The sequence below is a fragment of the Schistocerca americana genome, chromosome 3, assembly GCF_021461395.2.
Source record: "Schistocerca americana isolate TAMUIC-IGC-003095 chromosome 3, iqSchAmer2.1, whole genome shotgun sequence".
Taxonomy (NCBI): Eukaryota; Metazoa; Arthropoda; class Insecta; order Orthoptera; family Acrididae; genus Schistocerca; species Schistocerca americana.
Window position 1 is genome coordinate 2,725,347 of NC_060121.1, and position 144,179 is coordinate 2,869,525.

A 144,179-nucleotide genomic window follows, 5' to 3' on the forward strand; every position below is an offset into this window, starting at 1 on the left:
AACGTTTAGGGCCTCCTAATGACGATGGAACACTCAAATTGCGTCGAGATTCAATACATCGGCCTCCAGCCGACTTGTCTCCAAGGGTATATTGCTGCCTCATGCAGCACATGGTCCTTCTCGTGTGAGTCTAGATTTTCGAATCCGACGCAAAAATGATAGTTCATTGTAACGTTCAGGGCCTTGTAGTGACGATGGAACACTCAAATTGCGTCGAGATTCAATACATCGGCCTGCAGCCGACTTGTCTCCAAGGGTCTGTTGCTGCCTCGGGCACCACATGGTCCTTCTCTTGTGAGTCTAGATTTTCGAATCCGACGCAAAACTGATAGTGAATTGTAACGTTTAGGGCCTCCTAATGACGATGGAACACTCAAATTGCGTCGAGATTCAATACATCGGCCTCCAGCCGACTTGTCTCCAAGGGGATATCGCTGCCTCGGGCACCACATGGTCCGTCTCCGGTGAGTCTAGATTTTCGAATCCGACGCAAAAATGATAGTTAATTGTAACGTTCAGGGCCTCCTAATGCCGATGGAACACTCAAATTGCGTCGAGATTCAATACATCGGCCACCAGCCGACTTGTCTCCAAGGGTCTATTGCTGCCTCGGGCACCTTTTGGTCGTTCTCCTGTGAGTCTAGATTTTCGAATCCGACGCAAAAATGATTGTTAATTGTAACGTTCAGGGCCTCCTAATGACGATGGAACTCTCAAATTGCGTCGAGATTCAATACATCGGCCTCCAGCCGACTTGTCTCCAAGGGGATATCGCTGCCTCGGGCACCACATGGTCCGTCTCCGGTGAGTCTAGATTTTCGAATCCGACGCAAAAATGATAGTTAATTGTAACGTTCAGGGTCTCCTAATGCCGATGGAACACTCATATTGTGTCGAGATTCAATACATCGGCCGCCAGCCGACTTGTCTCCAAGGGTCTATTGCTGCCTCGGGCACCTTATGGTCGTTCTCGTGTGAGTCTAGATTTTCGAACCCGACGCAAAAATGATAGTTAATTGTAACGTTCAGGACCTTGTAATGAAGATGGAACACTCAAATTGCGTCAAGATTCAATACATCGGCCTGCAGCCGACTTGTCTCCAAGGGTCTATTGCTGCCTCGGGCACCACATGGTCCTTCTCCTGTGAGTCTAGATTTTCGAATCCGACGCAAAAATGACAGTTAATTGTAACGTTCAGGGCCTCCTAATGACGATGGAACACTCAAATTGCGTCGAGATTCAATACATCGGCCTCCAGCCGACTTGTCTCCAAGGGTCTATTGCTTCCTCCGGCTGCTTATGGTCGTTCTCCTGTGAGTCTATATTTTCGAATCCGAAACAAAAATGATAGTGAATTGTAACGTTTAGGGCCTCCTAATGACGATGGAACACTCAAATTGCGTCGAGATTCAATACATCGGCCTCCAGCCGACTTGTCTCCAAGGGTCTGTTGCTGCCTCGGCACCTTATGGTCGTTCTCCTGTGAGTTTAGATTATCGAATCCGACGCAAAAATGATAGTGAAATGTAACGTTCAGCGCCTCCTAATGACGATAGAAGACTCAAATTGCGTCGAGATTCAATACATCGACCTCCAGTCGACTTGTATCCAAGAGGATATTGCAGTCTCGGGCACCTCATGGTCGTTCTCTTGTAAGTCTAGATTTTCGAATCCGACGCAAAAATGATAGTTAATTGTAACGTTCAGGGCCTCCTAATGCCGGTGGAACACTCAAATTGCGTCGAGATTCAATACATCGGCCTCCAGCCGACTTGTCTCCAAGGGTCTATTGCTGCCTCGGGCACCTAATGGTCGTTCTCCTGTGAGTCTAGATTTTCGAATCCGTCGCAAAAATGTTTGTTAATTGTAACGTTCAGGACCTTGTAATGACGATAGAAGACTCAAATTGCGTCGAGATTCAATACATCGACCTCCAGTCGACTTGTATCCAAGAGGATATTGCAGTCTCGGGCACCTCATGCTCGTTCCCTTGTAAGTCTAGATTTTCGAATCCGACGCAAAAATGATAGTTAATTGTAACGTTCAGGGCCTCCTAATGACGATGGAACTCTCAAATTGCGTCGAGATTCAATACATCGGCCTCCAGCCGACTTGTCTCCAAGGGGATATCGCTGCCTCGGGCACCACATGGTCCGTCTCCGGTGAGTCTAGATTTTCGAATCCGACGCAAAAATGATAGTTAATTGTAACGTTCAGGGTCTCCTAATGCCGATGGAACACTCATATTGTTTCGAGATTCAATACATCGGCCTCCAGCCGACTTGTCTGCAAGGGTCTATTGCTGCCTCGGGCACCTTATGGTCGTTCTCCTGTGAGTCTAGATTTTCGAATCCGACGCAAAAATGATAGTTAATTGTAACGTTCAGGACCTTGTAATGACGATGGAACACTCAAATTGCGTCAAGATTCAATACATCGGCCTGCAGCCGACTTGTCTCCAAGGGTCTATTGCTGCCTCGGGCACCTTATGGTCGTTCTCCTGTGAGTCTAGATTTTCGAATCCGACGCAAAAATGAAAGTTAATTGTAACGTTCAGGGCCTCCTAATGACGATGGAACACTCAAATTGCGTCGAGATTCAATACATCGGCCTCCAGCCGACTTGTCTCCAAGGGTCTATTGCTTCCTCCGGCTCCTTATGGTCGTTCTCCTGTGAGTCTATATTTTCGAATCCGAAACAAAAATGATAGTGAATTGTAACGTTTAGGGCCTCCTAATGACGATGGAACACTCAAATTGCGTCGAGATTCAATACATCGGCCTCCAGCCGACTTGTCTCCAAGGGTCTGTTGCTGCCTCGGCACCTTTTGGTCGTTCTCCTGTGAGTTTAGATTATCGAATCCGACGCAAAAATGATAGTGAAATGTAACGTTCAGCGCCTCCTAATGACGATAGAAGACTCAAATTGCGTCGAGATTCAATACATCGAACTCCAGTCGACTTGTATCCAAGAGGATATTGCAGTCTCGGGCACCTCATGGTCGTTCTCTTGTGAGTCTAGATTTTCGAATCCGACGCAAAAATGATAGTTAATTATAACGTTCAGGGCCTCCTAATGCCGATGGAACACTCAAATTGCGTCGAGATTCAATACATCGGCCTCCAGCCGACTTGTCTCCAAGGGTCTATTGCTGCCTCGGGCACCTTATGGTCGTTCTCCTGTGAGTCTAGATTTTCGAATCCGACGCAAAAATGACAGTTAATTGTAACGTTCAGGGCCTTGTAATGACGATGGAACACTCAAATTGCGTCGACATTCAATACATCGGCCTGCAGCCGACTTGTCTCCAAGGGTCTATTGCTGCCTCGTGCACCAAATGGTCCTTCTCCTGTGGGTCTAGATTTTCGAACCCGACGCTAAACTCTAAGTGAATTGTAACGTTTAGGGCTTCCTAATGACGATGGAACACTCAAATTGCGTCGAGATTCAATACATCGGCCTCCAGTTGACTTGACTCCAAGGGTCGGTTGCTGCCTCAGGCACCTCATGGTCTTTCTCCTGTGAGTCTAAATTTTCGAATCCGACGCAAAAATGATAGTTAATTGTAACGTTCAAGGCCTTGTAATGACGATGGAACACTCCGATTGCGTCGAGATTCAATAGATCGGCCTGCAGCCGACTTGTCTCCAAGGGGCTATTGCTGCCTCGGGCACCACATGGTCCTTCTCCTGCGAGTCTAAATTTTCGAATCCGACGCAAAAATGAAAGTGAATTGTAACGTTTAGGGCCTCCTAATGACGATGGAACACTCAAATTGCGTCGAGATTCAATACATCGGCCTCCAGCCGACTTGTCTCCAAGGGTCTATTGCTGCCTCGGGCAGCACATGGTCCTTCTCGTGTGAGTCTAGATTTTCGAATCCGACGCAAAAATGATAGTTCATTGTAACGTTCAGGGCCTTGTAGTGACGATGGAACACTCAAATTGCGTCGAGATTCAATACATCGGCCTGCAGCCGACTTGTCTCCAAGGGTCTGTTGCTGCCTCGGGCACCACATGGTCCTTCTCTTGTGAGTCTAGATTTTCGAATCCGACGCAAAACTGATAGTGAATTGTAACGTTTAGGGCCTCCTAATGACGATGGAACACTCAAATTGCGTCGAGATTCAATACATCGGCCTCCAGCCGACTTGTCTCCAAGGGGATATCGCTGCCTCGGGCACCACATGGTCCGTCTCCGGTGAGTCTAGATTTTCGAATCCGACGCAAAAATGATAGTTAATTGTAACGTTCAGGGCCTCCTAATGCCGATGGAACACTCAAATTGCGTCGAGATTCAATACATCGGCCACCAGCCGACTTGTCTCCAAGGGTCTATTGCTGCCTCGGGCACCTTTTGGTCGTTCTCCTGTGAGTCTAGATTTTCGAATCCGACGCAAAAATGATTGTTAATTGTAACGTTCAGGGCCTCCTAATGACGATGGAACTCTCAAATTGCGTCGAGATTCAATACATCGGCCTCCAGCCGACTTGTCTCCAAGGGGATATCGCTGCCTCGGGCACCACATGGTCCGTCTCCGGTGAGTCTAGATTTTCGAATCCGACGCAAAAATGATAGTTAATTGTAACGTTCAGGGTCTCCTAATGCCGATGGAACACTCATATTGTGTCGAGATTCAATACATCGGCCTCCAGCCGACTTGTCTCCAAGGGTCTATTGCTGCCTCGAGCACCTTATGGTCGTTCTCCTGTGAGTCTAGATTTTCGAATCCGACGCAAAAATGATAGTTAATTGTAACGTTCAGGACCTTGTAATGACGATGGAACACTCAAATTGCGTCAAGATTCAATACATCGGCCTGCAGCCGACTTGTCTCCAAGGGTCTATTGCTGCCTCGGGCACCACATGGTCCTTCTCCTGTGAGTCTAGATTTTCGAATCCGACGCAAAAATGACAGTTAATTGTAACGTTCAGGGCCTCCTAATGACGATGGAACACTCAAATTGCGTCGAGATTCAATACATCGGCCTCCAGCCGACTTGTCTCCAAGGGTCTATTGCTTCCTCCGGCTCCTTATGGTCGTTCTCCTGTGAGTCTATATTTTCGAATCCGAAACAAAAATGATAGTGAATTGTAACGTTTAGGGCCTCCTAATGACGATGGAACACTCAAATTGCGTCGAGATTCAATACATCGGCCTCCAGCCGACTTGTCTCCAAGGGTCTGTTGCTGCCTCGGCACCTTATGGTCGTTCTCCTGTGAGTTTAGATTATCGAATCCGACGCAAAAATGATAGTGAAATGTAACGTTCAGCGCCTCCTAATGACGATAGAAGACTCAAATTGCGTCGAGATTCAATACATCGACCTCCAGTCGACTTGTATCCAAGAGGATATTGCAGTCTCGGGCACCTCATGGTCGTTCTCTTGTAAGTCTAGATTTTCGAATCCGACGCAAAAATGATAGTTAATTGTAACGTTCAGGGCCTCCTAATGCCGATGGAACACTCAAATTGCGTCGAGATTCAATACATCGGCCTCCAACCGACTTGTCTCCAAGGGTCTATTGCTGCCTCGGGCACCTAATGGTCGTTCTCCTGTGAGTCTAGATTTTCGTATCCGACGCAAAAATGTTTGTTAATTGTAACGTTCAGGGCCTTGTAATGACGATAGAAGACTCAAATTGCGTCGAGATTCAATACATCGACCTCCAGTCGACTTGTATCCAAGAGGATATTGCAGTCTCGGGCACCTCATGGTCGTTCCCTTGTAAGTCTAGATTTTCGAATCCGACGCAAAAATGATAGTTAATTGTAACGTTCAGGGCCTCCTAATGCGGATGGAACACTCAAATTGCGTCGAGATTCAATACATCGGCCTCCAGCCGACTTGTCTCCTCGGGTCTATTGCTGCCTCGGGCACCTTATGGTCGTTCTCCTGTGAGTCTAGATTTTCGAATCCGACGCAAAAATGACAGTTAATTGTAACGTTCAGGGCCTTGTAATGACGATGGAACACTCAAATTGCGTCGACATTCAATACATCGGCCTGCAGCCGACTTTCTCCAAGGGTCTATTGCTGCCTCGTGCACCACATGGTCCTTCTCCTGTGGGTCTAGATTTTCGAACCCGACGCAAAACTGAAAGTGAATTGCAACGTTTAGGGCTTCCTAATGACGATGGAACACTCAAATTGCGTCGAGATTCAATACATCGGCCTCCAGCCGACTTGTCTCCAAGGGTCTATTGCTGTCTCGGGCACCACATGGTCCTTCTCGTGTGAGTCTAGATTTTCGAATCCGACGCAAAAATGATAGTTAATTGTAACGTTCAGGGCCTTGTAGTGACGATGGAAAACTCAAATTGCGTCGAGATTCAATACATCGGCCTCCAGCCGACTTGTCTCCAAGGGGATATCGCTGCCTCGGGCACCACATGGTCCGTCTCCGGTGAGTCTAGATTTTCGAATGCCACGCAAAAATGATAGTTAATTGTAACGTTCAGGGCCTCCTAATGCCGATGGAACACTCAAATTGCGTCGAGATTCAATACATCGGCCACCAGCCGACTTTTCTCCAAGGGTCTATTGCTGCCTCGGGCACCTTTTGGTCGTTCTCCTGTGAGTCTAGATTTTCGAATCCGACGCAAAAATGATTGTTAATTGTAACGTTCAGGACCTCCTAATGACGATGGAACTCTCAAATTGCGTCGAGATTCAATACATCGGCCTGCAGCCGACTTGTCTCCAAGGGTCCATTGCTGCCTCGTGCACCAAATGGTCCTTCTCCTGTGGGTCTAGATTTTCGAACCCGACGCAAAACTCAAAGTGAATTGTAACGTTTAGGGCTTCCTAATGACGATGGAACACTCAAATTGCGTCGAGATTCAATACATCGGCCTCCAGTTGACTTGACTCCAAGGGTCTGTTGCTGCCTCAGGCACCTCATGGTCTTTCTCCTGTGAGTCTAAATTTTCGAATCCGACGCAAAAATGATAGTTAATTGTAACGTTCAAGGCCTTGTAATGACGATGGAACACTCAAATTGCGTCGAGATTCAATACATCGGCCTGCAGCAGACTTGTCTCCAAGGGGCTATTGCTGCCTCGGGCACCACATGGTCCTTCTCCTGCGAGTCTAGATTTTCGAATCCGACGCAAAAATGATAGTGAATTGTAACGTTTAGAGCCTCCTAATGACGATGGAACACTCAAATTGCGTCGAGATTCAATACATCGGCCTCCAGCCGACTTGTCTCCAAGGGTCTATTGCTGCCTCGGGCAGCACATGGTCCTTCTCGTGTGAGTCTAGATTTTCGAATCCGACGCAAAAATGATAGTTCATTGTAACGTTCAGGGCCTTGTAGTGACGATGGAACACTCAAATTGCGTCGAGATTCAATACATCGGCCTGCAGCCGACTTGTCTCCAAGGGTCTGTTGCTGCCTCGGCACCTTATGGTCGTTCTCCTGTGAGTTTAGATTATCGAATCCGACGCAAAAATGATAGTGAAATGTAACGTTCAGCGCCTCCTAATGACGATAGAAGACTCAAATTGCGTCGAGATTCAATACATCGACCTCCAGTCGACTTGTATCCAAGAGGATATTGCAGTCTCGGGCACCTCATGGTCGTTCTCTTGTAAGTCTAGATTTTCGAATCCGACGCAAAAATGATAGTTAATTGTAACGTTCAGGGCCTCCTAATGCCGATGGAACACTCAAATTGCGTCGAGATTCAATACATCGGCCTCCAGCCGACTTGTCTCCAAGGGTCTATTGCTGCCTCGGGCACCTTATGGTCGTTCTCCTGTGAGTCTAGATTTTCGAATCCGACGCAAAAATGTTTGTTAATTGTAACGTTCAGGGCCTTGTAATGACGATAGAAGACTCAAATTGCGTCGAGATTCAATACATCGACCTCCAGTCGACTTGTATCCAAGAGGATATTGCAGTCTCGGGCACCTCATGGTCGTTCCCTTGTAAGTCTAGATTTTCGAATCCGACGCAAAAATGATAGTTAATTGTAACGTTCAGGGCCTCCTAATGCGGATGGAACACTCAAATTGCGTCGAGATTCAATACATCGGCCTCCAGCCGACTTGTCTCCTCGGGTCTATTGCTGCCTCGGGCACCTTATGGTCGTTCTCCTGTGAGTCTAGATTTTCGAATCCGACGCAAAAATGACAGTTAATTCTAACGTTCAGGGCCTTGTAATGACGATGGAACACTCAAATTGCGTCGACATTCAATACATCGGCCTGCAGCCGACTTGTGCCTCGTGCACCACATGGTCCTTCTCCTGTGGGTCTAGATTTTCGAACCCGACGCAAAACTGAAAGTGAATTGCAACGTTTAGGGCTTCCTAATGACGATGGAACACTCAAATTGCGTCGAGATTCAATACATCGGCCTCCAGCCGACTTGACTCCAAGGGTCTGTTGCTGCCTCAGGCACCTCATGGTCTTTCTCCTGTGAGTCTAAATTTTCGAATCCGACGCAAAAAAGATAGTTAATTGTAACGTTCAGGGCCTTGTAGTGACGATGGAACACTCAAATTGCGTCGAGATTCAATACATCGGCCTGCAGCCGACTTGTCTCCAAGGGTCTGTTGCTGCCTCGGGCACCACATGGTCCTTCTCCTGTGAGTCTAGATTTTCGAATCCGACGCAAAACTGATAGTGAATTGTAACGTTTAGGGCCTCCTAATGACGATGGAACACTCAAATTGCGTCGAGATTCAATACATCGGCCTCCAGCCGACTTGTCTCCAAGGGGATATCGCTGCCTCGGGCACCACATGGTCCGTCTCCGGTGAGTCTAAATTTTCGAATCCCACGCAAAAATGATAGTTAATTGTAACGTTCAGGGCCTCCTAATGCCGATGGAACACTCAAATTGCGTCGAGATTCAATACATCGGCCACCAGCCGACTTGTCTCCAAGGGTCTATTGCTGCCTCGGGCACCTTTTGGTCGTTCTCCTGTGAGTCTAGATTTTCGAATCCGACGCAAAAATGATTGTTAATTGTAACGTTCAGGACCTCCTAATGACGATGGAACTCTCAAATTGCGTCGAGATTCAATACATCGGCCTCCAGCCGACTTGTCTCCAAGGGGATATCGCTGCCTCGGGCACCACATGGTCCGTCTCCGGTGAGTCTAGATTTTCGAATCCGACGCAAAAATGATAGTTAATTGTAACGTTCAGGGCCTCCTAATGCCGATGGAATACTCAAATTCCGTCGAGATTCAATACATCGGCCACCAGCCGACTTGTCTCCAAGGGTCTATTGCTGCCTCGGGCACCTTATGGTCGTTCTCCTGTGACTCTAGATTTTCGAATCCGACGCAAAAATGATTGTTAATTGTAACGTTCAGGGCCTCCTAATGACGATGGAACTCTCAAATTGCGTCGAGATTCAATACATCGGCCTCCAGCCGACTTGTCCCCAAGGGCATATCGCTGCCTCGGGCACTACATGGTCCGTCTCCGGTGAGTCTAGATTTTCGAATCCGACGCAAAAATGATAGTTAATTGAACGTTCAGGCCCTCCTAATGCCGATGGAACACTCAAATTGCGTCGAGATTCAATACATCGGCCTCCAGCCGACTTGTCTCCAAGGGTCTATTGCTTCCTCCGGCTCCTTATGGTCGATCTCCTCTGAGTCTATATTTTCGAATCCGACGCAAAAATGATAGTGAATTGTAACGTTTAGGGCCTCCTAATGACGATAGAAGACTCAAATTGCGTCGAGATTCAATACATCGACCTCCAGTCGACTTGTATCCAAGAGGATATTGCAGTGTCGGGCACCTCATGGTCGTTCCCTTGTAAGTCTAGATTTTCGAATCCGACGCAAAAATGATAGTTAATTGTAACGTTCAGGGCCTCCTATTGCCAATGGAACACTCAAATTACGTCGAGATTCAATACATCGGCCTCCAGCCGACTTGTCTCCAAGGGTCTATTGCTGCCTCGGGCACCTTATGGTCGTTCTCCGGTGAGTCTAGATTTTCGAATCCGACGCAAAAATGATAGTTAATTGTAACGTTCAGGACCTTGTAATGACGATGCAACACTCAAATTGCGTCGAGATTCAATACATCGGGCTGCAGCCGACTTGTCTCCAAGGGTCTATTGCTGCCTCGGGCACCACATGGTCCTCCTCCTGTGGGTCTAGATTTTCGAACCCGGCGCAAAGCTGAAAGTGAATTGTAACGTTTAGGGCCTCCTAATGACGATGGAACACTCAAATTGCGTCGAGATTCAATACATCGGCCTCCAGCCGACTTGACTCCAAGGGTCTGTTGCTGCCTCAGGCACCTCATGGTCTTTCTCCTGTGAGTCTAAATTTTCGAATCCGACGCAAAAATGATAGTTAATTGTAACGTTCAAAGCCTTGTAATGACGATGGAACACTCAGATTGCGTCGAGATTCAATACATCGGCCTGCAGCCGACTTGTCTCCAAGGGTCTATTGCTACCTCGGGCACCACATGGTCCTTCTCCTGCGAGTCTTGATTTTCGAATCCGACGCAAAAATGATAGTGAATTGTAACGTTTAGGGGCTCCTAATGACTATGGAACACTCAAATTGCGTCGAGATTCAATACACCGGCCTCCAGCCGACTTGTCTCCAAGGGTCTATTGCTGCCTCGGGCACCACATGGTCCTTCTCCTGTGAGTCTAGATTTTCGAATCCGACGCAAAAATGATAGTTAATTGTAACGTTCAGGGCCTTGTAGTGACGATGGAACACTCAAACTGCGTCGAGATTCAATACATCGGCCTGCAGCCGACTTGTCTCCAAGGGTCTGTTGCTGCCTCGGGCACCACATGGTCCTTCTCCTGTGAGTCTAGATTTTCGAATCCGACGCAAAACTGATAGTGAATTGTAACGTTTAGGGCCTCCTAATGACGATGGAACACTCAAATTGCGTCGAGATTCAATACATCGGCCTCCAGCCGACTTGTCTCCAAGGGGATATCGCTGCCTCGGGCACCACATGGTCCGTCTCCGGTGAGTCTAGATTTTCGAATCCGACGCAAAAATGATAGTTAATTGTAACGTTCAGGGCCTCCTAATGCCGATGGAACACTCAAATTGCGTCGAGATTCAATACATCGGCCACCAGCCGACTTGTCTCCAAGGGTCTATTGCTGCCTCGGGCACCTTTTGGTCGTTCTCCTGTGAGTCTAGATTTTCGAATCCGACGCAAAAATGATTGTTAATTGTAACGTTCAGGACCTCCTAATGACGATGGAACTCTCAAATTGCGTCGAGATTCAATACATCGGCCTCCAGCCGACTTGTCTCCAAGGGGATATCGCTGCCTCGGGCACCACATGGTCCGTCTCCGGTGAGTCTATATTTTCGAATCCGACGCAAAAATGATAGTTAATTGTAACGTTCAGGGCCTCCTAATGCCGATGGAATACTCAAATTCCGTCGAGATTCAATACATCGGCCACCAGCAGACTTGTCTCCAAGGGTCTATTGCTGCCTCGGGCACCTTATGGTCGTTCTCCTGTGAGTCTAGATTTTCGAATCCGACGCAAAAATGATTGTTAATTGTAACGTTCAGGGCCTCCTAATGACGATGGAACTCTCAAATTGCGTCGAGATTCAATACATCGGCCTCCAGCCGACTTGTCTCCAAGGGCATATCGCTGCCTCGGGCACTATATGGTCCGTCTCCGGTGAGTATAGATTTTCGAATCCGACGCAAAAATGATAGTTAATTGTAACGTTCAGGCCCTCCTAATGCCGATGGAACACTCAAATTGCGTCGAGATTCAATACATCGGCCTCCAGCCGACTTGTCTCCAAGGGTCTATTGCTTCCTCCGGCTCCTTATGGTCGATCTCCTCTGAGTCTATATTTTCGAATCCGACGCAAAAATGATAGTGAATTGTAACGTTTAGGGCCTCCTAATGACGATGGAACACTCAAATTGCGTCGAGATTCAATACATCGGCCTCCAGCCGACTTGTCTCCAAGGGTCTGTTGCTGCCTCGGCACCTTATGGTCGTTCTCCTGTGAGCTTAGATTATCGAATCCGACGCAAAAATGATAGTGAATTGTAACGTTCAGCGCCTCCTAATGACGATAGAAGACTCAAATTGCGTCGAGATTCAATACATCGACCTCCAGTCGACTTGTATCCAAGAGGATATTGCAGTGTCGGGCACCTCATGGTCGTTCCCTTGTAAGTCTAGATTTTCGAATCCGACGCAAAAATGATAGTTAATTGTAACGTTCAGGGCCTCCTATTGCCTATGGAACACTCAAATTACGTCGAGATTCAATACATCGGCCTCCAGCCGACTTGTCACCAAGGGTCTATTGCTGCCTCGGGCACCTTATGGTCGTTCTCCGGTGAGTCTAGATTTTCGAATCCGACGCAAAAATGATAGTTAATTGTAACGTTCAGGACCTTGTAATGACGATGGAACACTCAAATTGCGTCGAGATTCAATACATCGGCCTGCAGCCGACTAGTCTCCAAGGGTCTATTGCTGCCTCGGGCACCACATGGTCCTACTCCTGTGGGTCTAGATTTTCGAACCCGGCGCAAAGCTGAAAGTGAATTGTAACGTTTAGGGCCTCCTAATGACGATGGAACACTCAAATTGCGTCGAGATTCAATACATCGGCCCTCCAGCCGACTTGACTCCAAGGGTCTGTTGCTGCCTCAGGCACCTCATGGTCTTTCTCCTGTGAGTCTAAAATTTCGAATCCGACGCAAAAATGATAGTTAATTGTAACGTTCAAGGCCTTGTAATGACGATGGAACACTCAGATTGCGTCGAGATTCAATACATCGGCCTGCAGCCGACTTGTCTCCAAGGGTCTATTGCTGCCTCGGGCACCACATGGTCCTTCTCCTGCGAGTCTTGATTTTCGAATCCGACGCAAAAATGATAGTGAATTGTAACGTTTAGGGCTCCTAATGACTATGGAACACTCAAATTGCGTCGAGATTCAATACATCGGCCTCCAGCCGACTTGTCTCCAAGGGTCTATTGCTGCCTCGGGCACCACATGGTCCTTCTCCTGTGAGTCTAGATTTTCGAATCCGACGCAAAAATGATAGTTAATTGTAACGTTCAGGGCCTTGTAGTGACGATGGAACACTCAAACTGCGTCGAGATTCAATACATCGGCCTGCAGCCGACTTGTCTCCAAGGGTCTGTTGCTGCCTCGGGCACCACATGGTCCTTCTCCTGTGAGTCTAGATTTTCGAATCCGACGCAAAACTGATAGTGAATTGTAACGTTTAGGGCCTCCTAATGACGATGGAACACTCAAATTGCGTCGAGATTCAATACATCGGCCTCCAGCCGACTTGTCTCCAAGGGGATATCGCTGCTCGGGCACCACATGGTCCGTCTCCGGTGAGTCTAGATTTTCGAATCCGACGCAAAAATGATAGTTAATTGTAACGTTCAGGGCCTCCTAATGCCGATGGAACACTCAAATAGCGTCGAGATTCAATACATCGGCCTCCAGCCGACTTGTCTCCAAGGGGATATCGCTGCCTCGGGCACCACATGGTCCGTCTCCGGTGAGTCTAGATTTTCGAATCCGACGCAAAAATGATTGTTAATTGTAACGTTCAGGGCCTCCTAATGACGATGGAACTCTCAAATTACGTCGACATTCAATACATCGGCCTGCAGCCGACTTGTCTCCAAGGGTCTATTGCTGCCTCGGGCACCACATGGTCCTTCTCCTGTGAGTCTAAATTTTCGAATCCGACGCAAAAAAGAGAGTTAATTGTAACGTTCAAGGCCTTGTAATGACGATGAAACACTCCGATTGCGTCGAGATTCAATAGATCGGCCTGCAGCCGACTTGTCTCCAAGGGGCTATTGCTGCCTCGGGCACCACATGGTCCTTCTCCTGCGAGTCTAGATTTTCGAATCCGACGCAAAAATGATAGTGAATTGTAACGTCTAGGGCCTCCTAATGACGATGGAACACTCAAATTGCGTCGAGATTTAATACATCGGCCTCCAGCCGACTTGTCTCCAAGGGTCTATTGCTGTCTCGGGCACCACATGGTCCTTCTCGTGTGAGTCTAGATTTTCGAATCCGACGCAAAAATGATAGTTAATTGTAACGTTCAGGGCCTTGTAGTGACGATGGAACACTCAAATTGCGTCGAGATTCAATACATCGGATGCAGCCGACTTGTTTCCAAGGGTCTGTTGCTGCCTCGGGCACCACATGGTCCTTCTCCTGTGAGTCTAGATTTTCGAATCCGACGCAAAACTGATAGTGAATTGTAACGTTTAGGGCTTCCTAATGACGATGGAACACTCAAATTGCGTCGAGATTCAATACATCGGCCTCCAGCCGACTTGTCTCCAAGGGGATATCGCTGCCTCGGGCACCACATGGTCCGTCTCCGGTGAGTCTAGATTTTCGAACCCGGCGCAAAGCTGAAAGTGAATTGTAACGTTTAGGGCCTCCTAATGACGATGGAACACTCAAATTGCGTCGAGATTCAATACATCGGCCTCCAGCCGACTTGACTCCAAGGGTCTGTTGCTGCCTCAGGCACCTCATGGTCTTTCTCCTGTGAGTCTAAATTTTCGAATCCGACGCAAAAATGATAGTTAATTGTAACGTTCAGGGCCTTGTAGTGACGATGGAACACTCAAACTGCGTCGAGATTCAATACATCGGCCTGCAGCCGACTTGTCTCCAAGGGTCTGTTGCTGCCTCGGGCACCACATGGTCCTTCTCCTGTGAGTCTAGATTTTCGAATCCGACGCAAAACTGATAGTGAATTGTAACGTTTAGGGCCTCCTAATGACGATGGAACACTCAAATTGCGTCGAGATTCAATACATCGGCCTCCAGCCGACTTGTCTCCAAGGGGATATCGCTGCCTCGGGCACCACATGGTCCGTCTCCGGTGAGTGTAGATTTTCGAATCCGACGCAAAAATGATAGTTAATTGTAACGTTCAGGGCCTCCTAATGCCGATGGAACACTCAAATTGCGTCGAGATTCAATACATCGGCCTCCAGCCGACTTGTCTCCAAGGGGATATCGCTGCCTCGGGCACCACATGGTCCGTCTCCGGTGAGTCTAGATTTTCGAATCCGACGCAAAAATGATTGTTAATTGTAACGTTCAGGGCCTCCTAATGACGATGGAACTCTCAAATTGCGTCGACATTCAATACATCGGCCTGCAGCCGACTTGTCTCCAAGGGTCTATTGCTGCCTCGGGCACCACATGGTCCTTCTCCTGCGAGTCTAGATTTTCGAATCCGACGCAAAAATGATAGTGAATTGTAACGTTTAGGGCCTCTAATGACGATGGAACACTCAAATTGCGTCGAGATTCAATACATCGGCCTCCAGCCGACTTGTCTCAAGGGTCTATTGCTGCCTCGGGCACCACATGGTCCTTCTCCTGTGAGTCTAGATTTTCGAATCCGACGCAAAAATGATAGTTAATTGTAAAGTTCAGGCCCTCCTAATGCCGATGGAACACTCAAATTGCGTCGAGATTCAATACATCGGCCTCCAGCCGACTTGTCTCCAAGGGTCTATTGCTTCCTCCGGCTCCTTATGGTCGATCTCCTGTGAGTCTATATTTTCGAATCCGACGCAAAAATGATAATGAATTGTAACGTTTAGGGCCTCCTAATGACGATGGAACACTCAAATTGCGTCGAGATTCAATACATCGGCCTCCAGCCGACTTGTCTCCAAGGGTCTGTTGCTGCCTCGACACCTTATGGTCGTTCTCCTGTGAGTTTACGTTATCGAATCCGACGCAAAAATGATGGTGAATTGTAACGTTTAGCGCCTCCTAATGACGATAGAAGACTCAAATTGCGTCGAGATTCAATACATCGACCTCCAGTCGACTTGTATCCAAGAGGATATTGCAGTCTCGGGCACCTCATGGTCGTTCTCTTGTAAGTCTAGATTTTCGAATCCGACGCAAAAATGATTGTTAATTGTAACGTTCAGGGCCTCCTAATGCCGATGGAACACTCAAATTGCGTCGAGATTCAATACATCGGCCTCCAGCCGACTTGTCTCCAAGGGTCTATTGCTGCCTCGGGCACCTTATGGTCGTTCTCCTGTGAGTCTAGATTTTCGAATCCGTCGCAAAAATGTTTGTTAATTGTAACGTTCAGGACCTTGTAATGACGATAGAAGACTCAAATTGCGTCGAGATTCAATACATCGACCTCCAGTCGACTTGTATCCAAGAGGATATTGCAGTCTCGGGCACCTCATGGTCGTTCCCTTGTAAGTCTAGATTTTCGAATCCGACGCAAAAATGATAGTTAATTGTAATGTTCAGGGCCTCCTAATGACGATGGAACTCTCAAATTGCGTCGAGATTCAATACATCGGCCTCCAGCCGACTTGTCTCCAAGGGGATATCGCTGCCTCGGGCACCACATGGTCCGTCTCCGGTGAGTCTAGATTTTCGAATCCGACGCAAAAATGATAGTTAATTGTAACGTTCAGGGTCTCCTAATGCCGATGGAACACTCATATTGTGTCGAGATTCAATACATCGGCCTCCAGCCGACTTGTCTCCAAGGGTCTATTGCTGCCTCGGGCACCTTATGGTCGTTCTCCTGTGAGTCTAGATTTTCGAATCCGACGCAAAAATGATAGTTAATTGTAACGTTCATGACCTTGTAATGATGATGGAACACTCAAATTGCGTCAAGATTCAATACATCGGCCTGCAGCCGACTTGTCTCCAAGGGTCTATTGCTGCCTCGGGCACCACATGGTCCTTCTCCTGTGAGTCTAGATTTTCGAATCCGACGCAAAAATGAAAGTTAATTGTAACGTTCAGGGTCTCCTAATGACGATGGAACACTCAAATTGCGTCGAGATTCAATACATCGGCCTCCAGCCGACTTGTCTCCAAGGGTCTATTGCTTCCTCCGGCTCCTTATGGTCGTTCTCCTGAGTGTCTATATTTTCGAATCCGAAACAAAAATGATAGTGAATTGTAACGTTTAGGGCCTCCTAATGACGATGGAACACTCAAATTGCGTCGAGATTCAATACATCGGCCTCCAGCCGACTTGTCTCCAAGGGTCTGTTGCTGCCTCGGCACCTTTTGGTCGTTCTCCTGTGAGTTTAGATTATCGAATCCGACGCAAAAATGATAGTGAAATGTAACGTTCAGCGCCTCCTAATGACGATAGAAGACTCAAATTGCGTCGAGATTCAATACATCGACCACCAGTCGACTTGTATCCAAGAGGATATTGCAGTCTCGGGCACCTCATGGTCGTTCTCTTGTAAGTCTAGATTTTCGAATCCGACGCAAAAATGATAGTTAATTGTAACGTTCAGGGCCTCCTAATGCCGATGGAACACTCAAATTGCGTCGAGATTCAATACATCGGCCTCCAGCCGACTTGTCTCCAAGGGTCTATTGCTGCCTCGGGCACCTTATGATCGTTCTCCTGTGAGTCTAGATTTTCGAATCCGACGCAAAAATGACAGTTAATTGTAACGTTCAAGGCCTTGTAATGACGATGAAACACTCCGATTGCGTCGAGATTCAATAGATCGGCCTGCAGCCGACTTGTCTCCAAGGGGCTATTGCTGCCTCGGGCACCACATGGTCCTTCTCCTGCGAGTCTAGACTTTCGAATCCGACGCAAAAATGATAGTGAATTGTAACGTCTAGGGCCTCCTAATGACGATGGAACACTCAAATTGCGTCGAGATTCAATACATCGGCCTCCAGCCGACTTGTCTCCAAGGGTCTATTGCTGTCTCGGGCACCACATGGTCCTTCTCGTGTGAGTCTAGATTTTCGAATCCGACGCAAAAATGATAGTTAATTGTAACGTTCAGGGCCTTGTAGTGACGATGGAACACTCAAATTGCGTCGAGATTCAATACATCGGATGCAGCCGACTTGTTTCCAAGGGTCTGTTGCTGCCTCGGGCACCACATGGTCCTTCTCCTGTGAGTCTAGATTTTCGAATCCGACGCAAAACTGATAGTGAATTGTAACGTTTAGGGCTTCCTAATGACGATGGAACACTCAAATTGCGTCGAGATTCAATACATCGGCCTCCAGCCGACTTGTCTCCAAGGGGATATCGCTGCCTCGGGCACCACATGGTCCGTCTCCGGTGAGTCTAGATTTTCGAACCCGGCGCAAAGCTGAAAGTGAATTGTAACGTTTAGGGCCTCCTAATGACGATGGAACACTCAAATTGCGTCGAGATTCAATACATCGGCCTCCAGCCGACTTGACTCCAAGGGTCTGTTGCTGCCTCAGGCACCTCATGGTCTTTCTCCTGTGAGTCTAAATTTTCGAATCCGACGCAAAAATGATAGTTAATTGTAACGTTCAAGGCCTTGTAATGACGATGGAACACTCAGATTGCGTCGAGATTCAATACATCGGCCTGCAGCCGACTTGTCTCCAAGGGTCTATTGCTGCCTCGGGCACCACATGGTCCTTCTCCTGCGAGTCTTGATTTTCGAATCCGACGCAAAAATGATAGTGAATTGTAACGTTTAGGGGCTCCTAATGACTATGGAACACTCAAATTGCGTCGAGATTCAATACATCATCCTCCAGCCGACTTGTCTCCAAGGGTCTATTGCTGCCTCGGGCACCACATGGTCCTTCTCCTGTGAGTCTAGATTTTCGAATCCGACGCAAAAATGATAGTTAATTGTAACGTTCAGGGCCTTGTAGTGACGATGGAACACTCAAACTGCGTCGAGATTCAATACATCGGCCTGCAGCCGACTTGTCTCCAAGGGTCTGTTGCTGCCTCGGGCACCACATGGTCCTTCTCCTGTGAGTCTAGATTTTCGAATCCGACGCAAAACTGATAGTGAATTGTAACGTTTAGGGCCTCCTAATGACGATGGAACACTCAAATTGCGTCGAGATTCAATACATCGGCCTCCAGCCGACTTGTCTCCAAGGGGATATCGCTGCCTCGGGCACCACATGGTCCGTCTCCGGTGAGTGTAGATTTTCGAATCCGACGCAAAAATGATAGTTAATTGTAACGTTCAGGGCCTCCTAATGCCGATGGAACACTCAAATTGCGTCGAGATTCAATACATCGGCCTCCAGCCGACTTGTCTCCAAGGGGATATCGCTGCCTCGGGCACCACATGGTCCGTCTCCGGTGAGTCTAGATTTTCGAATCCGACGCAAAAATGATTGTTAATTGTAACGTTCGGGGCCTCCTAATGACGATGGAACTCTCAAATTGCGTCGACATTCAATACATCGGCCTGCAGCCGACTTGTCTCCAAGGGTCTGTTGCTGCCTCGGGCACCACATGGTCCTTCTCCTGTGAGTCTAGATTTTCGAATCCGACGCAAAACTGATAGTGAATTGTAACGTTTAGGGCCTCCTAATGACGATGGAACACTCAAATTGCGTCGAGATTCAATACATCGACCTCCAGTCGACTTGTATCCAAGAGGATATTGCAGTCTCGGGCACCTCATGGTCGTTCTCTTGTAAGTCTAGATTTTCGAATCCGACGCAAAAATGATTGTTAATTGTAACGTTCAGGGCCTCCTAATGCCGATGGAACACTCAAATTGCGTCGAGATTCAATACATCGGCCTCCAGCCGACTTGTCTCCAAGGGTCTATTGCTGCCTCGGGCACCTTATGGTCGTTCTCCTGTGAGTCTAGATTTTCGAATCCGTCGCAAAAATGTTTGTTAATTGTAATGTTCAGGACCTTGTAATGACGATAGAAGACTCAAATTGCGTCGACATTCAATACATCGACCTCCAGTCGACTTGTATCCAAGAGGATATTGCAGTCTCGGGCACCTCATGGTCGTTCCCTTGTAAGTCTAGATTTTCGAATCCGACGCAAAAATGATAGTTAATTGTAACGTTCAGGGCCTCCTAATGACGATGGAACTCTCAAATTGCGTCGAGATTCAATACATCGGCCTCCAGCCGACTTGTCTCCAAGGGGATATCGCTGCCTCGGGCACCACATGGTCCGTCTCCGGTGAGTCTAGATTTTCGAATCCGACGCAAAAATGATAGTTAATTGTAACGTTCAGGGTCTCCTAATGCCGATGGAACACTCATATTGTGTCGAGATTCAATACATCGGCCTCCAGCCGACTTGTCTCCAAGGGTCTATTGCTGCCTCGGGCACCTTATGGTCGTTCTCCTGTGAGTCTAGATTTTCGAATCCGACGCAAAAATGATAGTTAATTGTAACGTTCATGACCTTGTAATGATGATGGAACACTCAAATTGCGTCAAGATTCAATACATCGGCCTGCAGCCGACTTGTCTCCAAGGGTCTATTGCTGCCTCGGGCACCACATGGTCCTTCTCCTGTGAGTCTAGATTTTCGAATCCGACGCAAAAATGAAAGTTAATTGTAACGTTCAGGGCCTCCTAATGACGATGGAACACTCAAATTGCGTCGAGATTCAGTACATCGGCCTCCAGCCGACTTGTCTCCAAGGGTCTATTGCTTCCTCCGGCTCCTTATGGTCGTTCTCCTGTGAGTCTATATTTTCGAATCCGAAACAAAAATGATAGTGAATTGTAACGTTTAGGGCCTCCTAATGACGATGGAACACTCAAATTGCGTCGAGATTCAATACATCGGCCTCCAGCCGACTTGTCTCCAAGGGTCTGTTGCTGCCTCGGCACCTTTTGGTCGTTCTCCTGTGAGTTTAGATTATCGAATCCGACGCAAAAATGATAGTGAAATGTAACGTTCAGCGCCTCCTAATGACGATAGAAGACTCAAATTGCGTCGAGATTCAATACATCGCCCACCAGTCGACTTGTATCCAAGAGGATATTGCAGTCTCGGGCACCTCATGGTCGTTCTCTTGTAAGTCTAGATTTTCGAATCCGACGCAAAAATGATAGTTAATTGTAACGTTCAGGGCCTCCTAATGCCGATGGAACACTCAAATTGCGTCGAGATTCAATACATCGGCCTCCAGCCGACTTGTCTCCAAGGGTCTATTGCTGCCTCGGGCACCTTATGATCGTTCTCCTGTGAGTCTAGATTTTCGAATCCGACGCAAAAATGACAGTTAATTGTAACGTTCAGGGCCTTGTAATGACGATGGAACACTCAAATTGCGTCGAGATTCAATAGATCGGCCTCCAGCCGACTTGTCTCCAAGGGTCTATTGCTGCCTCGGGCAGCACATGGTCCTTCTCGTGTGAGTCTAGATTTTCGAATCCGACGCAAAAATGATAGTTAATTGTAACGTTCAGGGCCTTGTAGTGACGATGGAACACTCAAATTGCGTCGAGATTCAATACATCGGCCTCCAGCCGACTTGTCTCCAAGGGGATATCGCTGCCTCGGGCACCACATGGTCCGTCTCCGGTGAGTCTAGATTTTCGAATCCGACGCAAAAATGATAGTTAATTGTAACGTTCAGGGCCTCCTAATGCCGATGGAACACTCAAATTGCGTCGAGATTCAATACATCGGCCACCAGCCGACTTGTCTCCAAGGGTCTATTGCAGCCTCGGGCACCTTTTGGTCGTTCTCCTGTGAGTCTAGATTTTCGAATCCGACGCAAAAATGATTGTTAATTGTAACGTTCAGGGCCTCCTAATGACGATGGAACTCTCAAATTGCGTCGAGATTCAATACATCGGCCTCCAGCCGACTTGTCTCCAAGGGGATATCGCTGCCTCGGGCACCACATGGTCCGTCTCCGGTGAGTCTAGATTTTCGAATCCGACGCAAAAATGATAGTTAATTGTAACGTTCAGGGTCTCCTAATGCCGATGGAACACTCATATTGTGTCGAGATTCAATACATCGGCCTCCAGCCGACTTGTCTCCAAGGGTCTATTGCTGCCTCGGGCACCTTATGGTCGTTCTCCTGTGAGTCTAGATTTTCGAATCCGACGCAAAAATGATAGTTAATTGTAACGTTCAGGACCTTGTAATGACGATGGAACACTCAAATTGCGTCAAGATTCAATACACCGGCCTGCAGCCGACTTGTCTCCAAGGGTCTATTGCTGGCTCGGGCACCACATGGTCCTTCACCTGTGAGTCTAGATTTTCGAATCCGACGCAAAAATGAAAGTTAATTGTAACGTTCAGGGCCTCCTAATGCCGATGGAACACTCAAATTGCGTCGAGATTCAATACATCGGCCTCCAGCCGACTTGTCTCCAAGGGTCTATTGCTGCCTCGGGCACCTTATGGTCGTTCTCCTGTGAGTCTAGATTTTCGAATCCGACGCAAAAATGTTTGTTAATTGTAACGTTCAGGGCCTTGTAATGACGATAGAAGACTCAAATTGCGTCGAGATTCAATACATCGACCTCCAGTCGACTTGATCCAAGAGGATATTGCAGTCTCGGGCACCTCATGGTCGTTCCCTTGTAAGTCTAGATTTTCGAATCCGACGCAAAAATGATAGTTAATTGTAACGTTCAGGGCCTCCTAATGCCGATGGAACACTCAAATTGCGTCGAGATTCAATACATCGGCCTCCAGCCGACTTGTCTCCAAGGGTCTATTGCTGCCTCGGGCACCTTATGGTCGTTCTCCTGTGAGTCTAGATTTTCGAATCCGACGCAAAAATGACAGTTAATTGTAACGTTCAGGGCCTTGTAATGACGATGGAACACTCAAATTGCGTCGACATTGAATACATCGGCCTGCAGCCGACTTGTCTCCAAGGGTCTATTGCTGCCTCGTGCACCACATGGTCCTTCTCCTGTGGGTCTAGATTTTCGAACCCGACGCAAAACTGAAAGTGAATTGCAACGTTTAGGGCTTCCTAATGACGATGGAACACTCAAATTGCGTCGAGATTCAATACATCGGCCTCCAGCCGACTTGACTCCAAGGGTCTGTTGCTGCCTCAGGCACCTCATGGTCTTTCTCCTGTGAGTCTAAATTTTCGCATCCGACGCAAAAAAGATAGTTAATTGTAACGTTCAAGGCCTTGTAATGACGATGAAACACTCCGATTGCGTCGAGATTCAATAGATCGGCCTGCAGCCGACTTGTCTCCAAGGGGCTATTGCTGCCTCGGGCACCACATGGTCCTTCTCCTGCGAGTCTAGATTTTCGAATCCGACGCAAAAGTGATAGTGAATTGTAACGTTTAGGGCCTCCTAATGACGATGGAACACTCAAATTGCGTCGAGATTCAATACATCGTCCTCCAGCCGACTTGTCTCCAAGGGTCTATTGCTGTCTCGGGCACCACATGGTCCTTCTCGTGTGAGTCTAGATTTTCGAATCCGACGCAAAAATGATAGTTAATTGTAACGTTCAGGGCCTTGTAGTGACGATGGAACACTCAAATTGCGTCGAGATTCAATACATCGGCCTGCAGCCGACTTGTCTCCAAGGGTCTGTTGCTGCCTCGGGCACCACATGGTCCTTCTCCTGTGAGTCTAGATTTTCGAATCCGTCGCAAAACTGATAGTGAATTGTAACGTTTAGGGCCTCCTAATGACGATGGAACACTCAAATTGCGTCGAGATTCAATACATCGGCCTCCAGCCGACTTGTCTCCAAGGGGATATCGCTGCCTCGGGCACCACATGGTCCGTCTCCGGTGAGTCTAGATTTTCGAATCCCACGCAAAAATGATAGTTAATTGTAACGTTCAGGGCCTCCTAATGCCGATGGAACACTCAAATTGCGTCGAGATTCAATACATCGGCCACCAGCCGACTTGTCTCCAAGGGTCTATTGCTGCCTCGGGCACCTTTTGGTCGTTCTCCTGTGAGTCTAGATTTTCGAATCCGACGCAAAAATGATTGTTAATTGTAACGTTCAGGACCTCCTAATGACGATGGAACTCTCAAATTGCGTCGAGATTCAATACATCGGCCTCCAGCCGACTTGTCTCCAAGGGGATATCGCTGCCTCGGGCACCACATGGTCCGTCTCCGGTGAGTCTAGATTTTCGAATCCGACGCAAAAATGATAGTTAATTGTAACGTTCAGGCCCTCCTAATGCCGATGGAACACTCAAATTGCGTCGAGATTCAATACATCGGCCTCCAGCCGACTTGTCTCCAAGGGTCTGTTGCTGCCTCGGCACCTTATGGTCGTTCTCCTGTGAGTTTAGATTATCGAATCCGACGCAAAAATGATAGTGAATTGTAACGTCATGGTCGTTCTCTTGTAAGTCTAGATTTTCGAATCCGACGCAAAAATGATAGTTAATTGTAACGTTCAGGGCCTCCTAATGCCGATGGAACACTAAAATTGCGTCGAGATTCAATACATCGGCCTCCAGCCGACTTGTCTCCAAGGGTCTATTGCTGCCTCGGGCACTTTATGGTCGTTCTCCTGTGAGTCTAGATTTTCGAATCCGACGCAAAAATGTTTGTTAATTGTAACGTTCAGTGCCTTGTAATGACGATAGAAGACTCAAATTGCGTCGAGATTCAATACATCGACCTCCAGTCGACTTGTATCCAAGAGGATATTGCAGTCTCGGGCACCTCATGGTCGTTCCCTTGTAAGTCTAGATTTTCGAATCCGACGCAAAAATGATAGTTAATTGTAACGTTCAGGGCCTCCTAATGCCGATGGAACACTCAAATTGCGTCGAGATTCAATACATCGGCCTCCAGCCGACTTGTCTCCAAGGGTCTATTGCTGCCTCGGGCACCTTATGGTCGTTCTCCTGTGAGTCTAGATTTTCGAATCCGACGCAAAAATGATAGTTAATTGTAACGTTCAGGGCCTTGTAATGACGATGGAACACTCAAATTGCGTCGAGATTCAATACATCGGCCTGCAGCCGACTTGTCTCCAAGGGTCTATTGCTGCCTCGAGCACCACATCGTCCTTCTCCTGTGGGTCTAGATTTTCGAATCCGGCGCAAAACTGAAAGTGAATTGTAACGTTTAGGGCCTCCTAATGACGATGGAACACTCAAATTGCGTCGAGATTCAATACATCGGCCTCCAGCCGACTTGACTCCAAGTGTCCGTTGCTGCCTCAGGCACCTCGTGGTCTTTCTCCTGTGAGTCTAAATTTTCGAATCCGACGCTAAAATGATAGTTAATTGTAACGTTCAGGGCCTTGTAATGACGATGGAACACTCAGATTGCGTCGAGATTCAATACATCGGCCTGCAGCCGATTTGTCTCCAAGGGTCTATTGCTGCCTCGGGCACCACATGGTCCTTCTCCTGCGAGTCTAGATTTTCGAATCCGACGCAAAAATGATAGTTAATTGTAACGTTTAGGGCCTCCTAATGACGATGGAACACTCAAATTGCGTCGAGATTCAATACATCGGCCTCCAGCCGACTTGTCTCCAAGGGTCTATTGCTGCCTCGGGCACCTTATGGTCGTTCTCCTGTGAGTCTAGATTTTCGAATCCGACGCAAAAATGTTTGTTAATTGTAACGTTCAGGGCCTTGTAATGACGATAGAAGACTCAAATTGCGTCGAGATTCAATACATCTACCTCCAGTCGACTTGTATCCAAGAGGATATTGCAGTCTCGGGCACCTCAAGGTCGTTCCCTTGTAAGTCTAGATTTTCGAATCCGACGCAAAAATGATAGTTAATTGTAACGTTCAGGGCCTCCTAATGCCGATGGAACACTCAAATTGCGTCGAGATTCAATACATCGGCCTCCAGCCGACTTGTCTCCAAGGGTCTATTGCTGCCTCGGGCACCTTATGGTCGTTCTCCTGTGGGTCTAGATTTTCGAATCCGGCGCAAAACTGAAAGTGAATTGTAACGTTTAGGGCCTTTTAATGACGATGGAACACTCAAATTGCGTCGAGATTCAATACATCGGACTCCAGCCGACTTGTCTCCAAGGGGATATCGCTGCCTCGGGCACCACATGGTCCGTCTCCGGTGAGTCTAGATTTTCGAATCCGACGCAAAAATGATAGTTAATTGTAACGTTCAGGGCCTCCTAATGCCTGTGGAACACTCAAATTGCGTCGAGATTCAATACATCGGCCACCAGCCGACTTGTCTCCAAGGGTCTATTGCTGCCTCGGGCACCTTATGGTCGTTCTCCTGTGAGTCTAGATTTTCGAATCCGACGCAAAACTGATAGTGAATTGTAACGTTTAGGGCCTCCTAATGACGATGGAACACTCAAATTGCGTCGAGATTCAATACATCGGCCTCCAGCCGACTTGTCTCCAAGGGGATATCGCTGCCTCGGGCACCACATGGTCCGTCTCCGGTGAGTCTAGATTTTCGAATCCGACGCAAAAATGATAGTTAATTGTAACGTTCAGGGCCTCCTAATGCCTATGGAACACTCAAATTGCGTCGAGATTCAATACATCGGCCACCAGCCGACTTGTCTCCAAGGGTCTATTGCTGCCTCGGGCACCTTATGGTCGTTCTCCTGTGAGTCTTGATTTTCGAATCCGACGCAAAAATGATTGTTAATTGTAACGTTCAGGGCCTCCTAATGACGATGGAACTCTCAAATTGCGTCGAGATTCAATACATCGGCCTCCAGCCGACTTGTCTCCAAGGGGATATCGCTGCCTCGGGCACCACATGGTCCGTCTCCGGTGAGTCTAGATTTTCGAATCCGACGCAAAAATGATAGTTAATTGTAACGTTCAGGGCCTCCTAATGCCGATGGAACACTCAAATTGCGTCGAGATTCAATACATCGGCCACCAGCCGACTTGTCTCCAAGGGTCTATTGCTGCCTCGGGCACCTTATGGTCGTTCTCCTGTGAGTCTAGATTTTCGAATCCGACGCAAAAATGATAGTTAATTGTAACGTTCAGGGCCTTGTAATGACGATGGAACACTCAAATTGCGTCGACATTCAATACATCGGCCTCCAGCCGACTTGTCTCCAAGGGTCTGTTGCTGCCTCGACACCTTATGGTCGTTCTCCTGTGAGTTTAGATTATCGAATCCGACGCAAAAATGATAGTGAATTGTAACGTTTAGCGCCTCCTAATGACGATAGAAGACTCAAATTGCGTCGAGATTCAATACATCGACTTCCAGTCGACTTGTATCCAAGAGGATATTGCAGTCTCGGGCACCTCATGGTCGTTCTCTTGTAAGTCTAGATTTTCGAATCCGACGCAAAAATGATAGTTAATTGTAACGTTCAGGGCCTCCTAATGCCGATGGAACACTCAAATTGCGTCGAGATTCAATACATCGGCCTCCAGCCGACTTGTCTCCAAGGGTCTATTGCTGCCTCGGGCACCTTATGGTCGTTCTCCTGTGAGTCTAGATTTTCGAATCCGTCGCAAAAATGATTGTTAATTGTAACGTTCAGGGCCTTGTAATGACGATAGAAGACTCAAATTGCGTCGAGATTCAATACATCGACCTCCAGTCGACTTGTATCCAAGAAGATATTGCAGTCTCGGGCACCTCATGGTCGTTCCCTTGTAAGTCTAGATTTTCGAATCCGACGCAAAAATGATAGTTAATTGTAACGTTCAGGGCCTCCTAATGCCGATGGAACACTCAAATTGCGTCGAGATTCAATACATCGGCCTCCAGCCAACTTGTCTCCAAGGGTCTATTGCTGCCTCGGGCACCTTATGGTCGTTCTCCTGTGAGTCTAGATTTTCGAATCCGACGCAAAAATGATAGTTAATTGTAACGTTCAGGGCCTTGTAATGACGATGGAACACTCTAATTGCGTCGAGATTCAATACATCGGTCTGCAGCCGACTTGTCTCCAAGGGTCTATTGCTGCCTCGGGCACCACATGGTCCTTCTCCTGTGGGTCTAGATTTTCGAACCCGACGCAAAACTGAACGTGAATTGTAACGTTTAGGGCCTCCTAATGACGATGGAACACTCAAATTGCGTCGAGATTCAATACATCGGCCTCCAGCCGACTTGACTCCAAGGGTCTGTTGCTGCCTCAGGCACCTCATGGTCTTTCTCCTGTGAGTCTAAATTTTCGAATCCGACGCAAAAATGATAGTTAATTGTAACGTTCAGGGCCTTGTAGTGACGATGGAACACTCAAATTGCGTCGAGATTCAATACATCGGCCTGCAGCCGACTTGTCTCCAAGGGTCTGTTGCTGCCTCGGGCACCACATGGTCCTTCTCCTGTGAGTCTAGATTTTCGAATCCGACGCAAAAGTGATAGTGAATTGTAACGTTTAGGGCCTCCTAATGACGATGGAACACTCAAATTGCGTCGAGATTCAATACATCGGCCTCAAGCCGACTTGTCTCCAAGGGTCTATTGCTGCCTCGGGCACCTTATGGTCGTTCTCCTGTGAGTCTAGATTTTCGAATCCGACGCAAAAATGTTTGTTAATTGTAACGTTCAGGGCCTTGTAATGACGATAGAAGACTCAAATTGCGTCGAGATTCAATACATCGGCCTGCAGCCGACTTGTCTCCAAGGGTCTATTGCTGCCTCGGGCACCACATGGTCCTTCTCCTGCGAGTCTAGATTTTCGAATCCGACGCAAAAATGATAGTGAATTGTAACGTTTAGGGCCTCCTAATGACGATGGAACACTCAAATTGCCTCGAGATTCAATACATCCGCCTCCAGCCGACTTGTCTCCAAGGGTCTATTGCTGCCTCGGGCACCACATGGTCCTTCTCCTGTGAGTCTAGATTTTCGAATCCGACGCAAAAATGATAGTTAATTGTAACGTTCAGGGCCTTGTAGTGACGATGGAACACTCAAATTGCGTCGAGATTCAATACATCGGCCTGCAGCCGACTTGTCTCCAAGGGTCTGTTGCTGCCTCGGGCACCACATGGTCCTTCTCCTGTGAGTCTAGATTTTCGATTCCGACGCAAAAATGATAGTTAATTGTAACGTTCAGCGCCTCCTAATGACGATAGAAGACTCAAATTGCGTCGAGATTCAATACATCGGCCTCCAGCCGACTTGTCTCCAAGGGTCTGTTGCTGCCTCGACACCTTATGGTCGTTCTCCTGTGAGTTTAGATTATCGAATCCGACGCAAAAATGATAGTGAATTGTAACGTTTAGCGCCTCCTAATGACGATAGAAGACTCAAATTGCGTCGAGATTCAATACATCGACCTCCAGTCGACTTGTATCCAAGAGGATATTGCAGTCTCGGGCACCTCATGGTCGTTCTCTTGTAAGTCTAGATTTTCGAATCCGACGCAAAAATGATAGTTAATTGTAACGTTCAGGGCCTCCTAATGCCGATGGAACACTCAAATTGCGTCGAGATTCAATACATCGGCCTCCAGCCGACTTGTCTCCAAGGGTCTATTGCTGCCTCGGGCACCTTATGGTCGTTCTCCTGTGAGTCTAGATTTTCGAAACCGTCGCAAAAATGTTTGTTAATTGTAACGTTCAGGGCCTTGTAATGACGATAGAAGACTCAAATTGCGTCGAGATTCAATACATCGACCTCCAGTCGACTTGTATCCAAGAGGATATTGCAGTCTCGGGCACCTCATGGTCGTTCCTTTGTAAGTTTAGATTTTCGAATCCGACGCAAAAATGATAGTTAATTGTAACGTTCAGGGCCACCTAATGCCGATGGAACACTCAAATTGCGTCGAGATTCAATACATCGGCCTCCAGCCAACTTGTCTCCAAGGGTGTATTGCTGCCTCGGGCACCTTATGGTCGTTCTCCTGTGAGTCTAGATTTTCGAATCCGACGCAAAAATGATAGTTAATTGTAACGTTCAGGGCCTTGTAATGACGATGGAACACTCTAATTGCGTCGAGATTCAATACATCGGTCTGCAGCCGACTTGTCTCCAAGGGTCTATTGCTGCCTCGGGCACCACATGGTCCTTCTCCTGTGGGTCTAGATTTTCGAACCCGACGCAAAACTGAAAGTGAATTGTAACGTTTAGGGCCTCCTAATGACGATGGAACACTCAAATTGCGTCGAGATTCAATACATCGGCCTCCAGCCGACTTGACTCCAAGGGTCTGTTGCTGCCTCAGGCACCTCATGGTCTTTCTCCTGTGAGTCTAAATTTTCGAATCCGACGCAAAAATGATAGTTAATTGTAACGTTCAGGGCCTTGTAGTGACGATGGAACACTCAAATTGCGTCGAGATTCAATACATCGGCCTGCAGCCGACTTGTCTCCAAGGGTCTGTTGCTGCCTCGGGCACCACATGGTCCTTCTCCTGTGAGTCTAGATTTTCGAATCCGACGCAAAAGTGATAGTGAATTGTAACGTTTAGGGCCTCCTAATGACGATGGAACACTCAAATTGCGTCGAGATTCAATACATCGGCCTCCAGCCGACTTGTCTCCAAGGGTCTATTGCTGCCTCGGGCACCTTATGGTCGTTCTCCTGTGAGTCTAGATTTTCGAATCCGACGCAAAAATGTTTGTTAATTGTAACGTTCAGGGCCTTGTAATGACGATAGAAGACTCAAATTGCGTCGAGATTCAATACATCGGCCTGCAGCCGACTTGTCTCCAAGGGTCAATTGCTGCCTCGGGCACCACATGGTCCTTCTCCTGCGAGTCTAGATTTTCGAATCCGACGCAAAAATGATAGTGAATTGTAACGTTTAGGGCCTCCTAATGACGATGGAACACTCAAATTGCCTCGAGATTCAATACATCCGCCTCCAGCCGACTTGTCTCCAAGGGTCTATTGCTGCCTCGGGCACCACATGGTCCTTCTCCTGTGAGTCTAGATTTTCGAATCCGACGCAAAAATGATAGTTAATTGTAACGTTCAGGGCCTTGTAGTGACGATGGAACACTCAAATTGCGTCGAGATTCAATACATCGGCCTGCAGCCGACTTGTCTCCAAGGGTCTGTTGCTGCCTCGGGCACCACATGGTCCTTCTCCTGTGAGTCTAGATTTTCGATTCCGACGCAAAAATGATAGTTAATTGTAACGTTCAGCGCCTCCTAATGACGATAGAAGACTCAAATTGCGTCGAGATTCAATACATCGGCCTCCAGCCGACTTGTCTCCAAGGGTCTGTTGCTGCCTCGACACCTTATGGTCGTTCTCCTGTGAGTTTAGATTATCGAATCCGACGCAAAAATGATAGTGAATTGTAACGTTTAGCGCCTCCTAATGACGATAGAAGACTCAAATTGCGTCGAGATTCAATACATCGACCTCCAGTCGACTTGTATCCAAGAGGATATTGCAGTCTCGGGCACCTCATGGTCGTTCTCTTGTAAGTCTAGATTTTCGAATCCGACGCAAAAATGATAGTTAATTGTAACGTTCAGGGCCTCCTAATGCCGATGGAACACTCAAATTGCGTCGAGATTCAATACATCGGCCTCCAGCCGACTTGTCTCCAAGGGTCTATTGCTGCCTCGGGCACCTTATGGTCGTTCTCCTGTGAGTCTAGATTTTCGAAACCGTCGCAAAAATGTTTGTTAATTGTAACGTTCAGGGCCTTGTAATGACGATAGAAGACTCAAATTGCGTCGAGATTCAATACATCGACCTCCAGTCGACTTGTATCCAAGAGGATATTGCAGTCTCGGGCACCTCATGGTCGTTCCTTTGTAAGTTTAGATTTTCGAATCCGACGCAAAAATGATAGTTAATTGTAACGTTCAGGGCCACCTAATGCCGATGGAACACTCAAATTGCGTCGAGATTCAATACATCGGCCTCCAGCCAACTTGTCTCCAAGGGTCTATTGCTGCCTCGGGCACCTTATGGTCGTTCTCCTGTGAGTCTAGATTTTCGAATCCGACGCAAAAATGATAGTTAATTGTAACGTTCAGGGCCTTGTAATGACGATGGAACACTCTAATTGCGTCGAGATTCAATACATCGGTCTGCAGCCGACTTGTCTCCAAGGGTCTATTGCTGCCTCGGGCACCACATGGTCCTTCTCCTGTGGGTCTAGATTTTCGAACCCGACGCAAAACTGAAAGTGAATTGTAACGTTTAGGGCCTCCTAATGACGATGGAACACTCAAATTGCGTCGAGATTCAATACATCGGCCTCCAGCCGACTTGACTCCAAGGGTCTGTTGCTGCCTCAGGCACCTCATGGTCTTTCTCCTGTGAGTCTAAATTTTCGAATCCGACGCAAAAATGATAGTTAATTGTAACGTTCAGGGCCTTGTAGTGACGATGGAACACTCAAATTGCGTCGAGATTCAATACATCGGCCTGCAGCCGACTTGTCTCCAAGGGTCTGTTGCTGCCTCGGGCACCACATGGTCCTTCTCCTGTGAGTCTAGATTTTCGAATCCGACGCAAAAGTGATAGTGAATTGTAACGTTTAGGGCCTCCTAATGACGATGGAACACTCAAATTGCGTCGAGATTCAATACATCGGCCTCCAGCCGACTTGTCTCCAAGGGTCTATTGCTGCCTCGGGCACCTTATGGTCGTTCTCCTGTGAGTCTAGATTTTCGAATCCGACGCAAAAATGTTTGTTAATTGTAACGTTCAGGGCCTTGTAATGACGATAGAAGACTCAAATTGCGTCGAGATTCAATACATCGGCCTGCAGCCGACTTGTCTCCAAGGGTCTATTGCTGCCTCGGGCACCACATGGTCCTTCTCCTGCGAGTCTAGATTTTCGAATCCGACGCAAAAATGATAGTGAATTGTAACGTTTAGGGCCTCCTAATGACGATGGAACACTCAAATTGCCTCGAGATTCAATACATCCGCCTCCAGCCGACCTGTCTCCAAGGGTCTATTGCTGCCTCGGGCACCACATGGTCCTTCTCCTGTGAGTCTAGATTTTCGAATCCGACGCAAAAATGATAGTTAATTGTAACGTTCAGGGCCTTGTAGTGACGATGGAACACTCAAATTGCGTCGAGATTCAATACATCGGCCTGCAGCCGACTTGTCTCCAAGGGTCTGTTGCTGCCTCGGGCACCACATGGTCCTTCTCCTGTGAGTCTAGATTTTCGATTCCGACGCAAAAATGATAGTTAATTGTAACGTTCAGCGCCTCCTAATGACGAAAGAAGACTCAAATTGCGTCGAGATTCAATACATCGACCTCCAGACGACTTGTATCCAAGGGGATATTGCAGTCTCGGGCACCTCATGGTCGGTCTCTTGTAAGTCTAGATTTTCGAATCCGACGCAAAAATGATAGTTAATTGTAACGTTCAGGGCCTCCTAATGACGATGGAACTCTCAAATTGCGTCGAGATTCAATACATCGGCCTCCAGCCGACTTGTCTCCAAGGGGATATCGCTGCCTCGGGCACCACATGGTCCGTCTCCGGTGAGTCTAGATTTTGGAATCCGACGCAAAAATGATAGTTAATTGTAACGTTCAGGGCCTCCTAATGCCGATGGAACTCTCAAATTGCGTCGAGATGCAATACATCGGCCACCAGCCGACTTGTCTCGGAGGGTCTATTGCTGCCTCGGGCACCTTATGGTCGTTCTCCTGTGAGTCTAGATTATTGAATCCGACGCAAAAATGATTGTTAATTGTAACGTTCAGGGCCTCCTAATGACAATGGAACTCTCAAATTGCGTCGAGATTCAATACATCGGCCTCCAGCCGACTTGTCTCCAAGGGTCTATTGCTTCCTCCGGCTCCTTATGGTCGATCTCCTGTGAGTCTATATTTTCAAATCCGACGCAAAAATGATAGTGAATTGTAACGTTTAGGGCCTCCTAATGACGATGGAACACTCAAATTGCGTCGAGATTCAATACATCGGCCTCCAGCCGACTTGTCTCCAAGGGTCTGTTGCTGCCTCGACACCTTATGGTCGTTCTCCTGTGAGTTTAGATTACCGAATCCGACGCAAAAATGATAGTGAATTGTAACGTTTAGCGCCTCCTAATGACGATAGAAGACTCAAATTGCGTCGAGATTCAATACATCGACCTCCAGTCGACTTGTATCCAAGAGGATATTGCAGTCTCGGGCACCTAATGGTCGTTCTCCTGTGAGTCTAGATTTTCGAATCCGACGCAAAAATGATAGTTAATTGTAACGTTCAGGGCCTTGTAATGACGATGGAACACTCTAATTGCGTCGAGATTCAATACATCGGTCTGCAGCCGACTTGTCTCCAAGGGTCTATTGCTGCCTCGGGCACCACATGGTCCTTCTCCTGTGGGTCTAGATTTTCGAACCCGACGCAAAACTGAAAGTGAATTGTAACGTTTAGGGCCTCCTAATGACGATGGAACACTCAAATTGCGTCGAGATTCAATACATCGGCCTCCAGCCGACTTGACTCCAAGGGTCTGTTGCTGCCTCAGGCACCTCATGGTCTTTCTCCTGTGAGTCTAAATTTTCGAATCCGACGCAAAAATGATAGTTAATTGTAACGTTCAGGGCCTTGTAGTGACGATGGAACACTCAAATTGCGTCGAGATTCAATACATCGGCCTGCAGCCGACTTGTCTCCAAGGGTCTGTTGCTGCCTCGGGCACCACATGGTCCTTCTCCTGTGAGTCTAGATTTTCGAATCCGACGCAAAAGTGATAGTGAATTGTAACGTTTAGGGCCTCCTAATGACGATGGAACACTCAAATTGCGTCGAGATTCAATACATCGGCCTCCAGCCGACTTGTCTCCAAGGGTCTATTGCTGCCTCGGGCACCTTATGGTCGTTCTCCTGTGAGTCTAGATTTTCGAATCCGACGCAAAAATGTTTGTTAATTGTAACGTTCAGGGCCTTGTAATGACGATAGAAGACTCAAATTGCGTCGAGATTCAATACATCTACCTCCAGTCGACTTGTATCCAAGAGGATATTGCAGTCTCGGGCACCTCATGGTCGTTCCCTTGTAAGTCTAGATTTTCGAATCCGACGCAAAAATGATAGTTAATTGTAACGTTCAGGGCCTCCTAATGCCGATGGAACACTCAAATTGCGTCGAGATTCAATACATCGGCCTCCAGCCAACTTGTCTCCAAGGGTCTATTGCTGCCTCGGGCACCTAATGGTCGTTCTCCTGTGAGTCTAGATTTTCGAATCCGACGCAAAAATGATAGTTAATTGTAACGTTCAGGGCCTTGTAATGACGATGGAACACTCTAATTGCGTCGAGATTCAATACATCGGTCTGCAGCCGACTTGTACTCCAAGGGTCTATTGCTGCCTCGGGCACCACATGGTCCTTCTCCTGTGGGTCTAGATTTTCGAACCCGACGCAAAACTGAAAGTGAATTGTAACGTTTAGGGCCTCCTAATGACGATGGAACACTCAAATTGCGTCGAGATTCAATACATCGGCCTCCAGCCGACTTGACTCCAAGGGTCTGTTGCTGCCTCAGGCACCTCATGGTCTTTCTCCTGTGAGTCTAAATTTTCGAATCCGACGCAAAAATGATAGTTAATTGTAACGTTCAGGGCCTTGTAGTGACGATGGAACACTCAAATTGCGTCGAGATTCAATACATCGGCCTGCAGCCGACTTGTCTCCAAGGGTCTGTTGCTGCCTCGGGCACCACATGGTCCTTCTCCTGTGAGTCTAGATTTTCGAATCCGACGCAAAAGTGATAGTGAATTGTAACGTTTAGGGCCTCCTAATGACGATGGAACACTCAAATTGCGTCGAGATTCAATACATCGGCCTCCAGCCGACTTGTCTCCAAGGGTCTATTGCTGCCTCGGGCACCTTATGGTCGTTCTCCTGTGAGTCTAGATTTTCGAATCCGACGCAAAAATGTTTGTTAATTGTAACGTTCAGGGCCTTGTAATGACGATAGAAGACTCAAATTGCGTCGAGATTCAATACATCGGCCTGCAGCCGACTTGTCTCCAAGGGTCTATTGCTGCCTCGGGCACCACATGGTCCTTCTCCTGCGAGTCTAGATTTTCGAATCCGACGCAAAAATGATAGTGAATTGTAACGTTTAGGGCCTCCTAATGACGATGGAACACTCAAATTGCCTCGAGATTCAATACATCCGCCTCCAGCCGACCTGTCTCCAAGGGTCTATTGCTGCCTCGGGCACCACATGGTCCTTCTCCTGTGAGTCTAGATTTTCGAATCCGACGCAAAAATGATAGTTAATTGTAACGTTCAGGGCCTTGTAGTGACGATGGAACACTCAAATTGCGTCGAGATTCAATACATCGGCCTGCAGCCGACTTGTCTCCAAGGGTCTGTTGCTGCCTCGGGCACCACATGGTCCTTCTCCTGTGAGTCTAGATTTTCGATTCCGACGCAAAAATGATAGTTAATTGTAACGTTCAGCGCCTCCTAATGACGAAAGAAGACTCAAATTGCGTCGAGATTCAATACATCGACCTCCAGACGACTTGTATCCAAGGGGATATTGCAGTCTCGGGCACCTCATGGTCGGTCTCTTGTAAGTCTAGATTTTCGAATCCGACGCAAAAATGATAGTTAATTGTAACGTTCAGGGCCTCCTAATGACGATGGAACTCTCAAATTGCGTCGAGATTCAATACATCGGCCTCCAGCCGACTTGTCTCCAAGGGGATATCGCTGCCTCGGGCACCACATGGTCCGTCTCCGGTGAGTCTAGATTTTGGAATCCGACGCAAAAATGATAGTTAATTGTAACGTTCAGGGCCTCCTAATGCCGATGGAACTCTCAAATTGCGTCGAGATTCAATACATCGGCCACCAGCCGACTTGTCTCCGAGGGTCTATTGCTGCCTCGGGCACCTTATGGTCGTTCTCCTGTGAGTCTAGATTATTGAATCCGACGCAAAAATGATTGTTAATTGTAACGTTCAGGGCCTCCTAATGACAATGGAACTCTCAAATTGCGTCGAGATTCAATACATCGGCCTCCAGCCGACTTGTCTCCAAGGGTCTATTGCTTCCTCCGGCTCCTTATGGTCAATCTCCTGTGAGTCTATATTTTCAAATCCGACGCAAAAATGATAGTGAATTGTAACGTTTAGGGCCTCCTAATGACGATGGAACACTCAAATTGCGTCGAGATTCAATACATCGGCCTCCAGCCGACTTGTCTCCAAGTGTCTGTTGCTGCCTCGACACCTTATGGTCGTTCTCCTGTGAGTTTAGATTACCGAATCCGACGCAAAAATGATAGTGAATTGTAACGTTTAGCGCCTCCTAATGACGATAGAAGACTCAAATTGCGTCGAGATTCAATACATCGACCTCCAGTCGACTTGTATCCAAGAGGATATTGCAGTCTCGGGCACCTCATGGTCGTTCTCTTGTAAGTCTAGATTTTCGAATCCGACGCAAAAATGATAGTTAATTGTAACGTTCAGGGCCTCCTAATGCCGATGGAACACTCAAATTGCGTCGAGATTCAATACATCGGCCTCCAGCCGACTTGTCTCCAAGGGTCTATTGCTGCCTCGGGCACCTTATGGTCGTTCTCCTGTGAGTCTAGATTTTCGAAACCGTCGCAAAAATGTTTGTTAATTGTAACGTTCAGGGCCTTGTAATGACGATAGAAGACTCAAATTGCGTCGAGATTCAATACATCGACCTCCAGTCGACTTGTATCCAAGAGGATATTGCAGTCTCGGGCACCTCATGGTCGTTCCCTTGTAAGTTTAGATTTTCGAATCCGACGAAAAAATGATAGTTAATTGTAAAGTTCAGGGCCTCCTAATGCCGATGGAACACTCAAATTGCGTCGAGATTCAATACATCGGCCTCCAGCCAACTTGTCTCCAAGGGTCTATTGCTGCCTCGGGCACCTAATGGTCGTTCTCCTGTGAGTCTAGATTTTCGAATCCGACGCAAAAATGATAGTTAATTGTAACGTTCAGGGCCTTGTAATGACGATGGAACACTCTAATTGCGTCGAGATTCAATACATCGGTCTGCAGCCGACTTGTCTCCAAGGGTCTATTGCTGCCTCGGGCACCACATGGTCCTTCTCCTGTGGGTCTAGATTTTCGAACCCGACGCAAAACTGAAAGTGAATTGTAACGTTTAGGGCCTCCTAATGACGATGGAACACTCAAATTGCGTCGAGATTCAATACATCGGCCTCCAGCCGACTTGACTCCAAGGGTCTGTTGCTGCCTCAGGCACCTCATGGTCTTTCTCCTGTGAGTCTAAATTTTCGAATCCGACGCAAAAATGATAGTTAATTGTAACGTTCAGGGCCTTGTAGTGACGATGGAACACTCAAATTGCGTCGAGATTCAATACATCGGCCTGCAGCCGACTTGTCTCCAAGGGTCTGTTGCTGCCTCGGGCACCACATGGTCCTTCTCCTGTGAGTCTAGATTTTCGAATCCGACGCAAAAGTGATAGTGAATTGTAACGTTTAGGGCCTCCTAATGACGATGGAACACTCAAATTGCGTCGAGATTCAATACATCGGCCTCCAGCCGACTTGTCTCCAAGGGTCTATTGCTGCCTCGGGCACCTTATGGTCGTTCTCCTGTGAGTCTAGATTTTCGAATCCGACGCAAAAATGTTTGTTAATTGTAACGTTCAGGGCCTTGTAATGACGATAGAAGACTCAAATTGCGTCGAGATTCAATACATCTACCTCCAGTCGACTTGTATCCAAGAGGATATTGCAGTCTCGGGCACCTCATGGTCGTTCCCTTGTAAGTCTAGATTTTCGAATCCGACGCAAAAATGATAGTTAATTGTAACGTTCAGGGCCTCCTAATGCCGATGGAACACTCAAATTGCGTCGAGATTCAATACATCGGCCTCCAGCCGACTTGTCTCCAAGGGTCTATTGCTGCCTCGGGCACCTCATGGTCGTTCTCCTGTGAGTCTAGATTTTCGAATCCGACGCAAAAATGATAGTTAATTGTAACGTTCAGGGCCTTGTAATGTCGATGGAACACTCAAATTGCGTCGAGATTCAATACATCGGCCTGCAGCCGACTTGTCTCCAAGGGTCTATTGCTGCCTCGGGCACCACATGGTCCTTCTCCTGCGAGTCTAGATTTTCGAATCCGACGCAAAAATGATAGTGAATTGTAACGTTTAGGGCCTCCTAATGACGATGGAACACTCAAATTGCGTCGAGATTCAATACATCCGCCTCCAGCCGACTTGTCTCCAAGGGTCTATTGCTGCCTCGGGCACCACATGGTCCTTCTCCTGTGAGTCTAGATTTTCGAATCCGACGCAAAAATGATAGTTAATTGTAACGTTCAGGGCCTTGTAGTGACGATGGAACACTCAAATTGCGTCGAGATTCAATACATCGGCCTGCAGCCGACTTGTCTCCAAGGGTCTGTTGCTGCCTCGGGCACCACATGGTCCTTCTCCTGTGAGTCTAGATTTTCGATTCCGACGCAAGAATGATAGTTAATTGTAACGTTCAGCGCCTCCTAATGACGAAAGAAGACTCAAATTACGTCGAGATTCAATACATCGACCTCCAGACGACTTGTATCCAAGGGGATATTGCAGTCTCGGGCACCTCATGGTCGGTCCCTTGTAAGTCTAGATTTTCGAATCCGACGCAAAACTGATAGTTAATTGTAACGTTCAGGGCCTCCTAATGACGATGGAACTCTCAAATTGCGTCGAGATTCAATACATCGGCCTCCAGCCGACTTGTCTCCAAGGGGATATCGCTGCCTCGGGCACCACATGGTCCGTCTCCGGTGAGTCTAGATTTTGGAATCCGACGCAAAAATGATAGTTAATTGTAACGTTCAGGGCCTCCTAATGCCGATGGAACTCTCAAATTGCGTCGAGATTCAATACATCGGCCACCAGCCGACTTGTCTCCGAGGGTCTATTGCTGCCTCGGGCACCTTATGGTCGTTCTCCTGTGAGTCTAGATTATCGAATCCGACGCAAAAATGATTGTTAATTGTAACGTTCAGGGCCTCCTAATGACAATGGAACTCTCAAATTGCGTCGAGATTCAATACATCGGCCTCCAGCCGACTTGTCTCCAAGGGTCTATTGCTTCCTCCGGCTCCTTATGGTCGATCTCCTGTGAGTCTATATTTTCAAATCCGACGCAAAAATGATAGTGAATTGTAACGTTTAGGGCCTCCTAATGACGATGGAACACTCAAATTGCGTCGAGATTCAATACATCGGCCTCCAGACGACTTGTCTCCAAGGGTCTGTTGCTGCCTCGACACCTTATGGTCGTTCTCCTGTGAGTTTAGATTATCGAATCCGACGCAAAAATGATAGTGAATTGTAACGTTTAGCGCCTCCTAATGACGATAGAAGACTCAAATTGCGTCGAGATTCAATACATCGACCTCCAGTCGACTTGTATCCAAGAGGATATTGCAGTCTCGGGCACCTCATGGTCGTTCTCTTGTAAGTCTAGATTTTCGAATCCGACGCAAAAATGATAGTTAATTGTAACGTTCAGGGCCTCCTAATGCCGATGGAACACTCAAATTGCGTCGAGATTCAATACATCGGCCTCCAGCCGACTTGTCTCCAAGGGTCTATTGCTGCCTCGGGCACCTTATGGTCGTTCTCCTGTGAGTCTAGATTTTCGAATCCGTCGCAAAAATGTTTGTTAATTGTAACGTTCAGGGCCTTGTAATGACGATAGAAGACTCAAATTGCGTCGAGATTCAATACATCGACCTCCAGTCGACTTGTATCCAAGAGGATATTGCAGTCTCGGGCACCTCATGGTCGTTCCCTTGTAAGTCTAGATTTTCGAATCCGACGCAAAAATGATAGTTAATTGTAACGTTCAGGGCCTCCTAATGCCGATGGAACACTCAAATTGCGTCGAGATTCAATACATCGGCCTCCAGCCGACTTGTCTCCAAGGGTCTATTGCTGCCTCGGGCACCTTATGGTCGTTATCCTGTGAGTCTAGATTTTCGAATCCGACGCAAAAATGATAGTTAATTGTAACGTTCAGGGCCTTGTAATGACGATGGAACACTCTAATTGCGTCGAGATTCAATACATCGGTCTGCAGCCGACTTGTCTCCAAGGGTCTATTGCTGCCTCGGGCACCACATGGTCCTTCTCCTGTGGGTCTAGATTTTCGAACCCGACGCAAAACTGAAAGTGAATTGTAACGTTTAGGGCCTCCTAATGACGATGGAACACTCAAATTGCGTCGAGATTCAATACATCGGCCTCCAGCCGACTTGACTCCAAGGGTCTGTTGCTGCCTCAGGCACCTCATGGTCTTTCTCCTGTGAGTCTAAATTTTCGAATCCGACGCAAAAATGATAGTTAATTGTAACGTTCAGGGCCTTGTAGTGACGATGGAACACTCAAATTGCGTCGAGATTCAATACATCGGCCTGCAGCCGACTTGTCTCCAAGGGTCTGTTGCTGCCTCGGGCACCACATGGTCCTTCTCCTGTGAGTCTAGATTTTCGAATCCGACGCAAAAGTGATAGTGAATTGTAACGCTTAGGGCCTCCTAATGACGATGGAACACTCAAATTGCGTCGAGATTCAATACATCGGCCTCCAGCCGACTTGTCTCCAAGGGTCTATTGCTGCCTCGGGCACCTTATGGTCGTTCTCCTGTGAGTCTAGATTTTCGAATCCGACGCAAAAATGTTTGTTAATTGTAACGTTCAGGGCCTTGTAATGACGATAGAAGACTCAAATTGCGTCGAGATTCAATACATCTACCTCCAGTCGACTTGTATCCAAGAGGATATTGCAGTCTCGGGCACCTCATGGTCGTTCCCTTGTAAGTCTGGATTTTCGAATCCGACGCAAAAATGATAGTTAATTGTAACGTTCAGGGCCTCCTAATGCCGATGGAACACTCAAATTGCGTCGAGATTCAATACATCGGCCTCCAGCCGACTTGTCTCCAAGGGTCTATTGCTGCCTCGGGCACCTTATGGTCGTTCTCCTGTGAGTCTAGATTTTCGAATCCGACGCAAAAATGATAGTTAATTGTAACGTTCAGGGCCTTGTAATGACGATGGAACACTCAAATTGCGTCGAGATTCAATACATCGGCCTGCAGCCGACTTGTCTCCAAGGGTCTATTGCTGCCTCGGGCACCACATGGTCCTTCTCCTGCGAGTCTAGATTTTCGAATCCGACGCAAAAGTGATAGTGAATTGTAACGTTTAGGGCCTCCTAATGACGATGGAACACTCAAATTGCGTCGAGATTCAATACATCCGCCTCCAGCCGACTTGTCTCCAAAGCTCTATTGCTGCCTCGGGCACCACATGGTCCTTCTCCTGTGAGTCTAGATTTTCGAATCCGACGCAAAAATGATAGTTAATTGTAACGTTCAGGGCCTTGTAGTGACGATGGAACACTCAAATTGCGTCGAGATTCAATACATCGGCCTGCAGCCGACTTGTCTCCAAGGGTCTGTTGCTGCCTCGGGCACCACATGGTCCTTCTCCTGTGAGTCTAGATTTTCGATTCCGACGCAAAAATGATAGTTAATTGTAACGTTCAGCGCCTCCTAATGACGAAAGAAGACTCAAATTGCGTCGAGATTCAATACATCGACCTCCAGTCGACTTGTATCCAAGGGGATATTGCAGTCTCGGGCACCTCATGGTCGGTCTCTTGTAAGTCTAGATTTTCGAATCCGACGCAAAACTGATAGTTAATTGTAACGTTCAGGGCCTCCTAATGACGATGGAACTCTCAAATTGCGTCGAGATTCAATACATCGGCCTCCAGCCGACTTGTCTCCAAGGGGATATCGCTGCCTCGGGCACCACATGGTCCGTCTCCGGTGAGTCTAGATTTTGGAATCCGACGCAAAAATGATAGTTAATTGTAACGTTCAGGGCCTCCTAATGCCGATGGAACTCTCAAATTGCGTCGAGATTCAATACATCGGCCACCAGCCGACTTGTCTCCGAGGGTCTATTGCTGCCTCGGGCACCTTATGGTCGTTCCCCTGTGAGTATAGATTTTCGAATCCGACGCAAAAATGATTGTTAATTGTAACGTTCAGGGCCTCCTAATGACGATGGAACTCTCAAATTGCGTCGAGATTCAATACATCGGCCTCCAGCCGACTTGTCTCCAAGGGGATATCGCTGCCTCGGGCACCACATGGTCCGTCACCGGTGAGTCTAGATTTTCGAATCCGACGCAAAAATGATAGTTAATTGTAACGTTCAGGCCCTCCTAATGCCGATGGAACACTCAAATTGCGTCGAGATTCAATACATCGGCCTCCAGCCGACTTGTCTCCAAGAGGATATTGCAGTCTCGGGCACCTCATGGTCGTTCCCTTGTAAGTCTAGATTTTCGCATCCGACGCAAAAATGATAGTTAATTGTAACGTTCAGGGCCTCCTAATGCCGATGGAACACTCAAATTGCGTCGAGATTCAATACATCGGCCTCCAGCCGACTTGTCTCCAAGGGTCTATTGCTGCCTCGGGCACCTTATGGTCGTTCTCCTGTGAGTCTAGATTTTCGAATCCGACGCAAAAATGTTTGTTAATTGTAACGTTCAGGGCCTTGTAATGACGATAGAAGACTCAAATTGCGTCGAGATTCAATACATCTACCTCCAGTCGACTTGTATCCAAGAGGATATTGCAGTCTCGGGCACCTCATGGTCGTTCCCTTGTAAGTCTAGATTTTCGAATCCGACGCAAAAATGATAGTTAATTGTAACGTTCAGGGCCTCCTAATGCCGATGGAACACTCAAATTGCGTCGAGATTCAATACATCGGCCTCCAGCCGACTTGTCTCCAAGGGTCTATTGCTGCCTCGGGCACCTCATGGTCGTTCTCCTGTGAGTCTAGATTTTCGAATCCGACGCAAAAATGATAGTTAATTGTAACGTTCAGGGCCTTGTAATGTCGATGGAACACTCAAATTGCGTCGAGATTCAATACATCGGCCTGCAGCCGACTTGTCTCCAAGGGTCTATTGCTGCCTCGGGCACCACATGGTCCTTCTCCTGCGAGTCTAGATTTTCGAATCCGACGCAAAAATGATAGTGAATTGTAACGTTTAGGGCCTCCTAATGACGATGGAACACTCAAATTGCGTCGAGATTCAATACATCCGCCTCCAGCCGACTTGTCTCCAAGGGTCTATTGCTGCCTCGGGCACCACATGGTCCTTCTCCTGTGAGTCTAGATTTTCGAATCCGACGCAAAAATGATAGTTAATTGTAACGTTCAGGGCCTCCTAATGCCGATGGAACACTCAAATTGCGTCGAGATTCAATACATCGGCCTCCAGCCGACTTGTCTCCAAGGGTCTATTGCTGCCTCGGGCACCACATGGTCCTTCTCCTGTGAGTCTAGATTTTCGAATCCGACGCAAAAATGATAGTTAATTGTAACGTTCAGGGCCTTGTAGTGACGATGGAACACTCAAATTGCGTCGAGATTCAATACATCGGCCTGCAGCCGACTTGTCTCCAAGGGTCTGTTGCTGCCTCGGGCACCACATGGTCCTTCTCCTGTGAGTCTAGATTTTCGATTCCGACGCAAAAATGATAGTTAATTGTAACGTTCAGCGCCTCCTAATGACGAAAGAAGACTCAAATTGCGTCGAGATTCAATACATCGACCTCCAGACGACTTGTATCCAAGGGGATATTGCAGTCTCGGGCCTTGTAGTGACGATGGAACACTCAAATTGCGTCGAGATTCAATACATCGGCCTGCAGCCGACTTGTCTCCAAGGGTCTGTTGCTGCCTCGGGCACCACATGGTCCTTCTCCTGTGAGTCTAGATTTTCGAATCCGACGCAAAAGTGATAGTGAATTGTAACGCTTAGGGCCTCCTAATGACGATGGAACACTCAAATTGCGTCGAGATTCAATACATCGGCCTCCAGCCGACTTGTCTCCAAGGGTCTATTGCTGCCTCGGGCACCTTATGGTCGTTCTCCTGTGAGTCTAGATTTTCGAATCCGACGCAAAAATGTTTGTTAATTGTAACGTTCAGGGCCTTGTAATGACGATAGAAGACTCAAATTGCGTCGAGATTCAATACATCTACCTCCAGTCGACTTGTATCCAAGAGGATATTGCAGTCTCGGGCACCTCATGGTCGTTCCCTTGTAAGTCTGGATTTTCGAATCCGACGCAAAAATGATAGTTAATTGTAACGTTCAGGGCCTCCTAATGCCGATGGAACACTCAAATTGCGTCGAGATTCAATACATCGGCCTCCAGCCGACTTGTCTCCAAGGGTCTATTGCTGCCTCGGGCACCTTATGGTCGTTCTCCTGTGAGTCTAGATTTTCGAATCCGACGCAAAAATGATAGTTAATTGTAACGTTCAGGGCCTTGTAATGACGATGGAACACTCAAATTGCGTCGAGATTCAATACATCGGCCTGCAGCCGACTTGTCTCCAAGGGTCTATTGCTGCCTCGGGCACCACATGGTCCTTCTCCTGCGAGTCTAGATTTTCGAATCCGACGCAAAAGTGATAGTGAATTGTAACGTTTAGGGCCTCCTAATGACGATGGAACACTCAAATTGCGTCGAGATTCAATACATCCGCCTCCAGCCGACTTGTCTCCAAAGCTCTATTGCTGCCTCGGGCACCACATGGTCCTTCTCCTGTGAGTCTAGATTTTCGAATCCGACGCAAAAATGATAGTTAATTGTAACGTTCAGGGCCTTGTAGTGACGATGGAACACTCAAATTGCGTCGAGATTCAATACATCGGCCTGCAGCCGACTTGTCTCCAAGGGTCTGTTGCTGCCTCGGGCACCACATGGTCCTTCTCCTGTGAGTCTAGATTTTCGATTCCGACGCAAAAATGATAGTTAATTGTAACGTTCAGCGCCTCCTAATGACGAAAGAAGACTCAAATTGCGTCGAGATTCAATACATCGACCTCCAGTCGACTTGTATCCAAGGGGATATTGCAGTCTCGGGCACCTCATGGTCGGTCTCTTGTAAGTCTAGATTTTCGAATCCGACGCAAAACTGATAGTTAATTGTAACGTTCAGGGCCTCCTAATGACGATGGAACTCTCAAATTGCGTCGAGATTCAATACATCGGCCTCCAGCCGACTTGTCTCCAAGGGGATATCGCTGCCTCGGGCACCACATGGTCCGTCTCCGGTGAGTCTAGATTTTGGAATCCGACGCAAAAATGATAGTTAATTGTAACGTTCAGGGCCTCCTAATGCCGATGGAACTCTCAAATTGCGTCGAGATTCAATACATCGGCCACCAGCCGACTTGTCTCCGAGGGTCTATTGCTGCCTCGGGCACCTTATGGTCGTTCCCCTGTGAGTATAGATTTTCGAATCCGACGCAAAAATGATTGTTAATTGTAACGTTCAGGGCCTCCTAATGACGATGGAACTCTCAAATTGCGTCGAGATTCAATACATCGGCCTCCAGCCGACTTGTCTCCAAGGGGATATCGCTGCCTCGGGCACCACATGGTCCGTCACCGGTGAGTCTAGATTTTCGAATCCGACGCAAAAATGATAGTTAATTGTAACGTTCAGGCCCTCCTAATGCCGATGGAACACTCAAATTGCGTCGAGATTCAATACATCGGCCTCCAGCCGACTTGTCTCCAAGAGGATATTGCAGTCTCGGGCACCTCATGGTCGTTCCCTTGTAAGTCTAGATTTTCGCATCCGACGCAAAAATGATAGTTAATTGTAACGTTCAGGGCCTCCTAATGCCGATGGAACACTCAAATTGCGTCGAGATTCAATACATCGGCCTCCAGCCGACTTGTCTCCAAGGGTCTATTGCTGCCTCGGGCACCTTATGGTCGTTATCCTGTGAGTCTAGATTTTCGAATCCGACGCAAAAATGATAGTTAATTGTAACGTTCAGGGCCTTGTAATGACGATGGAACACTCTAATTGCGTCGAGATTCAATACATCGGTCTGCAGCCGACTTGTCTGCAAGGGTCTATTGCTGCCTCGGGCACCACATGGTCCTTCTCCTGTGGGTCTAGATTTTCGAACCCGACGCAAAACTGAAAGTGAATTGTAACGTTTAGGGCCTCCTAATGACGATGGAACACTCAAATTGCGTCGAGATTCAATACATCGGCCTCCAGCCGACTTGACTCCAAGGGTCTGTTGCTGCCTCAGGCACCTCATGGTCTTTCTCCTGTGAGTCTAAATTTTCGAATCCGACGCAAAAATGATAGTTAATTGTAACGTTCAAGGCCTTGTAATGACGATGGAACACTCAGATTGCGTCGAGATTCAATACATCGGCCTGCAGCCGACTTGTCTCCAAGGGTCTATTGCTGCCTCGGGCACCACATGGTCCTTTTCCTGCGAGTCTAGATTTTCGAATCCGACGCAAAAATGATAGTGAATTGTAACGTGTAGGGCCTCCTAATGACTATGGAACACTCAAATTGCGTCGAGATTCAATACATCGGCATCCAGCCGACTTGTCTCCAAGGGTCTATTGCTGCCTCGGGCACCACATGGTCCTTCTCCTGTGAGTCTAGACTTTCGAATCCGACGCAAAAATGATAGTTAATTGTAACGTTCAGGGCCTTGTAATTACGATGGAACACTCTAATTGCGTCGAGATTCAATACATCGGCCTGCAGCCGACTTTTCTCCAAGGGTCTGTTGATGCCTCGGGCACCACATGGTCCGTCTCCGGTGAGTCTAGATTTTCGAATCCGACGCAAAAATGATAGTTAATTATAACGTTCAGGGCCTCCTAATGCCGATGGAACACTCAAATTGCGTCGAGATTCAATACATCGGCCACCAGCCGACTTGTCTCCAAGGGTCTATTGCTGCCTCGGGCACCTTATGGTCGTTCTCTTGTGAGTCTAGATTTTCGAATCCGACGCAAAAATGATTGTTAATTGTAACGTTCAGGGTCTCCTAATGACGATGGAACTCTCAAAATGCGTCGAGATTCAATACATCGGCCTCCAGCCGACTTGTCTCCAAGGCGATATCGCTGCCTCGGGCACCACATGGTCCGTCTCCGGTGAGTCTAGATTTTCGAATCCGACGCAAAAATGATAGTTAATTGTAACGTTCAGGGCCTCCTAATGCCGATGGAACACTCAAATTACGTCGAGATTCAATACATCGGCCTGCAGCCGATTTGTCTCCAAGGGTCTATTGCTGCCTCGGGCACGTTATGGTCGTTCTCCTGTGAGTCTAAATTTTCGAATCCGACGCAAACATAATAGTTAATTGTAACGTTCGGGGCCTTGTAATGGCGATGGAACACTCAAATTGCGTCGAGATTCAATACATCGGCCTCCAGCCGACTTGTCTCCAAGGGTCTATTGCTGCCTCGGGCACCACATGGTCCTTCTCCTGTGAGTCTAGATTTTCGAATCCGACGCAAAAATGATAGTTAATTGTAACGTTCAGGGCCTTGTAGTGACGATGGAACACTCAAATTGCGTCGAGATTCAATACATCGGCCTGCAGCCGACTTGTCTCCAAGGGTCTGTTGCTGCCTCGGGCACCACATGGTCCTTCTCCTGTGAGTCTAGATTTTCGAATCCGACGCAAAAATGATAGTGAATTGTAACGTTTAGGGCCTCCTAATGACGATGGAACACTCAAATTGCGTCGAGATTCAATACATCGGCCTCCAGCCGACTTGTCTCCAAGGGTCTGTTGCTGCCTCGGGCACCTTATTATCGTTCTCCTGTGAGTCTAGATTTGCGAATCCGACGCAAAAATGATAGTTAATTGTAACGTTCAGTGCCTCCTAATGCCGATGGAACACTCAAATTGCGTCGAGATTCAATACATCGGCCTCCAGCCGACTTGTCTCCAAAGGGATATCGCTGCCTCGGGCACCACATGGTCCGTCTCCGGTGAGACTAGATTTTGAATCCGACGCAAAAATGATAGTTAATTGTAACGTTCAGGGCCTCCTAGTGCCGATGGAACACTCAAATTGCGTCGAGATTCAATACATCGGCCACCAGCCGACTTGTCTCCAAGGGTCAATTGCTGCCTCGGGCACCTTATGGTCGTTCTCCTGTGAGTCTAGATTTTCGAATCCGACGCAAAAATGATAGTTAATTGTAACGTTCAGGGCCTTGTAATGACGATGGAACACTCAAATTGCGTCAAGATTCAATACATCGGCCTGCAGCCGACTTGTCTCCAAGGGTCTATTGCTGCCTCGGGCACCACATGGTCCTTCTCCTGTGAGTCTAGATTTTCGAATCCGTCGCAAAAATGATAGTTAATTGTAACGTTCACGGCCTCCTAATGACGATGGAACACTCAAATAGCGTCGAGATTCAATACATCGGCCTCCAGCCGACTTGTCTCCAAGGGTCTGTTGCTGCCACGGCACCTTATGGTCGTTCTCCTGTGAGTTTAGATTATCGAATCCGACGCAAAAATGATAGTGAATTGTAACGTTCAGCGCCTCCTAATGACGATAGAAGACTCAAATTGCGTCGAGATTCAATACATCGACATCCAGTCGACTTGTATCCAAGGGGATATTGCAATCTCGGGCACCTCATGGTCGTTCTCTTGTATGTCTAGATTTTCGAATCCGACGCAAAAATGATAGTTAATTGTAACGTTCAGGGCCTTGCAATGACGGTGGAACACTCAAATTGCGTCAAGATTCAATACATCGGCCTGCAGCCGACTTGTCTCCAAGGGTCTATTGCTGCCTCAGGCACCACATGGTCCTTCTCCTGTGAGCCTAGATTTTCGAATCCGTCGCAAAAATGATAGTTAATTGTAACGTTCAGGGCCTCCTAATGACGATGGAACACTCAAATTGCGTCGAGATTCAATACATCGGCCTCCAGCCGACTTGTCTCCAAGGGTCTGTTGCTGCCTCGGCACCTTATGGTCGTTCTCCTGTGAGTTTAGATTATCGAATCCGAAGCAAAAATGATAGTGAATTGTAACGTTCAGCACCTCCTAATGACAATAGAAGACTCAAATTGCGTCGAGATTCAATACATCGACCTCCAGTCGACTTGTATCCAAGGGGATATTGCAGTCTGGGGCACCTCATGGTCGTTCTCTTGTAAGTCTAGATTTTCGAATCCGACGCAAAAATGATAGTTAATTGTAACGTTCAGGGCCTCCTAATGACGATGGAACTCTCAAATTGCGTCGAGATTCAATACATCGGCCTCCAGCCGACTTGTCTCCAAGGGTCAATTGCTGCCTCGGGCACCTTATGGTCGTTCTCTTGTAAGTCTAGATTTTCGAATCCGACGCAAATATGAAAGTTAATTGTAACGTTCATGGCCTCCTAATGCCGATGGAACACTCAAATTGCGTCGAGATTCAATACATCGGCCTCCAGCCGACTCGTCTCCAAGGGTCTGTTGCTGCCTCGGGCACGTTATGGTCGTTCTCTTGTAAGTCTAGATTATCGAATCCGACGCAAAAATGATAGTGAATTGTAACGTTCAGCGATTCCTAATGACGATAGAAGACTCAAATTGCGTCGAGATTCAATACATCGACTTCCAGTCGACTTGTATCCTAGGGGATATTTCAGTCTCGGGCACCTCATGGTCGTTCTCTTGTAAGTCTAGATTTTCGAATCCGATGCAAAATTGATAGTTAATTGTAACGTTCAGGGCCTCCTAATGACGATGGAACTCTCAAATTGCGTCGAGATTCAATACATCGGCCTCCAGCCGACTTGTCTCCAAGGGTCTATTGCTGCCTCGGGCACCTTATGGTCGTTCTCTTGTAAGTCTAGATTTTCGAATCCGACGCAAAAATGATAGTTAATTGAAACGTTCAGGGCCTCCTAATGCCGATGGAACTCTCAAATTGCGTCGAGATTCAATACATCGTCCTCCAGCCGACTGGTCTCCAAGGGTCTATTGCTGCCTGGGGCACCTTATGGGTGTTCTCCTGTGAGTCTAGATTTTCGAATCCGACGCAAAAATGATAGTTAATTGTAACGTTCAGGGCCTTGCAATGACGGTGGAACACTCAAATTGCGTCAAGATTCAATACATCGGCCTGCAGCCGACTTGTCTCCAAGGGTCTATTGCTGCCTCAGGCACCACATGGTCCTTCTCCTGTGAGCCTAGATTTTCGAATCCGTCGCAAAAATGATAGTTAATTGTAACGTTCAGGGCCTCCTAATGACGATGGAACACTCAAATTGCGTCGAGATTCAATACATCGGCCTCCAGCCGACTTGTCTCCAAGGGTCTGTTGCTACCTCGGCACCTTATGGTCGTTCTCCTGTGAGTTTAGATTATCGAATCCGACGCAAAAATGATAGTGAATTGTAACGTTCAGCACCTCCTAATGACAATAGAAGACTCAAATTGCGTCGAGATTCAATACATCGACCTCCAGTCGACTTGTATCCAAGGGGATATTGCAGTCTGGGGCACCTCATGGTCGTTCTCTTGTAAGTCTAGATTTTCGAATCCGACGCAAAAATGATAGTTAATTGTAACGTTCAGGGCCTCCTAATGTCGATGGAACTCTCAAATTGCGTCGAGATTCAATACATCGGCCTCCAGCCGACTTGTCTCCAAGGGTCAATTGCTGCCTCGGGCACCTTATGGTCGTTCTCTTGTAAGTCTAGATTTTCGAATCCGACGCAAATATGAAAGTTAATTGTAACGTTCATGGCCTCCTAATGCCGATGGAACACTCAAATTGCGTCGAGATTCAATACATCGGCCTCCAGCCGACTTGTCTCCAAGGGTCTGTTGCTGCCTCGGGCACCTTATGGTCGTTCTCTTGTAAGTCTAGATTATCGAATCCGACGCAAAAATGATAGTGAATTGTAACGTTCAGCGATTCCTAATGACGATAGAAGACTCAAATTGCGTCGAGATTCAATACATCGACCTCCAGTCGACTTGTATCCAAGGGGATATTTCAGTCTCGGGCACCTCATGGTCGTTCTCTTGTAAGTCTAGATTTTCGAATCCGATGCAAAATTGATAGTTAATTGTAACGTTCAGGGCCTCCTAATGACGATGGAACTCTCAAATTGCGTCGAGATTCAATACATCGGCCTCCAGCCGACTTGTCTCCAAGGGTCTATTGCTGCCTCGGGCACCTTATGGTCGTTCTCTTGTAAGTCTAGATTTTCGAATCCGACGCAAAAATGATAGTTAATTGAAACGTTCAGGGCCTCCTAATGCCAATGGAACTCTCAAATTGCGTCGAGATTCAATACATCGTCCTCCAGCCGACTGGTCTCCAAGGGTCTATTGCTGCCTGGGGCACCTTATGGGTGTTCTCATGTGAGTCTAGATTTTCGAATCCGACGCAAAATTGATAGTTAATTGTAACGTTCAGGGCCTTGTAATGACGATGGAACACTCAAATTGCGTCAAGATTCAATACATCGGCCTGCAGCCGACTTGTCTCCAAGGGTCTATTGCTGCCTCGGGCACCACATGGTCCTTCTCCTGTGAGTCTAGATTTTCGAACCCGACGCAAAACTGATAGTGAATGGTAACGTTTAGGGCCTCCTAATGACGATGGAACACTCAAATTGCGTCGAGATTCAATACATCGGCCTCCAGCCGACTTGTCTCCAAGGGGATATCGCTGCCTCGGGCACCACATGGTCCGTCTCCGGTGAGTCTCGATTTTCGAATCCGACGCAAAAATGGTAGTTAATTGTAACGTTCAGGGCCTCCTAATGCCGATGGAACACTCAAATTGCGTCGAGATTCAATACATCGGCCACCAGCCGACTTGTCTCCAAGGGTCTATTGCTGCCTCGGGCGCCTTATGGTCGTTCTCCTGTGAGTCTAGATTTTCGAATCCGACGCAAAAATGATAGTTAATTGTAACGTTCAGGGCCTTTTAATGACGATGGAACACTCAAATTGCGTCGAGATTCAATACATCGGCCTGCAGCCGACTTGTCTCCAAGGGTCTATTGCTGCCTCGGGCACCACATGGTCCTTCTCCTGTGAGTCTAGATTTTCGAACCCGACGCAAAACTGATAGTGAATTGTAACGTTTAGGGCCTCCTAATGACGATGGAACACTCAAATTGCGTCGAGATTCAATACATCGGCCTCCAGCCGACTTGTCTCCAAGGGTCTGTTGCTGCCTCAGGCACCTCATGGTCTTTCTCCTGTGAGTCTAAATTTTCGAATCCGACGCAAAAATGATAGTTAATTGTAACGTTCAGGGCCTTGTAATGACGATGGAACACTCAAATTGCGTCGAGATTCAATACATCGGCCTCCAGCCGACTTGTCTCCAAGGGTCTGTTGCTGCCTCGGGCACCTTATGGTCGTTCTCCTGTGAGTCTAGATTTTCGAATCCGACGCAAAAATGATAGTTAATTGTAACGTTCAGGGCCTCCTAATGCCGATGGAACACTCAAATTGCGTCGAGATTCAATACATCGGCCTCCAGCCGACTTGTCTAAAGGGGTCTGTTGCTGCCTCGGGCACCACATGGTCCGTCTCCGGTGAGTCTAGATTTTCGAATCCGACGCTAAAATTATAGTTAATTGTAACGTTCAGGGCCTCCTAATGCCGATGGAACACTCAAATTGCGTCGAGATTCAATACATCGGCCCCCAGCCGACTTGTCTCCAAGGGTCTATTGCTGCCTCGGGCACCTTATGGTCGTTCTCCTGTGAGTCTAGATTTTCGAATCCGACGCCAAAATGAAAGTTAATTGTAACGTTCAGGGCCTTGTAATGACGATGGAACACTCAAATTACGTCAAGATTCAATACATCGGCCTGCAGCCGACTTATCTCCAAGGGTCTATTGCTGCCACGGGCACCACATGGTCCTTCTCCTGTGAGTCTAGATTTTCGAATCCGACGCAAAAATGATAGTTAATTGTAACGTTCAGGGCCTCCTAATGACGATGGAACACTCAAATTGCGTCGAGATTCAATACATCGGCCTCCAGCCGACTTGTCTCCAAGGGTCTGTTGCTGCCTCGGCACCATATGGTCGTTCTCCTGTGAGTTTAGATTATCGAATCCGACGCAAAAATGATAGTTAATTGTAACGTTCAGGGCCTCCTAATGCCGATGGAACACTCAAATTGCGTCGAGATCCAATACATCGGCCTCCAGCCGACTTGTCTCCAATGGGATATCGCTGCCTCGGGCACCACATGGTCCGTCTCCGGTGAGTCTAGATTTTCGAATCCGACGCAAAAATGATAGTTAATTGTAACGTTCAGGGCCTCCTAATGACGATGGAACTCTCAAATTGCGTCGAGATTCAATACATCGGCCTCCAGCCGACTTGTCTCCAAGGGGATATCGCTGCCTCGGGCACCACATGGTCCGTCTCCGGTGAGTCTAGATTTTCGAATCCGACGCAAAAATGATAGTTAATTGTAACGTTCAGGGCCTCCTAATGACGATGGAACACTCAAATTGCGTCGAGATTCAATACATCGGCCTCCAGCCGACTTGTCTCCAAGGGTCAGTTGCTGCCTCGGCACCTTATGGTCGTTCTCCTGTGAGTTTAGATTATCGAATATGACGCAAAAATGATAGTGAATTGTAACGTTCAGCGCCTCCTAATGACGATAGAAGACTCAAATTGCGTCGAGATTCAATACATCGACCTCCAGTCGACTTGTATCCAAGAGGATATTGCTGCCTCGGGCACCACATGGTCCTTCTCCTGCGAGTCTAGATTTTCGAATCCGACGCAAAAATGATTGTTAATTGTAACGTTCAGGGCCTCCTAATGACGATGGAACTCTCAAATTGCGTCGAGATTCAATACATCGGCCTGCAGCCGACTTGTCTCCAAGAGGAAATTGCAGTCTCAGGCACCTCATGGTTGTTCTCTTGTAAGTCTAGATATTCGAATCCGACGCAAAAATGATAGTTAATTGTAACGTTCAGGGCCTCCTAATGACGATGGAACTCTCAAATTGCGTCGAGATTCAATACATCGGCCTCCAGCCGACTTGTCTCAAAGGGTCTATTGCTGCCTCGGGCACCTTATGGTCGTTCTCTTGTAAGTCTAGTTTTTCGAATCCGACGCAAAAATGATAGTTAATTGTAACGTTCATGGCCGCCTAATGCCGATGGAACACTCAAATTGCGTCGAGATTCAACACATCGGCCTCCAGCCGACTTGTCTCCAAGGGTCTGTTGCTGCCTCGGGCACCTTATGGTCGTTCTCTTGTAAGTCTAGATTATCGAATCCGACGCAAAAATGATAGTTAATTGTACCGTTTAGGAACTCCTAATGACGATGGAACACTCAAATTGCGTCGAGATTCAATTCATCGGCCTCCAGCCGACCTGTCTCCAAGGGTTTAATGCTGCCTCGGGCACCTTATGGTCGTTCTCTTGTAAGTCTAGATTTTCGAATCCGACGCAAAAATGATTGTTAATTGTAACGTTCAGGGCCTCCTAATGACGATGGAACTCTCAAATTGCGTCGAGATTCAATACATCGGCCTCCAGCCGACTTGTCTTCAAGGGGATATCGCTGCCTCGGGCACCACATGGTCCGTCTCCGGTGAGTCTAGATTTTCGAATCCGACGCAAAAATGATAGTTAATTGTAAAGTTCAGGGCCTTGTAATGACGATGAAACACTCAAATTGCGTTGAGATTTAATACATCGGCCTCCAGCCTACTTGTCTCCAAGGGTATGTTGCTGCCTCGGGCACCTAATGGTTGTTCTCCTGTGATTTTAGATTATCGAATCCGACGCAATAATGACAGTTAATTGTAACGTTTAGCGCCTCCTAATGACGATGGGACACTCAAATTGCGTCGAGATTCAATACATCGTCCTCCAGCCGACTTGTCTCCAAGGGTGTATTGCTGCCTCGGGCACCTCATGGTCCTTCTCCTGTGAGTCTAGATTTTCGAATCCGACGCAAAAATGATAGTTAATTGTAACGTTCAGGGCCTTCTAGTGACGATGGAACAATCAAATTGCGTCGAGATTCAATACATCGGCCTGCAGCCGACTTGTCTCCAAGGGTCTGTTGCTGCCTCGGGCACCACATGGTCCTTCTCCTGTGAGTCTAGATTTTCGAACCCGACGCAAAAATGATAGTGAATTGTAACGTTTAGGGCCTCCTAATGACGATGGAACACTCAAATTGCGTCGAGATCCAGTACATCGGCCTCCAGCCGACTTGTCTCCAAGGGTCTATTGCTGCCTCTGGCACCTTATGGTCGTTCTCTTGTAAGTCTAGATTTTCGAATCCGACGCAAAAATGATAGTTAATTGGAACGTTCAGGGCCTCCTAATGCCGATGGAACACTCAAATTGCGTCGAGATTCAATACATCGTCCTCCAGCCGACTTGTCTCCAAGGGTCTATTGCTGCCTCGGGCACCTTATGGTCGTTCTCCTGTGAGTCTAGATTTTCGAATCCGACGCAAAAATGATTGTTAATTGTAACGTTCAGGGCCTCCTAATGACGATGGAACTCTCAAATTGCGTCGAGATTCAATACATCGGCCTCCAGCCGACTTGTCTTCAAGGGGATATCGCTGCCTCGGGCACCACATGGTCCGTCTCCGGTGAGTCTAGATTTTCGAATCCGACGCAAAAATGATAGTTAATTGTAACGTTCAGGGCCTTGTAATGACGATGAAACACTCAAATTGCGTCGAGATTCAATACATCGGCCTCCAGCCTACTTGTCTCCAAGGGTATGTTGCTGCCTCGGGCACCTAATGGTTGTTCTCCTGTGATTTTAGATTATCGAATCCGACGCAATAACGATAGTTAATTGTAACGTTTAGGGCCTCCTAATGACGATGGAACACTCAAATTGCGTCGAGATTCAATACATCGTCCTCCAGCTGACTTGTCTCCAAGGGTCTATTGCTGCCTCGGGCACCTCATGGTCCTTCTCCTGTGAGTCTAGATTTTCGAATCCGACGCAAAAATGATAGTTAATTGTAACGTTCAGGGCCTTGTAGTGACGATGGAACAATCAAATTGCGTCGAGATTCAATACATCGGCCTGCAGCCGACTTGTCTCCAAGGGTCTGTTGCTGCCTCGGGCACCACATGGTCCTTCTCCTGTCAGTCTAGATTTTCGAACCCGACGCAAAAATGATAGTGAATTGTAACGTTTGGGGCCTCCTAATGACGATGGAACACACAAATTGCGTCGAGATCCAATACATCGGCCTCCAGCCGACTTGTCTCCAAGCGTCTGTTGCTGCGTCGGGCACCTTATGGTCATTCTCTTGTATGTCTAGATTATCGATTCCGACGCAAAAATGATAGTTAATTGTAACGTTTAGGGCCTCCTAATGACGATGGAACTCTCAGATTGCGTCGAGATTCAATACATCGGCCTCCAGCCGACTTGTCTCCAAGGGTCTATTGCTGCCTCGGGCACCTTATGGTCGTTCTCCTGTGAGTCTAGATTTTCGAATCCGACGCAAAAATGATTGTTAATTGTAACGTTCAGGGCCTCCTAATGACGATGGAACTCTCAAATTGCGTCGAGATTCAATACATCGGCCTCCAGCCGACTTGTCTCCAAGGGGGTATCGCTGCCTCGGGCACCACATGGTCCGTCTCCGGTGAGTCTAGATTTTCGAATCCGACGCAAAAGTGATAGTTAATTGTAACGTTCAGGGCCTCCTAATGCCGATGGAACACTCAAATTGCGTCGAGATTCAATACATCGGCCTCCAGCCGACTTGTCTCCAAGGGTCTATTGCTGCCTCGGGCACCTTATGGTCGTTCTCCTGTGAGTCTAGATTTTCGAATCCGACGCAAAAATGATTGTTAATTGTAACGTTCAGGGCCTCGTAATGCCGATGGAACTCTCAAATTGCGTCGAGATTCAACACATCGTCCTCCAGCCGACTTGTCTCCAAGGGTCTATTGCTGCCTCTGGCACCTTATGGTCGTTCTCTTGTAAGTCAAGATTTTCGAATCCGACGCAAAAATGATAGTTAATTGTAACGTTCAGGGCCTCCTAATGCCGATGGAACACTCAAATTGCGTCGAGATTCAATACATCGGCCTCCAGCCGACTTGTCTAAAAGGGTCTGTTGCTGCCTCGGGCACCACATGGTCCTCTCCTGTGAGTCTAGATTTTCGAATCCGACGCAAAAATGATAGTGAATTGTAACGTTCAGGGCCTCCTAATGACGATGGAACTCTCAAATTGCGTCGAGATTCAATACATCGGGCCTCCAGCCGACTTGTCTCCAAGGGGATATCGCTGCCTCGGGCACCACATGGTCCGTCTCCGGTGAGTCTAGATTTTCGAATCCGACGCAAAAAATTATAGCTAATTGTAACGTTCAGGGCCTCCTAATGCCGATGGAACACTCCAATTGCGTCGAGATTCAATACATAGGCCTCCAGCCGACTTGTCTCCAAGGGTCTATTGCTGCCTCGAGCACCTTATGGTCGTTCTCCTGTGAGTCTAGATTTTCGAATCCGCCGCAAAAATGAAAGTTAATTGTAACGTTCAGGGCCTTGTAATGACGATGGAACACTCAAATTGCGTCAAGATTCAATACATCGGCCTGCAGCCGACTTATCTCCAAGGGTCTATTGCTGCCTCGGGCACCACATGGTCGTTCTCCTGTGAGTTTAGATTATCGAATCCGACGCAAAAATGATAGTTAATTGTAACGTTCAGGGCCTCCTAATGCCGATGGAACACTCAAATTGCGTCGAGATCCAATACATCGGCCCTCCAGCCGACTTGTCTCCAAGGGGATATCGCTGCCTCGGGCACCACATGGTCCGTCTCCGGTGAGTCTAGATTTTCGAATCCTACGCAAAAATGACAGTTAATTGTAACGTTCAGGGCCTCCTAATGCCGATGGAACACTCAAATTTCGTCGAGATTCAATACATCGGCCTCCAGCCGACTTGTCTCCAAGGGTCTATTGCTGCCTCGGGCACCTTATGGTCGTTCTCCTGTGAGTCAAGATTTTCGAATCCGACGCGAAAATGAAAGTTAATTGTAACGTTCAGGGCCTTGTAATGACGATGGAACACTCAAATTGCGTCAAGATTCAATACATCGGCCAGCAGCCGACTTGTCTCCAAGGGTCTATTGCCTGCCTCGGGCACCACATGGTCCTTCTCCTGTGAGTCTAGATTTTCGAATCCGACGCAAAAATGATAGTTAATTGTAACGTTCAGGGCCTCCTAATGACGATGGAACACTCAAATTGCGTCGAGATTCAATACATCGGCCTCCAGCCGACTTGTCTCCAAGGGTCTCTTGCTGCCTCGGCACCTTATGGTCGTTCTCCTGTGAGTTTGGATTATCGAATATGACGCAAAAATGATAGTGAATTGTAACGTTTAGGGCCTCCTAATGACGATGGAACACTCAAATTGCGTCGAGATTCAATACATCGGCCTCCAGCCGACTTGTCTCCAAGGGTCTATTGCTGCCTCGGGCACCTCATGGTCGTTCTCCTGTGAGTCTAGATTTTCGAATCCGACGCAAAAATGATTGTTAATTGTAACGTTCAGGGCCTCCTAATGACGATGGAACTCTCAAATTGCGTCGAGATTCAATACATCGGCCTGCAGCCGACATGTCTCCAAGAGGATTATTGCAGTCTCAGGCACCTCATGGTTGTTCTCTTGTAAGTCTAGATATTCGAATCCGACGCAAAAATGATAGTTAATTGTAACGTTCAGGGCCTCCTAATGACGATGGAACTCTCAAATTGCGTCGAGATTCAATACATCGGCCTCCAGCCGACTTGTCTCAAAGGGTCTATTGCTGCCTCGGGCACCTTATGGTCGTTCTCTTGTAAGTCTAGTTTTTCGAATCCGACGCAAAAATGATAGTTAATTGTAACGTTCATGGCCTCCTAATGCCGATGGAACACTCAAATTGCGTCGAGATTCAACACATCGGCCTCCAGCCGACTTGTCTCCAAGGGTCTGTTGCTGCCTCGGGCACCTTATGGTCGTTCTCTTGTAAGTCTAGATTATCGAATCCGACGCAAAAATGATAGTTAATTGTACCGTTTAGGGCCTCCTAATGACGATGGAACACTCAAATTGCGTCGAGATTCAATTCATCGGCCTCCAGCCGACCTGTCTCCAAGGGTTTAATGCTGCCTCGGGCACCTTATGGTCGTTCTCTTGTAAGTCTAGATTATCGAATCCGACGCAAAAATGATAGTTAATTGTACCGTTTAGGGCCTCCTAATGACGATGGAACACTCAAATTGCGTCGAGATTCAATTCATCGGCCTCCAGCCGACCTGTCTCCAAGGGTTTAATGCTGCCTCGGGCACCTTATGGTCGTTCTCTTGTAAGTCTAGATTTTCGAATCCGACGCAAAAATGATTGTTAATTGTAACGTTCAGGGCCTCCTAATGCCGATGAAACACTCAAATTGCGTCGAGATTCAATACATCGGCCTCCAGCCTACTTGTCTCCAAGGGTATGTTGCTGCCTCGGGCACCTAATGGTTGTTCTCCTGTGATTTTAGATTATCGAATCCGACGCAATAAACGATAGTTAATTGTAACGTTTAGGGCCTCCTAATGACGATGGAACACTCAAATTGCGTCGAGATTCAATACATCGTCCTCCAGCTGACTTGTCTCCAAGGGTCTATTGCTGCCTCGGGCACCTCATGGTCCTTCTCCTGTGAGTCTAGATTTCGAATCCGACGCAAAAATGATAGTTAATTGTAACGTTCAGGGCCTTGTAGTGACGATGGAACAATCAAATTGCGTCGAGATTCAATACATCGGCCTCCAGCCGACTTGTCTCCAAGGGTCTGTTTGCTGCCTCGGGCACCACATGGTCCTTCTCCTGTCAGTCTAGATTTTCGAACCCGACGCAAAAATGATAGTGAATTGTAACGTTTGGGGCCTCCTAATGACGATGGAACACACAAATTGGGTCGAGATCCAATACATCGGCCTCCAGCCGACTTGTCTCCAAGCCTCTGTTGCTGCGTCGGGCACCTTATGGTCATTCTCTTGTATGTCTAGATTATCGATTCCGACGCAAAAATGATAGTTAATTGTAACGTTTAGGGCCTCCTAATGACGATGGAACTCTCAGATTGCGTCGAGATTCAATACATCGGCCTCCAGCCGACTTGTCTCCAAGGGTCTATTGCTGCCTCGGGCACCTTATGGTCGTTCTCCTGTGAGTCTAGATTTCGAATCCGACGCAAAAATGATTGTTAATTGTAACGTTCAGGGCCTCCTAATGACGATGGAACTCTCAAATTGCGTCGAGATTCAATACATCGGCCTCCAGCCGACTTGTCTCCAAGGGGGTATCGCTGCCTCGGGCACCACATGGTCCGTCTCCGGTGAGTCTAGATTTTCGAATCCGACGCAAAAGTGATAGTTAATTGTAACGTTCAGGGCCTCCTAATGCCGATGGAACACTCAAATTGCGTCGAGATTCAATACATCGGCCTCCAGCCGACTTGTCTCCAAGGGTCTATTGCTGCCTCGGGCACCTTATGGTCGTTCTCCTGTGAGTCTAGATTTTCGAATCCGACGCAAAAATGATTGTTAATTGTAACGTTCAGGGCCTCATAATGCCGATGGAACTCTCAAATTGCATCGAGATTCAACACATCGTCCTCCAGCCGACTTGTCTCCAAGGGTCTATTGCTGCCTCTGGCACCTTATGGTCGTTCTCTTGTAAGTCTAGATTTTCGAATCCGACGCAAAAATGATAGTTAATTGTAACGTTCAGGGCCTCCTAATGCCGATGGAACACTCAAATTGCGTCGAGATTCAACACATCGGCCTCCAGCCGACTTGTCTCCAAGGGTCTGTTGCTGCCTCGGGCACCTTATGGTCGTTCTCTTGTAAGTCTAGATTATCGAATCCGACGCAAAAATGATAGTTAATTGTACCGTTTAGGGCCTCCTAATGACGATGGAACACTCAAATTGCGTCGAGATTCAATTCATCGGCCTCCAGCCGACCTGTCTCCAAGGGTTTAATGCTGCCTCGGGCACCTTATGGTCGTTCTCTTGTAAGTCTAGATTATCGAATCCGACGCAAAAATGATAGTTAATTGTACCGTTTAGGGCCTCCTAATGACGATGGAACACTCAAATTGCGTCGAGATTCAATTCATCGGCCTCCAGCCGACCTGTCTCCAAGGGTTTAATGCTGCCTCGGGCACCTTATGGTCGTTCTCTTGTAAGTCTAGATTTTCGAATCCGACGCAAAAATGATTGTTAATTGTAACGTTCAGGGCCTCCTAATGCCGATGAAACACTCAAATTGCGTCGAGATTCAATACATCGGCCTCCAGCCTACTTGTCTCCAAGGGTATGTTGCTGCCTCGGGCACCTAATGGTTGTTCTCCTGTGATTTTAGATTATCGAATCCGACGCAATAACGATAGTTAATTGTAACGTTTAGGGCCTCCTAATGACGATGGAACACTCAAATTGCGTCGAGATTCAATACATCGTCCTCCAGCTGACTTGTCTCCAAGGGTCTATTGCTGCCTCGGGCACCTCATGGTCCTTCTCCTGTGAGTCTAGATTTTCGAATCCGACGCAAAAATGATAGTTAATTGTAACGTTCAGGGCCTTGTAGTGACGATGGAACAATCAAATTGCGTCGAGATTCAATACATCGGCCTCCAGCCGACTTGTCTCCAAGGGTCTGTTGCTGCCTCGGGCACCACATGGTCCTTCTCCTGTCAGTCTAGATTTTCGAACCCGACGCAAAAATGATAGTGAATTGTAACGTTTGGGGCCTCCTAATGACGATGGAACACACAAATTGGGTCGAGATCCAATACATCGGCCTCCAGCCGACTTGTCTCCAAGCCTCTGTTGCTGCGTCGGGCACCTTATGGTCATTCTCTTGTATGTCTAGATTATCGATTCCGACGCAAAAATGATAGTTAATTGTAACGTTTAGGGCCTCCTAATGACGATGGAACTCTCAGATTGCGTCGAGATTCAATACATCGGCCTCCAGCCGACTTGTCTCCAAGGGTCTATTGCTGCCTCGGGCACCTTATGGTCGTTCTCCTGTGAGTCTAGATTTTCGAATCCGACGCAAAAATGATTGTTAATTGTAACGTTCAGGGCCTCCTAATGACGATGGAACTCTCAAATTGCGTCGAGATTCAATACATCGGCCTCCAGCCGACTTGTCTCCAAGGGGGTATCGCTGCCTCGGGCACCACATGGTCCGTCTCCGGTGAGTCTAGATTTTCGAATCCGACGCAAAAGTGATAGTTAATTGTAACGTTCAGGGCCTCCTAATGCCGATGGAACACTCAAATTGCGTCGAGATTCAATACATCGGCCTCCAGCCGACTTGTCTCCAAGGGTCTATTGCTGCCTCGGGCACCTTATGGTCGTTCTCCTGTGAGTCTAGATTTTCGAATCCGACGCAAAAATGATTGTTAATTGTAACGTTCAGGGCCTCATAATGCCGATGGAACTCTCAAATTGCATCGAGATTCAACACATCGTCCTCCAGCCGACTTGTCTCCAAGGGTCTATTGCTGCCTCTGGCACCTTATGGTCGTTCTCTTGTAAGTCTAGATTTTCGAATCCGACGCAAAAATGATAGTTAATTGTAACGTTCAGGGCCTCCTAATGCCGATGGAACACTCAAATTGCGTCGAGATTCAATACATCGGCCTCCAGCCGACTTGTCTAAAAGGGTCTGTTGCTGCCTCGGGCACCACATGGTCCTTCTCCTGTGAGTCTAGATTTTCGAATCCGACGCAAAAATGATAGTGAATTGTAACGTTCAGGGCCTCCTAATGACGATGGAACACTCAAATTGCGTCGAGATCCAATACATCGGCCTGCAGCCGACATGTCTCCAAGAGGATATTGCAGTCTCAGGCACCTCATGGTTGTTCTCTTGTAAGTCTAGATATTCGAATCCGACGCAAAAATGATTGTTAATTGTACCGTTTAGGGCCTCCTAATGACGATGGAACACTCAAATTGCGTCGAGATTCAATTCATCGGCCTCCAGCCGACCTGTCTCCAAGGGTTTAATGCTGCCTCGGGCACCTTATGGTCGTTCTCTTGTAAGTCTAGATTATCGAATCCGACGCAAAAATGATAGTTAATTGTACCGTTTAGGGCCTCCTAATGACGATGGAACACTCAAATTGCGTCGAGATTCAATTCATCGGCCTCCAGCCGACCTGTCTCCAAGGGTTTAATGCTGCCTCGGGCACCTTATGGTCGTTCTCTTGTAAGTCTAGATTTTCGAATCCGACGCAAAAATGATTGTTAATTGTAACGTTCAGGGCCTCCTAATGCCGATGAAACACTCAAATTGCGTCGAGATTCAATACATCGGCCTCCAGCCTACTTGTCTCCAAGGGTATGTTGCTGCCTCGGGCACCTAATGGTTGTTCTCCTGTGATTTTAGATTATCGAATCCGACGCAATAACGATAGTTAATTGTAACGTTTAGGGCCTCCTAATGACGATGGAACACTCAAATTGCGTCGAGATTCAATACATCGTCCTCCAGCTGACTTGTCTCCAAGGGTCTATTGCTGCCTCGGGCACCTCATGGTCCTTCTCCTGTGAGTCTAGATTTTCGAATCCGACGCAAAAATGATAGTTAATTGTAACGTTCAGGGCCTTGTAGTGACGATGGAACAATCAAATTGCGTCGAGATTCAATACATCGGCCTGCAGCCGACTTGTCTCCAAGGGTCTGTTGCTGCCTCGGGCACCACATGGTCCTTCTCCTGTCAGTCTAGATTTTCGAACCCGACGCAAAAATGATAGTGAATTGTAACGTTTGGGGCCTCCTAATGACGATGGAACACACAAATTGCGTCGAGATCCAATACATCGGCCTCCAGCCGACTTGTCTCCAAGCGTCTGTTGCTGCGTCGGGCACCTTATGGTCATTCTCTTGTATGTCTAGATTATCGATTCCGACGCAAAAATGATAGTTAATTGTAACGTTTAGGGCCTCCTAATGACGATGGAACTCTCAGATTGCGTCGAGATTCAATACATCGGCCTCCAGCCGACTTGTCTCCAAGGGTCTATTGCTGCCTCGGGCACCACATGGTCGTTCTCCTGTGAGTCTAGATTTTCGAATCCGACGCAAAAATGATTGTTAATTGTAACGTTCAGGGCCTACTAATGACGATGGAACTCTCAAATTGCGTCGAGATTCAATACATCGGCCTCCAGCCGACTTGTCTCCAAGGGGGTATCGCTGCCTCGGGCACCACATGGTCCGTCTCCGGTGAGTCTAGATTTTCGAATCCGACGCAAAAGTGATAGTTAATTGTAACGTTCAGGGCCTCCTAATGCCGATGGAACACTCAAATTGCGTCGAGATTCAATACATCGGCCTCCAGCCGACTTGTCTCCAAGGGTCTATTGCTGCCTCGGGCACCTTATGGTCGTTCTCCTGTGAGTCTAGATTTTCGAATCCGACGCAAAAATGATTGTTAATTGTAACGTTCAGGGCCTCGTAATGCCGATGGAACTCTCAAATTGCGTCGAGATTCAACACATCGTCCTCCAGCCGACTTGTCTCCAAGGGTCTATTGCTGCCTCTGGCACCTTATGGTCGTTCTCTTGTAAGTCTAGATTTTCGAATCCGACGCAAAAATGATAGTTAATTGTAACGTTCAGGGCCTCCTAATGCCGATGGAACACTCAAATTGCGTCGAGATTCAATACATCGGCCTCCAGCCGACTTGTCTAAAAGGGTCTGTTGCTGCCTCGGGCACCACATGGTCCTTCTCCTGTGAGTCTAGATTTTCGAATCCGACGCAAAAATGATAGTGAATTGTAACGTTCAGGGCCTCCTAATGACGATGGAACTCTCAAATTGCGTCGAGATTCAATACATCGGCCTCCAGCCGACTTGTCTCCAAGGGGATATCGCTGCCTCGGGCACCACATGGTCCGTCTCCGGTGAGTCTAGATTTTCGAATCCGACGCAAAAATTATAGCTAATTGTAACGTTCAGGGCCTCCTAATGCCGATGGAACACTCAAATTGCGTCGAGATTCAATACATAGGCCTCCAGCCGACTTGTCTCCAATGTCTATTGCTGCCTCGAGCACCTTATGGTCGTTCTCCTGTGAGTCTAGATTTTCGAATCCGCCGCAAAAATGAAAGTTAATTGTAACGTTCAGGGCCTTGTAATGACGATGGAACACTCAAATTGCGTCAAGATTCAATACATCGGCCTGCAGCCGACTTATCTCCAAGGGTCTATTGCTGCCTCGGGCACCACATGGTCCTTCTCCTGTGAGTCTAGATTTTCGAATCCGACGCAAAAATGATAGTTCAGGGCCTCCTAATGACGATGGAACACTCAAATTGCGTCGAGATTCAATACATCGGCCTCCAGCCGACTTGTCTCCAAGGGTCTGTTGCTGCCTCGGCACCTTATGGTCGTTCTCCTGTGAGTTTAGATTATCGAATCCGACGCTAAAATGATAGTTAATTGTAACGTTCAGGGCCTCCTAATGCCGATGGAACACTCAAATTGCGTCGAGATCCAATACATCGGCCTCCAGCCGACTTGTCTCCAAGGGGATATCGCTGCCTCGGGCACCACATGGTCCGTCTCCGGTGAGTCTAGATTTTCGAATCCGACGCAAAAATGATAGTTAATTGTAACGTTCAGGGCCTCCTAATGCCGATGGAACACTCAAATTTCGTCGAGATTCAATACATCGGCCTCCAGCCGACTTGTCTCCAAGGGTCTATTGCTGCCTCGGGCACATTATGGTCGTTCTCCTGTGAGTCAAGATTTTCGAATCCGACGCAAAAATGAAAGTTAATTGTAACGTTCAGGGCCTTGTAATGACGATGGAACACTCAAATTGCGTCAAGATTCAATACATCGGCCAGCAGCCGACTTGTCTCCAAGGGTCTATTGCTGCCTCGGGCACCACATGGTCCTTCTCCTGTGAGTCTAGATTTTCGAATCCGACGCAAAAATGATAGTTAATTGTAACGTTCAGGGCCTCCTAATGACGATGGAACACTCAAATTGCGTCGAGATTCAATACATCGGCCTCCACCCGACTTGTCTCCAAGGGTCTCTTGCTGCCTCGGCACCTTATGGTCGTTCTCCTGTGAGTTTAGATTATCGAATATGACGCAAAAATGATAGTGAATTGTAACGTTTAGGGCCTCCTAATGACGATGGAACACTCAAATTGCGTCGAGATTCAATACATCGGCCTCCAGCCGACTTGTCTCCAAGGGTCTATTGCTGCCTCCGGCACCACATGGTCCTTCTCCTGTGAGTAGATTTTCGAATCCGACGCAAAAGTGATAGTTAATTGTAACGTTCAGGGCCTTCTAGTGACGATGGAACAACCAAATTGCGTCGAGATTCAATACATCGGCCTGCAGCCGACTTGTCTCCAAGGGTCTGTTGCTGCCTCGGGCACCACATGGTCCTTCTCCTGTGAGTCTAGATTTTCGAACCCGACGCAAAAATGATAGTGAATTGTAACGTTTAGGGCCTCCTAATGACGATGGAACACTCAAATTGCGTCGAGATCCAATACATCGGCCTCCAGCCGACTTGTCTCCAAGCGTCTGTTGCTGCGTCGGGCACCTTATGGTCATTCTCTTGTATGTCTAGATTATCGATTCCGACGCAAAAATGATAGTTAATTGCAACGTTTAGGGCCTCCTAATGACGATGGAACTCTCAGATTGCGTCGAGATTCAATACATCGGCCTCCAGCCGACTTGTCTCCAAGGGTCTATTGCTGCCTCGGGCACCTCATGGTCGTTCTCCTGTGAGTCTAGATTTTCGAATCCGACGCAAAAATGATTGTTAATTGTAACGTTCAGGGCCTCCTAATGACGATGGAACTCTCAAATTGCGTCGAGATTCAATACATCGGCCTGCAGCCGACATGTCTCCAAGAGGATATTGCAGTCTCAGGCACCTCATGGTTGTTCTCTTGTAAGTCTAGATATTCGAATCCGACGCAAAAATGATAGTTAATTGTAACGTTCAGGGCCTCCTAATGACGATGGAACTCTCAAATTGCGTCGAGATTCAATACATCGGCCTCCAGCCGACTTGTCTCAAAGGGTCTATTGCTGCCTCGGGCACCTTACGGTCGTTCTCTTGTAAGTCTAGTTTTTCGAATCCGACGCAAAAATGATAGTTAATTGTAACGTTCATGGCCTCCTAATGCCGATGGAACACTCAAATTGCGTCGAGATTCAACACATCGGCCTCCAGCCGACTTGTCTCCAAGGGTCTGTTGCTGCCTCGGGCACCTTATGGTCGTTCTCTTGTAAGTCTAGATTATCGAATCCGACGCAAAAATGATAGTTAATTGTACCGTTTACGGCCTCCTAATGACGATGGAACACTCAAATTGCGTCGAGATTCAATTCATCGGCCTCCAGCCGACCTGTCTCCAAGGGTTTAATGCTGCCTCGGGCACCTTATGGTCGTTCTCTTGTAAGTCTAGATTTTCGAATCCGACGCAAAAATGATTGTTAATTGTAACGTTCAGGGTCTCCTAATGACGATGGAACTCTCAAATTGCGTCGAGATTCAATACATCGGCCTCCAGCCGACTTGTCTTCAAGGGCATATCGCTGCCTCGGGCACCACATGGTCCGTCTCCGGTGAGTCTAGATTTTCGAATCCGACGCAAAAATGATAGTTAATTGTAACGTTCAGGGCCTTGTAATGACGATGAAACACTCAAATTGCGTCGAGATTTAATACATCGGCCTCCAGCCTACTAGTCTCCAAGGGTATGTTGCTGCCCCGGGCACCTAATGGTTGTTCTCCTGTGATTTTAGATTATCGAATCCGACGCAATAATGATAGTTAATTGTAACGTTTAGCGCCTCCTAATGACGATGGGACACTCAAATTGCGTCGAGATTCAATACATCGTCCTCCAGCCGACTTGTCTCCAAGGGTCTATTGCTGCCTCGGGCACCTCATGGTCCTTCTCCTGTGAGTCTAGATTTTCGAATCCGACGCAAAAATGATAGTTAATTGTAACGTTCAGGGCCTTCTAGTGACGATGGAACAATCAAATTGCGTCGAGATTCAATACATCGGCCTGCAGCCGACTTGTCTCCAAGGGTCTGTTGCTGCCTCGGGCACCACATGGTCCTTCTCCTGTGAGTCTAGATTTTCGAACCCGACGCAAAAATGATAGTGAATTGTAACGTTTAGGGCCTCCTAATGACGATGGAACACTCAAATTGCGTCGAGATCCAATACATCGGCCTCCAGCCGACTTGTCTCCAAGCGTCTGTTGCTGCGTCGGGCACCTTATGGTCATTCTCTTGTATGTCTAGATTATCGATTCCGACGCAAAAATGATAGTTAATTGTAACGTTTAGGGCCTCCTAATGACGATGGAACTCTCAGATTGCGTCGAGATTCAATACATCGGCCTCCAGCCGACTTGTCTCCAAGGGTCTATTGCTGCCTCGGGCACCTTATGGTCGTTCTCCTGTGAGTCAAGATTTTCGAATCTGACGCAAAAATGAAAGTTAATTGTAACGTTCAGGTTCTTGTAATGACGATGGAACACTCAAATTGCGTCAAGATTCAATACATCGGCCTGCAGCCGACTTGTCTCCAAGGGTCTATTGCTGCCTCGGGCACCTCATGGTCCTTCTCCTGTGAGTCTAGATTTTCGAATCCGACGCAAAAATGATAGTTAATTGTAACGTTCAGGGCCTCCTAATGACGATGGAACACTCAAATTGCGTCGAGATTCAATACATCGGCCTCCAGCCGACTTGTCTCCAGGGGTCTCTTGCTGCCTCGGCACCTTATGGTCGTTCTCCTGTGAGTTTAGATTATCGAATATGACGCAAAAATGATAGTGAATTGTAACGTTCAGCGCCTCCTAATGACGATAGAAGACTCAAATTGCGTCGAGATTCAATACATCGACCTCCAGTCGACTTGTATCCAAGAGGATATTGCTGCCTCGGGCACCACATGGTCCTTCTCCTGCGAGTCTAGATTTTCGAATCCGACGCGAAAATGATAGTGAATTGTAACGTTTAGGGCCTCCTAATGACGATGGAACACTCAAATTGCGTCGAGATTCAATACATCGGCCTCCAGCCGACTTGTCTCCAAGGGTCTATTGCTGCCTCCGGCACCACATGGTCCTTCTCCTGTGAGTAGATTTTCGAATCCGACGCAAAAATGATAGTTAATTGTAACGTTCAGGGCCTTGTAGTGACGATGGAACACTCAAATTGCGTCGAGATTCAATACATCGGCCTGCAGCCGACTTGTCTCCAAGGGTCTGTTGCTGCCTCGGGCACCACATGGTCCTTCTCCTGTGAGTCTAGATTTTCGAATCCGACGCAAAAATGATAGTGAATTGTAACGTTTAGGGCCTCCTAATGACGATGGAACACTCAAATTGCGTCGAGATTCAATACATTGTCCTGCAGCCGACTTGTCTCCAAGGGTCTATTGCTGCCTCGGGCACCACTTAGTACTTCTCCTGTGTGTCTAGATATTCGAATCCGACGCAAAAATCATTGTTAATTGTAACGTTCAGGGCCTCCTAATGACGATGGAACTCTCAAATTGCGTCGAGATTCAATACATCGGCCTCCAGCCTACTTGTCTCCAAGGGCCTCCTAATGACGATGGAACTCTCAGATTGCGTCGAGATTCAATACATCGGCCTCCAGCCGACTTGTCTCCAAGGTGATTTCGCTGCCTCGGGCAGTCTAGATTTTCGAATCCGACGCAAAAATGATAGTTAATTGTAACGTTCAGGGCCTCCTAATGCCGATGGAACACTCAAATTGCGTCGAGATTCAATACATCGGCCTCCAGCCGACTTGTTCTCCTGTGATTTTAGATTATCGAATCCGACGCAATAATGATAGTTAATTGTAACGTTTAGGGCCTCCTAATGACGATGGGACACTCAAATTGCGTCGAGATTCAATACATCGTCCTCCAGCCGACTTGTCTCCAAGGGTCTAATGCTGCCTCGGGAACCTTACGTTCGTTCTCTTGTAAGTCTAGATTTTCCAATCCGACTCAAAAATGATAGTTAATTGTAACGTTCAGGGCCTCCTAATGCCGATGGAACACTCAAATTGCGTCGAGATTCAATACATCGGCCTCCAGCCGACTCGTCTCCAAGGTGATATCGCTGCCTCGGTCACCACATTTTCCGTCTCCGGTGAGTCTAGATTTTCGAATCCGACGCAAAAATGATAGTTAATTGTAACGTTCAGGGCCTCCTAATGCCGATGGAACACTCAAATTGCGTCGAGATTCAATACATCGGCCTCCAGCCGACTTGTCTCCAAGGGTCTATTGCTGCCTCGGGCACCACATGGTCCTTTTCCTGTGAGTCTAGATTTTCGAACCCGACGCAAAACTGATAGTGAATTGTAACGTTTAGGGCCTCCTAATGACGATGGAATACTCAAATTGCGTCGAGATTCAATACATCGGAATCCAGCCGACTTGTCTCCAAGGGTCTATTGCTGCCTCGGGCACCACATGGTCCTTCTCCTGCGAGTCTAGATTTTCGAATCCGACGCAAAAATGATAGTGAATTGTAACGTTTAGGGCCTCCTAATGACGATGGAACACTCAAATTGCGTCGAGATCCAATACATCGGCCTCCAGCCGACTTGTCTCCAAGCGTCTGTTGCTGCGTCGGGCACCTTATGGTCATTCTCTTGTATGTCTAGATTATCGATTCCGACGCAAAAATGATAGTTAATTGTAACGTTTAGGGCCTCCTAATGACGATGGAACTCTCAGATTGCGTCGAGATTCAATACATCGGCCTCCAGCCGACTTGTCTCCAAGGTGATATCGCTGCCTCGGGCACCACATTTTCCGTCTCCGGTGAGTCTAGATTTTCGAATCCGACCCAAAAATGATAGTTAATTGTAACGTTCAGGGCCTCCTAATGCCGATGGAACACTCAAATTGCGTCGAGATTCAATACATCGGCCTCCAGCCGACTTGTCTCCAAGGGTCTATTGCTGCCTCGGGCACCACATGGTCCTTTTCCTGTGAGTCTAGATTTTCGAACCCGACGCAAAACTGATAGTGAATTGTAACGTTTAGGGCCTCCTAATGACGATGGAACATTCAAATTGCGTCGAGATTCAATACATCGGCCTCCAGCCGACTAGTCTCCAAGGGTCTATTGCTGCCTCGGGCACCACATGGTCGTTCTCCTGTGAGTCTAGATTTTCGAATCCGACGCAAAAATGATAGTTAATTGTAACGTTAGGGGCCTCCTAATGCCGATGGAACACTCAAATTGCGTCGAGATCCAATACATCGGCCTCCAGCCGACTTGTCTCCAAGGGGATATCGCTGCCTCGGGCACCACATGGTCCGTCTCCGGTGAGTCTAGATTTTCGAATCCGACGCAAAAATGATAGTTAATTGTAACGTTCAGGGCCTAATAATGCCGATGGTACACTCAAATTGCGTCGAGATTCAATACATCGGCCTCCAGCCGACTTGTCTAAAAGGGTCTGTTGCTGCCTCGGGCACCACATGGTCCTTCTCTTGTGAGTCTAGATTTTCGAATCCGACGCAAAAATGATAGTGAATTGTAACGTTCAGGGCCTCCTAATGACGATGGAACTCTCAAATTGCGTCGAGATTTAATACATCGGCCTCCAGCCGACTTGTCTCCAAGGGGATATCGCTGCCTCGGGCACCACATGGTCCGTCTCCGGTGAGTCTAGATTTTCGAATCCGACGCAAAAGTTATAGTTAATTGTAACGTTCAGGGCCTCCTAATGCCGATGGAACACTCAAATTGCGTCGAGATTCAATACATCGGCCTCCAGCCGACTTGTCTCCAAGGGTCTATTGCTGCCTCGGGCACCTTATGGTCGTTCTCCTGTGAGTCTAGATTTTCGAATCCCACGCAAAAATGAAAGTTAATTGTAACGTTCAGGGCCTTGTAATGACGATGGAACACTCAAATTGCGTCAAGATTCAATACATCGGCCTGCAGCCGACTTGTCTCCAAGGGTCTATTGCTGCCTCGGGCACCGCATGGTCCTTCTCCTGTGAGTCTAGATTTTCGAATCCGACGCAAAAATGATAGTTAATTGTAACGTTTAGGGCCTCCTAATGACGATGGGACACTCAAATTGCGTCGAGATTCAATACATCGTCCTCCAGCCGACTTGTCTCCAAGGGTCTATTGCTGCCTCGGGCACCACATGGTCCTTCTCCTGTGAGTCTAGATTTTCGAATCCGACGCAAAAATGAGAGTTAATTGTAACGTTCAGGGCCTCCTAATGACGATGGAACTCTCAAATTGCGTCGAGATTCAATACATCGGCCTCCAGCCGACTTGTCTCCAAGGGTCTGTTGCTGCCTCGGCTTCTTATGGTCGTTCTCCTGTGAGTTTAGATTATCGAATCCGACGCAAAAATGATAGTGAATTGTAACGTTCAGCGCCTCCTAATGACGATAGAAGACTCAAATTGCGTCGAGATTCAATACATCGACCTCCAGTCGACTTGTATCCAAGAGGATATTGCAGTCTCAGGCACCTCATGGTCGTTCTCTAGTAAGTCTAGATTTTCGAATCCGACGCAAAAATGATAGTTAAATGAAACGTTCAGGGCCTCCTAATGCCGATGGAACTCTCAAATTGCGTCGAGATTCAATACATCGTCCTCCAGCCGACTTGTCTCCAAGGGTCTAATGCTGCCTCGGGAACCTTACGTTCGTTCTCTTGTAAGTCTAGATTTTCGAATCCGACGCAAAAATGATTGTTAATTGTAACGTTCAGGGCCTCCTAATGACGATGGAACCCTCAAATTGCGTCGAGATTCAATACATCGGCCTCCAGCCGACTTGTCTCCAAGGTGATATCGCTGCCTCGGGCACCACATTTTCCGTCTCCGGTGAGTCCAGATTTTTCGAATCCGACGCAAAAATGATAGTTAATTGTAACGTTCAGGGCCTCCTAATGCCGATGGAACACTCAAATTGCGTCGAGATTCAATACATCGGCCTCCAGCCGACTTGTCTCCAAGGGTCTATTGCTGCCTCGGGCACCACATGGTCCTTTTCCTGTGAGTCTAGATTTTCGAACCCGACGCAAAACTGATAGTGAATTGTAACGTTTAGGGCCTCCTAATGACGATGGAACACTCAAATTGCGTCGAGATTCAATACATCGGCCTCCAGCCGACTTGTCTCCAAGGGTCTATTGCTGCCTCGGGCACCACATGGTCCTTTCCTGCGAGTCTAGATTTTCGAATCCGACGCAAAAATGACAGTGAATTGTAACGTTTAGGGCCTCCTAATGACGATGGAACTCTCAAATTGCGTCGAGATTCAATACATCGGCCTGCAGCCGACTTGTCTCCAAGAGGATATTGCAGTCTCAGGCACCACATGGTCCGTCTCCGGTGAGTCTAGATTTTCGAATCCGACGCAAAAGTTATAGTTAATTGTAACGTTCAGGGCCTCCTAATGCCGATGGAACACTCAAATTGCGTCGAGATTCAATACATCGGCCTCCAGCCGACTTGTCTCCAAGGGTCTATTGCTGCCTCGGGCACCTTATGGTCGTTCTCCTGTGTGTCTAGATTTTCGAATCCCACGCAAAAATGAAAGTTAATTGTAACGTTCAGGGCCTTGTAATGACGATGGAACACTCAAATTGCGTCAAGATTCAATACATCGGCCTGCAGCCGACTTGTCTCCAAGGGTCTATTGCTGCCTCGGGCACCACATGGTCCTTCTCCTGTGAGTCTAGATTTTCGAATCCGACGAAAAAATGATAGTTAATTGTAACGTTCAGGGCCTCCTAATGACGATGGAACTCTCAAATTGCGTCGAGATTCAATACATCGGCCTCCAGCCGACTTGTCTCCAAGGGTCTGTTGCTGCCTCGGCACCTTATGATCGTTCTCCTGTGAGTTTAGATTATCGAATCCGACGCAAAAATGATAGTGAATTGTAACGTTCAGCGCCTCCTAATGACGATAGAAGACTCAAATTGCGTCGAGATTCAATACATCGACCTCCAGTCGACTTGTATCCAAGAGGATATTGCAGTCTCAGGCACCTCATGGTCGTTCTCTTGTAAGTCTAGATTTTCGAATCCGACGCAAAAATGATAGTTAATTGAAACGTTCAGGGCCTCCTAATGCCGATGGAACTCTCAAATTGCGTCGAGATTCAATACATCGTCCTCCAGCCGACTTGTCTCCAAGGGTCTATTGCTGCCTCGGGCACCTTATGGTCGTTCTCCTGTGTGTCTAGATTTTCGAATCCGACGCAAAAATGATTGTTAATTGTAACGTTCAGGGCCTCCTAATGACAATGGAACTCTCAAATTGCGTCGAGATTCAATACATCGGCCTCCAGCCTACTTGTCTCCAAGGGTCTGTTGCTGCCTCGGGCACCTTATGGTTGTTCTCCTGTGATTTTAGATTATCGAATCCGACGCAATAATGATAGTTAATTGTAACGTTTAAGGCCTCCTAATGACGATGGGACACTCAAATTGCGTCGAGATTCAATACATCGTCCTCCAGCCGAATTGTCTCCAAGGGTCTAATGCTGCCTCGGGAACCTTACGTTCGTTCTCTTGTAAGTCTAGATTTTCGAATCCGACGCAAAAATGATTGTTAATTGTAACGTTCAGGGCCTCCTAATGACGATGGAACCCTCAAATTGCGTAGAGATTCAATACATCGGCCTCCAGCCGACTTGTCTCCAAGGTGATATCGCTGCCTCGGGCACCACATTTTCCGTCTCCGGTGAGTCTAGATTTTCGAATCCGACGCAAAAATGATAGTTAATTGTAACGTTCAGGGCCTCCTAATGCCGATGGAACACTCAAATTGCGTCGAGATTCAATACATCGGCCTCCAGCCGACTTGTCTCCAAGGGTCTATTGCTGCCTCGGGCACCACATGGTCCTTTTCTTGTGAGTCTAGATTTTCGAACCCGACGCAAAACTGATAGTGAATTGTAACGTTTAGGGCCTCCTAATGACGATGGAACACTCAAATTGCGTCGAGATTCAATACATCGGCCTCCAGCCGACTTGTCTCCAAGGGTCTATTGCTGCCTCGGGCACCACATGGTCCTTCTCCTGCGAGTCTAGATTTTCGAATCCGACGCAAAAATGACAGTGAATTGTAACGTTTAGGGCCTCCTAATGACGATGGAACTCTCAAATTGCGTCGAGATTCAATACATCGGCCTGCAGCCGACTTGTCTCCAAGAGGATATTGCAGTCTCAGGCACCTCATGGTTGTTCTCTTGTAAGTCTAGATTTTCGAATCCGACGCAAAAATGATAGTTAATTATAACGTTCAGGGCCTCTTAATGACGATGGAACTCTCAAATTGCGTCGAGATTCAATACATCGGCCTCCAGCCGACTTGTCTCAAAGGGTCTATTGCTGCCTCGGGCACCTTATGGTCGTTTTCTTGTAAGTCTAGATTTTCGAATCCGACGCAAAAATGATAGTTAATTGTAACGTTTAGGGCCTCCTAATGACGATGGAACTCTCTGATTGCGTCGAGATTCAATACATCGGCCTCCAGCCGACTTGTCTCCAAGGGTCTAATGCTGCCTCGGGAACCTTACGTTCGTTCTCTTGTAAGTCTAGATTTTCGAATCCGACGCAAAAATGATTGTTAATTGTAACGTTCAGGGCCTCCTAATGACGATGGAACTCTCAAATTGCGTCGAGATTCAATACATCGTCCTCCAGCCGACTTGTCTCCAAGGTGATATCGCTGCCTCGGGCACCACATTTTCCGTCTCCGGTGAGTCTAGATTTTCGAATCCGACGCAAAAATGATAGTTAATTGTAACGTTCAGGGCCTCCTAATGCCGATGGAACACTCAAATTGCGTCGAGATTCAATACATCGGCCTCCAGCCGACTTGTCTCCAAGGGTCTATTGCTGCCTCGGGCACCACATGGTCCTTTTCCTGTGAGTCTAGATTTTCGAACCCGACGCAAAACTGATAGTGAATTGTAACGTTTAGGGCCTCCTAATGACGATGGAACACACAAATTGCGTCGAGATCCAATACATCGGCCTCCAGCCGACTTGTCTCCAAGCGTCTGTTGCTGCGTCGGGCACCTTATGGTCATTCTCTTGTATGTCTAGATTATCGATTCCGACGCAAAAATGATAGTTAATTGTAACGTTTAGGGCCTCCTAATGACGATGGAACTCTCAGATTGCGTCGAGATTCAATACATCGGCCTCCAGCCGACATGTCTCCAAGGGTCTAATGCTGCCTCGGGAACCTTACGTTCGTTCTCTTGTAAGTCTAGATTTTCGAATCCGACGCAAAAATGATTGTTAATTGTAACGTTCAGGGCCTCCTAATGACGATGGAACTCTCAAATTGCGTCGAGATTCAATACATCGTCCTCCAGCCGACTTGTCTCCAAGGTGATATCGCTGCCTCGGGCACCACATTTTCCGTCTCCGGTAAAGTCTAGATTTTCGAATCCGACGCAAAAATGATAGTTAATTGTAACGTTCAGGGCCTCCTAATGCCGATGGAACACTCAAATTGCGTCGAGATTCAATACATCGGCCTCCAGCCGACTTGTCTCCAAGGGTCTATTGCTGCCTCGGGCACCACATGGTCCTTTTCCTGTGAGTCTAGATTTTCGAACCCGACGAAAAACTGATAGTGAATTGTAACGTTTAGGGCCTCCTAATGACGATGGAACACTCAAATTGCGTCGAGATTCAATACATCGGCCTCCAGCCGACTTGTCTCCAAGGGTCTATTGCTGCCTCGGGCACCACATGGTCCTTCTCCTGTGAGTCTAGATTTTCGAATCCGACGCAAAAATGAGAGTTAATTGTAACGTTCAGGGCCTCCTAATGACGATGGAACTCTCAAATTGCGTCGAGATTCAATACATCGGCCTCCAGCCGACTTGTCTCCAAGGGTCTGTTGCTGCCTCGGCTTCTTATGGTCGTTCTCCTGTGAGTTTAGATTATCGAATCCGACGCAAAAATGATAGTGAATTGTAACGTTCAGCGCCTCCTAATGACGATAGAAGACTCAAATTGCGTCGAGATTCAATACATCGACCTCCAGTCGACTTGTATCCAAGAGGATATTGCAGTCTCAGGCACCTCATGGTCGTTCTCTAGTAAGTCTAGATTTTCGAATCCGACGCAAAAATGATAGTTAAATGAAACGTTCAGGGCCTCCTAATGCCGATGGAACTCTCAAATTGCGTCGAGATTCAATACATCGGCCTCCAGCCTACTTGTCTCCAAGGGTCTGTTGCTGCCTCGGGCACCTTATGGTTGTTCTCCTGTGATTTTAGATTATCGAATCCGACGCAATAATGATAGTTAATTGTAACGTTTAAGGCCTCCTAATGACGATGGGACACTCAAATTGCGTCGAGATTCAATACATCGTCCTCCAGCCGAATTGTCTCCAAGGGTCTAATGCTGCCTCGGGAACCTTACGTTCGTTCTCTTGTAAGTCTAGATTTTCGAATCCGACGCAAAAATGATTGTTAATTGTAACGTTCAGGGCCTCCTAATGACGATGGAACCCTCAAATTGCGTAGAGATTCAATACATCGGCCTCCAGCCGACTTGTCTCCAAGGTGATATCGCTGCCTCGGGCACCACATTTTCCGTCTCCGGTGAGTCTAGATTTTCGAATCCGACGCAAAAATGATAGTTAATTGTAACGTTCAGGGCCTCCTAATGCCGATGGAACACTCAAATTGCGTCGAGATTCAATACATCGGCCTCCAGCCGACTTGTCTCCAAGGGTCTATTGCTGCCTCGGGCACCACATGGTCCTTTTCCTGTGAGTCTAGATTTTCGAACCCGACGCAAAACTGATAGTGAATTGTAACGTTTAGGGCCTCCTAATGACGATGGAACACTCAAATTGCGTCGAGATTCAATACATCGGCCTCCAGCCGACTTGTCTCCAAGGGTCTATTGCTGCCTCGGGCACCACATGGTCCTTCTCCTGCGAGTCTAGATTTTCGAATCCGACGCAAAAATGACAGTGAATTGTAACGTTTAGGGCCTCCTAATGACGATGGAACTCTCAAATTGCGTCGAGATTCAATACATCGGCCTGCAGCCGACTTGTCTCCAAGAGGATATTGCAGTCTCAGGCACCTCATGGTTGTTCTCTTGTAAGTCTAGATTTTCGAATCCGACGCAAAAATGATAGTTAATTATAACGTTCAGGGCCTCCTAATGACGATGGAACCCTCAAATTGCGTCGAGATTCAATACATCGGCCTCCAGCCGACTTGTCTCAAAGGGTCTATTGCTGCCTCGGGCACCTTATGGTCGTTTTCTTGTAAGTCTAGATTTTCGAATCCGACGCAAAAATGATAGTTAATTGTAACGTTCATGGCCTCCTAATGCCGATGGAACACTCAAATTGCGTCGAGATTCAATACATCGGCCTCCAGCCGACTTGTCTCCAAAGGTCTGTTGCTGCCTCGGGCACCTTATGGTCGTTCTCTTGTAAGTCTAGATTATCGTATCCGACGCAAAAATGATAGTTAATTGTACCGTTTAGGGCCTCCTAATGACGATGGAACACTCAAATTGCGTCGAGATTCAATACATCGGCCTCCAGCCTACTTGTCTCCAAGGGTATGTTGCTGCCTCGGGCACCTAATGGTTGTGCTCCTGTGATTTTAGATTATCGAATCCGACGCAATAATGATAGTTAATTGTAACGTTTAGGGCCTCCTAATGACGATGGGACACTCAAATTGCGTCGAGATTCAATACATCGTCCTCCAGCCGACTTGTCTCCAAGGGTCTATTGCTGCCCCGGGCACCTCATGGTCCTTCTCCTGTGAGTCTAGATTATCGAATCCGACGCAAAAATGATAGTTAATTGTAACGTTCAGGGCCTTGTAGTGACGATGGAACAATCAAATTGCGTCGAGATTCAATACATCGGCCTGCAGCCGACTTGTCTCCAAGGGTCTGTTGCTGCCTCGGGCACCACATGGTCCGTCTCCTGTGAGTCTAGATTTTCGAATCCGACGCAAAAATGATAGTGAATTGTAACGTTTAGGGCCTCCTAATGACGATGGAACACTCAAATTGCGTCGAGATCCAATACATCGGCCTCCAGCCGACTTGTCTCCAAGCGTCTGTTGCTGCGTCGGGCACCTTATGGTCATTCTCTTGTATGTCTAGATTATCGATTCCGACGCAAAAATGATAGTTAATTGTAACGTTTAGGGCCTCCTAATGACGATGGAACTCTCTGATTGCGTCGAGATTCAATACATCGGCATCCAGCCGACTTGTCTCCAAGGGTCTAATGCTGCCTCGGGAACCTTACGTTCGTTCTCTTGTAAGTCTAGATTTTCGAATCCGACGCAAAAATGATTGTTAATTGTAACGTTCAGGGCCTCCTAATGACGATGGAACTCTCAAATTGCGTCGAGATTCAATACATCGTCCTCCAGCCGACTTGTCTCCAAGGTGATATCGCTGCCTCGGGCACCACATTTTCCGTCTCCGGTGAGTCTAGATTTTCGAATCCGACGCAAAAATGATAGTTAATTGTAACGTTCAGGGCCTCCTAATGCCGATGGAACACTCAAATTGCGTCGAGATTCAATACATCGGCCTCCAGCCGACTTGTCTCCAAAGGGTCTATTGCTGCCTCGGGCACCACATGGTCCTTTTCCTGTGAGTCTAGATTTTCGAACCCGACGCAAAACTGATAGTGAATTGTAACGTTTAGGGCCTCCTAATGACGATGGAACACTCAAATTGCGTCGAGATTCAATACATCGGCCTCCAGCCGACTTGTCTCCAAGGGTCTATTGCTGCCTCGGGCACCACATGGTCCTTCTCCTGCGAGTCTAGATTTTCGAATCCGACGCAAAAATGACAGTGAATTGTAACGTTTAGGGCCTCCTAATGACGATGGAACTCTCAAATTGCGTCGAGATTCAATACATCGGCCTGCAGCCGACTTGTCTCCAAGAGGATATTGCAGTCTCAGGCACCTCATGGTTGTTCTCTTGTAAGTCTAGATTTTCGAATCCGACGCAAAAATGATAGTTAATTGTAACGTTCAGGACCTCCTAATGACGATGGAACTCTCAAATTGCGTCGAGATTCAATACATCGGCCTCCAGCCGACTTGTCTCCAAGGGTCTATTGCTGCCTCGGGCACCTCATGGTCCTTCTCCTGTGAGTCTAGATTTTCGAATCCGACGCAAAAATGATAGTTAATTGTAACGTTCAGGGCCTTGTAGTGACGATGGAACAATCAAATTGCGTCGAGATTCAATACATCGGCCTGCAGACGACTTGTCTCCAAGGGTCTGTTGCTGCCTCGGGCACCACATGGTCCGTCTCCTGTGAGTCTAGATTTTCGAATCCGACGCAAAAATGATAGTGAATTGTAACGTTTAGGGCCTCCTAATGACGATGGAACACTCAAATTGCGTCGAGATCCAATACATCTGCCTCCAGCCGACTTGTCTCCAAGCGTCTGTTGCTGCGTCGGGCACCTTATGGTCATTCTCTTGTATGTCTAGATTATCGATTCCGACGCAAAAATGATAGTTAATTGTAACGTTTAGGGCCTCCTAATGAGGATGGAACTCTCAGATTGCGTCGAGATTCAATACATCGGCCTCCAGCCGACTTGTCTCCAAGAGTCTAATGCTGCCTCGGGAACCTTACGTTCGTTCTCTTGTAAGTCTAGATTTTCGAATCCGACGCAAAAATGATTGTTAATTGTAACGTTCAGGGCCTCCTAATGACGATGGAACTCTCAAATTGCGTCGAGATTCAATACATCGTCCTCCAGCCGACTTGTCTCCAAGGTGATATCGCTGCCTCGGGCACCACATTTTCCGTCTCCGGTGAGTCTAGATTTTCGAATCCGACGCAAAAATGATAGTTAATTGTAACGTTCAGGGCCTCCTAATGCCGATGGAACACTCAAATTGCGTCGAGATTCAATACATCGGCCTCCAGCCGACTTGTCTCCGAGGGTCTATTGCTGCCTCGGGCACCACATGGTCCTTTTCCTGTGAGTCTAGATTTTCGAACCCGACGCAAAACTGATAGTGAATTGTAACGTTTAGGGCCTCCTAATGACGATGGAACACTCAAATTGCGTCGAGATTCAATACATCGGCCTCCAGCCGACTTGTCTCCAAGGGTCTATTGCTGCCTCGGGCACCACATGGTCCTTCTCCTGCGAGTCTAGATTTTCGAATCCGACGCAAAAATGACAGTGAATTGTAACGTTTAGGGCCTCCTAATGACGATGGAACTCTCAAATTGCGTCGAGATTCAATACATCGGCCTGCAGCCGACTTGTCTCCAAGAGGATATTGCAGTCTCAGGCACCTCATGGTTGTTCTCTTGTAAGTCTAGATTTTCGAATCCGACGCAAAAATGATAGTTAATTGTAACGTTCAGGGCCTCCTAATGACGATGGAACTCTCAAATTGCGTCGAGATTCAATACATCGGCCTCCAGCCGACTTGTCTCCAAGGGTCTATTGCTGCCTCGGGCACCTCATGGTCCTTCTCCTGTGAGTCTAGATTTTCGAATCCGACGCAAAAATGATAGTTAATTGTAACGTTCAGGGCCTTGTAGTGACGATGGAACAATCAAATTGCGTCGAGATTCAATACATCGGCCTGCAGACGACTTGTCTCCAAGGGTCTGTTGCTGCCTCGGGCACCACATGGTCCGTCTCCTGTGAGTCTAGATTTTCGAATCCGACGCAAAAATGATAGTGAATTGTAACGTTTAGGGCCTCCTAATGACGATGGAACACTCAAATTGCGTCGAGATTCAATACATCGTCCTCCAGCCGACTTGTCTCCAAGCGTCTGTTGTTGCGTCGGGCACCTTATGGTCATTCTCTTGTATGTCTAGATTATCGATTCCGACGCAAAAATGACAGTTAATTGTAACGTTTAGGGCTTCCTAACGACGATGGAACTCTCAGATTGCGTCGAGATTCAATACATCGGCCTCCAGCCGACTTGTCTCCAAGGGTCTAATGCTGCCTCGGGAACCTTACGTTCGTTCTCTTGTAAGTCTAGATTTTCGAATCCGACGCAAAAATGATAGTTAATTGTAACGTTCAGGGCCTCCTAATGCCGATGGAACACTCAAATTGCGTCGAGATTCAATACATCGGCCTCCAGCCGACTTGTCTCCAAGGGTCTATTGCTGCCTCGGGCACCACATGGTCCTTTTCCTGTGAGTCTAGATTTTCGAACCCGACGCAAAACTGATAGTGAATTGTAACGTTTAGGGCCTCCTAATGACGATGGAACACTCAAATTGCGTCGAGATTCAATACATCGGCCTCCAGCCGACTTGTCTCCAAGGGTCTATTGCTGCCTCGGGCACCACATGGTCCTTCTCCTGCGAGTCTAGATTTTCGAATCCGACGCAAAAATGACAGTGAATTGTAACGTTTAGGGCCTCCTAATGACGATGGAACTCTCAAATTGCGTCGAGATTCAATACATCGGCCTGCAGCCGACTTGTCTCCAAGAGGATATTGCAGTCTCAGGCACCTCATGGTTGTTCTCTTGTAAGTCTAGATTTTCGAATCCGACGCAAAAATGATAGTTAATTGTAACGTTCAGGGCCTCCTAATGACGATGGAACTCTCAAATTACGTCGAGATTCAATACATCGGTCTCCAGCCGTCTTGTCTCCAAGGGTCTATTCCTGCCTCGGGCACCTCATGGTCCTTCTCCTGTGAGTCTAGATTTTCGAATCCGACGCAAAAATGATAGTTAATTGTAACGTTCAGGGCCTTGTTGTGACGATGGAACAATCAAATTGCGTCGAGATTCAATACATCGGCCTGCAGACGACTTGTCTCCAAGGGTCTGTTGCTGCCTCGGGCACCACATGGTCCGTCTCCTGTGAGTCTAGATTTTCGAATCCGACGCAAAAATGATAGTTAATTGTAACGTTCATGGCCTCCTAATGCCGATGGAACACTCAAATTGCGTCGAGATTCAATACATCGGCCTCCAGCCGACTTGTCTCCAAAGGTCTGTTGCTGCCTCGGGCACCTTATGGTCGTTCTCTTGTAAGTCTAGATTATCGTATCCGACGCAAAAATGATAGTTAATTGTACCGTTTAGGGCCTCCTAATGACGATGGAACACTCAAATTGCGTCGAGATTCAATACATCGGCCTCCAGCCTACTTGTCTCCAAGGGTATGTTGCTGCCTCGGGCACCTAATGGTTGTGCTCCTGTGATTTTAGATTATCGAATCCGACGCAATAATGATAGTTAATTGTAACGTTTAGGGCCTCCTAATGACGATGGGACACTCAAATTGCGTCGAGATTCAATACATCGTCCTCCAGCCGACTTGTCTCCAAGGGTCTATTGCTGCCCCGGGCACCTCATGGTCCTTCTCCTGTGAGTCTAGATTATCGAATCCGACGCAAAAATGATAGTTAATTGTAACGTTCAGGGCCTTGTAGTGACGATGGAACAATCAAATTGCGTCGAGATTCAATACATCGGCCTGCAGCCGACTTGTCTCCAAGGGTCTGTTGCTGCCTCGGGCACCACATGGTCCGTCTCCTGTGAGTCTAGATTTTCGAATCCGACGCAAAAATGATAGTGAATTGTAACGTTTAGGGCCTCCTAATGACGATGGAACACTCAAATTGCGTCGAGATCCAATACATCGGCCTCCAGCCGACTTGTCTCCAAGCGTCTGTTGCTGCGTCGGGCACCTTATGGTCATTCTCTTGTATGTCTAGATTATCGATTCCGACGCAAAAATGATAGTTAATTGTAACGTTTAGGGCCTCCTAATGACGATGGAACTCTCTGATTGCGTCGAGATTCAATACATCGGCATCCAGCCGACTTGTCTCCAAGGGTCTAATGCTGCCTCGGGAACCTTACGTTCGTTCTCTTGTAAGTCTAGATTTTCGAATCCGACGCAAAAATGATTGTTAATTGTAACGTTCAGGGCCTCCTAATGACGATGGAACTCTCAAATTGCGTCGAGATTCAATACATCGTCCTCCAGCCGACTTGTCTCCAAGGTGATATCGCTGCCTCGGGCACCACATTTTCCGTCTCCGGTGAGTCTAGATTTTCGAATCCGACGCAAAAATGATAGTTAATTGTAACGTTCAGGGCCTCCTAATGCCGATGGAACACTCAAATTGCGTCGAGATTCAATACATCGGCCTCCAGCCGACTTGTCTCCAAGGGTCTATTGCTGCCTCGGGCACCACATGGTCCTTTTCCCTGTGAGTCTAGATTTTCGAACCCGACGCAAAACTGATAGTGAATTGTAACGTTTAGGGCCTCCTAATGACGATGGAACACTCAAATTGCGTCGAGATTCAATACATCGGCCTCCAGCCGACTTGTCTCCAAGGGTCTATTGCTGCCTCGGGCACCACATGGTCCTTCTCCTGCGAGTCTAGATTTTCGAATCCGACGCAAAAATGACAGTGAATTGTAACGTTTAGGGCCTCCTAATGACGATGGAACTCTCAAATTGCGTCGAGATTCAATACATCGGCCTGCAGCCGACTTGTCTCCAAGAGGATATTGCAGTCTCAGGCACCTCATGGTTGTTCTCTTGTAAGTCTAGATTTTTGAATCCGACGCAAAAATGATAGTTAATTGTAACGTTCAGGACCTCCTAATGACGATGGAACTCTCAAATTGCGTCGAGATTCAATACATCGGCCTCCAGCCGACTTGTCTCCAAGGGTCTATTGCTGCCTCGGGCACCTCATGGTCCTTCTCCTGTGAGTCTAGATTTTCGAATCCGACGCAAAAATGATAGTTAATTGTAACGTTCAGGGCCTTGTAGTGACGATGGAACAATCAAATTGCGTCGAGATTCAATACATCGGCCTGCAGACGACTTGTCTCCAAGGGTCTGTTGCTGCCTCGGGCACCACATGGTCCGTCTCCTGTGAGTCTAGATTTTCGAATCCGACGCAAAAATGATAGTGAATTGTAACGTTTAGGGCCTCCTAATGACGATGGAACACTCAAATTGCGTCGAGATCCAATACATCTGCCTCCAGCCGACTTGTCTCCAAGCGTCTGTTGCTGCGTCGGGCACCTTATGGTCATTCTCTTGTATGTCTAGATTATCGATTCCGACGCAAAAATGATAGTTAATTGTAACGTTTAGGGCCTCCTAATGACGATGGAACTCTCAGATTGCGTCGAGATTCAATACATCGGCCTCCAGCCGACTTGTCTCCAAGGGTCTAATGCTGCCTCGGGAACCTTACGTTCGTTCTCTTGTAAGTCTAGATTTTCGAATCCGACGCAAAAATGATTGTTAATTGTAACGTTCAGGGCCTCCTAATGACGATGGAACTCTCAAATTGCGTCGAGATTCAATACATCGTCCTCCAGCCGACTTGTCTCCAAGGTGATATCGCTGCCTCGGGCACCACATTTTCCGTCTCCGGTGAGTCTAGATTTTCGAATCCGACGCAAAAATGATAGTTAATTGTAACGTTCAGGGCCTCCTAATGCCGATGGAACACTCAAATTGCGTCGAGATTCAATACATCGGCCTCCAGCCGACTTGTCTCCAAGGGTCTATTGCTGCCTCGGGCACCACATGGTCCTTTTCCTGTGAGTCTAGATTTTCGAACCCGACGCAAAACTGATAGTGAATTGTAACGTTTAGGGCCTCCTAATGACGATGGAACACTCAAATTGCGTCGAGATTCAATACATCGGCCTCCAGCCGACTTGTCTCCAAGGGTCTATTGCTGCCTCGGGCACCACATGGTCCTTCTCCTGCGAGTCTAGATTTTCGAATCCGACGCAAAAATGACAGTGAATTGTAACGTTTAGGGCCTCCTAATGACGATGGAACTCTCAAATTGCGTCGAGATTCAATACATCGGCCTGCAGCCGACTTGTCTCCAAGAGGATATTGCAGTCTCAGGCACCTCATGGTTGTTCTCTTGTAAGTCTAGATTTTCGAATCCGACGCAAAAATGATAGTTAATTGTAACGTTCAGGGCCTCCTAATGACGATGGAACTCTCAAATTGCGTCGAGATTCAATACATCGGCCTCCAGCCGACTTGTCTCCAAGGGTCTATTGCTGCCTCGGGCACCTCATGGTCCTTCTCCTGTGAGTCTAGATTTTCGAATCCGACGCAAAAATGATAGTTAATTGTAACGTTCAGGGCCTTGTAGTGACGATGGAACAATCAAATTGCGTCGAGATTCAATACATCGGCCTGCAGACGACTTGTCTCCAAGGGTCTGTTGCTGCCTCGGGCACCACATGGTCCGTCTCCTGTGAGTCTAGATTTTCGAATCCGACGCAAAAATGATAGTGAATTGTAACGTTTAGGGCCTCCTAATGACGATGGAACACTCAAATTGCGTCGAGATTCAATACATCGTCCTCCAGCCGACTTGTCTCCAAGCGTCTGTTGTTGCGTCGGGCACCTTATGGTCATTCTCTTGTATGTCTAGATTATCGATTCCGACGCAAAAATGACAGTTAATTGTAACGTTTAGGGCTTCCTAACGACGATGGAACTCTCAGATTGCGTCGAGATTCAATACATCGGCCTCCAGCCGACTTGTCTCCAAGGGTCTAATGCTGCCTCGGGAACCTTACGTTCGTTCTCTTGTAAGTCTAGATTTTCGAATCCGACGCAAAAATGATTGTTAATTGTAACGTTCAGGGCCTCCTAATGACGATGGAACTCTCAAATTGCGTCGAGATTCAATACATCGTCCTCCAGCCGACTTGTCTCCAAGGTGATATCGCTGCCTCGGGCACCACATTTTCCGTCTCCGGTGAGTCTAGATTTTCGAATCCGACGCAAAAATGATAGTTAATTGTAACGTTCAGGGCCTCCTAATGCCGATGGAACACTCAAATTGCGTCGAGATTCAATACATCGGCCTCCAGCCGACTTGTCTCCAAGGGTCTATTGCTGCCTCGGGCACCACATGGTCCTTTTCCTGTGAGTCTAGATTTTCGAACCCGACGCAAAACTGATAGTGAATTGTAACGTTTAGGGCCTCCTAATGACGATGGAACACTCAAATTGCGTCGAGATTCAATACATCGGCCTCCAGCCGACTTGTCTCCAAGGGTCTATTGCTGCCTCGGGCACCACATGGTCCTTCTCCTGCGAGTCTAGATTTTCGAATCCGACGAAAAAATGACAGTGAATTGTAACGTTTAGGGCCTCCTAATGACGATGGAACTCTCAAATTGCGTCGAGATTCAATACATCGGCCTGCAGCCGACTTGTCTCCAAGAGGATATTGCAGTCTCAGGCACCTCATGGTTGTTCTCTTGTAAGTCTAGATTTTCGAATCCGACGCAAAAATGATAGTTAATTGTAACGTTCAGGGCCTCCTAATGACGATGGAACTCTCAAATTACGTCGAGATTCAATACATCGGTCTCCAGCCGACTTGTCTCCAAGGGTCTATTGCTGCCTCGGGCACCTCATGGTCCTTCTCCTGTGAGTCTAGATTTTCGAATCCGACGCAAAAATGATAGTTAATTGTAACGTTCAGGGCCTTGTAGTGACGATGGAACAATCAAATTGCGTCGAGATTCAATACATCGGCCTGCAGACGACTTGTCTCCAAGGGTCTGTTGCTGCCTCGGGCACCACATGGTCCGTCTCCTGTGAGTCTAGATTTTCGAATCCGACGCAAAAATGATAGTGAATTGTAACGTTTAGGGCCTCCTAATGACGATGGAACACTCAAATTGCGTCGAGATCCAATACATCGGCCTCCAGCCGACTTGTCTCCAAGCGTCTGTTGCTGCGTCGGGCACCTTATGGTCATTCTCTTGTATGTCTAGATTATCGATTCCGACGCAAAAATGATAGTTAATTGTAACGTTTAGGGCCTCCTAATGACGATGGAACTCTCAGATTGCGTCGAGATTCAATACATCGGCGTCCAGCCGACTTGTCTCCAAGGGTCTAATGCTGCCTCGGGAACCTTACGTTCGTTCTCTTGTAAGTCTAGATTTTCGAATCCGACGCAAAAATGATTGTTAATTGTATCGTTCAGGGCCTCCTAATGACGATGGAACTCTCAAATTGCGTCGAGATTCAATACATCGGCCTCCAGCCGACTTGTCTCCAAGGTGATATCGCTGCCTCGGGCACCACATTTTCCGTCTCCGGTGAGTCTAGATTTTCGAATCCGACGCAAAAATGATAGTTAATTGTAACGTTCAGGGCCTCCTAATGCCGATGGAACACTCAAATTGCGTCGAGATTCAATACATCGGCCTCCAGCCGACTTGTCTCCAAGGGTCTATTGCTGCCTCGGGCACCACATGGTCGTTCTCCTGTGAGTCTAGATTTTCGAATCCGACGCAAAAATGATAGTTAATTGTAACGTTAGGGGCCTCCTAATGCCGATGGAACACTCAAATTGCGTCGAGATCCAATACATCGGCCTCCAGCCGACTTGTCTCCAAGGGGATATCGCTGCCTCGGGCACCACATGGTCCGTCTCCGGTGAGTCTAGATTTTCGAATCCGACGCAAAAATGATAGTTAATTGTAACGTTCAGGGCCTCCTAATGCCAATGGAACACTCAAATTGCGTCGAGATTCAATACATCGGCCTCCAGCCGACTTGTCTAAAAGGGTCTGTTGCTGCCTCGGGCACCACATGGTCCTTCTCCTGTGAGTCTAGATTTTCGAATCCGACGCAAAAATGATAGTGAATTGTAACGTTCAGGGCCTCCTAATGACGATGGAACTCTCAAATTGCGTCGAGATTCAATATATCGGCCTCCAGCCGACTTGTCTCCAAGAGGATATTGCAGTCTCAGGCACCTCATGGTTGTTCTCTTGTAAGTCTAGATTTTCGAATCCGACGCAAAAATGATAGTTAATTGTAACGTTCAGGGCCTCCTAATGACGATGGAACTCTCAAATTGCGTCGAGATTCAATACATCGGCCTCCAGCCGACTTGTCTCCAAGGGTCTGTTGCTGCCTCGGGCCCCTTATGGTCGTTCTCTTGTAAGTCTAGATTATCGAATCCGACGCAAAAATGATAGTTAATTGTACCGTTTAGGGCCTCCTAATGACGATGGAACACTCAAATTGCGTCGAGATTCAATACATCGGCCTCCAGCCTACTTGTCTCCAAGGGTATGTTGCTGCCTCGGGCACCTAATGGTTGTGCTCCTGTGATTTTAGATTATCGAATCCGACGCAATAATGATAGTGAATTGTAACGTTTAGGGCCTCCTAATGACGATGGAACACTCAAATTGCGTCGAGATCCAATACATCGGCCTCCAGCCGACTTGTCTCCAAGCTTCTGTTGCTGCGTCGGGCACCTTATGGTCATTCTCTTGTATGTCTAGATTATCGATTCCGACGCAAAAATGACAGTTAATTGTAACGTTTAGGGCCTCCTAATGACGATGGAACTCTCAGATTGCGTCGAGATTCAATACATCGGCCTCCAGCCGACTTGTCTCCAAGGGTCTAATGCTGCCTCGGGAACCTTACGTTCGTTCTCTTGTAAGTCTAGATTTTCGAATCCGACGCAAAAATGATTGTTAATTGTAACGTTCAGGGCCTCCTAATGACGATGGAACTCTCAAATTGCGTCGAGATTCAATACATCGTCCTCCAGCCGACTTGTCTCCAAGGTGATATCGCTGCCTCGGGCACCACATTTTCCGTCTCCGGTGAGTCTAGATTTTCGAATCCGACGCAAAAATGATAGTTAATTGTAACGTTCAGGGCCTCCTAATGCCGATGGAACACTCAAATTGCGTCGAGATTCAATACATCGGCCTCCAGCCGACTTGTCTCCAAGGGTCTATTGCTGCCTCGGGCACCACATGGTCCTTTTCCTGTGAGTCTAGATTTTCGAACCCGACGCAAAACTGATAGTGAATTGTAACGTTTAGGGCCTCCTAATGACGATGGAACACTCAAATTGCGTCGAGATTCAATACATCGGCCTGCAGCCGACTTGTCTCCAAGAGGATATTGCAGTCTCAGGCACCTCATGGTTGTTCTCTTGTAAGTCTAGATTTTCGAATCCGACGCAAAAATGATAGTTAATTGTAACGTTCAGGGCCTCCTAATGACGATGGAACTCTCAAATTGCGTCGAGATTCAATACATCGGCCTCCAGCCGACTTGTCTCCAAGGGTCTATTGCTGCCTCGGGCACCTCATGGTCCTTCTCCTGTGAGTCTAGATTTTCGAATCCGACGCAAAAATGATAGTGAATTGTAACGTTTAGGGCCTCCTAATGACGATGGAACACTCAAATTGCGTCGAGATCCAATACATCGGCCTCCAGCCGACTTGTCTCCAAGCGTCTGTTGCTGCGTCGGGCACCTTATGGTCATTCTCTTGTATGTCTAGATTATCGATTCCGACGCAAAAATGATTGTTAATTGTAACGTTCAGGGCCTCCTAATGACGATGGAACTCTCAAATTGCGTCGAGATTCAATACATCGGCCTCCAGCCGACTTGTCTCCAAGGTGATATCGCTGCCTCGGGCACCACATTTTCCGTCTCCGGTGAGTCTAGATTTTCGAATCCGACGCAAAAATGATAGTTAATTGTAACGTTCAGGGCCTCCTAATGCCGATGGAACACTCAAATTGCGTCGAGATTCAATACATCGGCCTCCAGCCGACTTGTCTCCAAGGGTCTATTGCTGCCTCGGGCACCACATGGTCGTTCTCCTGTGAGTCTAGATTTTCGAATCCGACGCAAAAATGATAGTTAATTGTAACGTTAGGGGCCTCCTAATGCCGATGGAACACTCAAATTGCGTCGAGATTCAATACATCGGCCTCCAGCCGACTTGTCTCCAAGGGTCTGTTGCTGCCTCGGGCCCCTTATGGTCGTTCTCTTGTAAGTCTAGATTATCGAATCCGACGCAAAAATGATAGTTAATTGTACCGTTTAGGGCCTCCTAATGACGATGGAACACTCAAATTGCGTCGAGATTCAATACATCGGCCTCCAGCCTACTTGTCTCCAAGGGTATGTTGCTGCCTCGGGCACCTAATGGTTGTGCTCCTGTGATTTTAGATTATCGAATCCGACGCAATAATGATAGTTAATTGTAACGTTTAGGGCCTCCTAATGACGATGGGACACTCAAATTGCGTCGAGATTCAATACATCGTCCTCCAGCCGACTTGTCTCCAAGGGTCTATTGCTGCCTCGGGCACCTCATGGTCCTTCTCCTGTGAGTCTAGATTTCCGAATCCGACGCAAAAATGATAGTTAATTGTAACGTTCAGGGCCTTGTAGTGACGATGGAACAATCAAATTGCGTCGAGATTCAATACATCGGCCTGCAGACGACTTGTCTCCAAGGGTCTGTTGCTGCCTCGGGCACCACATGGTCCGTCTCCTGTGAGTCTAGATTTTCGAATCCGACGCAAAAATGATAGTGAATTGTAACGTTTAGGGCCTCCTAATGGCGATGGAACACTCAAATTGCGTCGAGATCCAATACATCGGCCTCCAGCCGACTTGTCTCCAAGCGTCTGTTGCTGCGTCGGGCACCTTCTGGTCATTCTCTTGTATGTCTAGATTATCGATTCCGACGCAAAAATGATAGTTAATTGTAACGTTTAGGGCCTCCTAATGACGATGGAACTTTCAGATTGCGTCGAGATTCAATACATCGGCCTCCAGCCGACTTGTCTCCAAGGGTCTAATGCTGCCTCGGGAACCTTACGTTCGTTCTCTTGTAAGTCTAGATTTTCGAATCCGAGGCAAAAATGATTGTTAATTGTAACGTTCAGGGCCTCCTAATGACGATGGAACTCTCAAATTGCGTCGAGATTCAATACATCGGCCTCCAGTCGACTTGTCTCCAAGGTGATATCGCTGCCTCGGGCACCACATTTTCCGTCTCCGGTGAGTCTAGATTTTCGAATCCGACGCAAAAATGATAGTTAATTGTAACGTTCAGGGCCTCCTAATGCCGATGGAACACTCAAATTGCGTCGAGATTCAATACATCGGCCTCCAGCCGACTTGTCTCCAAGGGTCTATTGCTGCCTCGGGCACCACATGGTCCTTTTCCTGTGAGTCTAGATTTTCGAACCCGACGCAAAACTGATAGTGAATTGTAACGTTTAGGGCCTCCTAATGACGATGGAACACTCAAATTGCGTCGAGATTCAATACATCGGCCTCCAGCCGACTAGTCTCCAAGGGTCTACTGCTGCCTCGGGCACCACATGGTCGTTCTCCTGTGAGTTTAGATTATCGAATCCGACGCAAAAATGATAGTGAATTGTAACGTTCAGCGCCTCCTAATGACGATAGAAGACTCAAATTGCGTCGAGATTCAATACATCGACCTCCAGTCGACTTGTATCCAAGAGGATATTGCAGTCTCAGGCCCCTCATGGTCGTTCTCTTGTAAGTCTAGATTTTCGAATCCGACGCAAAAATGATAGTTAATTGAAACGTTCAGGGCCTCCTAATGCCGATGGAACTCTCAAATTGCGTCGAGATTCAATACATCGTCCTCCAGCCGACTTGTCTCCAAGGGTCTATTGCTGCCTCGGGCCCCTTATGGTCGTTCTCCTGTGTGTCTAGATTTTCGAATCCGACGCAAAAATGATTGTTAATTGTAACGTTCAGGGCCTCCTAATGACGATGGAACTCTCAAATTGCGTCGAGATTCAATACATCGGCCTCCAGCCGACTTGTCTCCAAGGGTCTATTGCTGCCTCGGGCACCTCATGGTCCTTCTCCTGTGAGTCTAGATTTTCGAATCCGACGCAAAAATGATAGTTAATTGTAACGTTCAGGGCCTTGTAGTGACGATGGAACAATCAAATTGCGTCAAGATTCAATACATCGGCCTGCAGACGACTTGTCTCCAAGGGTCTGTTGCTGCCTCGGGCACCACATGGTCCGTCTCCTGCGAGTCTAGATTTTCGAATCCGACGCAAAAATGATAGTGAATTGTAACGTTTAGGGCCTCCTAATGACGATGGAACACTCAAATTGCGTCGAGATCCAATACATCGGCCTCCAGCCGACTTGTCTCCAAGCGTCTGTTGCTGCGTCGGGCACCTTATGGTCATTCTCTTGTATGTCTAGATTATCGATTCCGACGCAAAAATGATAGTTAATTGTAACGTTTAGGGCCTCCTAATGACGATGGAACTCTCAGATTGCGTCGAGATTCAATACATCGGCCTCCAGCCGACTTGTCTCCAAGGGTCTAATGCTGCCTCGGGAACCTTACGTTCGTTCTCTTGTAAGTCTAGATTTTCGAATCCGACGCAAAAATGATTGTTAATTGTAACGTTCAGGGCCTCCTAATGACGATGGAACTCTCAAATTGCGTCGAGATTCAATACATCGGCCTCCAGCCGACTTGTCTCCAAGGTGATATCGCTGCCTCGGGCACCACATTTTCCGTCTCCGGTGAGTCTAGATTTTCGAATCCGACGCAAAAATGATAGTTAATTGTAACGTTCAGGGCCTCCTAATGCCGATGGAACACTCAAATTGCGTCGAGATTCAATACATCGGCCTCCAGCCGACTTGTCTCCAAGGGTCTATTGCTGCCTCGGGCACCACATGGTCGTTCTCCTGTGAGTCTAGATTTTCGAATCCGACGCAAAAATGATAGTTAATTGTAACGTTAGGGGCCTCCTAATGCCGATGGAACACTCAAATTGCGTCGAGATTCAATACATCGGCCTCCAGCCGACTTGTCTCCAAGGGTCTGTTGCTGCCTCGGGCCCCTTATGGTCGTTCTCTTGTAAGTCTAGATTATCGAATCCGACGCAAAAATGATAGTTAATTGTACCGTTTAGGGCCTCCTAATGACGATGGAACACTCAAATTGCGTCGAGATTCAATACATCGGCCTCCAGCCTACTTGTCTCCAAGGGTATGTTGCTGCCTCGGGCACCTAATGGTTGTGCTCCTGTGATTTTAGATTATCGAATCCGACGCAATAATGATAGTTAATTGTAACGTTTAGGGCCTCCTAATGACGATGGGACACTCAAATTGCGTCGAGATTCAATACATCGTCCTCCAGCCGACTTGTCTCCAAGGGTCTATTGCTGCCTCGGGCACCTCATGGTCCTTCTCCTGTGAGTCTAGATTTCCGAATCCGACGCAAAAATGATAGTTAATTGTAACGTTCAGGGCCTTGTAGTGACGATGGAACAATCAAATTGCGTCGAGATTCAATACATCGGCCTGCAGACGACTTGTCTCCAAGGGTCTGTTGCTGCCTCGGGCACCACATGGTCCGTCTCCTGTGAGTCTAGATTTTCGAATCCGACGCAAAAATGATAGTGAATTGTAACGTTTAGGGCCTCCTAATGGCGATGGAACACTCAAATTGCGTCGAGATCCAATACATCGGCCTCCAGCCGACTTGTCTCCAAGCGTCTGTTGCTGCGTCGGGCACCTTATGGTCATTCTCTTGTATGTCTAGATTATCGATTCCGACGCAAAAATGATAGTTAATTGTAACGTTTAGGGCCTCCTAATGACGATGGAACTCTCAGATTGCGTCGAGATTCAATACATCGGCCTCCAGCCGACTTGTCTCCAAGGGTCTAATGCTGCCTCGGGAACCTTACGTTCGTTCTCTTGTAAGTCTAGATTTTCGAATCCGACGCAAAAATGATTGTTAATTGTAACGTTCAGGGCCTCCTAATGACGATGGAACTCTCAAATTGCGTCGAGATTCAATACATCGGCCTCCAGCCGACTTGTCTCCAAGGTGATATCGCTGCCTCGGGCACCACATTTTCCGTCTCCGGTGAGTCTAGATTTTCGAATCCGACGCAAAAATGATAGTTAATTGTAACGTTCAGGGCCTCCTAATGCCGATGGAACACTCAAATTGCGTCGAGATTCAATACATCGGCCTCCAGCCGACTTGTCTCCAAGGGTCTATTGCTGCCTCGGGCACCACATGGTCCTTTTCCTGTGAGTCTAGATTTTCGAACCCGACGCAAAACTGATAGTGAATTGTAACGTTTAGGGCCTCCTAATGACGATGGAACACTCAAATTGCGTCGAGATTCAATACATCGGCCTCCAGCCGACTAGTCTCCAAGGGTCTATTGCTGCCTCGGGCACCACATGGTCGTTCTCCTGTGAGTCTAGATTTTCGAATCCGACGCAAAAATGATACTTAATTGTAACGTTAGGGGCCTCCTAATGCCGATGGAACACTCAAATTGCGTCGAGATCCAATACATCGGCCTCCAGCCGACTTGTCTAAAAGGCTCTGTTGCTGCCTCGGGCACCACATGGTCCTTCTCCTGTGAGTCTAGATTTTCGAATCCGACGCAAAAATGAAAGTTAATTGTAACGTTCAGGGCCTTGTAATGACGATGGAACACTCAAATTGCGTCAAGATTCAATACATCGGCCTGCAGCCGACTTGTCTCCAAGGGTCTATTGCTGCCTCGGGCACCACATGGTCCTTCTCCTGTGAGTCTAGATTTTCGAATCCGACGCAAAAATGATAGTTAATTGTAACGTTCAGGGCCTCCTAATGACGATGGAACTCTCAAATTGCGTCGAGATTCAATACATCGGCCTCCAGCCGACTTGTCTCCAAGGGTCTGTTGCTGCCTCGGCACCTTATGGTCGTTCTCCTGTGAGTTTAGATTATCGAATCCGACGCAAAAATGATAGTGAATTGTAACGTTCAGCGCCTCCTAATGACGATAGAAGACTCAAATTGCGTCGAGATTCAATACATCGACCTCCAGTCGACTTGTATCCAAGAGGATATTGCAGTCTCAGGCCCCTCATGGTCGTTCTCTTGTAAGTCTAGATTTTCGAATCCGACGCAAAAATGATAGTTAATTGAAACGTTCAGGGCCTCCTAATGCCGATGGAACTCTCAAATTGCGTCGAGATTCAATACATCGTCCTCCAGCCGACTTGTCTCCAAGGGTCTATTGCTGCCTCGGGCACCTTATGGTCGTTCTCCTGTGTGTCTAGATTTTCGAATCCGACGCAAAAATGATTGTTAATTGTAACGTTCAGGGCCTCCTAATGACGATGGAACTCTCAAATTGCGTCGAGATTCAATACATCGGCCTCCAGCCTACTTGTCTACAAGGATCTGTTGCTGCCTCGGGCACCTTATGGTTGTTCTCCTGTGATTTTAGATTATCGAATCCGACGCAATAATGATATTTAATTGTAACGTTTAGGGCCTCCTAATGACGATGGGACACTCAAATTGCGTCGAGATTCAATACATCGTCCTCCAGCCGACTTGTCTCCAAGGGTCTAATGCTGCCTCGGGAACCTTACGTTCGTTCTCTTGTAAGTCTAGATTTTCGAATCCGACGCAAAAGTGATTGTTAATTGTAACGTTCAGGGCCTCCTAATGACGATGGAACCCTCAAATTGCGTCGAGATTCAATACATCGGCCTCCAGCCGACTTGTCTCCAAGGTGATATCGCTGCCTCGGGCACCACATTTTCCGTCTCCGGTGAGTCTAGATTTTCGAATCCGACGCAAAAATGATAGTTAATTGTAACGTTCAGGGCCTCCTAATGCCGATGGAACACTCAAATTGCGTCGAGATTCAATACATCGGCCTCCAGCCGACTTGTCTCCAAGGGTAATTGCTGCCTCGGGCACCACATGGTCCTTTTCCTGTGAGTCTAGATTTTCGAATCCGACGCAAAAATGATAGTTAATTGTAACGTTCAGGGCCTTGTAGTGACGATGGAACAATCAAATTGCGTCGAGATTCAATACATCGCCCTGCAGCCGACTTGTCTCCAAGGGTCTGTTGCTGCCTCGGGCACCACATGGTCCTTCTCCTGTGAGTCTAGATTTTCGAACCCGACGCAAAAATGATAGTGAATTGTAACGTTTAGGGCCTCCTAATGACGATGGAACACTCAAATTGCGTCGACATCCAATACATCGGCCTCCAGCCGACTTGTCTCCATGCGACTGTTGCTGCGTCGGGCACCTTATAGTCATTCTCTTGTATGTCTAGATTATCGATTCCTACGCAAAAATGATAGTTAATTGTAACGTTTAGGGCCTCCTAATGACGATGGAACTCTCAGATTGCGTCGAGATTCAATACATCGGCCTCCAGCCGACTTGTCTCCAAGGGTCTATTGCTGCCTCGGGCACCTTATGGTCGTTCTCCTGTGAGTCTAGATTTTCGAATCCGACGCAAAAATGATTGTTAATTGTAACGTTCAGGGCCTCCTAATGACGATGGAACTCTCAAATTGCGTCGAGATTCAGTAAATCGGCCTCCAGCCGACTTGTCTCCAAGGGAGTATCGCTGCCTCGGGCACCACATGGTCCGTCTCCGGTGAGTCTAGATTTTCGAATCCGACGCAAAAGTGATAGTTACTTGTACGGTTCAGGGCCTCCTAATGCCGATGGAACACTCAAATTGCGTCGAGATTCAATACATCGGCCTCCAGCCGACTTGTCTCCAAGGGTCTATTGCTGCCTCGGGCACCTTATGGTCGTTCTCCTGTGAGTCTAGATTTTCGAATCCCACGCAAAAATGAAAGTTAATTGTAACGTTCAGGGCCTTGTAATGACGATGGAACACTCAAATTGCGTCAAGATTCAATACATCGGCCTGCAGCCGTCTTGTCTCCAAGGGTCTATTGCTGCCTCGGGCACCACATGGTCCTCCTGTGAGTCTAGATTTTCGAATCCGACGCAAAAATGAGAGTTAATTGTAACGTTCAGGGCCTCCTAATGACGATGGAACTCTCAAATTGCGTCGAGATTCAATACATCGGCCTCCAGCCGACTTGTCTCCAAGGGGATATTGCTGCCTTGGGCACCATGTGGTCCGTCTCCTGTGAGTCTAGATTTTCGAACCCGACGCAGAAATAATAGTTAATTGTAACGTTCATGGCCTCCTAATGACGATGGAACACTCAAATTGGGTCGAGATTCAATTCATCGGCCTCCAGCCTACTTGTCTCCAAGGGTCTGTTGCTGCCTCGGGCACCTTATGGTCGTTCTCCTGTGAGTCTAGATTGTCGAATCCGACGCATAACTGATAGTTAATTGTAACGTTCATGGCCTCCTAATGACGATGGAACACTCAAATTGCGTCGATATTTAATACATCGTCCTCCAGTCGACTTGTCTCCAAGGGGATATTGCTGCCTTGGGCACCATGTGGTCCGTCTCCTTTGAGACTAGATTTTGGAATCCAACGCAAAACTGATTGTTAATTGTAACGTTCGGTCCTCCTAATGACGATGGAACACTCAAATTGCGTCGAGATTCAAGACATCGGCCTCCAGCCGACTTGTCTCCAAGGGGATATTGCTGCCTCGGGCACCTAATGGTCGTTCTCCTGTGAGGCAAGATTTTCAAAACTGATAGTTAATTGTAATGTTCAGGACCTCCTAATGACGATGGAACACTCTAATTGCGTCGAGATTCAGTACATCGTCCTCAAGCCGACTTGTCTCCAAGGTATTGCCGCCTCGGTCACCTTATGGTCGTTCTCCAGTGAGTCTAGTTTTTCGAATCCGACGCAAAATTGACATTTAATTATAACGTTACGACTATGCTAACGACGATGGAACACACAATTTGCGTTGCGTTTCTTTATATCGTCCATCAGCCGACTTGTCTCCCAGAGTCAATTGCTACCTTGGGCACCTTATGGTCATTCTCCTGTGAGTCTAGATTTTCGATTCCGACGCAAAACTGACATTTAATTATAACTTTACGAATATGCTAACGACGATGGAACTCACAAATTGCGTTGCGTTTCTGTACATCGTCCTCCAGACGACTTGTATCCATGGGTCTATTGCTAAAACGGTCACCTTATGGTCTTTCTCCCGGCAGTCCAGATTTTCGAATCCGACGCAAAACGGACTGTTAATTCTAAAGTTCCGACCCTGCTAACGACGATGGCACACACAAATTGCGTCGCGATTTAATACATCGTCCTCCAGCCGACTTGTCTCCCAACGGTCTATTACTGCCTCGAGTACCTTATGGTCGTTCACCCGTGAGTCTAGGTTTTCGAATACGATGCAAAACTGATAGTTAATTGTAACGTTCAGGGCCTCCTAATGACGATGGAACACTCAAATTGCGTCGAGATTCAATACATCGTCCTCCAGCCGACTTGTCTCCAAGAGTCTATTGCTGCCTCGGGCACCTTATGGTCGTTCTCCTGTGAGTCTAGATTTTCGAATCCGCCGCAAAACTGATGGTTAATTGTAACGTTCATGGCCTCCTAATGACGATGGAACACTGAAATTGGGTCGAGATTCAATACATCGGCTTCCAGCCGACTTGTCTCCAAGGGGATATTGCTGTCTCGGGCACCATATGGTCCCTCTCCTGTGAGTAAGTTTTCGAATCCGACGCTAAAATGATAGTGAATTGTAACGTTCAGCGCCCCCTAATGACGATGGAACACTCAAATTGCATCGAGATTCAATACATCGGCCTCCAGCCAACTTGTTCCAAGGGTCTATTGCTGCCTCGGGCACCTTATGGTCGTTCTCCTGTGAGGCTAGATTTTCGAATCCGACGAATAACTGACAGTTAATTGTAACGTTCAGGGCCTCCTAATGACGATGGAACACTCAAATTGCGTCGAGATTCAATACATCGTCCGCCAGCCGACTTGTCTCCAAGGGGATATTGCTGCCTTGGGCACCATGTGGTCCTTCTCCTGTTACTAGATTTTCGAATCCGACGCTAAAATGATAAATAATTGTAACGTTCAGGGCCTCCTAATGACGATGGAACACTCAAATTGCGTCGAGATTCAATACATCGGCCTCCAGCCGACTTGTCTCCAAGGGGATATTGCTGCCTCGGGCACCTAATGGTCGTTCTCCTGTGAGGCTAGATTTTCAAATCAGAGGCAAAACTGATAGTTAATTGTAACGTTCAGGGCCTCCTAATGACGATGGAACACTCTAATTGCGTCGAGATTCAATACATCGTCCTCAAGCAGACTTGTCTCCAAGGTATTGCTGCCTCGGTCACCTTATGGTCGTTCTCCTGTGAGTCTAGTTTTTCGAATCCGACGCAAAATTGACATTTAATTATAACGTTACGACTATGCTAACGACGATGGAGCAAACAAATTGCGTTGCGTTTCTGTACATCGTCCTCAAGACGACTTGTCTCCATGGGTATATTGCTGAAACGGTCACCTTATGGTCTTTCTCCCGGCAGTCCAGATTTTCGAATCCGACGCAAAACGGACTGTTAATTCTAAAGTTCCGACCCTGCTAACGACGATGGCACACACAAATTGCGTCGCGATTCAATACATCGTCCTCCAGCCGGCTTGTCTCCCAACGGTCTATTACTGCCTCGGGTACCTTATGGTCGTTCACCTGTGAGTCTAGGTTTTCGAATCCGAGGCAAAACTGATAGTTAATTGTAACGTTCAGGAACTCCTAATGACGATGGAACACTCAAATTGCGTCGAGATTCAATACATCGTCCTCCAGCCGAATTTACTCCAAGGGGATACTGCTGTCTCGGGCACCATATGGTCCTTCTCCTGTTAGTAGATTTTCGAATCCGACGCTAAAATGATAAATAATTGTTACGTTCAGGGCCTCCTAATGACGATGGAACAATCAAATTGCGTCGAGAGTCAATACATCGTCCTCCAGCCGACTTTTCTAGAAGGGGTTGTTGCTGCCTCGGGCACCATATGTTCCGTCTCCTGTGAGTCTAGATTTTCGAATCCGACGCTAAAATGATAGTTAATTGTAACGTTCAGAGCCGCCAAATGACGATGGAACACTCAAATTACGTCGAGATTAAATACATCGGCATCCAGCCGACTTGTCTCCAAGGGGATATTGCTGCCTGTGGCACCATATGGCCCGTCTCCTGTGAGTCTAGATTTTCGATTACGACGCGAAACTGATAGTTAAATGTAACTGTCAGGGCCTCCTAATGACGATGGAACACTCAAATTGCGTCGAGATTCAATACATGGCCCTTCAGCCGACTTGTCTCCAAGGGACTATTGCTGCCTCGGGCACCTTATGGTCGTTCTCCTGTGAGTCTAGGTTGTCGAATCCGACGCATAACTGATAGTTAATTGTAACGTTCATGGCCCCCTAATGACGATGGAACACTGAAATTGGGTCGATATTCAATACATCGTCCTCCAGCCGAATTGTCTCCAAGGGGATATTGCTGTATCGGGCACCATGTGGTCCGTCTCCTGTGAGTTTAGATTTTCGAATCCGACGCAAAACTGATTGTTAATTGTAACGTTCATGGCCTTCTAATGACGATGGAACACTTAAACGGCGTCGAGAGTCAATACATCGTCCTGCAGCCGACTTGTCTACAAGGGGATATTGCTGTCTCGGGCACCATGTGGTCCGTCTCCTGTGAGTCTAGATTTTCGAATCCGACGCAAAACTGATTGTTAATTGTAACGTTCGGGGCCTCCTAATGACGATGGAACACTCAAATTGCGTCGAGATTTAATACATCGGCCTCCAGCCGACTTGTCTCCAAGGGGATATTGCTGCCTCGGGCACCTGATGGTCGTTCTCCTGTGAGGCTAGATTTTCAAATCAGAGGCAAAACTGATAGTTGATTGTAACGTTCAGGGCCTCCTAATGACGAGGGAACACTCAAATTGCATCGAGATTCAATACATCGTCCTCCAGCCGAATTTACTCCAAGGGGATATTGCTGCCTCGGGCACCTAATTTTCGTTCTCCTGTGAGGATAGATTTTCGATTCCGACGCAAAACTGACATTTAACTATAACTTTACGAATATGCTAACGACGATGGATTTCACAAATTGCGTTGCGTTTCTGTACATCGTCCTCCGGACGACTTGTCTCCATGGGTATATTGCTGAAACGGTCACCTTATGGTCTTTCTCCCGGCAGTCCAGATTTTCGAATCCGACGCAAAACGGACTGTTAATTCTAAAGTTCCGACCCTGCTAACGACGATGGCACACACAAATTGCGTCGCGATTCAATACATCGTCCTCCAGCCGAATTTACTCCAAGGGGATACTGCTGTCTCGGGCACCATATGGTCCTTCTCCTGTTAGTAGATTTTCGAATCCGACGCTAAAATGATAAATAATTGTAACGTTCAGGGCCTCCTAATGACGATGGAACACTCAAATTGCGTCGAGAGTCAATACATCGTCCTCCAGCCGACTTTTCTAGAAGGGGTTGTTGCTGCCTCGGGCACCATATGGTCGTTCACCTGTGAGTCTAGGTTGTCGAATCCGACAAAAAACATTCAGAGCGTCATGATGACGATGGAACACTCAAATTGCGTCGCGATCCAATACATCGTCCTCCAGCCGACTTGTATCCAAGGGCCTATTGCTCTCTCGGGCACCATATGGTCCTTCTCCTGCGAGTAGATGTTCGAATCCGACGCTAAAATGATACTGAATTGTAACGTTCAGCGCCCCCTAATGAAGATGGAACACTCAAATTGCATCGAGATTCAATACATACGTCTCCAGCCAACTTGTCTCCAAGGGTCTATTGCTGCCTCGGGCACCTTATGGTCGTTCTCCTGTGAGTCTAGGTTGTCGAATCCGACGCATAACTGATAGTCAATTGTAACGTTCATGGCCTCCTAATGACGATGGAACACTCAAATTGCGTCGATATTCAATACATCGTCCTTCAGCCGACTTGTCTCCAAGAGTCTATTGCTGCCTCGGGCACCTTATGGTCGTTCTCCTGTGAGTCTAGATTTTCGAATCCGACGCAAAACTGATTATTAATTGTAACGTTCAGGGCCTCATAATAACGATGGAACACTGAAATTGGGTCGCGATTCAATACATCGGCTTCCAGCTGACTTGTCTCCAAGCGTCTATTGCTGCCTCGGGCACCTTATGGTCGTCCTCCTGTGAGTCTAGATTTTCGAATCCGAGGAAAAACTGATAGTTAATTGTAACATTCAGGGCGTGTTGATGACGATGGAACACTCAAATTGCGTCGCGATCCAATACAGTGTCCTCCAGCCGACTTGTATCTAAGGGCCTATTGCTGTTTCGGGCACCTTATGGTCGTTAACCTGTGAGTCTAGATTGTCGAATCCGACGCATAACTGATAGTTAATTGTAACGTTCAGCGCCTCCTAATGACGATGGAACACTCAAATTGCGTCGAGTGTCAATACATCGACCACCAGCCGACTTATCTACAAGGGGATATTGCTGCCTCGGGCACCATATGGTCCGTCTCCTGTGGGTCTAGATTTTCGAATCCGACGCAAAACTGATAGTTAATTGTAACGTTCAGGGCCTGCTAATGACGGTGGGACACTCAAATTGCGTCGAGATTCAATACATCGTCCTCCAGCCGACTTGTCTCCAAGGGGATATTGCTGCCTCGAGCACCATATGGTCCGCCTGCTGTGAGTCTAGATTTTCGTATCCGACGCAAAACTGATGGTTAATTGTAACATTTAGGGCCTCCTAATGACGATGGAACACTTAAATTGCGTCATGATTCAATACTTCGGCCTCCAGCCGACTTGTCTGCAACGGTCTATCGCTGCCTCGCGCACCTTATGGTCGTTCCTCTGTGAGTCTAGTCTTTCGAATCCGACCCGTAACTGATAGTTAATTGAAACTTTCAGGGCTTCCTAATGACGCTGGAACACCCAAATTGCGTCGAGATTCAATACATCGTCCTCCAGCCGGCTTGCCTCCTGGGGGATATTGCTGCCTCGGGCACCATATGGTCCTCCTCCTGTTAGTAGATTTTCGATCCGACGCTTAAATGATTGTTAATTGTAACGTTCAGGGCCTCCGATTGACGATGGATCACTGAAATTGGGTCGCGATTCAAAACATCGGCTTCCAGCCGACTTGCCTCCAAGTGTCTATTGCTGCCTCGGGCACCTTATGGTCGTTCTCCTGTGAGTCTAGATTTTAGTACCCGACGCAAAACTGATAGTTAATTGTAACGTTCAGAGCCTCCAAATGTCGATGGAACACTCAAATTACGTCGAGATTCAATACATCGGCATCCAGCCGACTTGTCTCCAAGGGGATATTGCTGCCTGTGGCACCACATGGTCCGTCTCCTGTGAGTCTAGATTTTCGATTCCGACGCGAATCTGATAGTTAATTGTAACGATCAGGGCCTCCTAATGACGATGACACACTCAAATTGCGTCGAGATTCAATACATGGCCCTCCAGCCGACTTGTCTCCTAGGGTCTATTGTTGCCTTGGGCACCATATGGTCGTCGTCTTGTGAGTCTAGATTTTCGAATCCGAGGAAAAACTGATAGTTAATTGTAACTTTCAGGGCGTCCTTATGACGATGGAACACTCAAATTGCGTCGCAATCCAATACATCGTCCTCCAGCCAACTTATATCCAAGGGCCTATTGCTGTGTCGGGCGCATTATGGTCCTTCTCCTGTGAGTAGATTTTCGAATCCGACGCTAAATTGATAGTGAATTGTAACGTTCATGGCCTCCTAATGACGATGGAACACTCAAATTGCGTCGAGATTCAATACATCGTCCTGCAGCCGACTTGTCTACAAGGGGATATTGCTGTCTCGGGCAGCATGTGGTCCGTTTCCTGTGAGTCTAGATTTTCGAATCCGGCGCAAAACTGTTTGTTAATTGTAACGTTCTGGGCCTCCTAATGACGATGGAACACTCAAATTGCGTCGAGATTCAATACATTGTCCTCCAGCCGACATGCCTCCAAGGGTCTATTGCTGCCTGTGGCACCTTATGGTCGTTCTCCTATGGGTCTAGACTTTCGAACCCGACGCAAAACAGATAGTTAATTGTAACGCTCAGGGCCTCCTAATGACGATGGAACACTCAAATTGCGTCGAGATTCAATACATGGCCCTCCAGCCGACTTGTCTCCTAGGGTCCATTGTTGCCTCGGGCACCTTATGGTCGTCCTCCTGTGAGTCTAGATTTTCGAATCCGACGAAAAACTGATAGTTAATTGTAACATTCAGGGCGTCCTGATGACGATGGAACACTCAAATTGCGTCGAGATTCAATACATGGCCCTTCAGCCGACTTGTCTCCAAGGGTCTATTGCTACCACGGGCACCTTACGGTCGTCCTCCTGTGAGTCTAGATTTTCGAATCCGACGAAAAATTGATAGTTAATTGTAACATTCAGGGCGTGCTGATGACGATGGAACACTCAAATTGCGTCGCGATCCAGTTCAGTGTCCTCCAGCCGGCTTGTATCCAAGGGCGAATTGCTGTCTCGGGCACCTTATGGTCGTTATCCTGTGAGTCTAGATTGTCGAATCCGACGCATAACTGATAGTTAATTGTGGCGTGCAGAACCTCCTAATGACGATGGAACACTCAAATTGCGTCGAGTGTCAATACATCGACCACCAGCCGACTTATCTACAAGGGGATATTGCTGCCTCGGGCACCATGTGGTCCGTCTCCTGTGGATCTAGATTTTCGATTCCAACGCGAAACTGATAGTTAATTGTAACGATCAGGGCCTCCTAATGACGATGAAACACTTAAATTGCGTCGAGATTCAATAAATGGCCCTCCAGCCGACTTGTCTCCTAGGGTCTATTGTTGCATCGGGCACCTTATGGTCGTCCTCCTGTGAGTCTAGATTTTCGAACCCGACGAAAAACTGATAGTTATTTGTAACATTCAGGGCGTCCTGATGACGATGGAACACTCAAATTGCGTCGCGATCCAATACATCGTCCTCCAGCCGACTTGTATCCAACGGCCTATTGCTGTCTCGGGCGCCATATGGTCCTTCTCCTGTGAGTAGATTTTCGAATCCGACGAAAAATTGATAGTGAATTGTAACGTTCATGGCCTCCTAATGACGATGGAACACTCAAATTGCGTCGAGATTCAATACATCGTCCTGCAGCCGACTTGTCTACAAGGGGATATTGCTGTCTCGGGCAGCATGTAGTCCGTTTCCTGTGAGTCTAGATTTTCGAATCCGACGCAAAACTGATTCTTAATTGTAACGTTCAGGGCCTCTTAATGACGATGGAAAACTCAAATTGCGTCGAGATTCAATACATCGGCCTCCAGCGGACTTGCCCCCAAGGGTCTATTGCTGCCTCGGGCACCTTATGGTCATTCTCCTGTGAGTCTAGTTTTTCGAATCCGACGCAAAATTGACATTTCATTATAACGGTAAGACTATGCTAACGACGATGGAACACACATGTTGGGTTGCGATTCTTTACATCGTCCTCCAGCCGACTTGTCTCCAAGGGGATATTGCTGCCTCGGGCACCATATGGTCCGTTCCACCAGCCGACTTGTCTCCAAGGGGATATTGCTGCCTCGGGCACCATATGGTCCGACTCCTGTGAGTCTAGTTTTTCGAATCCGACGCGAAACTGATAGTTAATTGTATCGTTCAGGGCCTCCTAATGACGATGGAACACACAAATTGCGTCGAGATTCAATACATCGGCCTCCAGCCGACTTGTCCCCAAGGGTCTATTGCTGCCTCGGGCACCTTATGGTCGTTCTCCTGTGAGTCCAGATTTTCGATTCCGACGCGAAACTGATAGTTAATTGTAACGTTCAGGGAATCCTAATGACGGTGGAACACTCAAATTGCGTCGAGATTCAATACATCGACCTCCAGCCGACTTGTCTCCAAGGCTCTATTGCTGCCTATTTGCACCTTATGGCCGTTCTCCTGTGAGTCTAGTTTTTCAAATCAGAGGCAAAACTGTTAGTTAATTGGACGTTCAGGGGGTCCTAATGACGATGGAACACTCAAATTGCGTCGAGATTCAGTACATCGTCCTCCAGCCGACTTGCATCCAGTTGTCTATTGCTTTCTCGGGCACCATATGGTCCCCCTGTGAGTGGATTTTCGAATCCGACGCAAAAATGATAATGAATTGTAACGTTCAGCGCCTCCTAATGACGGTGGAACACTCAAATTGCGTCGAGATTCAATACATCGTCCTCCAGCCGACTTGTCTCCAAGGGGATATTTCTGCCTCGAGCACCATATGGACCACCTCCTGTGTGTCTAGATTTTCGTATCCGACGCAAAACTGATGGTTAATTGTAACATTCAGGGCGTCCTGATGACGATGGAACTCTCAAATTGCGTCGCGATCCAATACATCGTCCTCCAGCCGACTTGTATCCAAGGGCCTATTGCTGTCTCGGGCGCCATATGGTCCTTCTCCTGTGAGTAGATTTTCGAATCCGACGCTAAATTGATAGTAATTGTAACGTTCATGGCCTCCTAATGACGATGGAACACTCAAATTGCGTCGAGATTCAATACATCGTCCTGCAGCCGACTTGTCTACAAGGGGATATTGCTGTCTCGGGCACCATGTGGTCCGTTTCCTGTGAGTCTAGATTTTCGAATCCGACGCAAAACTGATTGTTAATTAAAACGTTCAGGGCCTCCTAATGACGATGGAACACTCAAATTGCGTCGAGAATCGATACATCGTCCTGCAGCCGACTTGTCTACAAGGGGATATTGCTGTTTTGGGCACCATGTGGTCCGTCTCCTGTGAGTCTAGATCTTCGAATCCGACGCAAAACTGATTGTTAATTGTAACGTTCAGGGCCTCTTAATGACGATGGAAAACTCAGATTGCGTCGAGATTCAATACATCGGCCTCCAGCCGACTTGTCCCCAAGGGTCTATTGCTGCCTCGGGCACCTTATGGTCGTTCTCCTGTGAGTCTAGTTTTTCGAATCCGACGCAAAATTGACACTTCATTATAACGGTACGACTATGCTAACGACGATGGAACACACAAATTGCGTTGCGATTCTTTACATCGTCCTCCAGCCGACTTGTCTCCAAGGGGATATTGCTGCCTCGGGCACCATATGGTCCGTTCCACCAGCTGACTTGTCTCCAAGGGGATATTGCTGCCTCGAGCACCATATGGTCCACCTCCTGTGAGTCTAGATTTTCGTATCCGACGCAAACCTGATGGTTAATTGTAACATTCAGGGCCTCCTAATGACGACGGAACACTCAAATTGCGTCTTGATTCAATCCATCGGCCTCCAGCCGACTTGTCTGCAACGGTCTATTGCTGCCTCGCGCACCTTATGGTCGTTCTCCTGTGAGTCTAGATTTTCGAATCCGACGCGAAACTGATAGTTAATTGCAACGTTGAGGGCCTCCTGATGACGTTGGAACACTCAAATTGCGTCGAGATTCAATACATCGTCCTTCAGCCGACTTGTCTCCAAGAGTCTATTGCTGCCTCGGGCACCTTAAGGTCGTTCTCCTGTGAGTCTAGATTTTCGAATCCGACGCAAAATTGATTATTAATTGTAACGATCAGGGCCTCATAATAACGATGGAACACTGAAATTGGGTCGCGATTCAATACATCGGCTTCCAGCCGACTTGTCTCCAAGCGTCTATTGCTGACTCGGGCACCTTATGGTCGTTCTCCTGTGAGTCTAGATTTTCGAATCCGACGAAAAACTGATAGTTAATTGTAACATTCAGGGCGTGCTGATGACGATGGAACACTGCGTTGCGATCCAATACAGTGTCCTCCAGCCGACTTGTATCCAAGGGCCTATTGCTGTCTCGGGCACCTTATGGTCGTTATCCTGTGAGTCTAGATTGTCGAATCCGACGCATAACTGATAGTTAATTGTAACGTTCATGGCCTCCTAAAGACGATGGAACACTCAAATTGCATCGAGTGTCAATACATCGACCACCAGCCGACTTATCTACAAGGGGATATTGCTGCCTCGGGCACCATGTGGTCCGTCTCCTGTGGGTCTAGATTTTCGAATCCGACGCAAAACTGATAGTTAATTGTGACGTTCAGGGCCTCCTAATGACGATGGAAAAACTCAAACTACGTCGAGATTCAATACATCGGCCTCCAGCGGACTTGCCCCCAAGGGTCTATTGCTGCCTCGGGCACCATATGGTCCGTTCCACCAGCCGACTTGTCTCCAAGGGGATATTGCTGCCTCGGGCACCATATGGTCCGACTCCTGTGAGTGTTGTTTTTCGAATCCGACGCGAAACTGATAGTTAATTGTATCGTTCAGGGCCTCCTAATGACGATGGAACACACAAATTGCGTCGAGATTCAATACATCGGCCTCCAGCCGACTTGTCCCGAAGGGTCTATTGCTGCCTCGGGCACCTTATGGTCGTTCTCCTGTGAGTCCAGATTTTCGATTCCGACGCGAGACTGATAGTTAATTGTAACGTTCAGGGCCTCCTAATGACGGTGGAACACTCAAATTGCGTCGAGATTCAATACATCGACCTCCAGCCGACTTGTCTCCAAGGCTCTATTGCTGCCAATGTGCACCTTATGGTCGTTCTCCTGTGAGTCTAGTTTTTCAAATCAGAGGCAAATCTGTTAGTTAATTGGACGTTCAGGGGGTCCTAATGACGATGGAACACTCAAATTGCGTCGAGATTCAGTACATCGTCCTCCAGCCGACTTGCATCCAGTTGTCTATTGCTTTCTCGGGCACCATATGGTCCCCCTGTGAGTGGATTTTCGAATCCGACGCAAAAATGATAATGAATTGTAACGTTCAGCGCCTCCTAATGACGGTGGAACACTCAAATTGCGTCGAGATTCAATACATCGTCCTCCAGCCGACTTGTCTCCAAGGGGATATTTCTGCCTCGAGCACCATATGGTCCACCTCCTGTGTGTCTAGATTTTCGTATCCGACGCAAAACTGATGGTTAATTGTAACATTCAGGGCGTCCTGATGACGATGGAACTCTCAAATTGCGTCGCGATCCAATACATCGTCCTCCAGCCGACTTGTATCCAAGGGCCTATTGCTGTCTCGGGCGCCATATGGTCCTTCTCCTGTGAGTAGATTTTCGAATCCGACGCTAAATTGATAGTAATTGTAACGTTCATGGCCTCCTAATGACGATGGAACACTCAAATTGCGTCGAGATTCAATACATCGTCCTGCAGCCGACTTGTCTACAAGGGGATATTGCTGTCTCGGGCACCATGTGGTCCGTTTCCTGTGAGTCTAGATTTTCGAATCCGACGCAAAACTGATTGTTAATTAAAACGTTCAGGGCCTCCTAATGACGATGGAACACTCAAATTGCGTCGAGAATCGATACATCGTCCTGCAGCCGACTTGTCTACAAGGGGATATTGCTGTTTTGGGCACCATGTGGTCCGTCTCCTGTGAGTCTAGATCTTCGAATCCGACGCAAAACTGATTGTTAATTGTAACGTTCAGGGCCTCTTAATGACGATGGAAAACTCAGATTGCGTCGAGATTTAATACATCGGCCTCCAGCCGACTTGTCCCCAAGGGTCTATTGCTGCCTCGGGCACCTTATGGTCGTTCTCCTGTGAGTCTAGTTTTTCGAATCCGACGCAAAATTGACACTTCATTATAACGGTACGACTATGCTAACGACGATGGAACACACAAATTGCGTTGCGATTCTTTACATCGTCCTCCAGCCGACTTGTCTCCAAGGGGATATTGCTGCCTCGGGCACCATATGGTCCGTTCCACCAGCTGACTTGTCTCCAAGGGGATATTGCTGCCTCGAGCACCATATGGTCCATCTCCTGTGAGTCTAGATTTTCGTATCCGACGCAAACCTGATGGTTAATTGTAACATTCAGGGCCTCCTAATGACGACGGAACACTCAAATTGCGTCTTGATTCAATCCATCGGCCTCCAGCCGACTTGTCTGCAACGGTCTATTGCTGCCTCGCGCACCTTATGGTCGTTCTCCTGTGAGTATAGATTTTCGAATCCGACGCGAAACTGATAGTTAATTGCAACGTTGAGGGCCTCCTGATGACGTTGGAACACTCAAATTGCGTCGAGATTCAATACATCGTCCTTCAGCCGACTTGTCTCCAAGAGTCTATTGCTGCCTCGGGCACCTTAAGGTCGTTCTCCTGTGAGTCTAGATTTTCGAATCCGACGCAAAATTGATTATTAATTGTAACGATCAGGGCCTCATAATAACGATGGAACACTGAAATTGGGTCGCGATTCAATACATCGGCTTCCAGCCGACTTGTCTCCAAGCGTCTATTGCTGACTCGGGCACCTTATGGTCGTTCTCCTGTGAGTCTAGATTTTCGAATCCGACGAAAAACTGATAGTTAATTGTAACATTCAGGGCGTGCTGATGACGATGGAACACTCAAATTGCGTTGCGATCCAATACAGTGTCCTCCAGCCGACTTGTATCCAAGGGCCTATTGCTGTCTCGGGCACCTTATGGTCGTTATCCTGTGAGTCTAGATTGTCGAATCCGACGCATAACTGATAGTTAATTGTAACGTTCATGGCCTCCTAAAGGCGATGGAACACTCAAATTGCGTCGAGTGTCAATACATCGACCACCAGCCGACTTATCTACAAGGGGATATTGCTGCCTCGGGCACCATGTGGTCCGTCTCCTGTGGGTCTAGATTTTCGAATCCGACGCAAAACTGATAGTTAATTGTGACGTTCAGGGCCTCCTAATGACGATGGAAAAACTCAAACTACGTCGAGATTCAATACATCGGCATCCAGCCGACTTGTCTCCAAGGGGATATTGCTGCCTGTGGCACCATATGCTCCGTCTACTGTGAGTCTAGATTTTCGATTCCGCCGCGAAACTGATAGTTAATTGTAACGTTCAGGGCCTCCTAATGACGATGGAACACTCAAATTGCGTCGAGATTCAATTCATGGCCCTTCAGCCGACTTGTCTCCAAGAGTCTATTGCTGCCTCGGGCACCTTATGGTCGTCCTCCTGTGAGTCTAGATTTTCGAATCCGGCGAAAAACTGATAGTAAATTGTAACGTTCAGGGCCTGCTAATGACGGAGGAACACTCAAATTGCGTCGAGATTCAATACATCGTCCTCCAGCCGACTTGTCTCCAAGGGGATATTCCTGCCTCGAGCACCATATGGTCCGCCTGCTGTGAGTCTAGATTTTCGTATCTGACGCAAAACAGATGGTTAATTGTAACATTTAGGGCCTCCTAATGACGATGGAACACTCAAATTGCGTCTTGATTCAATACTTCGGCCTCCAGCCGACTTTTCTGCAATGGTCTATTGCTGCCTCGCGCACCTTATGGTCGTTCTCCTGTGAGTCTAGACTTTCGCATCCGACACGTAACTGATAGTTAATTGAAACGTTCAGGGCCTCCTAATGACGGTGGAACACTCAAATTGCGTCGAGATTCAATACATAGACCTCCAGCCGACTTGTCTCCAAGGCTCTATTGCTGCCTATGGGCACCTTATGGTCGTTCTCCTGTGAGTCTAGATTTTCAAATCAGAGGCAAAACTGATAGTTAATTGGACGTTCAGGGCGTCCTAATGACGATGGAACGCTCAAATTGCGTCGAGATTCAATACATCGTCCTCCAGCCGACTTGTATCCAAGTGTCTATTGCTTTCTCGGGAACCATATAGTCCTCCTGTGAGTGGATTTCCGATTCCGACGCAAAAATGATAGTGAACTGTAACGTTCAGCACCTCCTAATGACGTTGGAACAGTCAAATTGCGTCGAGATTCAATGAATCGTCCTCCAGCCGACTTATCTCCAAGGTTATATTGCTGCCTCGGGCATTATATGGTCCTCCTCCTGTTAGTAGATTTTCGATCCGACGCATAAATGATTGTTAATTGAAACGTTCAGGCCCTCCTAATGACGATGGAACACTGAAATTGGGTCGCGAATCAATACATCGGCTTCCAGCCGACTTGCTTCCAAGCGTCTATTGCTGCCTCGGGCACCTTATGGTCGTTCTCCTGTGAGTCTAGATTTTAGTACCCGACGCAAAACTGATAGTTAATTGTAACGTTCAGAGCCTCCAAATGACGATGGTACACTCAAATTACGTCGAGATTCAATACACCGGCATCCAGCCGACTTGTCTCCAAGTGGATATTGCTGCCTGTGGCACCATATGGTCCGACTCCTGCGAGTCGGGATTCTCTAATCCGACGCGAAACTGATAGTTAATTGTAACGATCAGGGCCTCCTAATGACGATGAAACACTAAAATTGCGTCGAGATTCAATACATGGCCCTCCAGCCGACTTTTCTCCTAGGGTCTATTGTTGTCTCGGGAACCGTCTGGTCGTCCTCCTGTGAGTCTAGATTTTCGAATCCGACGAAAAACTGATAGTTAATTGTAACATTCAGGGCGTCCTGATGACGATGGAACACTCAAATTGCGTCACGATCCAATACATCGTCCTGAAGCCGACTTGTATCCAAGGGCCTATTGCTGTCTCGGGCGCCATATGGTCCTTCTCCTGTGAGTAGATTTTCGAATCCGACGCTAAATTGATAGTGAATTGTAACGTTCATGGCCTCCTAATGACGATAGAACACTGAAATTGCGACGAGAATCAATATATCGTCCTGCAGCCGACTTGTCTACAAGGGGATATTGCTGTCACGGGCACCATGTGGTCCGTTTCCTGTGAGTCTAGATTTTCGAATCCGACGCAAAACTGATTGTTAATTGTAACGTTCAGGGCCTCCTAATGACGATGGAACACTCAAATTGCGTCAAGAGTCAATACATCGTCCTGCAGCCGACTTGTCTACAAGGGGATATTGCTGTCTCGGGCACCATGTGTTCCGTCTCCTGTGAGACTAGATTTTCGAATCCGACGCAAAACTGATTGTTAATTGTAACGTTCAGGGCTTCTTAATGACGATGTAAAACTCAAATTGCGTCGGGATTCAATACATCGTCCTCCAGGTGACTTGTATCCAATTGTCTATTGCTTTCTCGGGCACCATATGGTCCGTTCCACCAGCCGACTTGTCTCCAAGGGGATATTGCTGCCTCGGGCACCATATGGTCCGACTCCTGTGAGTCTAGTTTTTCGAATCCGACGCGAAACTGATAGTTAATTGTATCGTTCAGGGCCTCGCAATGACGATATAACACACAAAATGCGTCGAGTGTCAGTACATCGACCTCCAACCGACTTGTCTCCAAGGCTCTATTGCTGCCTATGGGCACCTTATGGTCGTTCTACTGTGAGTCTAGATTTTCAAATCACAGACAAAACTGATAGTTAATTCTAACGTTCAGGTCCTCCTAATGACGATGGAGCACTCAAATTGCGTCGAGATTCAATAAATCGTTCTCAAGCCGACTTGTCTCCAAGAGTCTATTGCTGCCTCGGGCACCTTATGGTCGTTCTCCTGTGAGTCCAGATTTTCGATTCCGACGCGAAACTGATAGTTAATTGTAACGTTCAGGGCCTCTTAATGACGGTGGAACACTCAAATTGCGTCGAGATTCAATACATCGACCTCCAGCCGACTTATCTCCAAGGCTCTATTGCTGCCTATGGGCACCTTATGGTCGTTCTCCTGTGAGTCTAGATTTTCAAATCAGAGGCAAAACTGATAGTTAATTGAAAGTTCAGGGCGTCCTAATGACAATGGAACACTCAAATTGCGTCGAGATTCAATACATTGTCCTCCAGGTGACTTGTATCCAATTGTCTATTGCTTTCTCGGGCACCATATGGTCCCCCTGTGAGTGGATTTTCGAATCCGACGCAAAATTGATAGTGAATTGTAACGTTCAGCGCCTCCTAATGACGTTGGAACACTCAAATTGCGTCGAGATTCAATGCATCGTCCTCCAGCCGACTTGTCTGCAAGGGGATATTGCTGCCTCGGGCACCATGTGGTCCGTCTCCTAGTCTAGATTTTCGAATCCGACGCAGAAATGATAGTTAATTGTAACCCTCATGGCCTTCTACTGACGATGGAACACTCAAATTGCGTCGAGAGTCAATAAATCGTAATGCAGCTGACTTGTCTACAAGGGGATATTGCTGTCTCGGGCACCATGTGGTCCGTCTCTTGTGAGTCTAGATTTTCGAATCCGACGCAAAACTGATTGTTAATTGTAATGTTCAGGGCCTCCTGATGACGATGGAACTCTCAAATTGCGTCGCGAATCAATACATCGGTTTCCAGCCGACTTGTCTCCAAGCGTCTATTGCTGCCTCGGGCACCTTATGGTCGTTGTCCTGTGAGGATAGATTTTCGAATCCGATGAATAACTTACAGTTAATTGTAACGTTCATCGCCTCCTAATGACGATGGAACACTCAAATTGCGACGACTTGTCTCCAAAGGGATATTGCTGCCTTGGGCACCATGTCGTCCGTCTCCTGTGAGTCTAGATTTTCGAATCCGACGCAGAAATGATAGTTAATTGTAACGTTCATGGCCTCCTAATGACGATGGAAACCTCAAATTGCGTCGAGATTCAATACATCGGCCTCCAGCCGACTTGTCTCAATGGGGATATTGCTGTCTCGAGCACCATATGGTCCGCCTCCTGCGAGTCTAGAATTTCGTGTCCGACGCAAAACTGATAGTTAATTGTAACGTTCAGGGCCTCCTAATGACGATGGAACACTCAAATAGCGTCGAGATTCAGTACATCGATCTCCTGCCGACTTGTCTCCAAGGCTCTATTGCTGCCTATGGGCACTTTATGGTCGTTCTCCTGTGAGTCTAGATTTTCAAATCAGAGGCAAAACTGATAGTTAATTTTAACGTTCAGGGCCTCCTAATGACGATGGAGCACTTAAATTGCTTCGAGATCCAATACATCGTCCTACAGCCGACTTGTCTCCAAGGGGATATTGCTGCTTCGGGAACCATGTGGTCCGTCTCCTAGTCTAGATTTTCGAATCCGACGCAGAAATGATAGTTAATTGTAACGTGCTTGGCCTTCTAATGACAATGGAACACTCAAATTGCCTCGAGAGTCAATACATCGTCCTTCAGCCGACTTGTCTACAAGGGGATATTGCTGCCTCGGGCACCTTATGGTCGTTCTCCTGTGAGTCTAGATTTTCGAATCCGACGCAAAAAAATTGTTAATTGTAACGTTCAGGGCCTCCTAATGACGATGGAACACTGAAATTGGGTCGCGAATCAATACATCGGCTTCCAGCCGACTTGTCTCCAAGCGTCTATTGCTGCCTCGGGCACCTTATGGTCGTTCGCCTGTGAGTCTAGTTTTTAGTACCCGACGCAAAACTGATAGTTAATTTGAACCTTCAGAGCCTCCAAATGACGATGGAACACTCAAATGACGTCGAGATTCAATACATCGGCATCCAGCCGACTTGTCCCCAAGGGGATAATGCTGCCTGTGACGCCATATGGTCCGTCTCCTGTGAGTCTAGATTTTCGATTCCGACGCGAAACTGATAGTTAATTGTAACGATCAGGGCCTCCAAATGACGATGGAACACTCAAACTGCGTCGAGATTCAATACATGGCCCTCCAGTCGACTCGTCTCCAAGGGTCTATTGCTCCCTCGGGCACCTTATGGTCGTCCTCCTGTGAGTCTAGATTTTCGAATCCGACGAAAAACTGATAGTTAATTGTAACATTCAGGGCGTCCTGTTGACGATGGAACACTCAAATTGCGTCGCGATCCAATACATCGTCCTCCAGCTGACTTGTATCCAAGGGCCTTTTGCTGTATCGGGCGCCATAGGGTCCTTCTCCTGTGAGTAGATTTTTGAATCCGACGCAAAAATGATAGTGAATTGTAACGCTCAGCGCCCCCTAATGACGATGGAACACTCAAATTGCATCGAGATTCAATACATCGGCCGCCAGCCGACTTGTCTACAAGGGTCTATTGCTGCCTCGGGCACCTTATGGTCTTTCTCCTGTGAGTCTAGATTTTCGATTCCGACGCGAAACTGATAGTTAATTGTAACGTTCAGGGTCTCCAAATGACGATGGAACACTCAAATTAAGTCGAGATTCAATACATCGGCATCCAGCCAACTTGTCTCCAAGGGGATATTGTTGCCTCGGGCACCATGTGGTCCGTCTCCTGTGAGTCTAGTTTTTCGAATCCGACGCAAAACTGATAGTTAATTGTAACGTTCAGGGCCTGCTAATGACGGTGGAACAATCAAATTGCGTCGAGATTCAATACATCGTCCTCCAGCCGACTTGTCACCAAGGGGATATTGCTGCCTCGAGCACCATATGGTCCACCTCCTGTGAGTCTAGATTTTCGTATCCGACGCAAAACTGATTGTTAATTGTAACATTCAGGGCCTCCTAATGACGATGGAACACTCAAATTGCGTCTTGATTCAAGACATCGGCCTCCAGCCGGCTTGTCTGCAACGGTCTATTGCTGCCTCGCGCACCTTATAGTCGTTCTCCTGTGAGTCTAGACTTTCGAATCCGACGCATAACTGATAGTTAATTGAAACGATCAGGGCCTCCTAATGACGGTGGAACACCCAAATTGCGTCGAGGTTCAATACATCGGCCTCCAGTCAACTTGTCTCCAAGGGTCTATTGCTGCCTCGGGCACCTTATGGTCGTTCTCCTGTGAGTCTAGATTTTCAAATCAGAGGCAAAACTGATAGTTAATTTTAACGTTCAGGGCCTCCTAATGACGATGGAGCACTTAAATTGCCTCGAGATCCAATATATCGTCCTCAAGCCGACTTGTCTCTAAGAGTCTATAGCTACCTCAGTCACCTTATGGTCGTTCCCCTGTGAGTCTAGATTTTCGATTCCGACGCGAAACTGATAGTTAATTGTAACGTTCAGGGCCTCCAAACGACGATGGAACACTCAAATTACGTCGAGATTCAATACATCGGCATCCAGCCGACATGTCTCCAAGGGGATATTGTTGCCTCGGGCACCATGTGGTCCGTCTCCTGTGAATCTAGATTTTCGATTCCGACGCGAAACTGATAGTTAATTGTAACGTTCAGGGCCTCCTAATGACGATGGAACACTCAAATTGCGTCGAGATTCAATACATGGCCATTCAGCCGACATGTCTCCAAGGGTATATTGCTGTCTCGGGCACCATGTGGTCCGTCTCCTGTGAGTGTAGATTTTCGAATCCGACGCAAAACTGATTGTTAATTGTAACGTTTAGGGCCTCCTAATGACGATGGAACACTCAAATTGCGTCGAGATTCAATACATCGGTCTCCAGCCGACTTGTGTACAAGGGCCTATTGCTGCCTCGGGCACCTTATGGTCGTTCTCCTGTGAGTCTAGATTTTCGAGTCCGACGCGAAACTGATAGTTAATTGTAACGTTCAGGGCCTCCAAATGACGATGGAACACCCAAATTACGTCGAGATTCAATACATCGGCCTCCAGCCGACTTGTCTGCAACGGTCTATTGCTGCCTCGCGCACCTTGTGGTCGTTCTCCTGTGAGTCTAGACTTTCGAATCCGACGCATAACTGATAGTTAATTGGACGTTCAGGGCGTCCTAATGACGATGGAACACTCAAATTGCGTCGAGATTCAATACATCGTCCTCCAGCCGACTTGTATCCAAGTGTCTATTGCTTTCTCAGGAACCATGTGGTCCGTCTCCTGTGAGTCTACGTTTTCAAATCCGAGGCAAAACTCATAGTTGATTGTAACGTTCTGGGCCTCCTAATGACGATGGAACACTCAAATTGCGTCGAGATTCAATACATTGTCCTCCAGCCGACATGTCTCCAAGGGGATATTGCTGCTTCGGGAACCATGTGGTCCGTCTCCTAGTCTAGATTTTCGAATCCGACGCAGAAATGATAGTTAATTGTAACGTGCTTGGCCTTCTAATGACGATGGAACACTCAAATTGCCTCGAGAGTCAATACATCGTCCTTCAGCCGACTTGTCTACAAGGGGATATTGCTGCCTCGGGCACCATATGGTCCGTCTCCTGTGAGTCTAGATTTTCGAATCCGGCGCGAAACTGATAGTTAATTGTAATGTTCAGGGCCTCCTAATGACGATGGAACTCTCAAATTGCGTCGAGATTCAATACATCGTCCTCAGTCGACTTGGATCCAAGAGTCTATTGCTGCCTCGGGCACCTTATGGTCGTTCTCCTGTGAGTCTAGATTTTCGAATCCGACGCAAAAAAATTGTTAATTGTAACGTTCAGGGCCTCCTAATGACGATGGAACACTGAAATTGGGTCGCGAATCAATACATCGGCTTCCAGCCGACTTGTCTCCAAGCGTCTATTGCTGCCTCGGGCACCTTATGGTCGTTCGCCTGTGAGTCTAGTTTTTAGTACCCGACGCAAAACTGATAGTTGATTGTAACGTTCAGAGCCTCCAAATGACGATGGAACACTCAAATGACGTCGAGATTCAATACATCGGCATGCAGCCGACTTGTCCCCAAGGGGATATTGCTGCCTGTGGCACCATATGGTCCGTCTCGTGTGAGTCTAGATTTTCGATTCCGACGCGAAACTGATAGTTAATTGTAACGATCAGGGCCTCCAAATGACGATGGAACACTCAAATTGCGTCGAGATTCAATACATGGCCCTCCAGCCGACTTGTCTCCAAGGGTCTATTGCTGCCTCGGGCACCTTATGGTCGTCCTCCTGTGAGTCTAGATTTTCGAATCCGACGAAAAACTGATAGTTAATTGTAACATTCAGGGCGTCCTGTTGACGATGGAACACTCAAATTGCGTCGCGATCCAATACATCGTCCTCCAGCTGACTTGTATCCAAGGGCCTATTGCTGTATCGGGCGCCATATGGTCCTTCTCCTGTGAGTAGATTTTTGAATCCGACGCTAAAATGATAGTGAATTGTAACGCTCAGTGCCCCCTAATGACGATGGAACACTCAAATTGCATCGAGATTCAATACATCGGCCTCCAGCCAACTTGTCTACAATGGTCTATTGCTGCCTCGGGCACCTTATGGTCTTTCTCCTGTGAGTCTACATTTTCGATTCCGACGCAAAACTGATGGTTAATTGTAACATTCAGGGCCTCCTAATGACGGTGGAACACCCAAATTGCGTCGAGATTCAATACATCGGCCTCCAGTCAACTTGTCTCCAAGGGTCTATTGCTGCCTCGGGCACCTTATGGTCGTTCTCCTGTAAGGCTAGATTTTCGAATCCGACGAATAACTTATTGTTAATTGTAACGTTCATCGCCTCCTAATGACGATGGAACACTCAAATTGCGACGACTTGTCTCCAAGGGGAAATTGCTGTCTTGGGCACCATGTCGTCCGTCTCCTGTGAGTCTAGAATTTCGTATCCGACGCAAAACTGATGGTTAATTGTAACGTTCAGGACGTCCTAATGACGATGGAACACTCAAATTGCGTCGAGATTCAGTACATCGATCTCCAGCCGACTTGTCTCCAAGGCTCTATTGCTGCCTATGGGCACTTTATGGTCGTTCTCCTGTGAGTCTTGATTTTCAAATCAGAGGCAAAACTGATAGTTAATGTTAACGTTCAGGGCCTCCTAATGACGATGGAGCACTTAAATTGCGTCGAGATCCAATACATCGTCCTCAAGCCGACTTGTCTCTAAGAGTCTATTGCTACCTCGGTCACCTTATCGTCGTTCCCCTGTGAGTCTAGATTTTCGAATCCGACGCAAAACTGACATTTAATTATAACGTTACAACTATGCTAACGACGATGGAACTCACAAATTGCGTTGCGTTTCAATACATCATCCTTCAGCCGACTTGTCTCCAAGGGTCTATTGCTGCCTCGGGCACCTTGTGGTCGTTCTCCTGTGGGTCTAGATTTTCGATTCCGACGCGAAACTGATAGTTAATTGTAACGTTCAGGGCCTCCAAATGACGATGGAACACTCAAATTACGTCGAGATTCAATACATCGGCATCCAGCCGACTTGCCTCCAAGGGGATATTGTTGCCTCGGGCACCATGTGGTCCGTCTCCTGTGAATCTAGATTTTCGATTCCGACGCGAAACTGATAGTTAATTGTAACGTTCAGGGCCTCCTAATGACGATGGAATACTCAAATTGCGTCGAGATTCAATACATGGCCATTCAGCCGACATGTCTCCAAGGGTATATTGCTGCCTCGGGCACCATATGGTCATTCTCCTGTGAGACTACATTTTCGAATCCGACGAATTACTGATAGTTAATTGAAACGTTCAGGGCCTCCTAATGACGGTGGAACACCCAAATTGCGTCGAGATTCAATACATCGGCCTCCAGCCGACTTGTCTCAATGGGGATATTGCTGTCTCGAGCACCATATGGTCCGCCTCCTGCGAGTCTAGAATTTCGTGTCCGACGCAAAACTGATAGTTAATTGTAACGTTCAGGGCCTCCTAATGACGATGGAACACTCAAATAGCGTCGAGATTCAGTACATCGATCTCCTGCCGACTTGTCTCCAAGGCTATATTGCTGCCTATGGGCACTTTATGGTCGTTCTCCTGTGAGTCTAGATTTTCAAATCAGAGGCAAAACTGATAGTTAATTTTAACGTTCAGGGCCTCCTAATGACGATGGAGCACTTAAATTGCTTCGAGATCCAATACATCGTCCTACAGCCGACTTGTCTCCAAGGGGATATTGCTGCTTCGGGAACCATGTGGTCCGTCTCCTAGTCTAGATTTTCGAATCCGACGCAGAAATGATAGTTAATTGTAACGTGCTTGGCCTTCTAATGACAATGGAACACTCAAATTGCCTCGAGAGTCAATACATCGTCCTTCAGCCGACTTGTCTACAAGGGGATATTGCTGCCTCGGGCACCTTATGGTCGTTCTCCTGTGAGTCTAGATTTTCGAATCCGACGCAAAAAAATTGTTAATTGTAACGTTCAGGGCCTCCTAATGACGATGGCACACTGAAATTGGGTCGCGAATCAATACATCGGCTTCCAGCCGACTTGTCTCCAAGCGTCTATTGCTGCCTCGGGCACCTTATGGTCGTTCGCCTGTGAGTCTAGTTTTTAGTACCCGACGCAAAACTGATAGTTAATTTGAACCTTCAGAGCCTCCAAATGACGATGGAACACTCAAATGACGTCGAGATTCAATACATCGGCATCCAGCCGACTTGTCCCCAAGGGGATAATGCTGCCTGTGACGCCATATGGTCCGTCTCCTGTGAGTCTAGATTTTCGATTCCGACGCGAAACTGATAGTTAATTGTAACGATCAGGGCCTCCAAATGACGATGGAACACTCAAATTGCGTCGAGATTCAATACATGGCCCTCCAGTCGACTCGTCTCCAAGGGTCTATTGCTCCCTCGGGCACCTTATGGTCGTCCTCCTGTGAGTCTAGATTTTCGAATCCGACGAAAAACTGATAGTTAATTGTAACATTCAGGGCGTCCTGTTGACGATGGAACACTCAAATTGCGTCGCGATCCAATACATCGTCCTCCAGCTGACTTGTATCCAAGGGCCTTTTGCTGTATCGGGCGCCATAGGGTCCTTCTCCTGTGAGTAGATTTTTGAATCCGACGCAAAAATGATAGTGAATTGTAACGCTCAGCGCCCCCTAATGACGATGGAACACTCAAATTGCATCGAGATTCAATACATCGGCCGCCAGCCGACTTGTCTACAAGGGTCTATTGCTGCCTCGGGCACCTTATGGTCTTTCTCCTGTGAGTGTAGGATTCCGACGCGAAACTGATAGTTAATTGTAACGTTCAGGGTCTCCAAATGACGATGGAACACTCAAATTAAGTCGAGATTCAATACATCGGCATCCAGCCAACTTGTCTCCAAGGGGATATTGTTGCCTCGGGCACCATGTGGTCCGTCTCCTGTGAGTCTAGTTTTTCGAATCCGACGCAAAACTGATAGTTAATTGTAACGTTCAGGGCCTGCTAATGACGGTGGAACAATCAAATTGCGTCGAGATTCAATACATCGTCCTCCAGGGGACTTGTCACCAAGGGGATATTGCTGCCTCGAGCACCATATGGTCCACCTCCTGTGAGTCTAGATTTTCGTATCCGACGCAAAACTGATTGTTAATTGTAACATTCAGGGCCTCCTAATGACGATGGAACACTCAAATTGCGTCTTGATTCAAGACATCGGCCTCCAGCCGGCTTGTCTGCAACGGTCTATTGCTGCCTCGCGCACCTTCTAGTCGTTCTCCTGTGAGTCTAGACTTTCGAATCCGACGCATAACTGATAGTTAATTGAAACGATCAGGGCCTCCTAATGACGGTGGAACACCCAAATTGCGTCGAGGTTCAATACATCGGCCTCCAGTCAACTTGTCTCCAAGGGTCTATTGCTGCCTCGGGCACCTTATGGTCGTTCTCCTGTGAGGCTAGATTTTCGAATCCGACGAATAACTTATAGTTAATTGTAAGGTTCATCGCCTCCTATTGACGATGGAACACTCAAATTGCGACGACTTGTCTCCAAGGGGATATTGCTGAATTGGGCACCATGTCGTCCGTCCCCTGTGAGTCTTGATTTTCGAATCCGACGCAGTAATGATAGTTAATTGTAACGTTCATGGCCTCCTAATGACGATGGAAACCTCAAATTGCGTCGAGATTCAATACATCGGCCTCCAGCCGACTTGTCTCAAAGGGGATATTGCTGCCTCGAGCACCATATGGTCCGCCTCCTGTGAGTCTAGAATTTCGTATCCGACGCAAAACTGATGGTTAATTGTAACGTTCAGGATGTCCTAATGACGATGGAACACTCAAATTGCGTCGAAATTCAATACATCATCCTCCAGCCGACTTGTATCCAATTGTCTATTGCTTTCTGGGGCACCATATGGTCCTCCTGTGAGTGGATTTTCGATTCGACGCAAAACTGATGGTTAATTGTAACGTTCAGTTCCTCCTAATGACGATGGAACACTCAAATAGCGTCGAGATTCAGTACATCGATCTCCAGCCGACTTGTCTCCAAGGCTCTATTGCTGCCTATGGGCACTTTATGGTCGTTCTCCTGTGAGTCTAGATTTTCAAATCAGAGGCAAAACTGATAGTTAATTTTAACGTTCAGGGCCTCCTAATGACGATGGAGCACTTAAATTGCCTCGAGATCCAATATATCGTCCTCAAGCCGACTTGTCTCTAAGAGTCTATAGCTACCTCGGTCACCTTATGGTCGTTCCCCTGTGAGTCTAGATTTTCGATTCCGACGCGAAACTGATAGTTAATTGTAACGTTCAGGGCCTCCAAACGACGATGGAACACTCAAATTACGTCGAGATTCAATACATCGGCATCCAGCCGACATGTCTCCAAGGGGATATTGTTGCCTCGGGCACCATGTGGTCCGTCTCCTGTGAATCTAGATTTTCGATTCCGACGCGAAACTGATAGTTAATTGTAACGTTCAGGGCCTCCTAATGACGATGGAACACTCAAATTGCGTCGAGATTCAATACATGGCCATTCAGCCGACATGTCTCCAAGGGTATATTGCTGTCTCGGGCACCATGTGGTCCGTCTCCTGTGAGTGTAGATTTTCGAATCCGACGCAAAACTGATTGTTAATTGTAACGTTTAGGGCCTCCTAATGACGATGGAACACTCAAATTGCGTCGAGATTCAATACATCGGTCTCCAGCCGACTTGTGTACAAGGGCCTATTGCTGCCTCGGGCACCTTATGGTCGTTCTCCTGTGAGTCTAGATTTTCGAGTCCGACGCGAAACTGATAGTTAATTGTAACGTTCAGGGCCTCCAAATGACGATGGAACACCCAAATTACGTCGAGATTCAATACATCGGCCTCCAGCCGACTTGTCTGCAACGGTCTATTGCTGCCTCGCGCACCTTGTGGTCGTTCTCCTGTGAGTCTAGACTTTCGAATCCGACGCATAACTGATAGTTAATTGGACGTTCAGGGCGTCCTAATGACGATGGAACACTCAAATTGCGTCGAGATTCAATACATTGTCCTCCAGCCGACATGTCTCCAAGGGGATATTGCTGCTTCGGGAACCATGTGGTCCGTCTCCTAGTCTAGATTTTCGAATCCGACGCAGAAATGATAGTTAATTGTAACGTGCTTGGCCTTCTAATGACGATGGAACACTCAAATTGCCTCGAGAGTCAATACATCGTCCTTCAGCCGACTTGTCTACAAGGGGATATTGCTGCCTCGGGCACCATATGGTCCGTCTCCTGTGAGTCTAGATTTTCGAATCCGGCGCGAAACTGATAGTTAATTGTAATGTTCAGGGCCTCCTAATGACGATGGAACTCTCAAATTGCGTCGAGATTCAATACATCGTCCTCAGCCGACTTGGATCCAAGAGTCTATTGCTGCCTCGGGCACCTTATGGTCGTTCTCCTGTGAGTCTAGGTTTTCGAATCCGACGCAAAAAAATTGTTAATTGTAACGTTCAGGGCCTCCTAATGACGATGGAACACTGAAATTGGGTCGCGAATCAATACATCGGCTTCCAGCCGACTTGTCTCCAAGCGTCTATTGCTGCCTCGGGCACCTTATGGTCGTTCGCCTGTGAGTCTAGTTTTTAGTACCCGACGCAAAACTGATAGTTGATTGTAACGTTCAGAGCCTCCAAATGACGATGGAACACTCAAATGACGTCGAGATTCAATACATCGGCATGCAGCCGACTTGTCCCCAAGGGGATATTGCTGCCTGTGGCACCATATGGTCCGTCTCGTGTGAGTCTAGATTTTCGATTCCGACGCGAAACTGATAGTTAATTGTAACGATGAGGGCCTCCAAATGACGATGGAACACTCAAATTGCGTCGAGATTCAATACATGGCCCTCCAGCCGACTTGTCTCCAAGGGTCTATTGCTGCCTCGGGCACCTTATGGTCGTCCTCCTGTGAGTCTAGATTTTCGAATCCGACGAAAAACTGATAGTTAATTGTAACATTCAGGGCGTCCTGTTGACGATGGAACACTCAAATTGCGTCGCGATCCAATACATCGTCCTCCAGCTGACTTGTATCCAAGGGCCTATTGCTGTATCGGGCGCCATATGGTCCTTCTCCTGTGAGTAGATTTTTGAATCCGACGCTAAAATGATAGTGAATTGTAACGCTCAGTGCCCCCTAATGACGATGGAACACTCAAATTGCATCGAGATTCAATACATCGGCCTCCAGCCAACTTGTCTACAATGGTCTATTGCTGCCTCGGGCACCTTATGGTCTTTCTCCTGTGAGTCTTGATTTTCAAATCAGAGGCAAAACTGATAGTTAATGTTAACGTTCAGGGCCTCCTAATGACGATGGAGCACTTAAATTGCGTCGAGATCCAATACATCGTCCTCAAGCCGACTTGTCCCTAAGAGTCTATTGCTACCTCGGTCACCTTATCGTCGTTCCCCTGTGAGTCTAGATTTTCGAATCCGACGCAAAACTGACATTTAATTATAACGTTACGACTATGCTAACGACGATGGAACTCACAAATTGCGTTGCGTTTCAATACATCATCCTTCAGCCGACTTGTCTCCAAGGGTCTATTGCTGCCTCGGGCACCTTGTGGTCGTTCTCCTGTGGGTCTAGATTTTCGATTCCGACGCGAAACTGATAGTTAATTGTAACGTTCAGGGCCTCCAAATGACGATGGAACACTCAAATTACGTCGAGATTCAATACATCGGCATCCAGCCGACTTGCCTTTAAGGGGATATTGTTGCCTCGGGCACCATGTGGTCCGTCTCCTGTGAATCTAGATTTTCGATTCCGACGCGAAACTGATAGTTAATTGTAACGTTCAGGGCCTCCTAATGACGATGGAATACTCAAATTGCGTCGAGATTCAATACATGGCCATTCAGCCGACATGTCTCCAAGGGTATATTGCTGCCTCGGGCACCATATGGTCATTCTCCTGTGAGACTACATTTTCGAATCCGACGAATTACTGATAGTTAATTGAAACGTTCAGGGCCTCCTAATGACGGTGGAACACCCAAATTGCGTCGAGATTCAATACATCGTCCTTCAGCCGACTTGTCTACAAGGGGATATTGCTGTCTCGGGCACCATGTGGTCCGTCTCCTGTGAGTCTAGGTTTTCGAACCCGAGGCAAAACTGATAGTTAATTGTAACGTTCTGGGCCTCCTAATGACGATGGAACACTCTGATTGCGTCGAGATTCAATACAATGTCCTCCAGCCGACTTGTATCCAAGGGCCTATTGCTGTATCGGGCGCCATATGGTCCTTCTCCAGTGAGTAGATTTTTGAATCCGACGCTAAAATGATAGTTAATTGTAACGTTCAGGGCCTCCTATTGACGATGGAGATCTCAAATTGCGTCGAGAGTCAATACATCGTCCTTCAGCCGACTTGTCTCCAAGAGTCTATTGCTGCCTCGGGCACCTTATGGTCGTTCTCCTGTGAGTCTAGATTTTCGAATCCGGCGAGAAACTGATAGTTAATTGTAACGCTCAGCGCCCCCTAATGACGATGGAAACCTCAAATTGCATCGAGATTCAATACATCGGCCTCCAGTCAACTTGTCTCCAAGGGTCTATTGCTGCCTCGGGCACCATATGGTCGTTCCCCAGTGAGGCTAGATTTTCGAATCCGACGAATAACTTATAGTTAATTGTAACGTTCAGCGCCTCCTAATGACGATGGAACACTCAAATTGCGTCGAGATTCAATACATCGGCATCCAGCCGACTTATCTCCAAAGGGATATCGCTGCCTCGGGCACCTTATGGTCGTTCTCCTGTGAGTGTAGATTTTCGAATTCGACGCAAAACTGATAGTTAATTGTATCGTTCAGGGCCTCCAAATGAAGACGGAACACTCAAATTACGTCGAGATTCAATACATCGGCATCCAGCAGACTTGTCTCTAAGGGGATATTGCTGCCTCGGGCACCTTATGGTCGTTCTCCTGTGAGTGTAGATTTTAGAATCCGACGCAAAACGGATAGTTAATTGTAATGTTCAGAGCCTCCGAATGACGATAGAACACTCAAATTGCGTCGAGATTCAATACATCGGGCTCCAGCCGACTTATCTCCAAGGGTCTATTGCTACCTCGGTCACCTTATGGACGTCCTCCAGTGAGGCTAGATTTTCGAATCCGCCGAATAACTGATAGTTAATTGTAACGTTCAGCGCCTCCTAATTACGATGGAACACTCAAATTGCGGCAGCTTGTCTCCAAGGGGATATTGCTGCCTCGGGCACCATGTGGTCCGTCTCCTGTGAGTCTAGATTTTCGAATCCGACGCAGAAATGAAAGTTAATTGTATCGTTCATGGCCTCCTAATGACGATGGAACACTCAAATTGCGTCGAGATTCAATACCTCGGCCTCCAGCCGACTTGTCTCCATGGGGATATTGCTGCCTCGAGCACCATATGGTCTGCCTCCTGTGAGTCTAGAATTTCGTATCCGACGCAAAACTGATAGTTAATTGTAACATTCAGGGCCTCCTAATGACGATGGAACACTCAAATTACGTCGAGATTCAATACATCGGCATCCAGCCGACTTGTCTCCAAGGGGATATTGCTGCCTCGGGCACCATATGGTCCGTTCCTCCAGCCGACTTGTCTCCAAGGGGATATTGCTTCCTCGGGCACCATATGTTCCGTTTCCTGTGAGTCTAGATTTTCGAATCCGACGCAAACCTGACATTTAATTATAACGTTACGACTATGCTAACGACGATGGAACTCACAAATTGCGTTGCGTTTCAATACATCGTCCTTCAGCCGACTTGTCTCCAAGAGTCTATTGCAGCCTCGGGCACCTTATGGTCGTTCTCCTGTGAGTCTAGATTTTCGATTCCGACGCGAAACTGATAGTTAATTGTAACGTTCAGGGCCTCCAAATGACGATGGAACACTCAAATTACGTCGAGATTCAATACATCGGCATCCAGCCGACTTGTCTCCAAGGGGATATTGCTGCCTCGGGCACCATACGGTCCGTTCCTCCAGCCGACTTGTCTCCAAGGGGATATTGCTTCCTCGGGCACCATATGTTCCGTTTCCTGTGAGTCTAGATTTTCGAATCCGACGCAAACCTGACATTTAATTATAACGTTACGACTATGCTAACGACGATGGAACTCACAAATTGCGTTGCGTTTCAATACATCGTCCTTCAGCCGACTTGTCTCCAAGAGTCTATTGCAGCCTCGGGCACCTTATGGTCGTTCTCCTGTGAGTCTAGATTTTTGATTCCGACGCGAAACTGATAGTTAATTGTAACGTTCAGGGCCTCCTAATGACGGTGGAACACTCAAATTGCGGATAGATTCAATACATCGACCTCTAGCCGACTTGTCTCCAAGGCTCTATTGCTGCCTATGGGCACCTTGTGGTCGTTCTCCAATGAGTCTAGATTTTCAAATCAGAGGCAAAACTGATAGTTAATTGGACTTTCAGGGCGTCCTAATGGCGATGGAACACTCAAATTGCGTCGAAATTCAATACATCGTCCTCCAGCCGACTTGTATCCAAGTGTCTATTGCTTTCTCGGGAACCATGTGGCCCGTCTCCTGTGAGTCTTGGTTTTCGAATCCGCGGCATAACTGATAGTTAATTGTAGCGTTCTGGGCCTTCTAATGACGATGGAACACTCAAATTGCGTCTAGATTCAATACATTGTCCTCCAGCCGACTTGTCTCCAAGGGGATATTGCTGCCTCGGGAACCATGTGGTCCGTCTCCTAGTCTAGATTTTCGAATCTGACGCAGAAATGATAGTTAATTGTAACGTTCTTGGCCTTCTAATGACGATGGAACACTCAAATTGCGTCGAGATTCAATACATCGTCCTTCAGCCGACTTGTCTACAAGGGGATATTGCTGTCTCGGGCACCATGTGGTCCGTCTCCTGTGAGTCTAGGTTTTCGAACCCGAGGCAAAACTGATAGTTAATTGTAACGTTCTGGGCCTCCTAATGACGATGGAACACTCTGATTGCGTCGAGATTCAATACAATGTCCTCCAGCCGACTTGTATCCAAGGGCCTATTGCTGTATCGGGCGCCATATGGTCCTTCTCCAGTGAGTAGATTTTTGAATCCGACGCTAAAATGATAGTTAATTGTAACGTTCAGGGCCTCCTATTGACGATGGAACTCTCAAATTGCGTCGAGAGTCAATACATCGTCCATCAGCCGACTTGTCTCCAAGAGTCTATTGCTGCCTCGGGCACCTTATGGTCGTTCTCCTGTGAGTCTAGATTTTCGAATCCGGCGCGAAACTGATAGTTAATTGTAACGCTCAGCACCCCCTAATGACGATGGAAACCTCAAATTACGTCGAGATTCAATACATCGGCATCCAGCCGACTTGTCTCCAAGGGGATATTGCTGCCTCGGGCACCATATGGTCCGTTCCTCCAGCCGACTTGTCTCCAAATGGATATTGCTTCCTCGGGCACCATATGTTCCGTTTCCTGTGAGTCTAGATTTTCGAATCCGACGCAAACCTGACATTTAATTATAACGTTACGACTATGCTAACGACGATGGAACTCACAAATTGCGTTGCGTTTCAATACATCGTCCTTCAGCCGACTTGTCTCCAAGAGTCTATTGCAGCCTCGGGCACCTTATGGTCGTTCTCCTGTGAGTCTAGATTTTTGATTCCGACGCGAAACAGATAGTTAATTGTAACGTTCAGGGCCTCCTAATGACTGTGGAACACTCAAATTGCGGATAGATTCAATACATCGACCTCTAGCCGACTTGTCTCCAAGGCTCTATTGCTGCCTATGGGCACCTTATGGTCGTTCTCCAATGAGTCTAGATTTTCAAATCAGAGGCAAAACTGATAGTTAATTGGACTTTCAGGGCGTCCTAATGACGATGGAACACTCAAATTGCGTCGAAATTCAATACATCGTCCTCCAGCCGACTTGTATCCAAGTGTCTATTGCTTTCTCGGGAACCATGTGGCCCGTCTCCTGTGAGTCTTGGTTTTCGAATCCGCGGCAAAACTGATAGTTAATTGTAGCGTTCTCGGCCTTCTAATGACGATGGAACACTCAAATTGCGTCTAGATTCAATACATTGTCCTCCAGCCGACTTGTCTCCAAGGGGATATTGCTGCCTCGGGAACCATGTGGTCCGTCTCCTAGTCTAGATTTTCGAATCTGACGCCGAAATGATAGTTAATCGTAACGTTCTTGGCCTTCTAATGACGATGGAACACTCAAATTGCGTCGAGAGTCAATACATCGTCCTTCAGCCGACTTGTCTACAATGGGATATTGCTGTCGCGGGCACCATGTGGTCCGTCTCCTGTGAGTCTAGGTTTTCGAATCCGAGGCAAAACTGATAGTTAATTGTAACGTTCTGGGCCTCCTAATGACGATGGAACACTCTGATTGCGTCGAGATTCAATACAATGTCCTCCAGCCGACTTGTATCCAAGGGCCTATTGCTGTATCGGGCGCCATATGGTCCTTCTCCTGTGAGTAGATTTTTGAATCCGACGCTAAAATGATAGTTAATTGTAACGTTCAGGGCCTCCTAATGACGATGGAACACTCAAATTGCGTCGAGAGTCAATACATCGTCCTTCAGCCGACTTGTCTCCAAGAGTCTATTGCTACCTCGGGCACCTTATGGTCGTTCTCCTGTGAGTGTAGATTTTAGAATCCGACGCAAAACGGATAGTTAATTGTAATGTTCAGAGCCTCCAAATGACGATGGAACACTCAAATTGCGGCGAGATTCAATACATCGGTCTCCGGCCGACTTGTCTCCAAGGGGATATTGCTGCCTCGAGCACCATATGGTCCGCCTCCTGTGAGTCTAGATTTTCGTATCCGACGCAAAACTGATAGTTAATTGTAACATTCAGGGCCTCCTAATGACGATGGAACACTCAAATTGCGGCTTGTTTCAATACATCGGCCTCCAGCCGACTTGTCTGCAACGGTTTATTGCTGCCTCGCGCACCTAATGGTCGTTCTCCTGTGAGTCTAGACATTCGAATCCGACGCATAACTGATATTTAATTGTAACATTCAGAGCCTCCTATTGACGATGGAACACTCAAATTGCGTCGAGATTCAATACATCGGCCTCCAGCCGACTTGTCTCCAAGGGTCTATTGCTGCCTCGGGCACCTTATGGTCGTTCTGTGAGTGTAGATTGTCGAGTCCGACGCTTAACTGATAGTTAATTGTAACGTTCAGCGCCTTCTAATGACGATGGAACACTCAAATTGTGTCGAGAGTCAATACATCGTCCTCCAGCCGACTTGTATCCAATTCTCTATTGCTCTTTTGGGCACCATATGGTCCTCCTGTGAGTGGATTTTCGAATCGACGCAAAAATGATAGTTAATTGTAACGTTCATGTCCGTCTAATGACGATGGAACACTCAAATTGTGTCGTGATTCAATACATCGGCCTCCAGCCGACTTGTACCCAACGGGATATTGCTGCCTCGGTCACCTAATGGTCGTTCTCCTGTGAGTCTAGTTTTTCGAATCCGACGCAAAATTGACATTTAATTATTACGTTAAGACTATGCTAACGACGATGGAACACACAAATTGCGTTGCGTTTCTTTACATCGTCCTCCAGCCGACTTGTATCCAAAGGGATATTGGTGCCTCGGGCACCATATGGTCCGTTCCCCCAGCCGACTTGTCTCCAAGGGGATATTGCTGCCTCGGGCACCATATGGTCCGTCTCCTGTGAGTCTAGTTTTTCGAATCCGACGCGAAACTGATAGTTAATTGTATCGTTCAGGGCCTCCAAATGACGACGGGACACCCAAATTACGTCGAGATTCAATACATCGGCATCCAGCCTACTTGTCTCCAAGGGGATATTACTGCCTCGGGCACCTTATCGTCGTTCTCCTGTGAGGGTGGATTTTAGAATCCGACGCAGAAATGATAGTTAATTGTAACGCTCATGGCCTCCTATTGACGATGGAACACTGAAATTGCGTCGAGATTCAATACATCGGCCTCCAGCCGACTTGTCTCCAAGGGTCTATTGCAGCCTCGGGCACCTTATGGTCGTTCTGTGAGTGTAGATTGTCGAGTCCGACGCATAACTGATAGTTAATTGTAACGTTCAGCGCCTTCTAATGACGATGGAACACTCAAATTGTGTCGAGAGTCAATACATCGACTTGCAGCCGACTTATCTACAAGGGGATATTGCTGCCTCGGGCACCATGTGGCCCGTCTCCTGTGGGTCTAGATTTTCGAATCCGACGCAAAGCTGATAGTTAATTGTAACATTCAGCGCCTCCTAATGACGATGGAACACTCAAATTGCGTCTTGTTTCAATACATCGGCCTCCAGCCGACTTGTCTGCAACGGTCTATTGCTGCCTCGCGCACCTAATGGTCGTTCTCCTGCGAGTCTAGACTTTCGAATCCGACCATAACTGATAGTTAATTGTAACGTTCAGGGCCTCCTAATGACGGTGGAACACTCAAATTGCGTCGAGATTCAATACATCGTCCTCCAGCCGACTTGTATCCAATTGTCTGGTGCTTTCTCGGGCACCATATGGTCCTCCTGTGAGTGGATTTTCGAATCGACGCAAAAATGATAGTGAATTGTAACGTTCAGCGCCTCCTAACGACGATGGAACACTCAATTTGCGACGACTTGTCTCCAAGGGGATATTGCTGCCTTGGGCACCATGTGGTCCGTCTCCTGTGAGTCTAGATTTTCGAATCCGACGCAGAAATGATAATTAATTGTAACGTTCAGGGCCTCCTAATGACGATGGAACACTCAAATTTCTTCGAGATTAAATACATCGGTCGCCAGCCGACTTGTCTCCAAGGGTCTATTGCTGCCAATGGGCACCTTACGGTCGTTCTCCTGTGAGTCTAGATTTTCAAATCAGACGCAAAACTGATAGTTAATTTTAACGTTCAGGGCCTCCTAATGGCGATGGAGCACTCAAATTGCGTCGAGATTCAAAACATCGTCCTCAAGCCTACTTGTCTCCAAGAGTCTATTGCTACCTCGGTCACCTTATGGTCGTTCCCCTGTGAGTCTAGATTTTCGATTCCGACATGAAACTGATAGTTAATTGTAACGTTCAGGGCCTCCAAATGACGATGGAACACTCAAATTACGTCGAGATTCAATACATCGGCATCCGGCCGACTTGTCTTCAATGGGATATTGTTGCCTCGGGCACCATGTGGTCCGTCTCCTGTGAGTCTAGATTCTCGATTCCGACGCGAAACTGATAGTTAATTGTAACGTTCAGGGCCCCCTAATGACGATGGAACACTCAAATTGCGTCGAGATTCAATACATGGCCATTCAGCCGACATGTCTCCAAGGGTTTATTGCTGCCTCGAGCACCATATGGTCGTTCTCCTGTGAGACTAGATTTTCGAATTCGACGAATTGCTGATAGTTAATTGCAACGTTCAGCGCCTCCTAATGACGATGGAACACTCAAATTGCGTCGAGATTCAATACATCGTAAGCCAGCCGACTTGTCTCCAAGGGGATATTGCTGCCTCTGGCACCATGTGGTCCGTCTCCTGTGAGTCTAGATTTTCGAATACGACGCAGAAATGATAGTTAATTGTAACGTTCATGGCCTCCTATTGACGATGGAACACACAAATAGCGTCGACATTCAATACATCGGCCTCCAGCCGACTTGGCTTCAAGGGTCTATTGCTGCCTCGGGCACATTATGGTCGTTCTGTGGGTGTAGATTGTCGAGTCCGACGGATAACTGATAGTAAATTGTAACGTTCAGCGCCTTCTAATGACGATGGAACACTCAAATTGTGTCGAGAGTCAATACATCGACTTGCACCCGACTTATCTACAAGGGGATATTGCTGCCTCGGGCAAAATGTGGCCCGTCTCCTGTGGGTCTAGATTTTCGAATCCGACGCAAAGCTGATCGTTAATTGTAAAGTTCGGGGCCTGCTAATGACGGTGGAACACTCAAATTGCGTCGAGATTCAATGCATCGTCCTCCAGCCGACTTGTCTCCAAGGCGATATTGCTGCCCCGGGCACCATGTGGTTCGTCTCCTAGTCTAGATTTTCGAATCCGACGCAAAACTGATTGTTAATTATAACGTTCAGGGCCTCCTAATGACGATGGAACACTCAAATTGCGTCGAGATTCAAAACATCGTCCTCCAGCCGACTTGTATCCAATTGTCTGGTGCTTTCTCGGGCACCATATGGTCCTCCTGTGAGTGGATTTTCGAATCGACGCAAAAATGATAGTGAATTGTAACGTTCAGCGCCTCCTAATGACGATGGAACACTCAAATTGCGACGACTTGTCTCCAAGGGGATATTGCTGCCTTGGGCACCATGTGGTCCGTCTCCTGTGAGTCTAGATTTTCGAATCCGACGCAGAAATGATAATTAATTGTAACGTTCAGGGCCTCCTAATGGCGATGGAACACTCAAATTGCGTCGAGATTCAAAACATCGTCCTCAAGCCTAGTTGTCTCCAAGAGTCTATTGCTACCTCGGTCACCTTATGGTCGTTCCCCTGTGAGTCTGGATTTTCGATTCCGACATGAAACTGATAGTTAATTGTAACGTTCAGGGCCTCCAAATGACGATGGAACACTCAAGCTACGTCGAGATTCAATACATCGGCATCCAGCCGACTTGTCTTCAATGGGATATTGTTGCCTCGGGCACCATGTGGTCCGTCTCCTGTGAGTCTAGATTCTCGATTCCGACGCGAAACTGATAGTTAATTGTAACGATCAGGGCCCCCTAATGAGGATGGAACACTCAAATTGCGTCGAGATTCAATACATGGCCATTCAGCCGACATGTCTCCAAGGGTATATTGCTGCCTCGAGCACCATATGGTCGTTCTCCTGTGAGACTAGATTTTCGAATTCGACGAATTACTGATACTTAATTGTAACGTTCAGCGCCTCCTAATGACGATGGAACACTCAAATTGCGTCGAGATTCAATACATCGTAAGCCAGCCGACTTGTCTCCAAGGGGATATTGCTGCCTCGGGCACCATGTGGTCCGTCTCCTGTAAGTCTAGATTTTCTTATACGACGCAGAAATGATAGTTAATTGTAACGTTCATGGCCTCCTATTGACGATGGAACACTCAAATTGCGTCGACATTCAATACATCGGCCTCCAGCCGACTTGTGTTCAAGGGTCTATTGCTGCCTCGGGCACCTTATGGTCGTTCTGTGGGTGTGGATTGTCGAGTCCGACGGATAACTGATAGTAAATTGTAACGTTCAGCGCCTTCTAATGACGATGGAACACTCAAATTGTGTCGAGAGTCAATACATCGACTTGCAGCCGACTTATCTACAAGGGGATATTGCTGCCTCGGGCACCATGTGGTCCGGTTCCTGTGGGTCTAGATTTTCGAATCCGACGCAAAGCTGATAGTTAATTGTAACGTTCGGGGCCTGCTAATGACGGTGGAACACTCAAATTGCGTCGAGATTCAATACATCGGCATCCAGCCGACTTGTCTTCAATGGGATATTGTTGCCTCGGGCACCATGTGGTCCGTCTCCTGTGAGTCTAGATTCTCGATTCCGACTTGAAACTAATAGTTAATTGTAACGTTCAGGGCCCCCTAATGACGATGGAACACTCAAATTGCGTCGAGATTCAATACATGGCCATTCAGCCGACATGTCTCCAAGGGTATATTGCTGCCTCGCGCACCTAATGGTCGTTCTCCTGCGAGTCTAGACTTTCGAATCCGACGCATAACTGATAGTTAATTGTAACGTTCAGGGCCTCCTAATGACGGTGGAACACTCAAATTGCGTCGAGATTCAATACATCGACCTCCAGCCGACTTGTCTCCAAGGCTCTATTGCTGCCTATGGGCACCTTATGGCCGTTCTCCTGTGAGTCTAGATTTTAGAATCCGACACAAAACGGATAGTTAATTGTAACGTTCAGAGCCTCCAAATGACGATGGAACACTCAAATTGCGTGGAGATTCAATACATCGTCCTCCAGCCGACTTGTCTCCAAGGGTCTATTGCTGCCTTGGGCACCTTATGGTCGTTCTCCTGTGAGTCTAGTTTTTCGAATCCGACGCAAAATTGACTTTTAACTATAACGGTACGACTATGCTAACGACGATGGAACACACAAATTGCGTTGCGATTCTTTACATCGTCCTCCAGCCGACTTGTCTCCAAGGGGATATTGCTGCCTCGGGCACAATATGGTCCGTTCCTCCAGCCGACTTGTCTCCAAGGGGATATTGCTGGCTCGGGCACCGTATGTTCCGTTTCCTGTGAGTCTAGTCTTTCGAATCCGACGCGAAACTGATAGTTAATTGTATCGTTCAGGGCCTCCTAATGACGATGGAACACACAAATTGCGTCGAGATTCAGTACATCGACCTCCAGCCGACTTGTCTCCAAGGCTCTATTGCTGCCTATGGGCACCTTATCGTCGTTCTCCTGTGAGTCTAGATTTTCAAATCAGAGGCAAAACTGATAGTTAATTGTAACGTTCAGGGCCTCCTAATGACGATGGAGCACTCAAATTGCGTCGAGATTCAATTCATCGTCCTCCAGCCGACTTGTCTCCAAGAGTCTATTGCTACCTCGGTCACCATATGGTCGTTCCCCTGTGAGTCTAGATTTTCGATTCCGACGCAAAACTGACATTTAATTATAACGTTACTACTATGCTAACGACGATGGAACTCACAAATTGCGTTGCGTTTCAATACATCGTCCTTCAGCCGACTTGTCTCCAAGAGTCTATTGCAGCCTCGGGCACCTTATGGTCGTTCTCCTGTGAGTCCAGATTTTCGATTCCGACGCGAAACTGATAGTTAATTGTAACGTTCAGGGCCTCCAAATGACGATGGAACACTCAAATTGCGTCGAGATTCAATACATGGCCATTCAGCCGACATGTCTCCAAGGGTCTATTGCTGCCTCGGGCACCATATGGTCGTTCTCCTGTGAGGCTAGATTTTCGAATCCGACGAATTACTGATAGTTAATTGTAACGTTCAGCGCCTCCTAATGACGATGGAACACTCAAATTGCGTCGAGATTCAATACATCGTCCGCCAGCCGACTTGTCCCCAAGGGGATATTGCTGCCTCGGGCACCATGTGGTCCGTCTCCTGTGAGTCTAGATTTTCGAATCCGACGCAGAAATGATAGTTAAGTGTAACGCTCATGGCCTCCTATTGACGATGGAACACTCAAATTGCGTCGAGAATCAATACATCGGCCTCCAGCCGACTTGTCTCCAAGGGTCTATTGCAGCCTCGGGCACCTTATGGTCGTTCTGTGAGTGTAGATTGTCGAGTCCGACGCTTAACTGATAGTTAATTGTAACGTTCAGCGCCTTCTAATGACGATGGAACACTCAAATTGTGTCGAGAGTCAATACATCGACTTGCAGCCGACTTATCTACAAGGGGATATTGCTGCCTCGGGCACCATGTGGCCCGTCTCCTGTGGGTCTAGATTTTCGAATCCGACGCAAAGCTGATAGTTAATTGTAACGTTCAGCGCCTCCTAATGACGAAGGAACACTCAAATTGCGTCGAGATTCAATGCATTGTCCTCCAGCCGACTTGCCTCGAAGGGGATATTGCTGCCTCGGGCACCTGATGGTCGTTCTCCTGTGAGTCTAGATTTTAGAATCCGACGCAAAACGGATAGTTAATTGTAACGTTCAGAGCCTCAAAATGACGATGGAACACTCAAATTGCGTCGAGATTCATTACATCGTCCTCCAGCCGACTTGTATCCAATTGTCTGGTGCTTTCTCGGGCACCATATGGTCCTCCTGTGAGTGGATTTTCGAATCGACGCAAAAATGATAGTGAATTGTAACGTTCAGCGCCTCCTAATGACGATGGAACACTCAAATTGCGACGACTTGTCTCCAAGGGGATATTGCTGCCTTGGGCACCATGTGGTCCGTCTCCTGTGAGTCTAGATTCTCGATTCCGACGCGAAACTGATAGTTAATTGTAACGTTCAGGGCCCCCTAATGACGATGGAACACTCAAATTGCGTCGAGATTCAATACATGGCCATTCAGCCGTCATGTCTCCAAGGGTATATTGCTGCCTCGCGCACCTAATGGTCGTTCTCCTGCGAGTCTAGACTTTCGAATCCGACGCATAACTGATAGTTAATTGTATCGTTCAGGGCCTCCTAATGACTATGGAACACACAAATTGCGTCGAGATTCAGTACATCGACCTCCAGCCGACTTGTCTCCAAGGCTCTATTGCTGCCTATGGGCACCTTATGGTCGTCCTCCTGTGATTCTAGATTTTCAAATCAGAGGAAAAACTGATAGTTAATTGTAACGTTCAGGGCCTCCAAATGACGATGGAACACTCAAATTACGTCGAGATCAATACATCGGCATCCAGCCGACTTGTTTCCAAGGGGATATTGTTGCCTCGGGCACCATGTGGTCCGTCTCCTGTGAGTCTAGATTTTCGATTCCGAAGCGAAACTGATAGTTAATTGTAACGTTCAGGGCCTCCTAATGGCGATGGAGCACTCAAATTGCGTCGAGATTTCTAAACATCGTCCTCAAGCCTACTTGTCTCCAAGAGTCTATTGCTACCTCGGTCACCTTATGGTCGTTCCCCTGTGAGTCTAGATTTTCGATTCCGACATGAAACTGATAGTTAATTGTAACGTTCAGGGCCTCCAAATGACGATGGAACACTCAAATTACGTCGAGATTCAATACATCGGCATCCAGCCGACTTGTCTTCAATGGGATATTGTTGCCTCGCGCACCATGTGGTCCGTCTCCTGTGAGTCTAGATTCTCGATTCAGACGCGAAACTGATAGTTAATTGTAACGTTCAGGGCCCCCTAATGACGATGGAACACTCAAATTGCGTCGAGATTCAATACATGGCCATTCAGCCGACATGTCTCCAAGGGTATATTGCTGCCTCGCGCACCTAATGGTCGTTTTTCTGCGAGTCTAGGCTTTCGAATCCGACGCATAACTGATAGTTAATTGTAACGTTCAGGGCCTCCTAATGACGGTGGAACACTCAAATTGCGTCGAGGTTCAATACATCGACCTCCAGCCGACTTGTCTCCAAGGCTCTATTGCTGCCTATGGGCACCTTATGGCCGTTCTCTTGTGAGTCTAGATTTTAGAATCCGACGCAAAACGGATAGTTAACTGTAACGTTCAGAGCCTCCAAATGACGATGGAACACTCAAATTGCGTCGAGATTCAATACATCGGCCTCCAGCCGACTTGTCTCCAAGGGTCTATTGCTGCCTCGGGCACCTTATGGTCGTTCTCCTGTGAGTCTAGTTTTTCGAATCCGACGCAAAATTGACTTTTAACTATAACGGTACGACTATGCTAACGACGATGGAACACACAAATTGCGTTCGATTCTTTACATCGTCCTCCAGCCGACTTGTCTCCAAGGGGATATTGCTGCCTCGGGCACAATATGGTCCGTTCCTCCAGCCGACTTGTCTCCAAGGGTCTATTGCAGCCTCGGGCACCTTATGGTCATTCTGTGAGTGTAGATTGTCGAGTCCGACGCATAACTGATAGTTAATTGTAACGTTCAGCGCCTTCTAATGACGATGGAACACTCAAATTGTGTCGAGAGTCAATACATCGACTTGCAGCCGACTTATCTACAAGGAAATCTTGCTGCCTCGGGCACCATGTGGCCCGTCTCCTGTGGGTCTAGATTTTCGAATCCGACGCAAAGCTGATAGTTAATTGTAACGTTCAGCGCCTCCTAATGACGAAGGAACTCTCAAATTGCGTCGAGATTCAATGCATCGTCCTCCAGCCGACTTGCCTCGAAGGGGATATTGCTGCCTCGGGCACCTGATGGTCGTTCTCCTGTGAGTCTAGATTTTAGAATCCGACGCAAAACGGATAGTTAATTGTAACGTTCAGGGCCTCCTAATGACGGTGGAACACTCAGATTGCGTCGAGATTCAATACATCGGCATCCAGACGACTTGTTTCCAAGGGGATATTGTTGCCTCGGGCACCATGTGGTCCGTCTCCTGCGAGTCTAGACTTTCGAATCCGACGCATAACTGATAGTTAATTGTAACGTTCAGGGCCTCCTCATGACGGTGGAACACTCAAATTGCGTCGAGATTCAATACATCGACCTCCAGCCGACTTGTCTCCAAGGCTCTATTGCTGCCTATGGGCACCTTATGGCCGTTCCCCTGTGAGTCTAGATTTTTGAATCCGACGCATAACGGATAGTTAATTGTAACGTTCAGAGCCTCCAAATGACGATGGACTCTCAAATTGCGTCGAGATTCAATACATCGCCCTCCAGCCGACTTGTCTCCAAGGGTCTATTGCTGCCTCGGGCACCTTATGGTCGTTCTCCTGTGAGTCTAGTTTTTCGAATCCGACGCAAAATTGACTTTTAACTATAACGGAACGACTGTGCTAACGACGATGGAACACACAAATTGCGTTGCGATTCTTTACATCGTCCTCCAGCCGACTTGTCTCCAAGGGGATATTGCTGCCTCGGGCACAATATGGTCCGTTCCTCCAGCCGACTTGTCTCCAAGGGGATATTGCTGCCTCGGGCACCGTATGTTCCGTTTCCTGTGAGTCTAGTCTTTCGAATCCGACGCGAAACTGATAGTTAATTGTAACGTTCAGGGCCTCCAAATGACGATGGAACACTCAAATTGCGTCGAGATTCAATACATCGGCATCCAGACGACTTGTTTCCAAGGGGATATTGTTGCCTCGGGCACCATGTGGTCCGTCTCCTGTGAGTCTAGATTTTCGATTCCGACGCGAAACTGATAGTTAATTGTAACGTTCAGGGCCTCCTAATGACGGTGGAACACTCAAATTGCGTCGAGATTCAATACATCGACCTCCAGCCGACTTGTCTCCAAGGCTCTATTGCTGCCTATGGGCACCTTATGGTCGTTCTCCTGTGAGTCTAGATTTTCAAATCAGAGGCAAAACTGATAGTTAATTGTAACGTTCAGGGCCTCCAAATGACGATGGAACACTCAAATTACGTCGAGATTCAATACATCGGCATCCAGCCGACTTGTTTCCAAGGGGATATTGTTGCCTCGGGCACCAAGTGGTCCGTCTCCTGTGAGTCTAAATTTTCGATTCCGACGCGAAACTGATAGTTAATTGTAACGTTCAGGGCCTCCAAATGACGATGGAACACTCAAATTGCGTCGAGATTCAATACATCGGCATCCAGACGACTTGTTTCCAAGGGGATATTGTTGCCTCGGGCACCATGTGGTCCGTCTCCTGTGAGTCTAGATTTTCGATTCCGACGCGAAACTGATAGTTAATTGTAGCGTTCAGGGCCTCCTAATAGCGATGGAGCACTCAAATGGCGTCGAGATTCAAAACATCGTCCTCAAGCCTACTTGTCTCCAAGAGTCTATTGCTACCTCGGTCACCTTATGGTCGTTCCCCTGTGAGTCTATATTTACGATTCCGACATGAAACTGATAGTTAATTTTAACGTTCAGGGCCCCCTAATGACGATGGAACACTCAAATTGCGTCGAGATTCAATACATGGCCATTCAGCCGACATGTCTCCAAGGGTATATTGCTGCCTCGCGCACCTAATGGTCGTTCTCCTGCGAGTCTAGACTTTCGAATCCGACGCATAACTGATAGTTAATTGTAACGTTCAGGGCCTCCTAATGACGGTGGAACACTCAAATTGCGACGAGATTCAATACATAGACCTCCAGCCGACTTGCCTCCAAGGCTCTATTGCTGCCTATGGGCACCTTATGGCCGTTCTCCTGTGAGTCTAGATTTTAGAATCCGACGCAAAACGGATAGTTAGTTGTAACGTTCAGAGCCTCCAAATGACGATGGAACACTCAAATTGCGTCGAGATTCAATACATCGGCCTCCAGCCGACTTGTCTCCAAGGGTCTATTGCTGCCTCGGGCACCTTATGGTCGTTCTCCTGTGAGTCTAGTTTTTCGAATCCGACGCAAAATTGACTTTTAACTATAACGGTACGACTATGCTAACGACGATGGAACACACAAATTGCGTTGCGATTCTTTACATCGTCCTCCAGCAGACTTGTCTCCAAGGGGATATTGCTGCCTCGGGCACAATATGGTCCGTTCCTCCAGCCGACTTGTCTCCAAGGGTCTATTGCAGCCTCGGGCACCTTATGGTCGTTCTGTGAGTGTAGATTGTCGAGTCCGACGCATAACTGATAGTTAATTGTAACGTTCAGCGCCTTCTAATGACGATGGAACACTCAAATTGTGTCGAGAGTCAATACATCGACTTGCAGCCGACTTGTCTACAAGGGGATATTGCTGCCTCGGGCACCATGTGGCCCGTCTCCTGTGGGTCTAGATTTTCGAATCCGACGCAAAGCTGATAGTTAATTGTAACGTTCAGGGCCTCCTAATGACGAAGGAACACTCAAATTGCGTCGAGATTCAATGCATCGTCCTCCAGCCGACTTGCCTCGAAGGGGATGTTGCTGCCTCGGGCACCTGATGGTCGTTCTCCTGTGAGTCTAGATTTTAGAATCCGACGCAAAACGGATAGTTAATTGTAACGTTCAGAGCCTCCAAATGACGATGGAACACTCAAATTGCCTCGAGATTCAATACATCGTCCTCCAGCCGACTTGTATCCAATTGTCTGGTGCTTTCTCGGGCACCATATGGTCCTCCTGTGAGTGGATTTTCGAATCGACGCAAAAATGATAGTGAATTGTAACGTTCAGCGCCTCCTAATGACGATGGAACACTCAA